General features: G+C 43.3%; 7 protein-coding genes, 1 long non-coding RNA gene and 1 pseudogene across 13 annotated transcripts in view; 5 read left to right on the top strand and 4 right to left on the bottom strand.

Moving 5' to 3' along the window:
* mfap1 (microfibril associated protein 1) overlaps positions 1-1,692 on the bottom strand; it is a 5,183-nt gene extending 3,491 nt beyond the window's left edge. The window contains exons 1-2 of the mRNA XM_085461176.1: positions 1,496-1,692; positions 1-165 (exon numbers count right to left, since the gene is read on the bottom strand). The exon at positions 1-165 is cut by the window's left edge and continues 52 nt beyond it. Of these exons, the coding sequence (XP_085317302.1) occupies positions 1-165; positions 1,496-1,577 (247 nt within the window). The 5' untranslated portion in view covers positions 1,578-1,692. The remainder of the gene's footprint in view (positions 166-1,495) is intronic.
* Positions 1,693-2,459: 767 nt separating this feature from the next.
* hddc3 (HD domain containing 3) lies at positions 2,460-5,254 on the bottom strand. Its single transcript, XM_085461190.1, has 4 exons — positions 5,143-5,254; positions 3,203-3,258; positions 2,875-3,115; positions 2,460-2,685 (listed from the first exon to the last, which is right to left on the bottom strand). The coding sequence occupies exons 1-4, from the start codon at positions 5,252-5,254 to the stop codon at positions 2,555-2,557; spliced, it is 540 nt and encodes a 179-aa protein (XP_085317316.1). The 3' UTR covers positions 2,460-2,554.
* On the top strand, positions 5,214-15,058 carry vps33b (VPS33B late endosome and lysosome associated). Of its 3 annotated transcripts, none has more exons than XM_085461158.1 (24): positions 5,214-5,278; positions 5,706-5,845; positions 6,556-6,636; positions 6,750-6,811; positions 6,897-6,946; positions 7,057-7,124; positions 7,215-7,260; positions 7,340-7,434; positions 8,053-8,157; positions 8,276-8,366; positions 8,441-8,518; positions 8,706-8,779; positions 8,863-8,949; positions 9,531-9,621; positions 9,701-9,775; positions 11,049-11,113; positions 11,188-11,242; positions 11,320-11,366; positions 13,324-13,456; positions 13,573-13,646; positions 14,174-14,275; positions 14,372-14,447; positions 14,562-14,681; positions 14,820-15,058. In XM_085461158.1, the coding sequence occupies exons 2-24, from the start codon at positions 5,750-5,752 to the stop codon at positions 14,897-14,899; spliced, it is 1,851 nt and encodes a 616-aa protein (XP_085317284.1). In that variant the 5' UTR covers positions 5,214-5,278; positions 5,706-5,749; the 3' UTR covers positions 14,900-15,058. The 3 variants fall into 3 exon arrangements, with proteins under 3 accessions (XP_085317284.1, XP_085317274.1, XP_085317293.1); XM_085461148.1 differs by lacking the exon at positions 5,214-5,278 and adding an exon at positions 5,357-5,418; XM_085461167.1 differs by lacking the exon at positions 5,214-5,278 and adding an exon at positions 5,457-5,514.
* Positions 15,059-15,123: 65 nt separating this feature from the next.
* Positions 15,124-24,168, top strand: prc1b (protein regulator of cytokinesis 1b). 4 transcript variants are annotated; one of them, XM_085461122.1, is made up of 15 exons: positions 15,124-15,449; positions 15,671-15,803; positions 17,780-17,902; positions 18,160-18,393; positions 18,595-18,765; positions 18,854-19,003; positions 19,113-19,260; positions 19,338-19,474; positions 21,121-21,216; positions 21,314-21,460; positions 21,542-21,655; positions 21,747-21,860; positions 22,330-22,512; positions 22,643-22,677; positions 23,592-24,168. In XM_085461122.1, the coding sequence occupies exons 1-15, from the start codon at positions 15,439-15,441 to the stop codon at positions 23,638-23,640; spliced, it is 1,845 nt and encodes a 614-aa protein (XP_085317248.1). In that variant the 5' UTR covers positions 15,124-15,438; the 3' UTR covers positions 23,641-24,168. The 4 variants fall into 4 exon arrangements, with proteins under 4 accessions (XP_085317248.1, XP_085317238.1, XP_085317260.1 ...); XM_085461112.1 differs by lacking the exon at positions 23,592-24,168 and adding an exon at positions 22,945-23,570; XM_085461134.1 differs by lacking the exon at positions 22,643-22,677 and having other exon boundaries at positions 22,330-22,435.
* An 8,511-nt stretch (positions 24,169-32,679) lies between these two features.
* Positions 32,680-34,827, bottom strand: LOC146719181 (uncharacterized). Its single transcript, XR_014921136.1, has 3 exons — positions 33,977-34,827; positions 33,780-33,891; positions 32,680-33,699 (listed from the first exon to the last, which is right to left on the bottom strand). It is a non-coding gene; the product is annotated as an uncharacterized LOC146719181 (long non-coding RNA).
* A 12,510-nt stretch (positions 34,828-47,337) lies between these two features.
* ptpmt1 (protein tyrosine phosphatase mitochondrial 1) lies at positions 47,338-54,507 on the top strand. The gene is made up of 4 exons (XM_085461089.1): positions 47,338-47,660; positions 49,508-49,588; positions 52,129-52,320; positions 53,887-54,507. Exons 1-4 carry the CDS (start codon positions 47,514-47,516, stop codon positions 54,013-54,015), a joined length of 549 nt encoding a protein of 182 aa, XP_085317215.1. The 5' UTR covers positions 47,338-47,513; the 3' UTR covers positions 54,016-54,507.
* A 2,985-nt stretch (positions 54,508-57,492) lies between these two features.
* Positions 57,493-65,782, top strand: ndufs3 (NADH:ubiquinone oxidoreductase core subunit S3). Its single transcript, XM_085461079.1, has 7 exons — positions 57,493-57,594; positions 57,816-57,881; positions 61,914-62,011; positions 62,709-62,858; positions 65,076-65,201; positions 65,288-65,407; positions 65,495-65,782. The coding sequence occupies exons 1-7, from the start codon at positions 57,540-57,542 to the stop codon at positions 65,663-65,665; spliced, it is 786 nt and encodes a 261-aa protein (XP_085317205.1). The 5' UTR covers positions 57,493-57,539; the 3' UTR covers positions 65,666-65,782.
* A 1,069-nt stretch (positions 65,783-66,851) lies between these two features.
* Positions 66,852-120,543, bottom strand: c1qtnf4 (C1q and TNF related 4). The gene is made up of 3 exons (XM_085461069.1): positions 120,116-120,543; positions 72,908-73,269; positions 66,852-71,835 (listed from the first exon to the last, which is right to left on the bottom strand). The coding sequence occupies exons 1-3, from the start codon at positions 120,183-120,185 to the stop codon at positions 71,029-71,031; spliced, it is 1,239 nt and encodes a 412-aa protein (XP_085317195.1). The 5' UTR covers positions 120,186-120,543; the 3' UTR covers positions 66,852-71,028.
* Positions 84,979-85,679, top strand: LOC146719178 (uncharacterized; annotated as a pseudogene).
* Positions 120,544-142,818: the final 22,275 nt, after the last annotated feature.

The raw sequence follows: 142,818 nt of genomic DNA, 5'->3' as shown, positions 1-142,818 counted from the left end.
CAGAGACGTCCTCCTCCTCCAGCTCCACCTCTGGCTCCATTTCTTTTCCCTTCTTCACAAACTGGAAGTCTTCTTCTTCTTCATCAGACGACTCCATCGGCGCGTAGTCAGGGCGTTTACCCGACACATACCTTTTCACCTTCACCTTCTCCATGGAGAGTTCACCTGGCACACAGAGACACACAATCCTCTTAATCACACTTGAACCTACGTAAAGTTTTCCGATTAGGAATACCAGCTCAGCAGAACCACAAATAATACCAACTTTGCAGTTTCTCATTTTAAAGTTTAGCTAAGACCAAGTCATAAATATCATCATTTATTACTGCTAAATAAATCATTACATGACAAACTGATCACCAGAAGACTGCGCGACATATAGATTTAATACCTTTCTCACAGGACATGCAAATCATAAAAAGTCATCTTAAAAGTACCTAAACCTGAATTGATTTAATATTATACAATACTGGTAACCCCAAATGAATGATTACACAGTTTGTTTTTCAGTTATTATTTAAGTCACTTCTAATATCCAATTTCTTTGTATGTAGCAAATCTAGTAAAAACCTTTAAAAAAATACTTTTATTAATCAATGAATCCACTGACATGAAGCATAATTTTAATTCAGAACAATTTTCTTCTTCTGCTAAGTAAGAAATAAATCCACCTTTTCTTAAGCACACGTGACATCAAACTGAGTGTATTTACATGTATATATTAGTGCTATTTCTTACATTTGTAAACTCTGCAACATATTGTATTATTTAATTAGTTTAGTCTGTTGCTGTCTTGGAGCAACTGTAACCCACATAATTTCCTTGGGGAGTAATAAAGTATTCTGATTCCGACTTTGGGGTCACTGGTCTTTAAGTAACTGCAATGCCTGACAGTGCTGGTGTCTGTGTATTTACGTCCTCACTGGCTTCAGGCCGCTCGCAACACGCTGATGCGGACAGTTTTTTCTACTCTTGACTCTGTATTATGTCACACAGAGGAAATATCCCCAACTGGGTCATGTCACCTGCTCTAAAAACCTTCTGTTTAGGAAGACCAGCCAATGAAAACCGTTGGCTTAAAGACGGAGCTCGTTTAACACGGAGTGGACTGAGAGTTAATCTGAAGTGTAAATCGTGCAAACCACAAACTGAGGCACCCCGCAATAAAAACGTGGCTCTTTTTTAATGCAACTCCACTCTGAGGCCGCAGGTAGTGCAGGATCCCATCAGGTTTATTGAGACCCGTTATCCAACTACAACACTACAGATATGTAGACGAAGATAATTTTGTAACATGTTCCGTCAATTCTTAAATTGTTACAGCCAGGACACTAATGTTATTAAATTAAGTAAAAAAAAAAAGAAAAAAGAAGAAAGTACAGTCCAATTTTTTCCAGCATATATCTTCGTACATAAATTTACTATCAGCTTTGCTACTCCAGCTAGCTAGCTTAGCACGCAGCTAACACCCTGCTTGCTAACCGCACAAGCTCACCTTTTTCATTCCGGACCGGCACGGCTCCGGCCGTGGACTGGATCGGTGGAAGCTTCATGTTTAGGGCTTCGCGACTAGACATGACCGCCCGGTCGACGATATGCAACCGTACAAAGATTAAAAAATGAGTATTTCACTTTAACAAAACGAATTCCTCGTCGTCGCTCAAATCAAACGGAAGTTCGACACAGTCGGCGAACGGACAGGAAGTAAATTTGCTCCGACAGTTCTTCCGCCGGTAAGCGGTGACTGTGTACATTTCACTTTAATACAGAAGATAGGAAGTATTTGGTTTACACAGGAAATATGTTTCCGAAAAACGAAAAGTTAACTTTCTAAAACAGGGAAGGGTGAAAGTGAATGTTAATATTCTGAAACGTTTTAGTGTAACATCGCCCTCTGCAGGCTGCTGAGCTAAACACATTCATTCTTTTTATACGAATATATCAAATTATTGTTTTCTTGGTTAAAAAGTAGAATAATTTCAAATTATCCCATGTTTTAAATGTGGACATGTAACATGTAAAGGAGTCACTAAAACTCTTAAATCATTAATGAAGTAGAGTTATCAGGTCGCTTCAAGAGAAAAAATGCAAATGACCTACATCTCCTTGTTGTTTTATATTAGCTTATTTATTTTCTGTTAAAGAAAATTACTGAGCATCCTGGCTTTCTTCAATGGATTCAAATATAACCAATAACATGTATAGTGAAAAACACTTTGTGCCAAATTGTTTGCTTTGTGTAATGCAGTCCTGCAAATGTGTGTTATATCTAAATAGGCTTTTTTTTTTTTTTTTTTTTTAAACGCACCATCACAGTCCACAAGCTACAATTACCAAATGGGGAGTAGTATCTTTTACTTTTTCACTATTACTAAACACCACAACATCAGACACTCGGGGATTCAACTAGCCTGCAAAAACATTACAAACAGAACAGAAAACTAAAGGACACTGTAATGTACATGAAATTTGATTTATTTTGAATATTTACAAACAAAAAGCATTTTATTTGCATTCGAAATAGCCCATTCTCCACTGTGTTGTGGCCCTCCTGTCAGAGCTGGACTCCTCTCTCTTTGAAGAGTTCCTCTAGCTTCTTCTCCAGAGCCAAGTTGGTTCCTTTCAGGCAATTCACCACCTCAAAGGCCCACAGGAAATACTCCTGCACTCGCTCAGCTGTCCAACCTGCCAAGCACATTCAGAAACATAACTGAACAACGTTTGTTATGTTGTCTTTTGCACTTCTGCCAAATAAATAAAGTGTTCCAAAGCATTTCATCCTCTTCATTTTTAATTTTAATTTTTTTATTAATTTTTTTTACACAGCATCCCATTTATTGTAGGAAACAGCACTGTGTCCAGAGACGTACTGACCAACAGGAGTGCAGCGGTTCAGATCCCTCAGGTTGTACAGTTTATCAGCCAGTTTAACCAGCTTGGCCTGTTGGCTGCAGTGAGGTGCGTGTTCCACCTGTAGACGCTTCCTCTCCTGCTTGGGCAGGCTCTTGTCATCCGTCACCTCCTGAACAATGCGAGCCACAGTTACACCAAATTTAGCTTCCAGCTCTGCGGGGGTGGTGTCGGTGTCTTCGACTGTGTCATGAAGCAGGGCGGCCTGCAGGGCAGGAGGAAGCACACAGGATTACTGATGCGAGAATGCATGCACGTGACTGTGACTAACAGGTAACAACTGATAACTCACCTGCAAAACCTCGATATCTGTGACGCCCCCTTCGTGGCTGAGGATTCTCGCTACTCCTTAAAAGCACACACAGAGAGCTGTGAGTAAACAAGACTGTAAACAAGAACCTTCACTGTTTCCAGACTGCTAAGAGAAGTCACTTATAGAACAAGAAAACTCATTTATAATCAGACATTTCCTCTCTGAAGAGCTCCTCCAGCACTTTAAGTTTCTACATTCAGTAAAAGGACTAGATGTTACAGTCCCTGATAATGCATTGCTTTAAATGGAGAGAATCTTGAGGGATGGCTGTTATGAGGAAAGCCCAGAAACTTTGCCAGCAGCACACATCGTTATTCCTCAACTTTAGGTCTTTTACCAACGCTAATCTGCCATTTTTAATTCCTTGGTTAGGTTTAGGGATTAGAGATCTGATCTACATTTTCATATTAAAATTTGGGACACATCGTCAGTAGTGGACCTTGGATTCATCGGGTGTTTTGGCCATTATCACTAGACACCCTCATCCAAGGAGGCCCTGCCAGGGTTGATTCAGCCCTGGAGTGTGTCACTGGTTTATGTTAACATTGTTATTTCTCTTCTTCTTTCTTCTGTTTAGGTTTCTATGGTTTATTTTTCTATCTAATCATTGCAACTAAAAACTAATACTTACCTCTTTAGCATTTATGGAGCCTCACTTCTTCAAAGGGATAGAAAAGGTGATAGAGAGAAGTAAGACAAAAGGGACAAGACAGGAGTGAGCAGAGAGGAGAGCCGGAAGGGGGGGGGCGCCTGATCTGGCTTCCCACACCTCCCCGCCGGATCGGGCTGTACACTCTACCTCCCCACTATAACATAGCTCATAGGTCTCATTTGTAAGTAGGAAAATAAAACTCAAACAGAACAAGCAGACGAACCATCAGAAACTTCCTTTACACACAGGGACACAAGGAGGGAGCTTAATCACTGGCTGCCCATCTATGGTGCTCCTTGCTAACACCACGATAAACAAATCCACTGAACTGTCGTTTCAAAAGATATTTTGAAACAATCACTAGCTCCTCTTTTGCATAATAAAGCAGAATGTCTGAAGAAATGTAAAAATACGAATTTGGGGGGAAAAGGTAAAAAATAAAAATAAAAGCAAAGACAATATAATAAAAATCGATACATGGAAATTAGATTTGAGGGAAAATAATTTATGTTTTTCAGTATTATTTTTGGTGCGTTCCTTTATCCTTTCAAAGTTTGTCCCTTTAAGTCCCCCACAGCTCTAGTGGTCTGGAGCCCTGACAGGAAAAGCACTGCCAAGTGCTATCATTAGCTCAGCAAAGAAAAACGGAGCAGTGAGTAGTGGAGGAGATATTAGGTTCGTTGCAATCTGCGGCATTACCACTAGATGCCGCTAAATCCCCCGCACACAAAAAGCCATTAGTTTTGTACCCCTGAACAAAAAAACAGATCAATCGACCTCCACCTCCCTGTGAGACTATACACTATACAAATTTAAAGTCGAAAAATAACGTATCGCTATTACACGGCAGGGTATTATCACTAGAATCAAATAAAATAAAGGTAAATAAAGGTTTTGCAGAAACATCGTTTCTGCAAAACTATTTGTTGCCATAAAATGGTAAACATATAATGTTAGTGATATAGCTGTAGTAGGCGAGTAAACCCTGATAACTTGACTGGTTAGTTCTAATATACCGCTCCTTTCGGCGACTCCCTTGTTGACAAGGTGTCGCCGCAGCAGATACTGTTATATAATGTCCACTATGAACATAATTAAGTTTGATAACTGGGTTTTAATTCAATCTCCTCCTTCCACGGCTTCCGGTATCGTATCAGTTAAACATCAGAAACTTTTTTTTCTTTTTCTTTTAAAGATAAGAGTGAGAAACTTCACGGGTTTACGTACAGGCAGTGAATGCATCATACTACCGTAAAAACACACCTACCTATGGGGTGATTTATATACGGCGTTCCCTCTGGATCTTTACGCCGCTGGTTGCGGTGTTTCTCTGCGGCAAATTGAACAGTTTCTAACAACAAAGCTGCGTCTGAGTTCATGGTGTAAAAATCACGTACTGTCAGGTCAGTGACAAAAAAACCCGCGTTATTAGGTTATTTAATTTTCAACGTCTTTCGAGCAAGTGTAGCGGTCCGTTGGTATTATGATCCGGGGGGAAACAACTGTTCGTGGGATCATTCCACTTATTTAGCTACGGAAGCAGGTAGCTGCTAACTTAAGATAAAGCGTTATGTTTCAAAAGACATAAACGGTCAAATTTCTGGCATTAATTTTATATTTCGAGGGAGAATTTTACAAAGTACTGTCAGCGTATTCGATTATATCAGCATTTATATGATGAATGTGTTTTTAGCTTTGAAGCTAAGCCAGCAGGGAGGATAATCACAGCACAGATCTCTGTCTTATATGTTTCTGCTGGTTTTTGTATCTCCATTATTAAACATTATATTTGTATATGAGTTATTTATTTATTTTCTTTGTTTATGCCAGTCGTGGATGCCTGAGTGTTGTCCGGTCTCCGTCGTGTGTCCAGCATGGCTCACAGTGCCAGGAGAGACTCCCCGGAGCTCCCCGACTTCTCCATCCTCAAGAGGCTGGCCAGAGATCAGCTCATCTACCTGCTGGAACAGGTAGGAGCACGTCACAGCTCCTGCCGAAGACATACACATCAGTAATATGACTGGCATGTATAGCATGGATATGGCACTGTTCTTCTTTTTTTGTTTTTTTATTATTATACTTTATCATTTGACTGCACACCCATTCACGACACGTCACCACAGACTCATCAAACATCCTGAGCAGCGTCCGGTAGATGTTGAAGGACCTCAGTGATGTCAGAAAATAGAGACTGCTTTGGCCTTCTATGTTTTTAATGAAGTCTACTGTATTTCTTGTTTGTTTTATAGAATTATAAATTGTGTTTATGGAGATAACAACAAGCAGTTTCACTGGCAGTGGCTTTTAAAAGTGCCCACCAGCTAATGGAGTGAATTCTGCTGCAGAATCATGTCTATTTCTAAGGTTGCAGCGATTCACTTGAGATTTTATGTTGAGAAATATTCCTATGTGCTGAACTATACTGTCTTAACATGAAAATTGTCCCCACCAAACTACAGTTTACTTTTGCCTTAGGACTCAGTTTTACAGTTTAATTTCATTTAATTAGGCAAAAATGAACATTGTCAGAATCAGTGGAGAAAGTGTAGAAGCTGTGTGCAGACTAAGCCATGCACGCATTAGTTTGTGATGTACTTCCAACTCGGTGAAGACAAAACAAGCGATGCTTTTTGTGTTGTGAAGAGCAGATTGTCCTACAAGCCGTTCTCTTGTGTCACAGCTGCCCGGGAAGAAGGACCTGTTCATTGAGGCAGACTTGATGAGCCCGCTGGATCGTATTGCAAATGTATCAACACTAAAGGTGAACTGCATCAGCTGCTGCTCTCCTGCCTGTTCTGATCTCTTCAGGATTACTGCACTTTCAGCAGGTCTTTAAAAGCTTTTTGTCCCCCCCCCCCCCCCATTTTCTTTCAGCAACATGAAGTGGACAAACTCTACAAAGTGGAACACAAACCTGTTATCAGCACCTCAGATCAGTGAGCCTGCACCTTCATACCTTACAGAATTGTACCCACACACCTGACGCGCCCACCTGACAATGTGGTGTTGCTCTTTTTCCAGGCTCTGTTTCCTGATCCGTCCAAGAATACAAACTGTGAAATGGATATGTGGTAAACGGAGATTCTTTTTATTTATCTCTTGTCTTGATGGTTTTATTATAAAGTCTTTTGGGTAAAATGGATGAAACTGAAGCAAAGTGACATCTGCATTTTTGTTGCAGATGTAGTGAACACAGACAAGGTACCTGGAAAATCCCGAAGATACAAGATCATCTTTACCCCTCAGAAGGTATTTCTCTTTCTTGTCTTGTGTCCGTGCTGTACTTGTAATGCTTCGAGTGCTTGATACTGACCTGCTGACCCTTCTTTGTGTTACCAGTTCTATGCGTGTGAGGCCGTGCTGGAGGAGCAGGGGATCTTTGGCGGTAGGCATCTTTCTCTTTTTGCAGGAATGACGAGTGTGAGTGAGGAGAAGTGTAAAAGCTGTTTTTGCCTTTCCTGTAGATGTGTCCATAGACGAGTGGCCTTTCTACCTGCTTCCTCTTGATGATGACATCATCAGTCTGGAGCTGCCAGAATTCTTTCAAGACAACTTCCTGGTTAGTAGAGGCCAATTCCTTGTCTAAATCCTTTTCTAGTCAGTGTTTTAGTCATCATTTGTTAATGTGAAGAGGTTCTGCAGCAGTACACAGACTAATGAGTGAACACGAGCAGCTAATGAGCTAGCTGTTTCCCCTAAATGATGAAAAGAAAAGAAAAGAAAAGAAATATTGGCCTCACATGCTCGTTGGATGCATGCATGACTTGTTGCTCTGCATCAGTGTTTGATTCAGTTTTAGACGTTTGAATAAAACGTTATAGACTCAGTCTGAAATCTGAAGTTCGTTGTGTTTTTACTGTTCCACGTGGTTTACAGACACCTTGACATCCAAACATGTTTTTGTGAGAAACACAGAGCTGCTCGTACCGTTGTCCAGATGTGTCACAGTTTTTGTCCTCGAGCTTTAGTTTTGAGTTTTCGTCGTTTCTTTCCTTAATTTCCTCATTTCTGAAGCCAACCGCACAAAGGAAGTCTGGGCATTGTAGTGTTACTAATGTGTTAATAATCATAGTGAAACAAATCATCACATTTGAGCTGTTCATTGCTGAATTTATAAGCCCGTAGTTGAATCAGAAGTGTAACTACAAAATCTCTGATGCATCCTGTATTTTTCCAGGCTGGAGACCAGCGCTGGGTGAGGACCGCCGGCAGTGCTCTCCACCTCCTGTACTCCCTGTACGGCCCATTCTCAAAGGTCTACGGGATTGGGCGCTGCTCAAAGGTGCTGTAAGATTAGAGACCAGAAGCTAGTCTGATACAAACTAGTTTAACTTTTTCACGTCCAGTTTGTCCGTCACCTGCTTTGGTCTGTTGCTGATGGTAATTCTGTGTGATCCCAGATGGCGTACGAGTCGTGGAGGGAGCAGGTTGAAGAGGGAGAACAAAAAGCTCGTCAGGCTGAAATTGGGAATGTTTTCCTTATTGACAGAGGTGAGGAGGCGCAGTGATCTCAGAGGACGATGGGCCGTGCCGTTCCCGTTCTAATGTCGTCGTTATCATTGCAGATGTGGACTTTGTTACTCCTCTGTGCTCACAAGTTGTCTACGAAGGACTTGTTGATGACATCTTTAGAATCAAATGTGGTAGGTGTCAGTAAATCGAATCCACTCACACGTTCACTTTATGCCTGGAAGAAACACGTCACCTCTGACCTCTTGAGCAGAGCATTTCGCCCTCACATTCTTAGCTCTTTTGAAGCCACGCTGCTGGTTGTGGTGTTTCTTTTAAAAAATATCCATATGTTGTGTGATCATTCCAACTGTTGTGCAGGATGTGTGGAGTTTGGACCTGATGTTACCGCCTCTGACAAAAGTGTGAAAGTGATGCTGAACTCTCACGATAAGGTAAGGCTCGTCTTAGTCTGCGGTCGGCTGCACTTTGCTAATTGTCGTGATTCTAATAGAAAAGTGTGTCTAATGTTTTGTAGGTGTTCAGTGAAATCAGAAATGAGCATTTCTCCAACGTCTTTGGTTTTCTCAGTCAGAAAGCCAGGAATCTGCAGACTGCATATGACGTGAGTGAATGTTGATACTGCTTAGCAATCATTGCACCCGTGGCTCGATTTGAAGAGTCTTTGTACGGCACAACCTTGAAAAATGGCATTTATATTTGCACTGGTGCGTTACGTGTTTATTACCTCGTGGTCGTGTTTTATGTGCGATGCCAGCCAATAGAAACTAATAAAATGCTCCTGCGTCTGCGCTCTCTGTTTAGGTCAGCAAACATTTTTGTCCCTCTAGTTTTTCCTCTTTCTCTGTACGTTCCAGTAGTTTCAGTGATCTCGCTCCAGGAATTTGCTGGGGTGACGTTTGTGAGTCTTTATCTTGACACTTTGATGCTATAATTGTTATTGTCTCAAAAACTACAACAAAAAAGTATCTGGAAATTGTCCGGATGATCTGATGGTGCTGAACCCCTCGCAGTAGTGTTGGGCTGCGTTGATGCGATGTGTAGTTACATTTAGTTACATAGTTACATAGTGTCAGGTTACCCTGCAGTGTTTCAGTGGGGTAATTATGACGTAGCTGAAGCATTAGTGACCAGTAAGGATAACAGCTAACACCTTTTTTCTGGTTTTCTTTAATAACTCTACAGAAACGTCGGGGCATGGACATAAAGCAGATGAAGACGTTTGTGTCAGAGGAGCTGAAAGGGTTGAAGCAGGAACATCGACTGCTGAGCCTGCGTGAGTGTTACAGTATCCTACCGCTGACTCCGAGCCATATCTGCACGGCTGCGTTGCTGAAGAGCATTTTCTCTTCCAGACATTGGTGCCAGCGAGTCGATAATGAAGAAGAAAACAAAGCAGGACTTTCAGGAGCTGCTGAAGACAGAACACTGTAAGAATCCTCCGCTCTGCTCTTTGTTCCAATCACGTTTCATTTAACCTCCTAAGACCCTAACTCTTCCACAGCAGCATTTTTAATTTCTCTTTGATATTTGGGCATATTGGGACCCGATGAATGTAAAAACAAAGAATTACCAGATATTTTCTTTACCTGATTTTTGTTTCTAAGAAAAATGAGAGCCACATATGAGGATATTCATTTCGATCGAACACTAGCAGTATAATGTCCTCATAAGTGGATATCACTTTTGTAGTGCAAAATTGTCTATTTTGGTCTAAATAACCCAAAATGTGATGCCCACACATGTGGACGCCAGGTCCTAGGAGGTTAAGGGACTTTAACGCCTTAAAGCACAAAACAAGCTCCATGTTTGTTGGTTTCATATGTGTGTGCAAGAACATGAAAGCTCTCCAAAGACTTTGCTGACCGATGAGTCTCATGTTTTCAGTACTTTAAATGAACTAGAGATGATCCCATTTGAGAAGGGTGTAACTTGGGTTATCTTTTTTTATTACTACAATTTACAGATGCCCCCTAAATGCATCACAAGCAGGCAGTCATAAACCCAGCAAAGGTCACTGAAGCAGCAACATTATCTCCCTGGGTTACGACGGGGACTGGTGACGATGTGATGCCTAAAACTGCTGCATTGTTTTCTGTGTGCCCTGTTTCCAAGACTGGGAGAAGAACAGTAAGATCAGTGTTAAGAGTGGGATTATAAGCAGTGACAGTTTAGACTTGGACCATAGTTAAGTTAGGTTTATGGTAGTTTTTAGCACTTAAATGTGAGGCTTGAGAATGCCATACAACCATAAATCTATTTCCTTAAACACTTATCCAGTTTAGGGCCACAGGAGGGCGGAGCCTATCCTGTCACAGGGCAAGAGGGAGAGCACACTCCCTGGACAGATTCCTAGTCCAGTGCAGGGCCTACCACACAGACAGACAACCATTAATACTCACAGTCACACCTGTGGCCACGTCTCTGTGAGCTGCCAGAATAACCTAAGAGAACAAACTCCACATAGAAACTTTTACTGTGAGACAACAGTGCCTGGCTTGAAGTGCACTGATGTGGAATAAAGTCCTGCAGAGATGGGTAAACAAACACACCTGTGTTCCTGTGTGTGCTCCTGTCTCCATGCTGCACGTTAAGTGGTTCAGTTCATTTTGTGTGTGTCCGCTACTAAAAGTTGTCAAAGATAATAGTTTGTAGTGTTTTAACCCCAGGAGCAGCAAATCTTGTTTCCTTGTGCTTTCCCAGTGTTACTGGAAGGATTTGAAATCCGTGAATGCATTTCTTACATAGAGGAGCACATCAACAGACAGGTGAGTGTTCTTAAAAGAGTTCAGCAATAAGCGCACTGCCAAAAAGTCTGAATGACTCTTTTTCTCCTTTCTAGGTGTCCATGATAGAAAGTCTGCGGCTGCTTTGTCTGCTGTCTATCACAGAAAACGGTGAATCATCCTTCACTGATTCGTCACAGACTGTTGTCTTTCCTGTTTACAACTATTGTGATGCTGTTTTCCTGCAGGACTGCTGCCAAAAGACTACCGCTCATTGAAAGCACAGTATTTGCAGGTGAGGTACAACAAATCTCTCGGAGTATTTTTGTTGTGGGAGACAGAGATGGGCAGTACACGTTACAAGTAACGCGTTACTGTAATCCGATTACTGTTTTCAAGTAACGAGTAAAGTAAGGGATTCCTATTGCAAAAATGGTAATTAGATTACTGTTACTTTCCCGTAGGAACGCTGCGTTACTAAAACCGTGATTTTTTTATTTTTTTTTTTGCGAGAATGTCTCATGACAGTGACGTAAGCGAGTGCGACGTTCGTGGTAACAGCTGTGTGCAGATCAACAATGGATCATATATCGAGTGTGGGAGAGAGTATGAGCGTGCAGCGTTTAAAGTGTGGAAGTACTGACCTTACTTTGAGTTTGATTCCATAAAAAGTGACAAAAACATTAGTGTCCGCTGTGCGTGGGAAGAAAACTTCTTTTTACAGCGAAAAAACCCTAAACGTCCGAGCAAGCACCGAGTAGCTGCCACGTAATGGGAAATTCACAGAGAAACTCGCGGATTCTTCCACTGACCGCTGCTGAAAATAGAGCAACAGGACCGCTGAGTATTTGATTTTATTTATTTTCTGCTGTGTTTTACTTGCATCTATTTGAAGGAGTGAGTGTAAACACAAAAAATATTTTATTTTATGTGCAGAAATGTGCAGAAAATACATTTAAATGTTAAACAAATTTCTTCCAGTCAGAGAATGTTGCATATAATTAAATTTTTGCTTGATGCATAAAGTTAAAAGATTAAAACTAATAAAACAAGTTTTAAAAAGAGACTTTTCCATTTGATTACATTTTGTATGATGGATTATGTAGAAAAAGTAGAATTGGGCTGAAAGATCTATCGCTTTATCACCTATTCAGGTTGTAAATCGTGTTTTTAAAAAGTAACTAAGTAACTAATTTGAAAATAAGTAATCAGTAAAGTAACAGGATTACCTTGGGGGGAAGTAATCAGTAGTTAGTTACTGATCACTTTTTTCAAGTAATTTGACCAACACTGGTGGTAGAAGTACAAAAGCTTTTAGTGTCAGCATTTTTGTACCTTTGCTTGAAATGGTATTTTCTGCTGTTTATTTTTATTTATTTTTTAATGCTATTTTCTGTTCATGTTTGCTCAAAAAAGATTCAAGTATACAAACAGCATGTAGGCTGATACTGGCCGTAAGGGATTTGTGCCAGAAAAAACTCCTATCTGTCATTTTTGGAGCTCTTGGTGAATAAAAGTCCAATCTGTTTGTTGGAAGACCAGAGCGCCGAGGAGAAACCCGTCTGAGACGGAGAAAATCAGGCTGACAGCAGAACTTCTCACAAAGCAGCTGCACAGTTATAACACAGTTTCTACATTTGCCTGTTAAATATCAAACACACACACACTTCTTTCTTTGCTTTGTGTGTGTTTTGTGCAGCTCAAATATGCCTGTAACCATCTCAGTCACCCTGTAATGTCTTCAAACAAAACAACCTTCACATTTCATCAAATGCAGCATTGTGTCAATGATTGTCTTGGAAAGAGCGGCTGCTTTCTCAAATGATGTTTGTATCTTTGTAACCTGAGATGACAATGAAATGTATTTTTTAAACAAAGACTCACAAATATCTGATTGTAAAAGAATCTGAGTTCAGCTTAAATCATCACTAAATTTTTCATTTATTCGTTGTGAGCTTTCACTTAATTTAACAGTCTGGCCCCGTGGGGAAAATAATAATACAGCCTATCCCTACACTGGAGCATGAAATGTAAATCAGTCTGTAGCTGAACTCCTCTTAGAGTAATGCTTTGGAGAACGTGCAGCGTCCAGCTGTTTGGGGACATCACAGGCTTTTGTCACAGATCTGATCAGGCAGCCTGTAGTGGCAGATTGCTCTTTGCTGCCAGCCTTGGCTTGTTAAGTGTGTGCTCATTTTGATAAAGAGCCATGGGTCCAATGCCTGACATTTTTCTCTGTCTGACCTCATCAGAGCTATGGAGTGGATCACCTGCTCACATTTTCCAACCTGAGGCAGCTTGGGCTGCTGGTCGAGCAACAGCCGGGAGAGACGCTCACTGTAATGGAGAGCAAAGTGGGCAAACTGGTTAATGATAAAACTGCAGGTGACAGTGGCTTCTCAGCGCAGTTTTAGCCTTCTCCACTTACAGGAAACCCTGCATTGCTCTGTGCATCAAGACACACGTGCTGTTTGACTTTTCTTCTTCTTCTTTGTTTCCAGGAAAACTGACAGATGCCTTTTCCTCTCTGGCAAAGAAGAGCAATTTCAGAGCCTTGAGCAGAAAACTTAACTTGGTAAATTATTGTTTAGGTGAACATCTTTGGTTAGTTGTATTTGTGGACTCTACAAGAACAACTTTGTATGGTTCACGGTTCAAAATAAACCTTATCTATGGTGTACTGAGCCTTGGTGAAGCACTGTGTTCATCCTGCTTGGAAAAAAGGCTTTTAAAAAAATCTCCTCTCCTTGTAAAACATCCCTCTCTTTAATCTTTTTTCTGATTGGTTGGCCCAAACAGAGAAACGAGTTTTAAGTTGGGATGACCATATTAGCAGTGTCCTCTCAGTGACATCAGACAGAGCCACAAGTAAAAAAAAAATCACTGTTTACTTCTTTCACATAGGCTGACCTCATGGTTTGACACTTTTAACGAGCATCTGCAATCATAACACTATATATGACACAAAACAGTAACATATATTCTCCTTAATTAACTTTATTTAGTTTAAAAAAAATACAGCACATACTTTTCCTAAAGGCATTTTGTTTTTCATTTCTGATTGTGTCAAATGGTAACGTGCTCATCATATTTTGCATCAAGGTGCCAAAGACGGATGAAGAATATGACCTGCGTGTCCCTCGAGACATGGCTTATATCTTCAGTGGTGCCTACATCCCTCTGAGCTGCAAACTCATCGAACAAGTAAGCCAACCAGGACACATTCAGTCTGTGGATATGATGGGGGGGCAGCCATGGTAACTTTAAAATAAAATTCTATTCCCGGTATGTATTGCATAGGTGCTGGAGCGAGACGGTTGGACGGGGCTTGAAGAAGTCACCAGGCTGCTAAATGGTCATGAATTTGCAGTTACAGGTTAGTTCAATGGCAGGTATAATGGATCCGTTTGAGGCTAATGCTAAAACAGAAAAGGAGACTGTTGTAACAGACGTCTAACAGATTTGATCACTGTTCTCCTTCTCTGATCAGGGAGCAGCGGAGTGGATTCAAGGGGAAAGAACGACACTCAGCGTATCATACTGGTCATGTTTCTTGGTGGATGCACCTACTCTGAGATTTCGGCCCTTCGGTTCCTCGGCAGAGAGAAAGGTAAACATTGTGATGGGGTGTAGGGCCACTTAAGCAAAAATAAAAAATGTGAAAAACATCTTCTGAAATGGGAGATGTATTTTTTATTGTATTGTTGATAAGCAGAAAATAACAACCGTTTCTATTTTTTTCTCTCAGGTTATAAATTCATTGTGGTTACAACTGCAATTACAAACAGTTCCAGACTCCTGGAGGCTTTGCTGGACAACCACGTATGAAGCCTGGCAGCACTTCATTATGGACAGAACTGCTGAGGAGCCGCTATGCATTCCTCCAACACTGGCATTAAAGATAAAGAAATGCTTCATTCTGGTCTGTTTCTGGTGACGCGAGAACTGTAAAGATGTGTAAAGTGAATAAACGTTTCTTAACATCTTCGTTGGTTTCTATGTAGTCGCGTTTACCGGCTGCCCGGCTCTGCTGTGAGTTCATCAGTTTAAAATTAACTGCAGTTTCTTCTGTTCTACTACGTGACGTCAGCGCACCGCCCGTGCGATCGTTGCGTTTGTTTTTTCGACGACGTGCAGTTCATTGCATGCAATGGGTAGAAGAAACCCTGGCGGCCCGATGTGGTGTAACAAAACGAGCGCACTGGCAGCACGGGCCAATCGGAGAGCGGGACGCTGCGAGTCGCGTATTTTGAACTGTGTACAAACGGACTGGGCGCAGGAGAGAGGCGGCCGTCTGAGGCTTGACTTTTCCACAGGTGTTTTAAACGGTTTTTACCTGTAATTGTAACGGGCTCTGGAATTTAACGATGAGGAAAAGGTATGTTTAAGTCTCTTTGTTTCTCGCAGTGGAGTCAGTGTTTGTAAACTATATATTGGGCTCTTAGCAGCTTACTGTTAGCTAATGTCAAAGGCAGTTCGTAATTGATGTGTGCGTGTTCCACAAAAATCCTGTTGTTATAATGTTACGAACGGCTGGATTATCGATAGCTTGTGAATCCTGTATTAATAAACGACGGTGTCTCCTGCGTTTGTTTTTAGCGAGGTACTCGCAGCGGAGGCTGTGTCGTGCCTGAATAAAGCGCTGTGCCACCTGAAGGACATTTGGGAGGAGATCGGCATCCCGGAGGACCAGAGACTACAGAGAACTAATGTAGTCAAAAGTCACATAAAGGTGAGACCATTTCACATGTAACAGTATGTGTAACCTCTGATCACTGCTGATGTGTCAGTGACTCAAATGCACCTGCTGGATTGTGACCGGGTTTAAGTTTTAGGCTAGTGGTGTTTCACGGAGTCTGGGTCCTATCATGATGTAGGATGGTGCAGGGTGCTTTGGGTGAGTGTAAATCTGAATGACAGCAATAAAGAAGGATGGGATTGATGCTTGCATTCATTATGAGCGAAACGAGACTGGAGACATTCAAAGAATCCGGAAAATCTGCAATAGCAAAGGTAGTGGGCGAAGGTAAACTTCCCGGGGGAGGGGCTTTTTAAAGCCTTGTGTTTGGGCAAAGTCATCACACCTGTGAGCAGTTTGTCATCAGATTGTAGTTTTTCTGTTCGAATTATCTGTTGTTTACATGCTGCTCAGTTTGATCTTCGGTGGATAAAAACGGTCACACTTAATGAATCATCCATTTGCAGAACAGAAGAGTGTAATATGAGACCTCTTAAGAAACATGAGTGCATTCCTTTAAAAGAAATGTAAATTGTGTGTTTGCGTTTTTTTTTTTTTTTTGTTTTTTTTTTTTGGATTTTTTTAAAAACACTTCGTGAACTCTGTAGACGTTACGTGTGCATCACTGTGGCAAAAAGAAAAACCTGTCTCTTACATCTTTGTGGAACAGCTGTGCTCTTTGTCAATGACAAGTTCTCTGTGATGTTCACCCTTTGCTATCTCATGCTCTTTTTTTGACTTGCTGACATCAGGGGAGTTTGGACAACCCTAATTTAGACAACGCTTCAAAATATCTGCCTGAACAAGTACTCAGAAATATTTCAATATGACTGTAGAGTGGCAAGGCTTGTTACTAAGAGATCTTTGGCAGTGGAAAATATTTACAGCTCTGATGATATTAATACCTCAGCCGGTCGCAGCAGATGGCTTTTACACTGCAGCTGCAGCCACTAGAGCGCAGGGCGCATCACCTCTGCCTGTTCGGTCAGCAACATCAGTTTGTTGCTGATCTGACTACAAAGTAAAGCGTCTCCTTCATTATGCTGTGGTAACATTTAATGTTTCACTGTTATGTGTGCAGCACTAACCTTAGAAATAAACAGCAGCACTGAGAGTTTATTTCACTGCTCTGTGTGCTGCATCGTCAGGTTGCTGCAGCATCCATTGCTTGATCTTTTGCAACACTTACATTTTACTGTTTATTTTTTCAGATTCTTTATAGAAGATCATTTTGTCATCATCTGATTGGAGTAGACATGCAGCTCATTTTGTGTGGGAGAGGAGTCATGTGACCCATGAAACACAACATTTTATGAGTTTGTTCAGAGTTGAAAGCTCCGCTTCGGAAAGAAAGCTGATAGCCACTGTAGTGATGCCTATTATAGTCTAAAAACTACAATAGAGTTAAAGTTATCTGCAGATCAGATGCATCTGGAAGTAAATATATTTCTGTGCTATTGACATGAAGTTTTCACCAGAAGTCAGTAACAACCTGTCCAATCCACACATGCAAAGAATTCAAAGCCAAGGAAAGTCATGACACCAGCAGAAGTGCATCAGGACTGAAAGCAATTTTTGCCACTCAGTGCAAATTAATATCAGCTGATTCAGTCCCAACTAGAATTGGTGATTGTTCAAAATTTATTTTATCCCCCTTATTTCAGTAGAAACATCAGAACTAATATCTAAACAGATACCATAGTTTGGGTAAGTTGTTGCTATCCTAATGTGCATTTTAAAACGAAGAACTGTGCTAGCTCTTTGGTTTACCTTTACAAGGAGCAGTATGCTAACCACCAAAGTCTTTGTTGCCGATTATATCTGGATTTCATGAACTGAAATGGAAATTGAAATGACTGTTTCCTAAATAATTACAGGAAGCGTGATTATTTAGGTGCGTGATCAGCTGTTGAAGAGAATTTTGATATTTACACTAAACTCCTGTTTGATTTGCTGCGTTTCTCCAACAGAATTTATTAGACATGATGATTCAAGAAGAGGAATCTCTGAAAAAGAGGCTCATCCTTAGCCTTCAGACATGCAAAACAGAAATGGAGAAACTCTGCTTGGAGCTTCAGCTGCCCGTGTTCGAGGTAACAGCGCGTTTCCATCTCAACGTGTTTAACTGGAAACTGAATCAAACATTTAATTACACGTCATCGAGCATCTTCCTTGGCAAATGACTGATTATATCATTGATATTCAACAAGCCTAACCTGCTTCCTCCTTTTGCTGTAAAACCATTTCTAACTTCATGCCTGTAGTTACCAGCTGATGTCTTTAATGACAATTTAGTGACTTTTAAAAAAAAAAAAAAACTTTTTGCTGTTAAATTTGTTTGCATATTAAGGAAGAGGCTGGCATCAGCATGCTCCAGCAAGAGAAGAACATCCGCACACAGATGGAGGCCCTGATAAAGGAGAAGGCTCGGCGGATGCAGCAGCTGAAGGCTCTGCTGGAGCAGGACCAGGACCTGTGCGACGTCCTGTGCTCCGTGCCGTACGGCATCGCTCCCGACTCCGTCCCCTCACTGGAAACACTGGACAACTTCCACCAGCACATCGCCAACCAGAACGAAGAGAGGGTAGGACCTCATAGTTCAAACCACACCTCTAACAGAACATTAATGTGGCTGCATGAAGAGAAACTGTGGGATGAACACTGCTACAAGCAGGAGAGATGTCACTGGACAGGCTGAGATCAGTCTGGGTGCAGCACTGTTTGATGAGCAGGTTTTGTTTCTTCCTCTTTGTTACGTCACATTTTGACTGCTTCATGTTTCCAGGTGAAGCGACACGCTGAGTTCACGGAGCTCAAAAAGCAGATCATTTTATACATGGAGGAGCTGGACCGTGTCCCCGAAACCAGCTTTGAGAAGGACGTGGTCTGTGAGGATGAGGACTCTTTTTGCCTCTCTAGAGACAACATTACATCACTCAAACTGCTTCTTTGCCAGGTGAGCAGAATCTTTTTCTTTTTTTGCATAAATCGTCATTTCAGCCCAACCTGTTGAGTTGCTAACTGATGCTGTGTTGATCTTGCAGCTTGAGGAACACAAGGCAGAGAACGAGGCCATGTGTGAGAGTCACAGAGAGAAGATCCAGCAGCTGTGGGACAGACTGCAGGTTCCACAGGAGGAAAGGGAGGCTTTCAGCCAACACATGGTCACGTCCAAGAAGAGGAATTTGGACGCGGTGAGAAGATGCTGCAGATTATTTTTCCTGTTCTTTGTGGACAGCTGTGAGTTCCAGTTCTGTGGCTGCTGTTTTTCCGTGTTGTTTGATCTTTATTTGTCCTCCTCAGTTACAAACAGAAGTCCAGCGTCTCGAGGAGCTCAAACTGCAGAACATCCGCAATGTCATAGATGCCATCCGCTCTGAGATCGCTGTCTTCTGGGAGAAGTGCTTCCTCAGCACAGACCAGCGGCAGGCTTTCACACCATATTTTAGTGGTGGGTTTTCTTGTTTGTCACACATTCTTTTCGCCTTTTGTTCAGTTTTTTAAACTGAAGCTGACTGATTGTTTTAGAGGACTTTACTGAAGATCTGTTAAGTCTGCACGATGCTGAGATCCAGCGCTTGAAGCAGCATTATGAGGATCACAAAGAGCTTTTTGAAGGGGTTCAGCAGTGGGAGCAAAGCTGGAGACTCTTCCTGGAGCTGGCGGTGAGTTTGACAGGAAGCTACGTCCATGTATAACACTGACACAAAATTAGGTTGTTTTATGTCTACTGAAACATTTGAATTATAGTTAGATCATGGACACAATGTGTAGACTCAGCTTTCATTCTAGAGTCTCTGACGTGTTTAGGAGCTGAAGCTCCTCCACGTTTTTTTTCTTTTTGTTTTGTTTTGTTTTTTTAAAGGGACCATGGGCAGGTGTGTGCGATTCCTCCGTTATATCATTATTAATTAAGCAGATAAAAAGCCTGCAGTTTGAGGTGCGGTGCTTGCATTTGGAAGATTTTGCTGTAAACAGACCACATTGGTCAAAGGAGCGCTCCATGCAGGTGAAACGATCCATCCTTAAGCTGTGAAGAAAAAAAACATCCATCCAAGAAATTACTGCAATATTAGGAGCGGCAAAATCTACAGTTTGGTGCAAGAAAGAAAGAAAGCTGTGGGGAACTCAGCAACACAAAGACCTGGATGTCCACAGACATCAATGTGATCGCAGAATCATTTCCATGGTGATGAGAAATTCTTCACAAAGTGAATAACACTCTCCAGGAGGAAGGTAGGAGGTAGGCTTATCAGTATCCAAGTCTACCATAAAGAGAAGACTGCATGAAAGTAAATGCAGAGGGTTCATTGCAAGGTGCAAAAAAGAAGTCATCTCAAAAAGCCAGCACAGATCTGGACAAACAGATGAAACCGACATCAACCTCTACCTGAATGGAAGGTGTGGAACAGCTGATGATCCAAAGCACACCACATCATCGGTGACACACGGCGTCATGGACTGAAGCACAGGGACACAGGAGCAGCTGAATGAACTCTGAGGTGTTCAGAGACTGTCTGCTCAAATCCAGCTAAATGCAGTCAGATTGATTAGCCGGTGTTTCATAATACAGATGGACCACAAGCCAGAACATACAGCCAAAGCAAGCCAGCAGTTTATTAATGCAAAGAAGAGGAATATTCTTTATTGGCCAAGTAAGTCAGCTGATCTTAACCCAACTGAGCGTTTTACTTGTTGAAGACTAAACTTCACAAACAAACAGGAAGTGAAACGCGCTGCAGCAAAGGCCTGGCAGAGCTTTAAAAAGGAGGAAACCAGCATCTGGGGATGTTCAAGACTTCAGGCTGTCAAAGCCAGCAAACAGTTTACAAGCAACTATTAGTTTGTCCAATGACCTTTGAGCCCCTGAAATGAAGGGGTTGTGTTAAAATGCTTTATTTGGTCACATTTTTATCCAGTCTTTTTGTTCAACCCACTGAATTTAAGCTGAAAGTCTGCACTTGATCTGCATCTGAGTCGTTTCATTTAAAAATTCACTGTGGTGATGTACAGAACCAACATTAGAAACAAGTTGTCTCAAAATATTTATGGACCTCTGTATGTGCTGTGACTGGTCTTAAATCTCACTCAGATAATTGTTTTTAATTATAAATCTGTTATACAGATTATGAACATGTGTGGCAGGAAAAGTTCATACAAATAAAACATGAATATCCATGTTTCATCACTTTAAATGAACATTTCTGAATTCATTTGGAAACATTTGTCACTCCCTTAATGAACATGTTCTATTTGGTAATGCTGCTTCCAGGTCCATCTCCATTTCTTTCACTTTCTTTCTTTTCTTCAGAAAAAAGCAACAGATCCATCGAGGTTCACTAACAGAGGAGGAAATCTTCTCAAAGAGGAGAAACAGAGATCTGACCTGCTTAAAAGCCTGCCAAAGGTAAAGAGCAAAGCCACCTCTTTCCTGAGCTGATAATATCCTGTAGCATTAATCGCGTGTGTGTGCGCGCGCGCGCGCGTGTCTTTCCTTTTTAAAGATTGAAAAGAGATTAAAAGCCCAGATCGACACGTGGGAACAGGAGCAGGGTCGAGACTTTCAAGTAAACGGCCAGAAGTTTCTGCAGTACGTGGAGGAGCAGTGGGAGCTGCACCGAATAGAGAAGGAGAAGGAGAAGCTGGAGAGGGTAAGAGTGTGTTTGTATTAAAAGCTTACCCACGGTGTTTGCTAAGGGTGCTGATGATTTGTCTTTCCACAATCTCTGCAGCACATTAAGAAAAGCAAACAAACGGAGGAGGACATGTTGTATGGAACCGCAGTACGAACCCCAACCAAGCGCAGGTTCCTGGGCACCGCCACCCCAAATAAATCACAAAAGATGGTAAATGTCAGCTTGTAGTCGGGGTTTTGATTCTTGCTGTAATTAAGCCGCCGTCTCTGCAGTACTGACCCTGCTTCGTCTCTCTTATCAGGGTAATGCGACCTCCAGCATCTCTAGTGGCACCTCTAACAGCACAATGCGCTCTGTCTATGGTGGGACTGTCTGCCGCTCGCCGGCGCCGCGCCCTCCCCTCTCAGCAAACAAGGTTGGCTTGATTTTTGGGAAACTTGTTCACATCGAAAGCATGCTCACTGATATTTGAGCCTCGGACGTAAAATATGTTCGATGTTTTTCCTGGTTTGTCTTTGGAGTCAGTTAAACACAAAGTGGTCAAATTGATCCATCAGCTCGATATAGACACCAATTGCCTAACTTATTATAACCTGTCTATTTTACTGCTTCATGCTAAAATGTACCATAGTTGCATCGTGTTGTGCGACTGTTATATTTTACTTATCAGCAGAGCATGCCTATAAATGCTTCAGGACGTTTACACGTGTTGTCTTATTTTTCGTCTCCGTGGTGCAGAAACCTTTCATGATTTAAAAATATTCTGTTTGAATGAATTAAAGTACAAACAGTGTATTTATCAGTGCTTTGGGGAATTGAGTGAGTTGGTGTAAAGAAGCAACAACTCTGTATTTCTCTGATGTGACTCTGTCCTCCTCCATCAGACCCTGGCAGTGCGGACACCGGGGGGCTGTAAACCCCCCCACCCGAGACTGCAGGGATGCAACAAAGAGAATGAGGCCCAGCTGAAGGGCAGCAGCCCTCTGAGGGGTGCGTTGCTGACTCCTGCTAGTCCACAGCGTAACTTCAGCATAGCCTCTGTTGCCAGCACATATTCAGAGTTTGTGGTAATTTAACACTTTTGTCTCTGCATGTCTTTATTATTTTGGTCCCTCTGTTTCTGTGCAATAACATTTTAAGGCATAAAGTCAAGGATGAAGTACACGATAATGCTTATGCTGTACATTTGTATTTTAGAGGGACTTGGTCAGCACTGAATCTGTTCAATCAAGGTGTGTTTAAAGTCCTGAAACTTTGCATAATCCTAACTAATTGCCTTAATCTGCTCTAACTGCATGCTTCAAACCAAAGACAGAAATCACCTTAAAGATAAAATTAGCAATTAACTTTCTTAAACGTGATGGCACAGATTTATGGGTAGCATAGATTAACAGTGGGTTACTCAGACACTGTGTTAATTTACTAATCGTTGATATAGTGGATGTGAATCAAGGCTTCTGAGCCCTCTGTATCAGGTTTCTTTGCGCTGCATGTCATAGACTGGGAACCTCCTTAGTGTGGAGCTGTGGGGTCTACATTAGTGACTGTGAGCGCAGGAGCTCCCGTCCATCTCCTGTTCAACTTTTCTGCTTATCGGATCAGAAGAGATTTGGCTCGAAGGAGCTGAAACACATTGTCCAACTGAGGGGCTCCACGAAGAGCAGTGTGACGTGAATAAAGATTTATTTTAGACTGTAAATAATCCAAAGCTGTTTTGAGTTTACTTTATTTCATCAAGTCTTCACTGTGACAGCACAAGCAAACTAAACAAATCCACAATCATGACCCTGTCCACAGAGGAAGCACGTACATGTGAGAGCAGCTAGCTAAGCTCATACTAACAGCTAAACGAGGCTCTCTTTGGGCTTCTGTGATTGGCTTTTGCTGCCATCGTCACTGAAGGTTCTCCAAAATGTCACCATTAACCGTTGTTGGGTGTGCTGACATGTCAGCGACGGCTAATGCAAGTTCAGTGTTTAGACACCTTTATTCATCTGCACTGCTGTTGCTGCTAGCACTACTTAGATGAGCAGCACTTTAATATCTGTGTGATTGTCTGATTTACACTAACAGTGTGTGTCTTGTCTTCTCCAACGGCCCGCACACGTATGTGACGTCACGCTCACGCCTGCTCGTTTTTCCACAGCGAGACCTGTCCAAGGCCTCTGACGCCAAGATCCAGCACGGCATCCTGAACTCCACCACCACCAACCTTTGACCTCTCCGCTCTGATTGGTTAAAGTTGAGGTCTCGTTCAACAAGTGTCACTACCTTTCACAGCGATCTGCTTGTCCATGTAAATGAAGGCATTAATATATTATGTGTTAAATGTTTGAGAGCAAAGGCCTGAGGAAGCTTTTTGATGTTTGCCTGTCACTGAGAACAGTCAAACCAACACTACTTTGGCTGTATAATTTTACAGTTATTCTAATAGTATTGTCCATATCTTATACTGCACATTGTTGTTTTTTAGAGAAAAAGTTGAATAAGAAGTTTAGCTTTATAAAGTTATGCAATCTGGAGCTGCAGGCCATATATGTATGACTGTATTGCACTTTGTTTAGAAAATATATTGCTGCGATTAGTGTAATTTCACACAGACTCACACTGTTCCCTCGGTCTTTTTTTTTTTTTTTTTTTCCTTTTCCTAAATGTTTCTGTATATGTCTCTATGCTGTTTGTGTTTTTTAAGCTAATTCATAAAGATTTCAGGCTGTCAGGACTTTAAAGCCCCTTTTTGGACATGAAAAGGTTTCAGTGACACATTTTTCATGGCTTCATTCAGACAAACCCTCTATAGCAGGGGTGGGCAACTCCAGGCTTCGAGGGCCGGTGTCCCTGCAGGTTTTAGATGTGTCCTTGAACCAACACAGCTGATTTAAATGGCTAAATTAGCTCCTGCAGTTCTCCAGAGGCCTGGTAACGAGCTAATCATGTGATTCAGGTGTGTTGACCCAAGGTGAGATCTAAAACCTGCAAGACACCGGCCCTCAAGGCCTGGAATTGCCCACCCCTGCTCTATAGTAACAGCTGTGTTACACCATGTTTGCCTACATGCGTGACACCGTCACGTCTCTGGTGACGTGCAACTGAACTTTTGAATGTTTGGTTTTCTCCACTATTCTCATTAACAGAGCAAACTAAGGATTAGCACGTGTGCAGGCGTAAGTCTTTGTGCGCTTCAGTTTCAGGCTTGTGTCATGTTCAGATCTGCACATATGGGTCTATCCTGGTAAAGTTGCCGTGATGACTCCTGCTGAAAAATGCTGCCATCAGATTATGAGAAAAGGAATGAGTGTCTGAGAGGGGCTTTAGGTTACATGTTTGAAATCACAGAAACGTCATATCACGGCTGATTTTGGAAGCAAGAAAAATAAATGAATACATTTTTCACTCAAAGACAACAAAGAAACTGGTTGGGGAAAAAAAGGCTGCCCTCTAACATTTTGTGGAGCCCATTTGGAGATTATTTTTGAAAACATATCAAGACACACAAACCCCAAAGTTTTCAGAGGGTTCTCACAGGTTTAGCCAGTGTGTAGCACAAACATGTTTGACATCAGAGGCTCTGGTTGGGTCGTATGGAACGCCAGGACTGACATAATGAATTAATTAAACACACCATTAAATACACTCAACAAAAATATAAACGCAACACCTTTGTTACTGCTCCCATTCCCCATGGGATGGACGTAGAGACCTAAAATTCATTCCAGATACACAATATAACCATCCCTCCCAAACAGTGGTCACAAATCAGTCCAAATGTGTGGTAGTGGGCACATCTGCTATATTGAGATAATCCATCCCACCTCACAGGTGTGCCACATCAGGATGCTGATCTGACATGAGTAGTGCACAGGTGTACCTCAGACTGCCCACAACAAAAGGCCACCCTGGAATGTGCAGTTTTGTCTCACAGCAAAATGCCACAGATGCCACAAGCAATGAGGGAGCGTGCAATTGGCATGCTGACAGCAGGAATGTCAACCAGATCTGTCGCCCGTGCATTTAATGTTCATTTCTCAACCATAAGCCGTCTCCACAGGCGTTTCAGAGAATATGGCAGCACATCCAACCGGCCTCACAACCGCAGACCTCGTGTAACCACACCAGCCCAGGACCTCCACATCCAGCAGGTTCACCTCCAAGATCGTCTGAGACCAGCCACCCAGACAGCTGCTGGAACAATTGGTTTGCACAACCAAACAATTTCTGCACAAACTGTCAGAAACCGTCTCAGGGACGCTCAACTGCATGCCCGTCGTCCTCATCGGGGTCTTGACCTGACTCCAGCTTGTCGCCGTAACAGACTTGTGTGGGCAAATGCTCACATTCGATGGCGTCTGGCACGTTGGAGAGGTGTGCGCTTCACGGATGAATCATGGTTCACATTGTTCAGGGCAGATGGCAGCTGAGAATGTCCCAGTTCTTGCATGGCCAGCATACTCACCGGACATGTCACCCATTGAGCATGTTCGGGATGTGCTTGACCGGCGTATACGACAGCGTGTACCCACGAATATCCAACAACCTCGCACAGCCATTGAAGTGGAGTGGACCAACATTCCACAGGCCACAATTGACAATCTGATAGACTCCATGCAACGATGTGTTGCACTGCATGAGGCAAATGGTGGTCACACCAGATACTGACCGGTTCTGGGTCCCCAGATCCCCAATAGCGCAAAAAACTGCACATTCCAGGGTGGCCTTTTGTTGTGGGCAGTCTGAGGTACACCTGTGCACTACTCATGATGTCAGATCAGCATCCTGATGTGGCACACCTGTGAGGTGGGATGGATTATCTCAATATAGCAGATGTGCCCACTACCACACATTTGGACTGATTTGTGACCACTGTTTGGGAGGGATGGTTATATTGTGTATCTGGAATGAATTTTAGGTCTCTACGTCCATCCCATGGGGAATGGGAGCAGTAACAAAGGTGTTGCGTTTATATTTTTGTTGAGTGTAATTAATTAAATGTGGCAATAAATAAACATTGTAAATAATGAATTAATTATTGGCACATTTAATTAATTATTTAATAATGTATTTAATTAATTCATTTTGGCACTATTGTCCCCTTCATGTCTCGCGTTGAAATCATCTTATCTGTCAGCCTCACCCATCAAACTGGGACTTGTGTCAAGCCAGCCTCCAGTTTGTTTTACGTTTCCTGTGTATTCAAAGTATTACGGGAATGGATGTGGAAACCGGATTTCAAAATAAAAGCCAACTTCGAGTGAATTAACAGATATGTTAAGAACATAATAACATATAATTTAGGCTTTTTTTTTTTTTACAAACTCTAATGTTAGATCTATATGACACAGCCTTGTACCCTAATTGTGCCCTGTCACTATCAAGGCCATCTTATTTTGGATTTCAAAGTAAAAGCCCTGTGAATCTTCATTTTTGAACTACTCTTTAAATGACTTAATAATGCTCTTAAAAGCAAAAGTCGTATTTCCAAATACTATTTGAACTTTATATCAACACTTTCCAACCACAGTCTTTTTCACAGTGATACCATATCAATATCAAGTCAGTCTGATTTTGCCTTTCACAGTAATGGCCCTTTGAAATTGCTGATATTTGACTTAATCTTTTAACGATTCAAAATGCTCTAAAATGAAAAATTCTTGTTTCCACAGGGTAATTCCACCTTAGATCAACAGTATACAGCCCCACAGTGATACCATATCAATATCAAGTCATTCTGATTATGCCTTCCAAAATAAAAGCCTTCTTAAATTGTCCATAATTGACCTAACTTTCAGTGATTTCAAAATGCACTAAAAAGGAAAATTCCTGTTTCCACAGGGTAATTCCACTCCAGATCAACAGTATACAGCCCCACAGTGATACCATATCAATATCAAGTCATTCTGATTATGCCTTCCAAAATAAATGCCCTTTCAAATTGAGCATATACAACCTACTTTTTTAACGATTTCAAAATGTTCTTAAACAGAATTTTGCTGTTTCCACAGGATAATTTCACTTTAGGTCAACAGTATACAACCTCACGATGTTACCATATCAATATCAAGTCATTCTGATTTTGCTTTCAAAAATAAAAGCATTTTCAAACTGCCCATATCTGACTTGATCCTGGAACAATTTCAAAATGCTCTAAAATGGAAAATTCCTGTTTCCACAGGGTAATTCCACTTTAGATCAACAGTATACAGCCCCACAGTGATACCATATCAATATCAAGTCATTCTGATTTTGCCTTCCAAAGTAAAAGCCTTTTCAAATTGTTCACAATTGACCTACCTTTCAGTGATTTCAAAATGCTCTAAAATGGAAAATTCCTGTTTCCACAGGGTAATTCAACTCCAGATCAACAGTATCCAACCCCACAGTGATACCATATCAATATCAAGTCATTCTGATTATGCCTTCCAAAATAAAAGACTTTTCAAATTGCCACGATACGACCTACTCTTTTAAAGATTTCAAAATGCTCTAAAAGTGAAAATTGCTGTTTCCACAGGATAATTTCACTTTAGGTCAACAGTATACAGCCCCTCAGTGATACCATATCAATTTCAAGTAATTCTGATTATGCCTTCCAAAATAATGGCCTGTTGAAAATGCCCATAATTTACTTAACTTTCAGTGATTTCAGAATGCTCTAAAAAGGAAGATTTCAGTTTCCACAGGGTAATTCCACTTTAGATCAACAGTATACAACCTCACGATGTTACCATGTCAATTTCAAGTCAGTCTGATTTTGCTTTTCAAAATAAAAGCATTTTCAATTTGCCCATATATGACTTACTCTTGGAGCGAATTCAAAATGCTCTAAGATGGAAAATTGCTGTTTCCACAGCATAATTCCACTTTAGATCAATAGTATCCAACCCCACAGTGATACCATATCAATATCAAATCAGTCTGATGTTGCCTTCCAAAATAAAAGACTTTTCAAATTGCCGATATACGACCTACTCTTTTAAAGAATTCAGAACGCTCTAAAAATGAAAATTGCTCTTTCCACAGGATGAATCCATGTTAGATCAAAAGTGTACAACCACACCATGGTACTATGTCAATTTCAAGTCATTCTGATTTTGCCTTCCAAAATAATGGCCTGTTGAAAATGCCCATAACTTACCTAACTTTCAGTGATTTCAGAATGCTCTAAAAAGGAAATTTTCTGTTTCCACAGAATAATTTCACTTTAAATCAACAGTATACAACCTCACGATGTTACCATGTCAATTTCAAGTCATTCTGATTTTGCTTTCCAAAATAAAAGCCTTTTCAAATTGCCCATATACGACCTACTCTTTTAACGATTTCAAAATGCTCTTAAATGAAAAATTCATGTTTCAACAGGACAATTCCACTTTAGATCAACAGTATACAACCCCACAGAGAAACGATGTTAAGATCAAGTCACTCTGATTTTGCCTTCCAAAATAAAAATATTTTCAAATTGCCCGTAGACGACCTACTCTTTTAACGATTTCAAAATGCTCTTAAATTGAAAGATGCTGTTTCCACAGGATAATTCCACTTTAGATCAACAGTATCCAACCCGACAGTAAAACCATGTAAATTTCATGTTGGTCTGATTTCGCCTTTCAAATTAATGGCCCGTCGAATTTGTCCATATGTGATATACTCTTTCAATTATTTCAGAATGTTTTAAAAATGAAAATTGCTGTTTCCACGGGATAATTTCACTCAAGATCGACAGTGCACACTATCACGGTGATATCAAGTCAATTTGCCTTTCAAAGTAATGGTCCATTGAAATTGTCCATGTATGACCCACTCTTTCACTGACTTCAGAATCCTATTAAAAGCAAAGTTGCTGTTTCCACAAGTTCATTTCACTCTACATTGACAGTATACAACCCCACAGTTTTATCACGTCAGTATCGGAATTATAATTGTTCATTTGGTACTTTTAATAATTAAACGCGGATGCTGTTAACAGGACAATTACTGTTTCCACTAAGTAATTGGAGTTCATGCAAACCATACACAACCTCTACAGTGGTAACATCTCAATCTCAAATCAATCTCGTTTTTCATTTCAGAGTACAAGCCTTTTGACTTTGTTTATAGGAGCTTCTCTTTCCACAACTTCAGAATGGCATTAAATGGAAAGTTCCAGCTTCTATGAATTAATACCAGTTTGTGCCAACACATATCATTGCATATAATCTAACAGTGGAGTTGGTGACCATACTTTTCGGTGACATTAGAATGCTGTTAAATAGGAAAATCCCTGTTCCCATGCAATAATTTTTCCTCTAAATCAATAATATACTCCCTCAAAGTTGTACACTGTGAAAATCAAGTCTTTCTTGTTTTGGCTTTAAAAATAATCGCCCTGGAAATGGTTTGCAAGCTGTTTTGTAATTTCTTTATTTAGAATGACATCTTTCCACAGACTTGAAATATGAACGTACTATCAATTACAACCTAGTGGCAATTTCAGCTTCCTTTTACATCATCTTTATGATTCAATTCTGTCATAATCAATTGAGTCTGATTTTGCTTTTCAAAATGAAAACCCAATATGTGTTGAAACAGCAATTTTCATTTTTAAAACATTCTGAAATAATTGAAAGAGTATATCACATATGGACAAATTCGACGGGCCATTAATTTGAAAGGCGAAATCAGACCAACATGAAATTTACATGGTTTTACTGTCGGGTTGGATACTGTTGATCTAAAGTGGAATTATCCTGTGGAAACAGCATCTTTCAATTTAAGAGCATTTTGAAATCGTTAAAAGAGTAGGTCGTCTACGGGCAATTTGAAAATACTTTTATTTTGGAAGGCAAAATCAGAGTGACTTGATCTTAACATCGTATCTCTGTGGGGTTGTATACTGTTGACCTAAAGTGGAATTGTCCTGTTGAAACATGAATTTTTCATTTAAGAGCATTTTGAAATCGTTAAAAGAGTAGGTTGTATATGGGCAATTTGAAAAAGCTTTTATTTTGAAAAGCAAAATCAGACTGACTTGAAATTGACATGGTAACATCGTGAGGTTGTATACTGTTGACCTAAAGTGAAATTATCCTGTGGAAACAGCAAAATTCTGTTTAAGAACATTTTGAAATCGTTAAAAAAGTAGGTCGTATATGCTCAATTTGAAAGGGCATTTATTTTGGAAGGCATAATCAGAATGACTTGATATTGATATGGTATCACTGTGGGGCTGTATACTGTTGATCTGGAGTGGAATTACCCTGTGGAAACAGGAAATTTCCATTTTAGAGCATTTTGAAATCACTGAAAGGTAGGTCAATTATGGACAATTTAAAAAGGCTTTTATTTTGGAAGGCATAATCAGAATGACTTGATATTGATATGGTATCACTGTGAAAAAGACTGTGGTTGGAAAGTGTTGATATAAAGTTCAAATAGTATTTGGAAATACGACTTTTGCTTTTAAGAGCATTATTAAGTCATTGAAAGAGTAGTTCAAAAATGAAGATTCACAAGGCTTTTACTTTGAAATCCAAAATAAGATGGCCTTGATAGTGACAGGGCACAACTAGGGCACAAGGCTGTGTCATATAGATCTAACATTAGAGTTTGTAAAATAAAAAAAAGCCTAAATTATATGTTATTATGTTCTTAACATATCTGTTAATTCACTCGAAGTTGGCTTTTATTTTGAAATCCGGTTTCCACATCCATTCCCGTAATACTTTGAATACACAGGGAACGTAAAACAAACTGGAGGCTGGCTTGACTGCAAGTCTCGAATTGGAGGCTGGCTTGACACCAGTAAACTGGGGGGGAACGCGGCCACTGCAGCTTCTATAACATTTGATTGGTTGCCGTGCAAAGTAAGTCAAGACAGGTCGATCTTAGATAATCGATTGCTTGTGTGAACTTGGGGCAGCCAGGTATCTCAGAATGCATTTCAAATCACAGGCAGCAATGTTGGTGGTGTAAAGTTTTGAAATACCCCGTTTTTCTGTCACCAGCTACACTTTTAATAGTGTTTTAGCCGCGAATGTAGCGCCGTAATCTTCACACATCTGGTCAGGTTGTCGACATAGAACATGTTTGCAAAAGTGCTCAGCTAACAGTCAGCTGACAGAGTGCACCGAGCTCACAGCCCCGGTGTTCCAGCTTCACTGTTTGTTTTTTGGGGGGAAAGGGGGGTTAACCGGTTTGTTTACATATTTCACTCTCCGTGTTCCACATGTTGCATTCGCAGATTCTCATTTTCACCAAACGATCGTCTCTTTCCGCCTGGTCTTGTGTCTCTGTGCTTCTGTAACATAAAGAACGAGCTGACATTTTTCTCACGACACCAGCGATCAGCTCAACAGGCCCTCAGTTTACCTGCATGCATCCTCCTCCTCACCTGTCAGCTGTTTAACACCTGGGCCCTGTTTCAGGAAGCCGGTTTGGAAAACTCAGAGTGAAAAACGACACTCACGGTTGAGTAACCCCGAACTGTCCAACTCGGAATATTCCGTTTCAGAAAGGCTGATAACAATTAGTTCAGTCAACGCGGAGTTGCTTTAACCCCAAGTGAAGCGCGCGGACGAGGATACATGAAGCCCTGATAAGCGGAGCACAGATTAAGCGAGTCACCATGGAGACGGAGGGAAAGAAGGCGTGATCAATGTATTTTACAGCGCTTGAGGCCGAAATTCTGATGGCAGCATATGCCGATAACACGCAAATTCCGCGGAAAAAAGTAACACAGCCACAGCTGCGAAAGACAGGGAGCATGCATGGCAAAACATAGCCGACAGAGTCAATGCGTGAGTGTTAATTTAAACATTGATCTAGGGATTTCCACCCATTTAACACGTTATTTTATCATATGTTATTTTATTTGTTATTTTATACATTTTATTTTGTGATGTGATGTGAGCGCAGGTGCAACCCAACAGGCCCCAAACGTTCCTGGCAGCAAGTAAAAATGAAATATAAAAATATAGTCCAAACAGGTAAGGTGTAATTGTATTATGAGCCATAGTGCTTGGTCTGTTTGTCCCATGTAAATCAATTGCAGTTAGAGGCTACATTAATTTTCTTTCTGTAAGCACTTATTGAAATTATCTGAGCACATTACAAGTACATATTTGCTTACTCTGTATGCTCAAATGTGGCCCGTTATAGCCAACAGAAAAAAAGCGGAGGCCCGAAAAACAGGTGGGGGTCCTCCACCACCACCACTCACAGAGGCTGAGCAGTTGGCCCTCAGCCAAAACAGTGGGCGCCCTGTGGCCGAAGGCATCTCTGCGGGGACATCCTCTGAGTCAATAACCCCGCAAGACACAAGTGCCTACATAGGGGGTAAATCCAAAATAATACATGATGTGCATACATCCTTTCTTCACAGTCACCTTTGCAGTGCTACTCATTCATTTGATAAACTCTTTACCATAATGGATTATTTTGTAGTGAAGTTATTTTCCGACTGATTTTGCCTTCCCTCAGGCTTGGTTGTCTTTGAGAGCATAATGACAATGAAGTGTAAGGTGATTGGTATGTTTGTTAATTGCCATTTGGTCCCTTGTAAGTTATAAGTGACCTGTATAAACCTCATATTCTATCAGTTGATGGTGGTGGTGTACTGCATCTGGTGCAGCCTCCTGTTGAGCCAGACCAACATGCAGTTGTGAGTAATACTCCACAGATTATATGAGTGTACAGTAGAACAGCAATGTTGTTTATTTCTTTACTACAGGAAAATAATGAAGAAACATTGACAGCTGTTACAGAGGAGGAAGCAACAGAGACACTTTATGAGGTGTACATCTTTTAATACTTTGTGTACAGGAAATACAGGTGACCAATAAAGCCAGTTGAACAAAAAATCTGTTTATTCTTCTTTCAACATGTTGAGGTGATGGGTCAAAAGAAATGATTGTGACATATGGTGTCTCTGACTGCACTTCCATCTTGTATGTCCGTGGGAGGGTCAGGATGTTCATGGTTTGGAGCACTGCTGATGTTTGGTTCAGAAGGACAGTGTTCTCCTCTAATTGTGGCAATGTTGTGAAGAATCACACATGCCACAATAATGTCACATGCCCTTTCTGGGGTGACCCTGAGTCTTTGCAGGCACTGGAACCGGGCCTTAAGCATTCCGATAGTCATTTCAATTCTGGCTCTTGTCCTGCAATTAGCCAGATTATATCGCTGCTGTGGGCCCGGTTCAGGGTCAGGGTAAGGGGTAAGCAAATAGGGTAAACATGGATACCCCCTATCACCAAGCAAGTAGCCAGTGAACTCTCCTAAGACAGAAGGATACACTTCAGTTCAAATGTCCCTGAAGCAATTGGTCTTTATATATTTTAAAGTATTCTCAACTCACCATGTCCAAATTTTGTGCTCAGTGTACATTCACGGAATATTTGTGAGTCATGGACAGAGCCTGGCCACTTGGCTTCCACATTTGTGATAATGTTGGCAGCATCATATATGATCTTCACAGTGCAGAGAACACAAATTAGCATCCATTACTATGATAAAATAATTTGTTAGTTTGAAATGCTACAGGGAACTATGTACCTGTACATTAATGCTGTGGAAAGACTTCCTGTTCACATAGTCTCCTTCATTTACTAAAGGAGCAATGACTGGAATGTGAGTGCCATCTATACAGCCAATCACGCCTGGGAACCCTGAAAATAAATGTAAAATTTAAGTAGTAGTCCAAGTATCACCACACCATAAATTAAGTTTTGGTCATCCTGATACCTGCAATTTTGTGGAATCCCTCTTTGATGAATCTTGTGGGTCTATGACCGGGGAACACCACAAACGTGTACAGGAGACGTTTCAGTGCAACTGTAACATTCCTGACTGCCCGACAGACGGTAGCCTTGGAAACGTGCTCAGCGTCACCAATATTATACAGAAAGCTCCCGTTTGCAAAAAACCGAAGTGCAATACAAATAATATGTACAGAACTGAGAGCATGTCCGCGATGTGTCACATGCGTAATATATGGCCTGAGGATGTTATTCAAATAACTTATAGATTGTGCTGAGAAACGGTAACGTTCACACAGAAAATCATCAGGAAATGATAAAATGTCCAAACGCGCTCTAATCACTCTCTCCCGGCGGAGAGCTCTGCGGAGAATTTGGGCTTCACGATCTACTGGCTCTTCAAGGAAGGGACACGCCATGTCCGACACTTCCTACTGTCAGGTTTCCGACAAAGGGGCGGAGACAGTCAGGGTTAGTTGTAGTAAACCTGCTAGGGGGCAGGTTAGCTTCACGGCGTGTGTCGTCATAGTGACTCACTCAGGCTTCAGCTGAACTCGCTTTGTGAAACCGAAAACCCAGAGTTTTCGTTAACTCAGGGTATACTTACTCAGTTTTTCCACTAAACCGGCTTCCTGAAACAGGGCCCTGCTGCTAGTTCAAGAAACACGCCCACGTGACCTGGTGATAGTCACAGTTTAACTGTGCTCGATATAACGCAATGTCGGCGCATAGTATTTTCCCCGAGCGCAGAGCTGCTGGAGCTTGTTTCCCTACAGAGCACTTTATAGGCGAACCCACTTTATCAGCGGCTGATGTCCAATCACCGGCACACAGCTTTGAAACCTCACCTGAGTTTTAGCTCTTAGTGGTTAAACGCTGGACTTAATTCACTCAGGTTCTGTCTGTCGGGTCACGTTTACTTCGCTGTTTTATTTACAACCGAAAGCAGGGGCGATTCTAGGATCAGAGCTTTGGGGGTGCTGAGCACCCAGAGAGCTGCCCAGCCAGGCAAGATAAACTTCAAGATGAGACTTCTTCCCCGTCTCTGTCAGTCCCTGCATCCTTAAATGTCTCCAGTTGTTCCGAGTTCTCTCTGACTGTCTCCTTGGTGCATTTAAACCCCTGTTCCTCCCTGTCCTCGTCGTCTGTTGTCTTCGTCTCCATTATCAGTCATCATAATTTTACCGTCTCTGTGCAAGTCTGCAAATTTCTGTATTAAATCATAACATTCTTAAATTCATCAAGTCTCTCTGTGCCTGGGTCCTCATCACAAAACATGACATCACTGTTTTGTACATTTTAACACAATTTAATCCCACATTTGTGAAAGAAAAGCAAAACACTTTTTTAAAGTCTGTAATAAAACCATCAAATCTGATAAAGGTTATTTAAATGCTGCAGAAGAAGAATGGATTGGAATAAAATTAAAAAAATACATATCCTAACCTTAATTACTGCGGGAGAATAATGAATGATGCTCATAGTGAATAAAAAGTAAACTGAGTGCATTTTTTGGACAGAGATTCACTTTTAAAGTGTATGTATAATATAATACAGATACATAAAAATACACTCCAAAAATAGAGTCCTTGAAATGTACAAATGTACAAAATATTGATTAAAAAAAATTATAAAAATGGAGGCAACTTTGCCTATGGTACAATGTATGAAAAGATCTTTACTGCAGATGCTACTATGACTCTGAAGATTTTTTATTTTATTTTAAACCATGTCACCTCACCTTGAGGTTGGCAAATCTGTCACTTTTGGTGGTCAAGTCTCTCAAGCAGGTTAACAGTTTCTGTTTTGCCTGTCACTCTTCCCTGTCTGTTTTCATACCTGGTTCTTCCTGACCTTGTACTCTCTCCTCATGTTCCCCCCATACCTCTTTCCCTCTTTGGACTGACAATAATACACAAATAGATTGTATTCAATTAGATGAAAAAATTACATTAATGTGAAAAAAAATATTATTAAGATCACTAGTAAAAAAAAAAGTCCTCTCTCAGTGTACTTTCAACCAAAAGGCAAATAACCCAACCACATGTACATCTAATAAAAGATATAAATATTGAAACACTGATCCAACATTATCCTTTGTTGACAGATCATTTGTTCTTACACTTTTACCTGAATGTTGCTTCTGGGTATCATATTGGCACATATGACAAAATAACCAGCTTCTCTCTTTCCATTTCAAACAGGACAGTGGTAACAGCAGCAGGCTACGGACAATGTTAAGTTTTAGATTTTAAATAGTCTGTATAAATGTCAATGGGAACAACAGGACAGTCAAATGTAGCTGATTTTACTACAGAGCAGGACGGATTGTAGGGTAGCAAACATAGTCGGGAAACAAGTTTTCAACACTGCAGGTTACCTGGTGTAATGTTTTTCAGCTAAAAAGAAACATGGCCTGACTCCTACCTAACTATATAAAGAGTAACTGAAGGTTAAATGCAGCTAATATGTCTTGTTTTAAGCCAGATGCTCACACCTCCACTCAGCTGCGTCTCAGCCACTATAGCTCTTGCAGCAACAGCGCTAGAGCCAGAGTAGGGGAGAGGCGAGCTGGAACAAACCATTTTTTGGGTGGTGGGAGGGGGTTATCTATACTTTTGTTGTTAAAATGTTACGTCTCAACCAAGTACTGAATGATTTTTATATTTTTAGTAGTGTGTCACACAAACAGCAAAACTATTGTCAAAAAAAAGAGTAAAAAATCTTTGGGGTGCTTTGATTCATTTTGGGGGTGCTGAAGCACCATTTTGGGGGTGCCATGTTCTGACTGAGAGATTTTTGAAACTAATTCAAATGTACAGCTCTGCTATCACTTCCAACATAAATGAAGACAGAAAACTAAACAGCAGTGACGTTTGCAGGGTTACTGAAGTTGGGCGACCTGGTATATAATGTTGTGCTACGTGATTGTGTCATCCAGTTTTACTACCCCAGTCGGGTTGTTTGAGTTCGAGCGGATGCCGTTTGGTCTGTGCAATGCACCCGCTACATTTCAACGCCTGATGCAGCACTGTTTGAGTGGACAGATTGCAGAGTCTTTATTGGTGTACTTAGATGACATTATCATTTATTCACCTGACTTTTCGTCTCATTTACAGCATCTAGATGAAGTGTTTCAGAGGCTGTGGCGTCATGGGTTGAAGTTACAGCCGAACAAGTGCGAGTTCCTGCAACAGGAGGTGAAATTTCTGGGGCATGTAGTGGATAAGTATGGTGTAAGACCAGACCCTGATAAGATTTCTGCAGTGATGGATTGGCCGGTCCCTGATACCATCAGACAAGTCAGATCCTTTTTGGGCCTGGCTGGCTACTACAGACGTTTTGTGTCCGCGAGCACCTGTTTTAGCATACGCAGATTACTCCCTTCCCTTTATTGTGTATACTGATGCCAGTGGGTGCGGGTTGGGAGCCGTTCTGGCGCAGGTTCAAGAAGGTCAAGAAAGGGTAATAGCGTACGCCAGCAGAAGCTTACACCACACGGAACGGAATGACGCGAACTATAGTTCCTTCAAGTTGGAGCTGTTAGCCCTTAAGTGGGCAGTTACCGAAAAGTTTAAAGACTATCTGACTGGTGCACGATTCGTTGTGTATACTGATAATAACCCTGTGGCCCATTTACAGACTGCTCGCTTGGGCGCAGTAGAACAACGTTGGGTTGCCCAGCTGGCCTCTTTCGACTACGAGATCAAGTATCGTTCGGGTAAGAGCAATATTAATGCTGATGCCCTTTCTCGATTCCCCACTGTCCCAGCAGAGCACCTGGAGGGGGCTGGATCAGAGCGTGGAGTCACTTCAGCAGCCATTGAATTGACCTGTGAGGTAGAGGGGAGTGACTGGGTAGAAGCACAAGTTCACGATCCGGATATTCAAGTGGTAAAACAACTTCTGGAAGCTCAGGTCGCACCCACAAAGTCAGAACGTCAGGCATTGTCGCATGGTGTGCGGCGACTCCTACAGCAGCAAAAAAGACTTTTTATTAAAGACGGAGTACTGTGCCGTAAAGTGTCGGACGAATATACCCAGGAGACTCGTTATCAAGTTGTGTGTCCTAGTTCCAGGTGCCATGAGGTGTGGCGGAAGATCCATGAGGCTGCTGCCCATGCGGGGGTAGATCGAACCCTCTCTCGGATACGGCAGCGGTTCTACTGGGTTAACATGGAAGCGCAGGTACATCAGTTTCATCTGGGTTGTGTCCCCTGTAGTCTACAAAAGGAGAGGGTAGAACCTAGGGCTCCACTGCACCCTATTTCGGTCTCATACCCTTTGGAGGTTGTAGGCATGGATTTCCTGTCCTTAGGTCGACCAACTGACACTTATCAAAATATACTTGTGGTGACTGATCTGTTTACGCGGTTCGCTTGGGCTATCCCTACAATAAACCAAACAGCAGAGACTACAGTAAAGGCTTTGTGGAAGTACAGTGGGGCAAAAAAGTATTTAGTCAGCCACCGATTGTGCAAGTTCCCCCACTTAAAATGATGACAGAGGTCAGTAATTTGCACCAGAGGTACACTTCAACTGTGAGAGACAGAATGTGAAAAAAAAATCCATGAATTCACATGGTAGGATTTGTAAAGAATTTATTCGTAAATTCGGGTGGAAAATAAGTATTTGGTCACCTCAAACATGGAAAATCTCTGGCTCTCACAGACCTGTAACGTCTTCTGTAAGACGCTTTTCTGTCCCCCACTCGTTACCTGTATGAATGGCACCTGTTTGAACTCATCATCTGTATAAAAGACACCTGTCCACAGCCTCAAACAGTCAGACTCCAAACTCCGCCATGGCCAAGACCAAAGAGCTTTCGAAGGACACCAGGAAAAGTATTGTAGACCTGCACCAGACTGGGAAGAGTGAATCTACAATAGGCAAGCAGCTTGGTGTGAAAAAATCAACTGTGGGAGCAATCATCAGAAAATGGAAGACATACAAGACCACTGATAATCTCCCACGATCTGGGGCTCCACGCAAGATCTCATCCCGTGGGGTCAAAATGATCATGAGAACGGTGAGCAAAGATCCCAGAACCACACGGGGGGACCTGGTGAATGACCTGCAGAGAGCTGGGACCAAAGTAACAAAGGTCACCATCAGTAACACACTACAACAGCAGGGAATCAAATCCCGCAGTGCCAGACGTGTTCCGCTGCTGAAGCCAGTGCATGTCCAGGCCCGTCTGAAGTTTGCCAGAGAGCACATGGATGATACAGCAGAGGATTGGGAGAATGTCATGTGGTCAGATGAAACCAAAGTAGAACTTTTTGGTATAAACTCAACTCGTCGTGTTTGGAGGAAGAAGAATACTGAGTTGCATCCCAAGAACACCATACCTACTGTGAAGCATGGGGGTGGAAACATCATGCTATGGGGCTGTTTTTCTGCCAAGGGGACAGGACGACTGATCCGTGTTAAGGACAGAATGAATGGGGCCATGTATCGTGAGATTTTGAGCCAAAACCTCCTTCCATCAGTGAGAACTTTGAAGATGAAACGAGGCTGGGTCTTCCAACATGACAATGATCCAAAACACACCGCCCGGGCAACAAAGGAGTGGCTCCGTAAGAAGCATTTGAAAGTCCTGGAGTGGCCTAGCCAGTCTCCAGACCTCAACCCCATAGAAAATCTGTGGCGGGAGTTGAAAGTCCGTGTTGCTCGGCGACAGCCCCAAAACATCACTGCTCTCGAGAAGATCTGCATGGAGGAATGGGCCAAAATACCAGCTACTGTGTGTGCAAACCTGGTAAAGACCTATAGTAAACGTTTGACCTCTGTTATTGCCAACAAAGGTTATGTTACAAAGTATTGAGTTGTATTTTTGTTATTGACCAAATACTTATTTTCCACCCTGATTTACGAATAAATTCTTTACAAATCCTACCATGTGGATTCATGGATTTTTTTTTTCACATTCTGTCTCTCACAGTTGAAGTGTACCTCTGGTGCAAATTACTGACCTCTGTCATCATTTTAGGTGGGGGAACTTGCACAATCGGTGGCTGACTAAATACTTTTTTGCCCCACTGTATGTGATACAGCCGTTCGGTTGCCCAGGCCGACTCCACCCCGACCGTGGGTCTAATTTCGAATCTGCATTAATGAAACAGCTTTGTGATACCTATGGTATAGCCAAAAGCCGTACGACACCTTACCACCCTGCAGGGAATGGTAGTGTAGAACGTTTCAATCAGACCCTATTGAACATGCTCCGCTCCCTAGAATCAGTTAGGCAGAGCCAGTGGGTAGGAAATCTGCCGGAACTCGTTCATTATAATAATACTATCCATAGTTCCACAGGTTATGCGCCTGCCTATTTGATGTTTGGTCGACACTTGCGACTTCCTGTGGACGTGGTGTTAGGCGTGGCCCCCCAGCAGGCGAGGCAGGATGTAAGTGAGTGGGTGTATTCTCATCAACAGAAACTCTCCCTAGCTTACCGTTTGGCTGGGCAGAGGATGTATAGTGCGGCCTCCCAACACAAAAGCCAGTATGAGAAAAGAGGCTGTACCCTCCCATTGTTGCCCGGAGAGAGAGTCTGGGTACGTGACCGAAACAGACAGGGCGAAGGAAAACTGTGCTCCTGGTGGTCTCCTGAGCCATATGTGGTGTTGGAACAGGTGGGAGATGCGGGCTTAGCGTATAAGGTCAAACCAGAAAAGGGGGGTAATATACAAACTTTACATAGGAATGCCTTAAAAGTGTGCATTGCTCCTCAAACAGACTTTACCCCTCCTACGGAGGAGCCAACCACAGGCCCTTCGGATTTCCCAGCGCCAGTGTTTTATGGGTTTTTACCCCTTACTGACTGTGTGTCACCTCACCAGAGTGATTCAGGTATGTCCCTTAGACGGTCCATTAGGACCACGCGTGGGATTCCACCAGAGCGTTATAGGGAGATGGAGCATTAGCAGGGACTGCTAATATTTCAGTGTGGGGGGATGTCATCCAGGGAAGGACGGATGTTGTTTTGCTGTGCTGTATTTTAATGTGAAGTGTACTTATTTATATTTTTATATTGCATGTACTGGTTATATTTTGTGCAGTGTTTTATTTAGATTGCATGTTTTGGTTATACCGTCAAATTGTCCTGGAGAGACTCCGCCTTTCCCCATTTTTACTAATTGGACACACCTGAGAGGAAAGGCAGTGTAATTTACAGAGTGCTGAGTGACACATAAGAGGGTTGGAGCTTGGCGTTCGAGGAGGACGGACAGCACCAGCGACTAGGGACGCGGAGCGAACAGGCGGACGGCAGTAGTAACGAGAGCCCAGCTTGTGCACTGCGGGAGAGCAGAGGCGGCGAGACAGCTGGTGCCGATTTGCAGTTTTAAAGAAGCGGCCGGCGGAGTTGAGAGCTCTGCCCACCCGGGGTAAGTCTTCGACTTAGCCCCTTTTATTGAATGAAAATTGCCGAAAAGAATAGTGACTGCCGCTCCCTCCCTTTCTTCAGCGTACCAGGACGCGGAATGCGGGGAGGAAGGCGAGGACTCCGCTGGGTTTCCCTTTTACATCACTTCGCTGGACTTTTTTAGTTCTTTGTGACTTTTATATCGTGGCGGATGCCACTAGACTTTTAATGTTGTGTTTTATTGCTTTTTATTGTGTTACCCCTTGGCCAAGGTTGTTTTAATTCATTTTGCATTTTTAACTATTTAAATATAATAAATTATATTTTAATTATACAGTTTTTTAATCGTGTGCTTTCCCTTGGCAGCTCCACTGCTCTGTCCGTTTGGAGGAAGGTTTCCTTCCTTTAAAAAAAAAAAAAGACACTGTGGAAATAAAATCACCTTCGCTCCGTTACAATTGCTAGCGACACAGCTATGTTAGCATAACATTAGCACAGTGAAGCTGGAGGATGAACCACAACTTTTTTTCCACTCATTAAAAGTTAACGTGAGGGATTCTGGTGGTCAGGGACAAATGCAATCGCATAGCAGGCCAAACTTCAGTCAGGAGAACAACTGAGATTATTCATCCACAATACAGGGTTAGTTATTAATATACTGCAACAACATGGGAATAGAGCAGCTGCTAGAGAATTCAACATTAATGAATCAATGTTACGGAAGTGGAGGAAGCGCAGTTTTTGGCTTTCCCCATATTCCAAAAGTGCTTCATCTCTTTGCTATGACTGTTGCCCGGAATAATTTGCAGATGATAATGGTTGTAGCCACACTGCCATGCTTTTGACCAAAACAGGCGCAGCTTGATGACATCATCACATGTGCTATCCCGATAGAGCGGTATAGTCAAAATCTCTATCTTTGGCCAAATTTATATTGTTTCTATCGTATATCATTTCTATCGCCCACTCCTACATGACAGAAACACCAACGTTATTTCTTTTATGCGTTTATACGCAGGTCACGCTGATTACTGAACAAAAACCCAAAGATCGGCTGTTAATCAGATTTATTTGCTCGCTCTCCTCTTTAAACATGTTTTTAATGTTAGTTATAATTCAGAATTGTTGACTGAAACACGTAGGACAGATAAGGAAATAAAAACCCGACAAATATAACCTCAGTAAATGAAGTCAGTGTACTGCGGGGGTTATGGCAGCTGTGCCTGCGCTTTGTCGGCGGTGGGACTGAGCTGGGCAGACATCATCGAAGCACTTTTGCAAAGAGGCTCTATCTTGACAAACCGACCAGAAATCTAAAGATTAAACCACTGCATTCTCTGCTAAAAAAAAAATATTAAAACGGTATTTGGTGACACACAAACAGGGTTTTTCAAAGTTCAGTTCTGTTAGTTGTTTCCCGCTGACATCGGGGGAGCAATGTTTGTCCAGTCTAAGATCAAACAAGGTCAGACACATGTCAGGTGTGCTTGAACAGTCACCTTATTGTAGGTATCCTCTGCAGTTAGCTTAGCAATGGTACGTGTTTCTGTAAAGCCTCATAGTCAGGGAGAGTCAATAAGGAAAAAGGCCCCAAATTTTAGACACTCCTGCACAGCCCTCTTCCAGAAGCAGCCAATCATCAGTGATTGCACTATAATTACATCCTGCACCAAATGCACCTGTAAATGTGGACCATCTCTAAAGAAGACGACCATAACCATAGCATTATGTTTTCAGCTCACACCAGGCTGCACAGCACAGCTGCCTTTATAATGATAAAAACTAAACGTAATCTTTGAGTACGAAGCCGTTACTTACATCCATTTTATCTTTTAATGTCCTAGTATGGTGAGAATAGTTTTATTTAACACCATAAAGCAAAGTCATCATTTTTAAATGAAAAGATTTACATTTTAATATAAATGTTTTGAATGATGTATAAGGAAAAGACTAAATGGAATATTTCCAAATGAGGGTGCTGGATCTCAGGATGCTAATAGACTGTTATTCATATATACTCGTATGTGTTACAAATTATATGAAGAATAAACCACACAATGACAATCTTTTTTTAAATTTATGATAGAATGACAATATTAAACAATGGAAAAGCCCTAAACATTACAGGAAAACCTCAACATTGAAATTTGAGTCAGCACAGTATATAAACACGATGGGAGTGAGAGACAGAGAGGAGAAGTAGTGCTCCGTGCATCATGGCAAGTCCCCCAGCAAATACAGACTATGACATCATAACTGAAGCATGGGTTGACAAAAGGCACATTTTGAGCCTAACCTTAAAAGAAGAAATCATTTGTGTCCTGAGCAGTGGTGGAGCGGGGGGTGGCTTAAGCCCGGGTGGTTTTTTCAGAAGCCCGGGGTCTTTTGGAGTGTAATTTTTTCATAGTTAGATGCCTGGCTGACAACTGTATAAAGCAAAAAACTACACACAATATTCGAAGCACATAGCGCACACTGTGGGAATTTACGACTGTGCGTAAATCCCCCCTAATATTGGTATGATCCGAGCTCAGGCACTAAGCGGGGCGGGGCAGCTGCTGCCTACGAGTGCGCTGTTAGAGAAACGCAGCCAGGCAGACAGAGGAGAACTGAAGTTCGACCAGGTACCAAAGCAAATCATCCGTACTGTACAAATAATGTAAATATGACGGTGAATCACGAAAGATTGATATCAGACTGATCACTTGACCCATATTACGTTACTTGGTCTTTAAGTGAATCAACAAACGGCGAAATGAAAAGCGGAACAACAACAATGCTGTTTCTTTAGAGAGTCTTAGCTTACATGTGTGTTTATTTCATATTTTCAGTTGTTACCCTCCACGGCTAAATAAATCGGTTTCAGTAATGCACTGATATACAAGAATGGACATAAGGAGCTTCTTTCAAAGAAAAAACTCTGGTAGATGTTATTTTATATATTATGCTTTGTATGTTGTTCAGTATATTTCTATGCAAAACAAGAGGAACTTCAACACACAGCAGTACATTCACAGTTGAAACCAGATATTTACATACACTTTATGGAAAACACAAGAACATGTTTTTACTGTACAATATCAATTTAGAGTAAACTTGTTTTGTTTTGGATAAATAAATATTGAAATATCTTTTGAATTAGTTAAATGTCAGAATAAAGAGAGACAGAGCTTCTATTTTTTATCACTTTCGTCAAATTTAGGAGTACATGTACACTAAGTTTATTGTTCATTAATAAGAAAACTGCAGACGATTCCATTCTGAGCTGAAGAAGCTTCTGATTGGTTAGTAGAGTCCATGTGAGTAAATTGGTGGCACAGCTGTGGATGCATATAAGGCAAAACACAGAGCCTGTTTCTGTGACATGGGAAAATTAAGAGATGTCAACCAAAACACCAGAAAAAGAATTGTGGAGCTCCATAAGTGTGGCTCAATTTTGAATACAATTTGGTGCCATTTACAATTAAGAAATACAGATAGTTTCTCTCTTTACTCTTAAAGTTAACAAATATGTTTTTATATTTATCAATCTAAAAAAAATAAACATTTAGTCCGATTTGATGTTACAATTAAAAAGTGTTTGTGTTTTGATCTGAAGAGTACATAAATATCTGGTTTCAACTGTATATTTGATGATTGTCAGCACAAAGAGGGAGAGAGAGGAACAGAGAGGGAGATGGAGAATGAGGACAGAACAGGTGGAACAAGAGCAGGTGAGACACACATGTTAGTAAAATGGTTGTTTACCAAAAGTATCACCGTATCATAGGTCCTCATGTATCTCGTACCTAGTGTTTCTTTTTAGGTTTGCTATTTTTCAAATTCTACATTTATTAACTTTTGCAGGCTTGTTTGCACAACAAGGCTAAATAATTATATAAACTTTTCTCAATCTAAATAGTGGACTTTGGTAGAATTAAAAAAATAAGTGTAGTGCAGGTCTATGATGATTTTTAGTGCTACTATCATCTAGTTCTGATTGTGGTTCTGTCTTGGTTAAGTCCTCAGTACTCCTGATTTTGAACTGTTGTAGTCCTGTTTTAATTCCGGATCAGTTCTGTGTCTGGTTGAATTTGGGTTTAGTCCTCGTGTCTTGATACAGCCCGACTTTGTTCTGCCTTGCTGCTTAATTAAAAAACTAGTGTCATGAATCGCTGTGTGGCAGGCAGGCAAGCAGGAGTGGTGGATCCAAAATGCAGGACTCAGACACAGAAGTACAACTTAAAGCACAGCTTTATTGCTGGGAAAAACCTCTTACTAAACTAAACTCACCAAAAGACAAACAAAAACGCTGGTGGACTAAAACATTGTAGCAGAAATACTGAACTGGAGGCAAAACACACAGCTTGTTGAGGGTACGACGCGACACTGACTCAGAGAAACACAGGGTTTAAAAACACTGGGAAGTAACGAGGGGAATGAGACACAGAAGGAGAGCACAGCTGGGGGAAATCAGAACTGACGAGACAAGGAAGCATAAACTGAACACATTCACATAAGACACAGACCTTCAAAGTAAAACAGGAACTATGACACAGAGACGCGAACTTGACACGGTGGAGACAGCAACTAAGAAACAGAGACATAACCAGTAAGGCAGAGGACTCGAACCAAAAGACAGAGGGAAACTCAAACATGCAGACACAGACTTACACAGAACAAAGGGGACACAGAGAGACATGAAGGGCAAGGGATCAAAACTAGAAACCATAGAATAAATCACACACAAGTACAATAATACAAAAATCACAAAGAACTAAAAATGCTGGGTCAGAAGACCCAGGACCCTGACAACTAGTTCAAGGTGTCCTGTATATGTGATATATATTTTTCCCTATATGAAGTCATTCTTTTTTTGAACAAAACTGAAAACAGAGCCAATTAATCTTTCAGTCATTTCTAAGCCCCCCCCCCCAAAAAAAAAAAAAAAAATCCCACATGCATACTACCCTTTAGGGCTAAGCCCCAGGTGTTTCAAATGTCTGGCTCCACCTCTGGTCCTGAGTCCAAACTGTGAGTAGGGCTGGGTATCGTCACTGATTTCTAGAATCGATTCAATTCCGATTCACAAGGTCCCGAATCGATTCGATCCACGATTCGATTTAATTCGATTCGATTTAAATCTGGGAAATTTTGACAGTCAGAAATATTATAATTCAGATCAGTACATTTACATATTTTTGTATCAATAAAAAGGAAGCTGACACACGCAAGACTTTATCACAGGTGTAAGCGTCACAGCAGATGCCTTTGTGTCAAAGTAGCTGAAGATAAAACACAGAAAAACATGAAGGTTTTCCTGGCCTGGGATTTATAAAAATATTCTGCAGTACATCAAAAACGAAAGAAAACCATTAATCTACATATGAACATTACCCATTAATCGATGAATCGATTATAAAAACCCACCCCTAACTGTGAGGTCAGGAGAGGGGACTGAGACCTGAAGCTTCTGCCTACCATTCTACTTTTAAAAACGCCAGAGTGCTGGGCTGTTGTTTTCATATTTTAACTAGCGAGATTTTCTGACGTATCTTTGGCAGATACCGTGATTTATTTCGATGATAAGAAAGCGCAGTGACAAATCAGGCTTTTATTTTGGAATAGTTTTTGAGAGATTAAATTTTAATGTGTAAAAAAAAAAAGTTCTGACAGTCCTTTAAAAAATGTGATATATGAAGTTGTTGTACTCATTATATATGTTCGACTTTGCACCTTAACATCAGCTGGTCGAGCAGAAAAAATATTCTGATTTGAGACTGAATCTATGGATGGAAGGTCAGTGTGTTTATGTTGAAGGGGTAGCAGTCGGCGGAAGTCGTGCTTCAGGAGGAGGAAGCTGACAGCATGTGGGATGAAGGCTGCGAAGCACACGCCGCACAGCAGCACGGAGGAGTAATGATGAGAGGCTGAGCTCTCCACAGCACAAATTCAGTTCTTACACGACTCGTCAGAAAATAGCTCAGCCATGTCGGGAGTGTTAGCACGGCTGCTCTTCTACCCCACGTTAGCCTACAACGTTGTCATGGAGAAGGTGTCCTCGAGACGGTGGTTTGACCGAGTGGATGAAACTGTGATCCTCGGAGCGCTGCCGTTCAGGTCCATGACCAAACAGGTCCGCCTGTCAAACACTGAAGCTGCTAGCTAGCGCTCGACTACGCTAACGACTCTTTAGACCAGCTGCCGAGCTAGCCCGCGCTAACGAGGCGGCATTGACTTTGTTCTAAACAAATGTTTTGACAAGTTGTTATAGTAGTAGTGGTGTGTGTGTGTACAATTTCAAAGAAATGCTGTAAAGACAGTAATATGCGAAGCCACAATTATGAAATAGTAACTCACAGTGAGTAGGTCATTATCTCAATCAGCGAATATTGTGATTTGTGGGTGATTCTCACCATCTTCGATCCAGCTGAAGCAGGATCGCCTCAGTTATCTAACAAGCTAACATATCAGAAACAGAAACGGTCTCGCAGTTCAGTAGTTTTTGCCCATAGTTGGTCCTCTTGGATCATCAGACCTCTGACGGTCAACATGATTTATTAGGTTTGTTTTTCTTCAGTAGTCAGACAGAGCACACAGTGCAGTGTGCATCAGTAGAAAAACACTAAGACTAATGTTCATACTATGTTTAGCATTAATTCACACACCGCTGTTGCTATTGTTCTGCTGCTCTGTACCTCCGCCCCTTCCTTCACGATGCCCCATCAGTGCGTCCTGCCTACAGCCACTGTGGCCACTCCAGCACCACCCACAGATGCACATTTGGCCACTTATTTGTGTGTTTGAATACTTTGCACCCAAAAAGCTTTTGAATGGCCTTTTCCCGAGCTAAGGGCTTTCCTTTTATAAAAGTAATTTTGGTCCCAGCAAAGAAGCTTTTGGATAATTGTAGGACTGATTTCTAAAATGTTTTTGATTATTAAATGATAGGCAAACATCCCTTCCTCATTGTGAGGAATACAGCTTATTAATGTAAAGACTCTTACACAAGGAACATGCTACCATACCATACCACCTTTATTTATAAAGCACTTTAACATAAAACCAGAGTTCACAAAGTGCTGTACATGCAAAATGGCCTAAGTAAAGTAAATAAAAATAAGATAAAATAAATTAAATAACTAAAATAAATTAAAACAAATTGAGTCAACCCCTTTAATCAGTGCCAAAGGCTTCAGCGAATAAATATGTTTTAAGAAAACTTTTAAACTCAGAAAGAGAAGAGGCCTGTCTAACGTGCAAGGGCAGATCATTCCACAACTTTGGGTTGGCTGCGTAAAAATGCCATGAAACACACACTGAACGTTGTGCTTTTGTCACATTACACATACTGGATATTACCTGTTACATGATTAGAATAAGGACCACAGGCATCTTTCTCCTTAGCTCAGGTAAGATGCCTGTTTATGAGTGGCTGATATTATTGAAGTCGATGGCTGTGGTCCCTTTGCTGTGTACATTGTGACACTGACACCACCTTCAGTCTACTCCTTGGCAAACTCTCATGTCATGTGTGTTGTTTGTGTATACTTTTCCCTTCTAGTCAACTTCCCATAAATATTTGCACACTGTGAACTGACAGCTTTTGCAGCAGTGACTGTGGTGGCTTCTGGTGGTTGTTGAATTTTGCCATCTGAGCATCTGGTAAGTCAGCAGTCTTCCTCATGGCTGTGGACTCCAGATGAAATATTCTAATAATTTGACATACCAGATTTATGTTTTTTGTGATCATCAAAATGAAATAAAAAAAAATCTTGGAAAAAAATGAACTTTTACACAATATTGCCATTTTCTGAGATGCACCAGTGTTTGCATAAAGAGCAGAGAAGGAGACTGGAAATATATTTTGTCAAGACCTCATAAAAAATGGAATAAAGGAGAGAAAGAGTATTTAGAGTGCCGCTCTCGTGGCAGTTGCAGTTTTCAACTCTGAGAGCTGATGGCCTGTTTTTGCTTTTGCAGCTGGTGGAAACAGAAAATGTTCGAGGGGTGATCACCATGAACGAAGAGTACGAGACCAAATATTTCTGCAACTCAGCCCAGGTGAGTTCCCTTCGTTTGAGTTCCCATTATTAAGTTAACGTGCAGTGCATGGGGGCCCAGCCCTGGAGCAGGGTGCCGCCGGTGCATCGAGCCACCTGGGGGGCTCTTCAACTGGTGGGGGAGATTGTCACATCTTGCAGGAGCTTTCCTCTCCTCAGGAGCTCCCTCTGCAGGAGGGGGAGATACAGGAGAGGTGGAGGAAGATCTCAGCCTGGGTGTTTATTGTCTTATGTAGTCTGGAAGATGAGTGGATGGTGGGGTGGGTGCAGTTTTCTCTGTGGTGGGGTTGGGTGGACTGTCCCGGGCTCTGTGGGGCCGGGAGGCGCTGCTGCACTGGGCCCCGGTCTGGATGGGCCTGGGCCCCCTTTCCCTGGCGGGTCGCGGAGTATGGGGGTGCCTGCTGGGGTCAGCGGGGGAGCTGGCCCCAGGGAGGGGTCACTTGCCCCTCCCTTCCTTCCCTCCCCATCTCCAGCTGCCTCCCTCTTCCTGCTCCACCACAACCACCCACACATGCAGGACCTTGGAGTAGGGGTATGTCACCAGGGTGCAGAGGAGGCTACCCCCCCCCCCCCCCCCCCCCCCCCCCCGTCCCCTTCTGGCTGCCTCTGCCTCAATTTTATCCCACAACTTAGACATTCACATTACTCACACTCTCATTACACATACATATAGGATCTTGGGGTACGATACACGGAATCCAAAGTACCATCAGGGTGTACACCCCACCCCTGGCATCGTTGCCCACCTCTCAATTTTAAATACACGTAGACATTGAGGGCTAGCAGGAGGGACCATGCGCTTACTTGCTGCTCTCTGGCAGGTAGCTCCATGCCCTCCTGGGTTTTAAATGCACCTTAGAACACACATGCATCAACACTACAATGAGTGGGTGGAGGGAGGTTTGGAGTCTTCTCTCACCCCCATTCTCTGCGACCTGCTGGAGCGGGGGGGCTAGGAGGAGGAGTTGGCCGTCCGACTGCGGTCTGGAGTGTGGGGCCTTCCTGCTGCTGCGGAGTCGGGGCGGTCTGCCTCCCCCCACCGCAGGGAAAAGGGTAACACCACCTGGGTCTGGGTGCAGTTCCCCCCTCCAGGGGCAAGGGTACCTAGACCCGGTTTGTAGAGTACGCTTGGGGAGTGTGATCGTGTGTACAGCGTCTCTTTATGTCTGTCTCCACGTTGGTTGTGTGTGGAGTAAGTGCATATGAGAGCACGAGGGTGGGAATGGATGTTTGTATATGTGTGTGCCTGTATGTCTGTGTCTATATGTCAGGTTGGGTGTCAGGCGCCACCTCTCTGGGGACATCTCAGGCCCTCCAAGGTATGGAGGCCTATCTCCCCCTACCACCACTTCCCCTGCCAGTGGCGGACTCCCTCAGACATCGGTGCGTTGGTGGTTCTTTGTGTCCGGGGATGGGCGTCCAGGTACACACCGGCTCACTCCTTGGCGGCCGCTTATCGGGGCCTGGAGCCTGGGGCTCGCTCGGGCCACTTCGGAGGTGGGGTGCCCCCGGCCTCTCGGCCTGGGGCTCGGTCACTCAGGCACAGCTGGCTGCCGGCGGAGCTCACGGGCGCGTCACTGCAACCCCCCCTGGCTTCTGCTCCGCGGCTGCTGAGTGAGCCCTCATCTGGGACTCTCCTCAGCTCTTTCTGGGACAGTGGCGCGGCTGCCCCTCTGTTGGTCTTCCTTGGTCTCTTGTGTTCTGGGGGCCTCTGGATGTCTGGAGTTTTGATCTCCTCCATACCTGCTTCATGCCCTGGAGGACGGGGCTGTGGCCCCCCCACACCCTCTAGCAGATTATTACATGAAGGAACCTTTTAAAAAACAAAAAACAAGCGCGTCCATGCTCACAGGTGTACACACGGGTGATCACACCCACACACTACACCCTTTTTGGCTCCTACCTCAAAGCGCACTGTGTTCTGTTGATCTTATGTGCTGCACAATAATGTTTAATATTTAGTATTTACTGTCATATTCCCATATATCATTGTGATGTTGTTTATTCTATTACTCTTGTTCTCTTCTGCTTGTTTTCTTTTTTCTTTCTCAGCAGGTGACCCAGGTGATCGATATATGCATTTTTTTTTCTCTGCCCATTCTGTTGGTTTTTGTCTTTTGCCCTTCTCCCCCGTCCCTCTTCTCAGCTGTTTCTCTTTCCCTCTTTCTTTCTCCCCTTCTTTCCCCCAGTCAAGTCTGTCCCGTATTCAGTAAGTGAAAATAAAATAAACAATAAAAGGTGAATCAAATGGACCATTACGGCAAGGCTGGGATGGTCAATTCGGTAAAGTAAATCCGTTGGGCATCTTTCTTCGCCTTTAGACAACAATTCTGATGGCAAAAGAGCCAAACGGGACAGGCAAAAAAAAAAAAAAAGTTAACGTGCAGTTTAATCGCCCTGCTCATATTTGAAATGACCCTGTGCTGTCATGCATATGCAAGATGAGTTAAATACTGATGTGTGATAGAAGTTCAAACCCTAACAGTGCCAAAGAGCCGCCCCTCATACACTGTGTCATTTATTGTTGCGGTGCTGGTGCAGGAGTGGCAGGCTGCTGGTGTGGAGCAGCTCAGGCTTAGCACTGTGGACCTGACTGGTGTCCCCAGCATGGAGAACCTCCACAGAGGCGTGGAGTTTGCACTGCAGCATAAAGAGCAGGGAACCAGTGTGTACGTGCACTGCAAGGCTGGACGTTCCCGGAGCGCCACATTAGCTGCCGCCTACCTCATACGGGTCAGTATGATGCATTCAGACTGCCACCTGCTGTTTGAACTGCAGACAGCACAAAAACAGAGTGGAGAGAAGAACATCCCACTTTTCATGGTAACGCAAGATAAAGCATAAAGAGCGGATAAAAAATAAAGAAATAAATAATAAATAGAATAATAAATTTACATTTGTTATGTTGGATAATTTTGAACAAATCCGTTTTTTACAGGAAGCAAATAATTATACTGCTATAAAATCTGAGCAGCGCATAAGCACTTTTAAGCACTTTTAAGTACTTTTAAGTACTTTTAAGTATTTTTAAGTACTTTTAAGTACTGTGTAATTTCCTGGTAATTTAGCAGCAAAACAAACAATATTTCCCTGTATTTACGTCCTAAGTACGTGTTACTTTTTGTGGAGCAGGCAATATTACAGAGTGGCCTAAACGTGCCTATCCTGCATGTATTTTAGAGGAAAGGAGACACAATTTATACTGTAGGTAATTTTGAGTATTGCATAACTTATTTTAAGTCAGGGTCTCATATTTGCAGCCTGGGGGCCACTTGAAGAAATGTCATGCAGTTTGTCTTTGAAGTTCTTTAAAAAGCTGAGAATGACTGAATATGAAGGCAGCATGAGAAGAGAGCACAAACATGCTGAGGGATCAGCTGTTAGCTCAGTGACAGAGTCACACTCATGTCTGCAGTTTATTTTGTTAAACATGAACACAATGACAGCAGCAGTGCTGCCACGTGTGTGCACAGAGAGGACCAGTGTGTTTGTTTGGTGGTTCGATGAAAGGATTCAGTTTGTTACAATCTGCGTTCATGTTTGCAGTTTTGTCTCGTTATACAATATTTGAAATTTAAAAAACAAAACAAAACATTTTCAGAAATATTTGTGGGTGTTTTCTTGTTTGTTTCGTTTTTTATTACTACTTGAACACAAAGTGGTCTTCCAATGAGATGACATCGTTTCAGTTTCAGAGCCTGTTTTAAGTGGTGTGTAATTAGCTGGTAATTTTGCAGAAAAACAATATTTTTGATGCAGTTTTTGTGTTGACGGCTGTAAATGTTGAGTGACTTAACCTTCCCTTTTTACATCCTTATTTTGTTACACTGTGTACATGATGGATTTTCTGTTATTCAGTTGTTCTTTTTAACTTACAGTGTATTTAAAATTACTTACACTGTAAGCTGTGTCTCCTTTCCTGTAAAATACCCAGAAACTGGCCGAGGTTAATCTGCTTCATAATATGGCCCTCTCCCTGAACAGTACAGCATACTGCTAAATTACAATGTAATATATTTCTTTGTTTCCTGAAAAAACCCTGACTTTTTACCCTCTTATTCCAGCGTACTTACCTTTAAAGTATTTGTATGTAAATATAATCTCATGGTCATTTCAGATAAAACACATGCCACATTTAACTCCGTTTTTGACCCGTTTACCTCCACATGCACTGAACCACAGAGTGTTTAAGTCAATATTCCAGAGTGGTGACTGTATGAAACATGCTCATGGCTGATGAGTCGCTCAGGCATCAAGCGACAGGTTTGCTGTGTTGACCGTTTGCTTTCCTGCTGACAGTTACACTGCTGGACTCCAGACGAGGCCTGTCAGAAGCTGGCATCTGTTCGACCGCACATCCTAGTACGCTCCGCTCAGCTGGAGATGCTGAGGAAGTACTACCAGCAGATATGTGCACAGTCCAGCTGAGAAAGTGGGGCAGTGTGTCGGACCTCATCGTGTTCCCACTGGAGGTGGGAGACGGCGACTCAGAGCCTTGATCAAAACAACTGTAACAGGAAATGCAACTGTTGCCTTTTCAGCAAGTGCTCTTTGGCATGTGTACAGCTGCAGAACAGAACATGTTGTTTATCTGTTTTTGTTACTCTTTAATATAATTTTGTTGAAAGAAAATTTTCTTTTTATAATTTGATTTCCAGCCACGTTATTCTGTTTTAACTAACAAACTAAGACAAATCACTGCAATGCTCTCCACATTTGTTTTTAAAAAAAGAAAACACTCCCCTCAGAGCCGGCTGACGTCAGCTGGAGTTTAGTCAACAGGATGAGAACACTGTAGTAAATAATTCAGTAATGAAGGTGTTTCTGTGTAGACTGGAAAATATTTGCTTTATATTTTTCTGCAGTGCCTCATAATGTAAAAAAATGACCATAAATAAATGTTTATGACAAAAAGAGTAATGGTGCTTCTTTATTTTCAGTAGTTTGTTCATATTGGCAAGCACATATTTAAATAAAGTTAGGATGTTCCAATGTGACAGTTATCAAGAAGGTTTAATATGAGGATGGAGTCCCCGAAGCAAACACACATGAAAAATGTTCAAGTGATAATACTGTTAGATTCTATTTCATGCAAACAAATAGAAAAATTAAATTGAAGTAAAACAAAATAAAACCTAAATCTAACTGTAGCGTGGACAAACATTCGGTCAACTTTTACATCCTAGTAGGGTAGCTGTTTATTGGAAGTTCATTTAACTTTAACATTTAACATTAGTTTCCACTGACACGCTGTTGGCTAACAGCACTGACTATTTTGTGCTGGATGATCTTCCTGACACAACCCTCCCCTTTAATCCAGACTTGAGAGGCCACTCGGCGTAGTCTGACTTGTCGACTGCCAGTGCTGCATCGTATCATGACACATTGTTATATAAATCATGGTATTTTAAGCATTTGCATGGTTTGGGGCTAAAAAATTACACGCGAGTGCCAAACTCAATTAATTAAATACATCTGTAAATAACTAAATGTAGCATGGATTAATTAAAAATTGAAATAATTTATTCAGTAATTACAGTTTTAAATATTTAATTATTTACAATTTTATTTAAAAATATTGAATTAGTAATTATTTAATGAAATCATTTGGCACTCTTAAAATGTGATGTTTGAATATTTCCGTTTCAGTGCATTTTCCAGGGCACGCTTTCAGGAGCAAAGTGAAGGAGGAGATGAAAGCAGCACAGCGGGAGGTGAAACGCTGCCTGAGGGAAGCAAAGGACACCTACAGGAGGAAGGTGGAGCAGAAGTTGGAGAGGAACAATATGAGGGAGGTCTGGAATGGTGTGAAAACCATCACAGGCCACAACACCAAGAAAAGCACAGTGGGGGGGACTGTGGAGAAGGCAAACGAACTCAACAACTCCTTCAACAGGTTTGACCAGCCCACAACCCCCCCACCCCCACCCTCATCTTCACTACAGAGTCCTCTCCCCACTCTCCTGCCTCCCTCGCTTCCCCCCCTTCCTGACACCATGACACCCCCCTCCTCCAATCCCTCTCTCAGCAGCAAGACATCTCCCCCCCTCCCCTCCTCCCAAACATCTCCCAGTGTCACAGTGGATCAGGTCAGGAGGCAACTGAGGAAGCTTCTCCCCAGAAAGGCAGCAGGCCCAGACAAGGTGTGTCCTAGGATGCTTAAGGCGTGTGCTGCTGAACTTGGGGAGCTGCTACAACGAGTCTTCAACCTCAGTCTGCGACTGGGGAGAGTGCCCGCCCTATGGAAGACATCCTGCATCGTCCCGGTCCCTAAAAGGAACCGGCCCAATGAGCTGAATGACTTCCGACCGGTGGCACTGACGTCACATCTTATGAAGACTCTAGAGCGGCTCTTCCTCAACCTCCTCCGACCACAGGTACAACATGCCCAGGACCCACTACAGTTTGCATACAAGGCGGGTGTCGGAGTGGAGGATGCCATCCTGTACCTCCTACACAGAGCCCACTCACACCTGGATGGGGGAAAAGGCACAGTCAGGATACTGTTTCTTGACTTTTCCAGTGCCTTTAATACCATCCGGCCCTGTATGCTTCAGGAAAAACTGAACAGGATGGAGGTGGACCCCTGCCTGGTGGCTTGGATCTCCGACTACCTCACCGACAGACCACAGTACGTCAGGCTGAAGGACATCACGTCTGACACTGTGGTCAGCAGCACAGGAGCACCACAGGGAACTGTGCTGTCCCCTCTTCTCTTCACCCTGTACACCTCTGACTTCTGCTACAACTCTGAATTATGCCATATTCAGAAGTTTGCAGATGACACGGCCATCATGGGGTGTATCTGGGATGATCAGGAAGAGGAGTACAGAAGTCTGGTGAGGAACTTTGTCGCATGGAGTCACACAAACCACCTGCAACTCAACACCTCAAAGACTAAGGAACTGGTTGTGGACTTCGGGAGGTCCAGAGAAGGTCCACTGCCGGTTCAGATAGAGGGTGAGGAGGTGGAGGTGGTCAACAAGTACAAGTACCTCGGGCTGTGGGTGGACAATAAACTGGACTGGTCATGCAACACAGAGCACCTGTATAAAAAAGCCCAAAGCCGACTGTACTTCCTCAGGAGGCTGAGGTCTTTTAACATCTGCAGGAAGCTCCTGAGGATGTTTTACCAGTCAGTGGTTGCTGGAGTACTTTTCTATGCTGTGGTGTGCTGGGGGAGCAGCACAGCAAAGAAGGACTCATCCAGGCTGGAGAAACTGATCAGGAAGGCTAGCTCTGTGGTCGGCATGAAGCTGGACACTCTGGTGACAGTGGCAGAGAAAAGGACATTAAAGAAACTGATGGACATTATGGACAATGCTGGGCATCCTCTGCACACGGCCATAAACAGTCAGAAGAGTCTGTTCAGTGACAGGTTGCTTCTCCCCAAGACAAGAACTAACAGACTTAAAAACTCCTTTGTCCCACACGCCATCAAACTGTTTAACTCCTCTCTGGAGGGGAGAGGGAGGGGAAACAGGAGGACAAAGGAGGGGGGAACAACTAAGCTGTAGTGCCTCTTCACCTCACTGTACAATACCTTGTGCAATACTTTTTGTAAATAGTGAACAGTGCAATAGACTCAATACTTGAAATGTGTAATTCACTTGTATTTTTATTTTTTATTCCTATTTATTCTATTTATCCCCTTTGTATATTTTATTTATATTTGTCTCTGTATTTATATATGTGTGTGTATATATATATATATATATATATATATATATATATATATATATATATAACAATTCTGTAACTGTAACTTCGGTCGTTGCTGTGCTTTTTTTGGAAGTCGAATTTCCCAGAGGAACCCACCCGAGGGATTAATAAAGTTCTATCTTATCTTATCTTATCTTACATTGAGTGACATTTGTCTTCCCGTCCACGAGGGGGCGACTGGCCGCTGATAGTCAGCTCTCGGCCCGAAGAGGAAACTTGAGAGAGCCAACATGGCGGCGTCGTTGGTACGGTTTGTCCGCGGAGGTCTTGGAAGGAGTTTTAACAGTACGTTAACTAGAAATCCATATACAGGCTGTAGATTGCAGTGATTCGTTTTAGCCTGCGTCCGTTTGCGTGCTACCAATACAGTGTCGTCTTCAGCTGTCAAATGCTCCGTGTTTGACCTTCGAGCTAGCTAATGCTACCTTTAGCCAGCTCTTGTGTAGCAGTGCGGATTCACTCGTCAGTACCTCTGTGATTGATCCTTTCTGTCTGTCCCTCCTCAGTTGCGAGGACTTCGTGTCTCCTGCAGCAGCAGACCAGACTGCAGGGCTCCAGCACCGAGACCAGACGTGAGTACACACTAACTCATCGTGCAGGGTAGTGCCGCTGAACCACCGAGCTGTTTGACATTAGGACTAATAGCTGTCACTAATAGCTGAGAACCCCAGAGTTAGAATTGTTTCAACTCAACTAGTTAACAGGACGTTACTGTGGGAGTATGGAGCAGCAAATCATTGTTTGTACCTACGGACATGGTTGCATTGACGGGTTGTTTTTGTCCCCGGTACTAACATTACACAGCAACAACTAAAAACATCAGACTTTTTTTTTAAACACTGACAGGTGCTTTAAAAATATCCAGAGGGTCCACATATATGTAACAGCACATGGAGTGGGGTCCACAGTGAAAGCTGCTGTGTTTGTGACTGTTGTGATGTTATTTTGTCTGCTGACAGACACACAAAGCTCGACCTATCAGATAAAGCACTACATACATCAAATGAAAATTTAGTGTTTTCCCAACAGTAAAAGACTTTCGTGACTTTGTGCGCGTGTCAGATGAATGAGAAAAAAAAACTCTCTGGTGCACAAAGTTGGCAACAAAGAGGCGACACCGCATGTATGTAGCACAGCTGCTGGCTTAGTGTGCCGCTTCTTGAAGTCTGATCTTTGGGCTGAAACATCTGTGTTGAATCGTCCTTAGGGAGGGGAGTCCCAGTAATGACTCACGATGTTTCCTTTATCTTTACAATTTGCTAATGATATATATATATATATATATATATATATATATATATATTAGTGCCAAGCCGCACGTGTGTTTGTTTGGGAAGCAGCCAGCGCATAATGGAGGAAATGAGTGTGCCGACTAGAAAAATCAACCGAGCGTGACCGAAGAGAAAACAGATGATGGTTCCAATGCCGGAGAGATTGTCGAACGGAAGAGCCATAGAAGTTCCGTAGTGTGAAGGTATTTCGGCTATTTCAAGTCTGACAAAAAATAGAGTAGCGTGCACTGTAAATTGTGCCGAAAGCAAGTCTGGAAATACAATAAACTGGTGCATGCGTCACACTGTGCGCCACGTTATTGTTTTGGTGAAATGAATTTCTACAATACTGTTACTGTTAATTCTACTCTCTGCAGTGTTTAAATGCTTACATATACACACAGTTACTGTCCCTCCACACATACGACTCGGTTCTGCTTCTATGCCCCAGCTTTGTTTACTTTTTCCCACCGAGGCTTCTAGACTTCTGATTGGCCAACATTTCTGCACGGTTAGGAATCTAGCGCCACCTGCTGCTTTGGCATGTTCATAGCAGCGTTTTCCTTCATTTCTGCCTTTATGTGTGGACGGGATTATTTTTTAAAACGAAAACGGAAAATCTCCGTTTTCAAAAATACCCGTGTACGTGTGGACGTAGCCTCAGTCTCTGACTGGAAGCGCTAATTCGTCATTCGGCTTTTGTCAGACTAAAGTAACTGTTAAAACTGTTTGAAAAGCTCAGCTATACAACAAGGAGAGATTGAGAATTTCCTTTTAGTTCTCAGTTTATTTGATATTGACAAAAGTTAGTCAGTTTTGTCTGTTCTTCTGTAAAACAAACTAAGATTTATTTTTAGAATTAATATTTTGTTTCTAAGTGGAATTGACAATTTAGTCTGTTTCATTTGTTCTATTTTGAAACTTAAACGCTTTAGCGGCTGCCTTTTGTGTAGTTTGCAATATTTGCCTTTATTTATCTGAAAAAGTCTCATGTTCCTTAAGTACATCTACCCTGTTGAACTTATTATGGGAAATAAATATTTAAAAACAAGCTGCTGATTATTTCACATTTTACTTGTGAGCAACGGCACATTTAAATCTTACAAATATAGTTATTTGGCTTATATCGTGATAGATATCGTTATCGCCTGAAATGAAAAAAACATATCGTGATATGAAAAAATCTCATATCGCCCAGCTCTACGTGTACCACATAAAATCGTTTCGAGGTCAGTAAACACAACCAGAATTCATACATAAAGCACACGGGACTATAAGGGGCAGTGTCGATTTTCAGAAAAATCAAAGCATTGATTTTAAGTGTGCCGTATTTTCCAAAAAACACGGTAATAACGACGTCCCGCTAGCATGTGCTACCAAAAATAGTGCTTTGTTGTGTATCTAACGTACGAAAGCCAAACCAGTTCCACACCACTGAAGTTGCAGCATTTTTACAAACCAGTTCTCGGTTCATCCGTTTCATTCAACGATCCACTTTCGCTCTTCTCATTCTCCGTCGCCGCTGTGCTTTTTCCGCCATGTGCATATGTAAACAAAGACACTGCGCGTGCGCGTTTTACCCATATTCTACCGCAATATTTCATTTTCTTATTGTTGCCCAACATTATACCAGTATTACTGTGAACGGTATGATAAGGCCCAGCCGTACCGTCATTGACCCTGAAGTTATTAGCACTGATTCCCAAACTGTCCCTCACAGTGACTTTATTATTTCAACACTGGTATCGGATCAGCGATTGGTGTTGGCAGAACCTTAAACCCAGGTCTTGTAATCAGATTGGAACCGGGAAAAATCTGAATCCGTGTTTCCTTAATGCTCAGGAGAGTCTTCAGCACATCAGCAAGACAATCGGTTGTATTAGAAAAACAAAAGCATTTTTTCATCTGTTAGGGCTGTGCGATATGACCAAAATCTCATATTCCAATATGAGACATCTATCGTCCCAATAAAGATATAAATCACAAAAATGTAACATTTTCTGAAAATTCTGTGAATCTCGGGCAGCTTGACTTGCGTGAAGTGTTTCCAGCTGCACGTCGTGTACCTGGAGTCTTATGTCTAAAAATGAAACTATACATTTTTAGACATAAGTTGTAACTGTACATTTAACAGCTATTAGTCCTAATGTTTATTTTCACTTGCTAGATACGGGACAGACTTGAATGAGGAAAAGAAAAGGGAGAAAGGAAGAAAGGGAATAAACAGCAGAGAAGAGGGACGGGGATGAAGGGCAAAAAAACAACTAAATAAGCAGAAAAAAAATACATATATCAATCACCTGTTGAGAAAGAAAAAAGAAAACGAGCAGAAGAAAACGAGAGCAACATAATAAACAACATCACGATGATATATGGGAATATAACAGTAAATACTAAATATTAAACATTATTGTGCAGCACATAAGATCAACAGAACACAGTGTGCTTTGAGGTAGGAGCCAAAAAGGGTGTAGTTTGTGGGTGTGATCACCCGTGTGTACACCTGTGAGCATGGACGCGCTTGGTTTTTGTTTTTTAAAAGGTTCCTTCATGTAATAATCTGCTAGAGGGTGTGGGGGGGCCACAGCCCCGTCCTCCAGGGCATGAAGCAGGTATGGAGGAGATCAAAACTCCAGACATCCAGAGGCCCCCAGAACACAAGAGACCAAGGAAGACCAACAGAGGGGCAGCCGCGCCACTGTCCCAGAAAGAGCTGAGGAGAGTCCCAGATGAGGGCTCACTCAGCAGCCGCGGAGCAGAAGCCAGGGGGGGTTGCAGTGACGCGCCTGTGAGCTCCGCCGGCAGCCAGCCTGTTCAAACGTTTGAGTCTAAGGTTTATTTTTTAGCACCTGACGGCTCTTTTTTGCATCCTCTTTCACGTGATTCAGTTTATTTTGAAAAGTCTCAATAGGACCTTGAGCTTTATTGTGAAAGGTTTATGTGGAAAATAAACAAGCGGACATGCAATGGTTTTACCGTCGTTGTTGCTAACAACAAAGCATAAAAACAGGCGTTTGTCCGTCCGTAGTGTGGTTATATTAAATATAAAAGAAAGAGAGAACTTTAAGAAATGAATATAGTCACTACAGTGGCCATCAAAACGATACAAACGATATCGTAAAATTCAATTCAATTTTATTTATATAGTGCCAAATCACAACAAAAGTCGCCTCAAGGCGCTTCATAAATGAAACGATAGATGTTTTTATATCGTCATCCGATGTCTATCGTTATATCAAACGGCCCCAGCGCCTGTGACTCTGGTCAAATGTTACACAGCCTGAAGCGTCTGTCGTGGTGAATTTACGGTGTCGTCTCCTCTGCTCTTTGCAGCCACCGTCAGGCCCAAGGATGCTGTCGCTCACAACCAGCTGGCAGCGTTTGGGGAGTATGTGGCAGAGATGATGCCCAAATATATTCAGCAGGTCCAGGTCAGTTCATATTCACATCACAATGGGAGCACGTACACTCTTCTGTTGCAAATCCTGCTGCTGACCGAGACAGCACATTGATGGTTTTTCACAGTTATTGTGAAAAGCCATCAATGTGTTGGTGCCGTTACTAATCAAGACCTGAGTAAATATTTTAAAACTGTAATTAGACTTATTATGTTTGGATTTAGGCAGCACGGTGGCACGGTGGTTAGCACTGTTGCCGCACAGCAAGAAGGTCCTGAGTTCAATTCCACCATCAGGCCAGGGTCTTTCTGTGTGGAGTTTGCATGTTCTGCCCGTGTTTGCGTGGGTTCACTCCGGGTACTCCGGCTTCCTCCCACTGTCCAAAGATATGCAACTTGTGGGGATAGGTTAATTGGATAATCCAAATTGCCACTAGGTTTGAATGTGTGAGGGAATGTGAGTGCGAATGGTTGTCTGTCCCTGCGTGTTGTCCCTGCGTGTTGGCCCTGCGACAAACTGGCGACCTGTCCAGGGTGTACCCCGCCTCCAGCCCCATGACAGCTGGGATAGGCTCCAGCACCCCCCGCGACCCTGAAAAGGATAAGCGGAAGCGAATGGATGGATGGATGTTTGGATTTACTCTGATTTGAAAAAGGAAGAGAATGGATGAATGCATGTTTAGATTCAGAAACCTGCAGCAGGGCCTAAAAGACTGTGTTCATGTGTGTAGGTGACCTGCTACAATGAGCTGGAGGTGATGATCCATCCTGATGGAGTCATCCCTGTGCTGACCTTCCTGAGGGACCACACCAATGCTCAGTTCAGGAACATGACTGACTTGACAGCTGTCGACATCCCGACACGACAGAACCGTTTTGAGGTACAGAGATAAACTGGAACTGACTGAACCGTGAGCTGCCTGAGGTTATTGCTAAGAGAGGCAAGGATTTAAGCATCCTATCTGCAGGTGCATGCCTGTGTAGCCATGGTTACAAGAAAGTAGAACTCTCAGTGCAGGTGAACAACAACATATAACATGTTACACTATGTCATTATTTGTTTAACAAAAATGTATCCAAAATTTGGTGCGTGAAAGACCAAGTCTACAATTAATGCTTTGATAGGAATTATGAGGGAAAGTAGAGCCTGGTGCTGGTAATCAATGCATTTGATTAACCCTTTAAAGCCGGTCAGCGCGGGCACGCTCCGTTTTGCATAACTATTTTTAAATCCCCGTAGAACTGGAACCACGTAAGCTAGCGCAATAATGATTTTTGCATATGAAACCAGAGGAGTTGTACTTACATCTCATGCCATCAGCTTGTCCTCGGTCACGGTTTCCTTCCACATAAAGCTTTGCAAAAATTGCATAAAAAGCACTTGCAGGAACAAAAACATAATATCCCAGAAACGCTTTGCCGATCCGATCAGCTGTTCATAACACTTCCTACATTGAAATAGACGTCAGCGCGAACTATCGCATGTCCGCCATTACCTGCCCGTAACCGGAAGTGATGTCATTTTTACGGAAAATTTAGTTTTTTACTTGTAGGCCTTATAAGCCTATACTGGTGTTTTTAAAAGTCATGTTTGACTTTAAGCTTTTCTGAATAGTTTCTGTGATGCTTAGAACTCAAATTGCACTGCTGGAAATAGTTTATTTTGATGCACATGCTGTTTTCTTTGCAAATGTGCATTGTAGGATTGTTTTTCGTTTTTTCTGCAGTTTATAAAAATTGGTGTATCTGAAAAATAAAACTATGAAGACACTCAAAATAAATTTTCAGTTGTTGGAAACTATTTTTTGCAACTTTTTTGTATTTAAAGTTTTGAGGGATAAACCTCTTAAAGTAGAAATATATGTAAAAAAAACAAACGATTTTCTATTTATTTTTTTTTGTAATTTATTGCAATTTTTTTTAAATAAACTATTATGTAGTTACTATGGACTTAATGCATACATATTATTACAATCTGGGCTATAACAGTTGTATTGATGTATAGCAACTTGAAATGCTCCCAAAAATGGCTCCACAGCATGTAAAAATATAAAGTAAGCTCTGGCGGATTTGGTGCTATGGTAGGTTTTAAAGGGTTAATTGATCATCAGCACGGCCAGCCAAGGAGGAAAGATAAGCACTGATAAAGAAGCAATTATTTATGCTCATCAGTCCATTATTCTACAATGAGAAAGAAAGAAGAATTATAAAAAAGTGGAAAGCATTCAAGACAGACAAATGTACCTCAAGGTCAGAACAGGCAACGCTCCGGGAATCTGGAATAAACCCAAACACTGCATCTCAAAGTGTGCAGGGCTCAGTTAGCATGTTCAATGATAAACCTGATGACAGCCTGGAGATTTCTGCAATGTTGTGGCTCATTTATCAACCGAGCGTCTGCACCAATCTGTGCTTCAAGACGTTTCACAGCAGCATCTGTGATTTATCAACATTTGTTCCTGAATTACTTTGTACTTCTTTAACAAATGGAGTAGTCCCTCTGACTGTGCATCATAGAGCCTGTCTGCATTAGGACATTTTACCATAAACCTTTAAAAATACTTCTGCCACCACGTTCAATAATAATTGTATTTATTATTGTGTTTTGGTCATTTTGTACAGTTTTCCAAAGCACCAAAAACCACACATAATATATAATAAATATGTATAGTATAATATAATATAATATAGTATAATATAATATAATAAAAATTTTCAGTTTAATATTAAATGCTCAGGCTCTAACCTTCATCCAGCGAACCATTTTCTTCCACTTATCTGGAGCTGGGTCACAGGGGCGGCACCAGGAAGGCCAAGGCCTGTTTGGACCTTGAGTCATTTAGGGGCATTGCTCTGCATACTGAGGGGGGTTCAAATATAAGTCAAATATGAGGCCATCTCTCTGAGAGCTAAAGCCTGGTGACATTAGGTCATGTAACAGGATCACAGCAAACCAACCGATCTGTAACAGAAGAGCTGAAAAGAATCATGTCCAGACTCAGTCCAAGAGAAGGGCTGTGGTGGGACATTAGGTAGTCTAATTTATGCATTGATTGTGTACTATAGTACTCTGACTCACTGTGTGTGCTGGTCTACAGATTGTGTACAACCTGCTCTCACTGCGTTACAACTCCCGTATCCGCGTCAAGACCTACACCGATGAGTTAACACCGGTTGACTCCGCTGTCCCCGTCCACATGGCCGCTAACTGGTACGAGAGGGAGGTGAGTTGCCCGCTGCACTTGTGAAACTCAGCAGTGGTTTATACTAACATTACAGACAAACTGAGAGCAAAGCTGTATTACCACAGGTGTGGGACATGTTTGGAGTTTTCTTTGCCAACCATCCCGACCTGAGGCGGATCCTGACAGACTATGGCTTCGAGGGTCACCCCTTCAGGAAGGACTTCCCTCTGTCGGGATATGTGGAGGTGAGTTTACTTTGAGTCCACTTTATTCAACTCCAGCAATGTGAGAGACGGGAAGGAATCTGACCCGAAGCATGCCTCCCTCTGCAGGTTCGTTATGACGATGAGTTGAAACGTGTGGTGGCGGAGCCTGTGGAGCTGGCGCAGGAGTTTAGGAAGTTTGATTTAAACACGCCCTGGGAGGTGTTCCCCGCCTACCGAGATCCCAAAGAGGATGCACCCAAGCTGGAGGCTGGTGAAAAGGCCCCTGAGAAGAAGTGACGTCCTCTTGTTTAGCCTCCACATCTTCATCACCATGTTTTGTTTTTGTGTTATTCTGGGAGTCCAACCCCCCAGCAATCCTGATATTTATGTAAATAAAGATACTAGTAAAACATCTGGAATATTGTGGCTTTTTTTTCTTCCAGTTGATGAAAAAAGTATCTGAAAGGATTTGACAGAGGGGTACAGACCTGTCACTTTCACCATAAACTGGGAAAATGTTTTTAAAAGTAAACCCAATAATGCACAAAGCCTTATTTTGTTTAATTTTTCAAAATAAGTCCTTAAAGAATTTACATTCATGTTGGAATCATGAGCAGCAGAATATCGACCTGGGGGAATTCAAACAAAAAGGAAAAAAAACTAAAATTTTGGCACCTCAGTTGCTGACCTCAACTTCTGTGTTTTTTCACTGGTTTTGGTCTGGGAGGAATCACTCCATCGGTTGTCTCATTAGGAGCATGTCCCAACATTGTCAGGCATGCATGCAACCACATGGGGGCCATACAAACTACTGACACTATTTGAGTTTCAGAATTGTTCTTTTGGCAAAATGAGCTAACGTGCTGCATTTCCTTCCCTTTGATTTTCAGAGTTTTCTTAAATTCAGCCCTGGGTAGGTAGAAAATGTTAATTTCTAACAAATGACGCAGCATCCTTTTGTTCCCGATGTGTTCCTGACACGAGGGCATCCAGCATCAAATCTGTGCTGAATAAGGGGAAATAAGGGACCAACCCGAGGTAACTAAACTGGGGGACGCTGTGTATTATGGGCCCCAAATAAACTGTTCCTACCGAGGCAGCAGCTTTAGCAAGTTGATAAAAGAGAAAACTAACAAACTGTGAGTGAGTGAAAAAGTCTGTGTGGTTGGTCAAAGTTGTCTCCAAATGTTTACCGAGGCTAGGATGTTCATGTGACTGTGATTATAGTTTTTACATTGCAGTGTCTGTTATGAACTTCATACCCCCCCCCCCCCCCAACACACACACAAACACACAACCGAAAAAATGAAACCAGACGTTTTAAACTATGGCTAACGTGAAAGCCAAACATGAAACAAACTTTTTGTTTGTGACCACTGAAGTCTTTTCAAATTTCAAACACTAAATTTAGCCAGCAGGTGGCGCTGCAGCACTGAATATAAAGCTGGAATGTCTTTCATCGCAGTCAGAAGGACACTCAAACCTTTGTTTATTTTTTATTTTGTCAAACATCTTCATTGAAGCATTCATTTTACAAATAAAAAATACTCGAAACACTTTAAAGAGTCAACGTGAGGCAGACTACTGCAGACAGGCTGTGGGTCAAACTGAGCCCTCTTTCCCCATAAGCAGGGTCACAGTTTCAGTTTCAATCATGCCGAGTAAAATGATGCTGTTCCAGAAAGCGAGCACATTTCGACCCATGTCTGTGCCACATATTTACTAATACACAGTCTTCCATTGGGGATTATCAGAAACAGAGAAGCACAGACCCGAAACATCCAACATATCGTCAGTTACTATACAGATAAGTCACTAATCAAGAAAAGTACACAGCAGGCATCGAGTGGGTCTGTGAAGCTGCTCTGCAATCGTGACAAAGTATCTTTTTCATGTATTTCACTTAAATGCATGCATCACACGAGTTTGGTGCAGGATTTCTGGACACCTTTGCAGACTGGTCACGGTTCTGAAAGCTGAACTGAGGCGTTCCACCTGTGTGCACTCCTCCTCACTGAGTGTTAGACTGTGACAGAATATATCTGCAATGAGCCACGCTCACAGTGTAATTTCATACTGTTAAAAAAAAAGGCATATTTTTCTGAATTTCTCAGAAGTGAGTGCAGCCCGTAAAGGACAGGAAATTGTGGATTAGTGAGACTGTGAATGTGGAGCCACCTGAAGCCGGAGATCAGCTGGTGCAAAATCATTTCTCCTGTGCCCAAAAGATGTGACAATGAAGCAAAGACTTTTCTTTTTACTTTCCACTACTCTAACGCTGTCGTTTAGGAACATTTTCAGGTTTATCTCTTCAGGTTTTCATAATTTTAAAGCCCAGTTTTAAAGACCTTGGTCCATTTGATGTAACTTCCTGCTGCTGCACACTCTCATTTCTGTCTCCTCCTTTGCCACGGGTGTGTGTGGTTAGAAATTTCTGCTCTTAATATTAGCAATTAATCACATTACTGCCAGATGAGGGATAGTCAGAATTCAGGGATACATGAAGGGTTGCATGCTTCTTATAATGCAGCTTGTATTTTTTCCTAATCAGTCCAAATGACTTTGCACCAGCCCACTGTTTATGTTTCCTTCCAATGAATTTTTCACCATTGCGGCGCTCCAAGGGCCGGTAAAACTGGCAGGACCGCAGCGTGGTTAACGGGCATCTAGTTTATTAATAGCGTGGCTGTTTGGATTATTTTAGGAGTTACGTGTATTGGCTGCAACATTCACTGCCATTCAGCCTGCCAACTGAAGCGTGGCTACCCACGCGATGATTACCCCTGCTGTGGTGCTTCAGTCTGAATGCACTTCACTGGAGCAAGAGGAAGTGTTTATACACAAGTTTCCTGGGCTAATTAATTAATAGAGATTTTTCTGTGTGGCTCAGGATCGGCAGTTGTCCGAGATCTCTGATTCGCTGGTTATGATGTGGACATCATAGCTTATGTCTTATTTAAGTGTGAACTTCTCCACCCACAGCTTTACAAGAGGAAAATTATATCTTGAGCGATCTGATAAAAGCTAAAAGAAAGCAAAGTCAAGGCCTCTGGTATTTAATGTGAAATGTTTTGTTAATGGCCTTTTTAACTTTTGATACTAATAACAGATTTTGTTGCTAGGGGACAAAAGCTTTCTATCTTTTTTCTTCACGTTTAATTTGTTGACTCCTCTAACAATTAAAAAAAAAAGTTTGCTTGAATTTAGGCAGAATATTTGCCTTGATTTGAAAGATTCTGCTTATCCAAATAATAAAAGAGGGATTTTGGAAGTGATTGGACTGTAGTGTCTGGTTGGACACAAAAGCAGCTGCACCTGCAGCAGATGTACATGAACACCACCACTGCTCAGGTGGAGCACCACTTCTCTCCACCTGATGAATGCCAGTCAGTCTCTATTTCCTCTATTGAGGAAACTGTGTTGGGTTAAATGCACACGAGCACAGACTCTGTTGTTTGCTGTGAGAGTGAGCTGTTAAGCAAAATGGGATAATAATTCAGTGTGGGTTCGACACTGGGCAACCTTTTATAATTGCACAGCCATTTATGCTGTCAGTACCACCAAAATACTGATTAATGAAACTAATGTTGATTTGTTATTTTAGTCTTCAGGAAGCAGGTTTGCATTTTTTATACACTGGTGTGTTTAGATCAGGGGTGTCCACCTCCAGGCCTCGAGGGCCGGTGTCCTGGATGTTTTCGATGTGTCCTTGATCCAACACAGCTGATTCAAATGGCTAAATGACCTCCTCAACATGTCCTGAAGTTCTCCAGAGGCCTGGGAATGAACTAATCATGTGATTCAGGTGTACTGACCCAGGGTGAGATCTAAATCCTGCAGGACACCGGCCCTCGAGGCCTGGAGGTGGACACCCCTGGTTTTGATCGTTGGTTATATGAGAACCTCATTCCTGTGAATTTATAGCCAGTTAACTGTAATAAAAATGTAAATGTTCAGTAAAAGTGAAGTATGATTTCACATGTTGCCTTTCCAACAGAGAAGGTGATTTCATAAAGTCAAGGTTCATCACAACTTGAACAGCATCATCGTTTCCCCTGCGGCGTGAAATTAAACAGACATGCATATTATAGCTGCCGGGAGAAGCAATTACATTTTCCCCACAGTGGTTCTGAAGACATGAATTAAGTGCCGCTAGAATTAGAAATCAAATTAAGGTCCAGATCCCTGCAGGCTCAGAGGTGGCATGTGGTCAACAGTCGGATGGATATGGAGTCTGCACATTTCTACAGCTACGTCAGTTTGTTCCCGTCGCGCTCTGCTCCTCCTGCGGCTGATATTTGGGCGAGAAACACCAAACTTTAAAAAAAAAAAAAAAGACTAATTTTGACACAAAACACACAAATTTCATATCAATTTACATGCCTCTATAGACAAAGAAAGTAAAGACACTTTACAAGCAGAAACACCTTGGACGAGGGTAACAAATGCACTTGGAGGAATATTTTGCTCAAAAAAATGAAAAATTCAGTGATTATCTACCACAGCTTTATGTCTACAGGTCAGACTGAAGTGTGCATGCAGTTTGAATTTTCATTTTGCTCAATGTAATGGAATTAAGTACATCATTTTGCAGTTTAACCCTTCCCTTATAATTCTGCAGTACATTACACAGGACGTTTACTGCACATTTATCAAAACATGCTTACAAGTTTCTCTTCAGAGCAAGATCTTATGTTCAAAATGCAATCAAATATAAAGACTTTACAAGGACGATGTACTGTGGTACGCACCGGCCAACTGTCAACATTAAATAATCATATAACACTTTAACTAAAGTCGCCTCATTTAATCACTTAATCTAGCAATGTAGTTGGCAAGTAACATATGTGTTTATTTGTCAACAACTTAATGTCATCAAGCGGCAACGAGCAGCAGCCTCGTCTAAAAAAGAAGCTAACAAAGCCAAATCTATGAGCCACTTGGGCCTGACAACGGAAACAACTCAGTTTCAGTGCAGCAGAAATACGCAGGTGTAGAGTTAGGTTCAGTTTTTTATCTTTGTCTTTATAGCGAGAAGTGAAACTGTCTTTTGGGGCATTTTCATTGCTGCTGTCTAAAAAATAACTTGCTGTGTTTATTGCACCGCCTTGGATTCAGTGTTTGTGAGTGACTTTCTAACAGCTGGCATTAATTATCAGATATCTGTGACCGCACATGCAGCTCGCTAACCTATCTTTGTTGCCCAACTTAGAAGTTAGCTTGCTAGCATTCCACCTTAGCATTCCACCATATTGTCCCAATATCCATCCAATCATATAATAATCATTAACAGTATATCACAGAGCATTTCTGAATCCCACTCTGTTTTTGAGCTGTATAAAAGACATGGACGCTAACTGATGAGCTAACACAGGAGTGAGTGGGTGATAACCACTGAACTTTCATTAAAGAGTTAAATATTCACATCTGCCAACATCATATCCTGGGAAGCCACTGGCTGAACATTGATTTTGTTGTAAGCGCTGCACTCAGTCCGGGTCGCTGTGACTTTGTGAAGGAATTCATATGAAGCAGAAAGACAGCCACAAAGCAGCATTCATTTGGAGTACAGCTCCCCAGTACTTTCTGTGAAATCTGAGACTTTTCCATCTTATATGAATTCCTCCAGAAATGTTCGGTGCCTAGTCAAGGTGCTGCAGCTAGGGTTTCTTGTCTGCATATGATTGGCTGGTGGCAGTATTGGTGGTGGCGGCAGCAGGAAAATCTGGGTATACCAGGAAGCCGGTAAAAGTGATGTACTTGGCGTGGTTGCTGTAGGCACCGAATCCATCTCTCTGGTGGGAGTAGAGCCAGACTGTGTCCCCTGGTTTAAGTGACAGCATCAAACTCTGGCTTTGCAGAGCTTTCTCACCTTGGCTATCGTCATAGATCATCGCTTGCACTTCCAGGCGGTTCTTCATCAGTTTGACGGACAGTGTCTTCTGTGGCATCTTGCCCACGTTGAAGGAGAAATAGTACGCCCCGGGAATGCGGCAGGTGAACACTCCCTCTGTCACGTTGAAGTCTTCCCCTATGTTAACAAATGCAGTGTCGAAGCTCACCGGCTGGTGTTGCGGCATGCCCAGTTGGTTCACGCCCACAATGCTTTGGGTGCGCCCCACCGAGAAAGCAGATCTCTGGTCATCCTCTTCGTCCTCCTCCTCCTCTTCTTCCTCTTTCATTTGCGGCTCCTTCTCCCCATCCGTCATTCCGGGTCTGACATGATCCGTGGCCTGGTTGTCGCTCGGCAGTGGGATGTTGTCTTGCAGTGGCTGCTCGGAGTCGGCGTGCTGCTGGTGGTGATGGTGGTGCGTTTGGTAGCCGTAGACATCGGGGTACACAAGGTAACCATTGAAGGTGGTGTAGTGTCCGGTGTTGCTGTACAGCGCGTAGCGAGGGTCGCCATGGAGACGGAGCCAGACAGTGTCCCCGAACTCCAGCTGCAACATGACACTCTGGCTCTGCACCTGAGGAATGATGCAGACTGTTATGCCGGTGTAGTCATACCGAGGCCTGTTTCACATCAACAACAAACACATGATCCTGTCACACAGCCTTTCATTGGACGGAATAATCCGCTCTGATCTGATCTCATTCCCATCCCCACACAAACACACCCTCTGTGAGTGCTACCACAACCTCTGACATCATAAAAGAGCGCTGTAAATATGGGGAGAAAAAACACACATCGAGAGAGATTGATTCAATCAATTATAAGATGTCTCTATAAAGTGCCGGGGCCTGTTTAAAGGTTATTGAAGTTCCATATTTTGGGAAATCTGGTAGCTTGATTAGATTAGAAGCTTTTGCATTTTTTAAATGTGCATGAAATGCAATGATCTGCTGGGAAACCTCTGGGTCTGACATTCATGTGCATGCCACTGGAATATACCAGAAGGTGTGCATGGCTTCACCCAGTAGGAGAGCGTGCCCTCAGGACAGCTGAGGCACATGAAACAGAGCCAGAGACCCTGACCCAGTCTTCTTGATTCTGACTGAGCACTAAAAAACACAACAGATTCATGCTGGGGGATCTTAGCCCAGGACACCTTCAGTACAGTTCTCAGTGTCAGGAATTTCACTTCACAAAGCAAAGTCCCAAAGTCCCAGTGCCTGACAGATCTGCACTCGGAGCTTCTTTAACCGTGTCCTGCTGGGCCAGCTGTGTGTATAAGCACAATGTAAGGTAGATTATTTAATGTTGTGGCCAGTCAAAGTACTAACTGTGGAGCTGGAGCTCACTTCCATAAAAACCTGAAGCAGGCTCCAAAGTTAAAAAACAGTCACTTTATTATAATAAGCAGAGGTGTATTAGGGCTTGGTGCATTTCCGCTCAGTCACTGACAAGAGAGAGATACCGGGGTGTTTATTACCCACTTTGACAAGGGGATAAAAGTTTAGGTCAGTCTCATCCTCCAAGTGTAGTAATCCTAACCAGTAATACCTGCTGAACATGTAAAGCACTACTGGATTATAAGATTTGGCCGCTAGCAGCTTTCTGTACATAAAAACAAATAAGATTGAAGCTCTGAAGCGTACCTTCCTCTCCTCCCCTGCATTTTCTTCATACACAATGGCCTGCACCTCATTCCTGTTTTTCATCAGCATCACAGACAGGTCCTTATGTGGAAACTTTCCCACGGTGAAGGAAAAGTAGTAGGCTCCAGGGATACGACAGCGGAACAGACCAGACTTGGCATCAAAGTCCCCACCGATGTTGACGTAAACAGCGTCAAAGGTTACCGTCATCTTTGGTCCACCTTCCATGCTGCTGGTGCGAGCGACCGAGAAAGCTGAGCGCAGCTCTACATCATCAAGCAGACGGGCGAAACCCCACGCACTGCCCATGTGACTCAGGCACAGCAGGACAATCAACAGGCCGGCTGGGAGCAGCATCTTATCTGTAGACAGAAAGAAAGAAGGGACACGTTTACCTCAAATACAGGTTTGCAAAGTTTCAGTCACACATCTCAGAGTTTTAGTCCTAGCTGCGGTTTTTGTGACAGTCTATCATAGAAAGGTTTCCATGGATCACTTGGCAAACAGCAGTGTATAATCAATACGTGACAGGGAAGTTAGGATATGGAATTTCCCTTGCTGCCTTGTCTTACTCCATGATTCCGAGTGGGATTTAATAAATAACCCTGTTGTGTTCAATCTGCTTAAACAGCACATCAGCTCCAGCTGCCTGAAGCCTTGTGTTCATTTATCTTGCTGCTTAGTGGCTGGAACATTTGTAACGGTTGTTTCATTAATTTCCACAGCATCGTATTCGTCCCCTTCACATGATTTGATATACCAATGCTCATAGTGAACTAGCACATGGAGATAAATGGAGATAAACCAGAACCCATTTCTGTGGAGAAGAGTTGGACTAGTTTTTTTCTGTCGATGGTTTCTTAATCATCACCATGGCAACACAGTAACGTGGTGGCTAACACCACTGCCTCACACCTGAAAGTGTTTGCCTCGTACCTGTGTGAGTTCTCTCTCCATCCCTCATCTCAGAGACACGTAGTTGGTAGGATTCAGATAATTGGTGATCAAGCCCAAAGATGTGAATGTGAATGCACACACACACACACACACACACACACACACGCACACGCACACACACACCTGTAAATGGATGGATGCTGCTTACGTGCTGTCGCAGCCTTGCTTTGCTGCTGTCACTGCCCTTGAGGCAGTCACTGACCTCCTGGATGTACCTGAGCTACTCTCACTGAGTCAGTGTTGTCGGCACACTTGAACCAGCAGAAACTTCCTGAAATTTAGCACCAACTCAAAACATCACCTGACAAAAATGTCCATCGTAGAGAATTATGGACAATAATAAATAACTGAGCTTCAACTGTTAAGCAAAGGCCATTTACTGCATATGAAAGATGACATTGCTCCATCAAGCTGAGCTTTTTGTCCACTGCCATCTAGATCAGTTTTAAAAACCAAGCCGAATTTTTGGCCTGTCTTAGAAGCTGAGGAACACTTCACTCTCATATGGTAGCAACTCGTCTGTCACAGCACGACTGCCTGACACAAGCTCTGAATCACACCCTGTGTTTTTATCCTTTATAATTTACAAAATAAATATAATCTTGCCTTCAGTAACACTGTTACTGTAATAAGTGGACAAACCTGGAGAAGCCAAAGCATCACTTTCTTGTTGACTTCATTACAATCAGGTTTTCTTCTGCAGTCAGAGAAGCTGCCCCTTCCTGGTCATGACAGACCGTGCAGTCATTTCAGCCACATCTGTCATTTGCACAGTGGAGGCACATATTTGTAGCTTTTCAATGAAAGAAAAACACGCAGTCCCAGAGCAGGGTTTGAATCACTCAAGCAGTTCGTGCTCAGTAAAGGAGGTATTGTGTTCTTTATTAGCAGCGACAATGCTTTCATTGTCTTATTGTCCTCCCCCAGTGAACCAACAGGAAGTAGACACACACACACACACACACACACACACACACACACACACACACACACACACACACACACACACAGGTGGAGCTGCAGGGCTCTGAAAGCTTGTCAGAACAAAAGGACGAGGCTTAACATGTAAGGAGCAGAGACTCGGGGGAGTGGTCTCCATGTTCAGCACAGCAAATACATGATCACCACCTTAGTTTTACATTTGGACTTATTACATATAACAACCATCCACTCACAAAACAAACAATGCAGAACGTTAGAGAATATGAAGAAAATTAGATGCAGTTGTGTCAACAATATGCTTCAGTATTTCACACAATCAGAAGAATCTGAACTCTAATTCAAATTGTGAGCAGACGGTGGAGTTTTATGACAAGTGACAGTGAGGTATCAGAAGGTTTATATAGTCATAAACCCTGTCACACACTCCCCCCCCCCCAAAATCAATACTTGAGTCACCTGATGCTGCTACTGGCTCTCTGTACTGTAGCTGTGAATGCTCTCATAGCGAGGGTGCTGCTGTGCTCTTAAGGTTCTGGTGTTATACTCCCTCCCAGGCCCTCACGTAGGTACCATTCATTTATTTTAAACACTATAGCTGATAAAAAAATAAAACAATAAACATGAAACTCATTAAATGAAACATTTAGAGATAAGTGGTTAATCCATACTGTCAGATTCATTTTTTACACTGTGACATATCTCAGTTATTGTTTTATTTTGCAAATGTTGACAGATTATATAAGTGCAGGATGTGGAGCTGGTTAGTTTGCAGCATTGTTGTAAAGTTTCCTCTAGATTTGGCTGTGGTTTCCATGGTAACTGTTAGGTTAGGTCAAGGTCAGTTTGAACTGGAATGACTGACGGTCCTGCTCCATGAAGAAATTGAGTGCAGTGTATCTTACAAGACAAATTAAAAGTGAGTAACATTTCCCGACCACACTGCAGGTTTCTCCCGTCTCACAGGTTATTTTTGCAGAGGAAGGCACTCTGGACTTCTGGATGCTGCTTATTTTGTTAAACCAAATGTCTGCATATTTTTATATCATATTTTATGATGGATCTTTTACTGGTGACCTGACAAGGCTAATCTGCCTACCAACCCAGACGACAGCATTGCACATATGTTCAGCATCACAACTGCAGAAAGCTGGCATGCTGTGGAAAATACAAATAGAAACAGAATGCAAAGATTTTATTTACAGTAGAACACAGACAGCAAATCAAATGTTTCAATTGAGAAAATGTACCATTTCAGTTAGAAAATAGGTGCTTTTGATTTTGTTGACAGCAACACATCTGAAGCTGGGCCATGTTTACGAACGTGTAGCATCCCTTCTACTGACGACAGTCCGTAAACATCTGGGAAAATCAGGGATACCGGCTGCTTTTGGGAGACGAATGTCGACTCGTTCTTTTCTGATTCTTGACTGGATCTTCTTTGCCGTGTCTTTCATTTCATAATGCTCCAAATATTTTTTATTGGTGAACGGTCTGGGCTGCAGGCAGCTCAGTTACCCCGCCATGCTGTTGTAAAAATTGCAGTGTGCAGTTTTTGTCTTTGTCCTGCTGACATAGACAAGGCTGTATGTACCTTTAGCATTGATGCTGCCTCTCCAGATCCAGTTCCACAGGCACTAACACACCTGATTATCATCACAGATGAAGGCTGCTGAACTTGTACTGATTATAAACTGTCCATCTCCTCTTCAGTCCAGATAACGCAAAATAATAAAAAAGTGTGTGATCACAGAACAGTTTTCCACTTTGCTCCAGTCAGCTTACAGTTTGGCGCAGAGACGACAGCAGTGTTTCAGCAGTGCTCACACATGCATGATGCAGATTTGTGGGCAAACATAGACAGTGATTTCTAGAAGTGTTCCTGAGCCCATGCAGAGATTTCCATGACAGAATCCCTTTAGTACAGTTCCACCCGAGGGCCAGACTATCATTCTTAGAGTCTCACACACTTTTGGTCACATTATATTCCACTGCATTATGTTTTAATTTACACTCTTACACAGTGTTCTTGTTCTTTTGGAAATGGTTTTATGAACTGCATGTTTTTACTTGGGTTAAATGCACAAGCTTAGACGCACAGACTAACATTCACTGTCAAACCAAACACAGTAAACACACCATTACTTTGTGCAACACTTTTGCAGTAGTGTAACAGGTTTGCATGCCTAACTGGTGAGAAAAGTGGAAACTATAAGACTTAAAACAGGTTCATACATACAGGCTGCATGTACACAGCACACACACTGACTGGGGATAACGTTTTGACTCCTTAAGCTTGTCCAGTTTTCTAACACATTAACTTTGAGGACACAAAGGTCATGTCCTCCCCAACAGAAGGGAACAGAATGAAGAGATAATCAGCGTTATTCACTTCACATGCATGAAATCATGATGTTATGGCTGATCGGTGTATATAACTTATATGAAGCAGGAAATAGGTCCGTATATTTTGTTCTGCTGGGATTTTTACTGGCTGTTATTGATTAGAATTTGTTCTCATGACAAACCGGCATTGTGGCGTCTTACCTCATCTAATGTGCAAAGTGTTGTATATTATATGGTTCTCTATAACTTGTAATCTTTGAAAGTTATTTACTGGTGAAACTAAATGTTCTTCTTGTATGGCTATACTAAATCGACCTCTTTAAATGGAAACTAATTATAGTGGTTAATTGTACTTAAGGCACCGAGGCACAACTGATCACTTCTGTGTGATTACTCGTCCCATTGCAGCAGAGAGAGAAATCTTTTCTGAGAAAGCAAATAGTGCTGCAGATATCATAATTTTCCTTTATGAATCATAACAGTCTTAAAAAAGCAGATGATGCAGTAGTTAGTCTTGCTCACATAATGGCACCTTACATTAAAAAAATAGTGTTTGTCTATGTAATGGCAGCAGTTTTAACTAGTCATGTTGATTCTCCGCAGAGAGACGCTTCGGGTTCAAACAGTAATAAAAGAACAGATCAAACAAACTTCCTCCATAATGAGCACCCATGGGAGTAAAGCACAGAGCGAAGCAACAGAACGGGATGGAGCTGAGTAAGTCCATTCAAGAATAAAGAGTACATGGTGATACTTTTTCAAAAAATTTAACTAACGAGCCTCTTTCTAGTGCCCTGCACAGTTCTATAGTTAAAATGCACCTCAGGTGCATATTTCTCTTTGGCTGACTTTCTTGAAGTTTAGTGTTAACATTATTATGCGCGGAGCATTGTAATTGTGTGGTTACAATTATCTGATTGTACAAGCTGTTTTAGTATGCATAACACAACAATATCTGTTACACACTGAGTGTGTTTGACTATGTGCTGCTCAGTGTGTGCTGCAGTGAATATTCTTCATTTTAACCAGAAACAAACAGAAAAACACTAAATGGCTATGCTAGCTGTACTGAGGTGTAGCTAACAATGCTGCAAAGCACTACTTTGAGCTGAACATATGCTAACATATGTTCACTGATTATGCTAACACGTCGATGTTAAAGTAGACCTACTGCTGTTTCTGTCATGTAAAAGTGTATGACGGTCATATGGACAACACAGTGGTGCTAGCACAGTAATCCCTGTTGGCCAAAAGCCCCTTTAAGCATGTTAACTGCCTGAGCATGGTAGCATGCTAACATTTGCTATACAGCATGATGAGTAGCATACCACGACATTTGATTAGTTGTTGTAGTTTTACTCAGTAGCAGGGTGTCCGGTGATTACTGCAGTAATAAAATGACATAATGTATTAAGGTTAAAAATAAATAATACTAATGTAAGTACCGCAAGCCCAGAGGTCTGTAAACAATAAGCACTGCAAGTAAGATGAAGTATTGGCTCAGATACGAGTTATCTGCCATCTGGCAACAAAACGCCTGAAGATAGGGGCTGCTGCCTGCAGAGGCTCAGTCATCACGGGATAGCTGACTTTCATATTTGTTCACTCTGCTGTTAATTGTGTTTCTAATTTCTTGCTTCCCCACAGGCCGAGACAGACTGTGCAGAATTGGTGAAGCTGCTAATATTAAATAGGCTCCAAGTCACAGGCAATTTGTTATCTATCAGTCAGAAGTGTAAGTTCAATAAGTTATTGGATCATAATATAGATGTGTATATGTTCTGAAACCAAACCTGTAACAATAAATTAATAATTTGTGGAAATTACTTTAGTGTTATGTTACTGAAATATATTTTTGTTATTCTTGAAGCTCAACAGCTTCACAAGTTAATTACCTCGTTGGAGTGTACTCTTGTTTCAAGAGGACAACAGCTCTGTTTAACCCTCCTGCAAATAAAACCATATGTTAACTTAATGTGACTGCTAGCACTCGGCTGTGATGGCCAATACAGAGACTGAGGGAAGCCATCAGACTAACATCAGCTGTGACAGATATAATATGAGGAAATGTATCAGCTAATGAATTTGACTGCCATGAATCTTATTTACTATTTCTTTTTACTAGTTACTTATCTCCAAATGTCTGTTCATACGTCGATTTCTATATTTAACTGGGCTGAAGCCAGAATTCCCTTTTTGAACAGCTTACGAGTCCAGCAGCTTCTTCTGAGGGGAATACTGAGTAGTCTGAGCAGACTGGGAGATCCCGTTATGGTCCCAGTGAGTCCTGGATATGTTCCTTTTAACAAAAGACGTCTGTTCTTCCATGTGCCAGAGGATTTACTATGTACTGGAGTAAAACATCTCCTACCCTCATTCCCCTTAAATACTGTTTGTGTTTTCTGGCTTTTTGTCTCAGGGCAACAACAGAAGTAGGCCAGAGCTGTGTTTACATACACTGTAGAATCAGGTGGAACTGAACACATGAAAAACAAATTACAATAAGCAAAAAACAAACAAACAAACATGTAAATGCTGCCATCAAACTGCCTCTTTTGTCTTGCCTTCAGACTGCTCAGTAGTTTATCTGTAGTTGTCCAGATATTCGGTGAGTTCTTAAACTCCATGGTATGCAAATATCCGTGTCAGTACTAGCTGTTTCAAAGTGCCAGGAAACATGTTCTGGGAAAATCCACGGGGACTGATTCATTACTCAGTTCGCCAACCAACCGGATGTACGAGTTGGCGCTGCCGCGATACACCTAATCCACCGTGCCTACATCCATCTGGACAGGACAGGAGGGGCTGTCCAAATGATGCTCTTTGATTTCTCCAGTGTCTTCAGCACATTTCAAAATGTCCTGAACAGTGTTGGGTGTAATGCGTACTGTAATTAAATTACTTTTCCACTGAAAAAGTAGAGTAACTAATTACTGTTCATTTTTAGGTATTTTAATTACAGTTACTTACAATGTACTTACAACGTAGAAGTAAGCTCTGCTGCTTTAACACCGCTGTAGTGCAGCTGCGCGTCATTTCGCACCAGTTTGCTGCATAGTCGTATTCTAAAGCGGAAGATGTCGGACTCGGCTGAAGCGAGTGGCTGTTTTATGAAATGGACATATTCCCATCTCTTCACTTTTCTGAAACAAGCAGACAAGAACATTACAGTAAAATGTAAGCTATGTCTTGGGGAGAAAAAACTATCGGCCGCTGTTAATAGCACGAGTAATCTACTGAAGCACCTGACACGAGAGCATAGACGAACACTTCTGAGTGATCCTTGTTCATCATCCATGGATAACACCGCGACAACTCCTGCTAAGCAGGCAAAACGTGATTTTACTTCAGCAGCACAGAAAGCGTCTGAAGGTGAGCTTAAAAAATGATTGCGGGCTACATTGTGGAAGAGATGCTACCGCTGCGTACTGTAGAGTCTCCGTCTTTAAAAAAATGTATTTATTATTTAAAGAGTTTAATTTCTATTGTTTGCCCATTCAAGGTTTATAGGGATTTTAAGAAGTATTTAGTTAAATTACTTATTTAGTAATTAAGTTACTTTTCTGACACAGTAATTAGATAAGTATTTTAAATACAATATTGACTAAGTAATTAGTAATTAGTAATTAATTACTTTTTTAAAGTAACTTACCCAACACTGGTCCTGAATGACTGTCCTGCACATTGATACACCTCTTAATCCTTTCAGAGTGTTGTTTTGAAGACCTCCAGAATAGTTTTCTTATATGTATCAAAATAAAAGCATAAACTTGGATTTTTAACGCAGATGCAGAACATGAAACACTTATAGCTGAGATATTTCCTCACTGGTCAGAACTGCGTTAAACACAGATTACTGTACGCTAGCACATTCACATTTAAAACTGTGTCAGACACAGAAGTTTGGACGGCCACTGCAAGGAACTGTGTCTTATTCCCTTTTCACTCTGCCCCCTGTACACATAGGCAGTGGCATCTCATATTCAGAACAGGATCTGCAGCTACCGGATACCGGATGAGCTTTCAGAATACCTGAGAGTGGTAGACTAGTGTGTGTTCAACTATTTGCAACTGAACATCAACACACCAAATGTGCTGGAGGTACAGGATTACCTCACCTCTTCTTTCCGTTACAGTAAACACAGTGCAGATGGTAGCGGAAGAGTCAAAGTTCATTTTGCAGCTGTGGAGGCTCCAGCTGTATTTTGTACAGTCTACGACAAAATACAGACAGAAGATTTTTTGAAACTTCTTTTCCTAATGAATGTTTTCCACCTTCTTGGCATTTGGTTAACTACAAAAGCAAGTTGTGTAATTAATGTATTTGCCATAAAATACATGGAGTATGAATCATGTGCTTTTGCACTGTTGTGTTCTGCCAGTTTAACTCCAAGTCCTTCACCTTGCTGGAAAATCAACATTATCACAGAAGATGAAAGGTTGCATGCCTCAGTGACAGTCGCAGCAATCTTATCAAAAGAGCTCTGATCCTAGAGGGGATCAATCACTGTCTGTACGGGACTCCCCACCACTCAGCTGAGTGATAAAGCAGCAGCACAGAGCTGGTTGTGTGTCTGTTCACTGTATACACAGCATGAGTGTTACAGAGCTGCTGTATTTTCTGATGGCTAAAACACAAAACACAAAGCATCCTGCATTTGAAAAGGCATCCATCTTCCCAAGAGATTCAGAGATTTGTGCATTAGCCAAGAAAACCACCATCTGCAGTCATTTGTATTTGCCAATATGTGCATACATGGAGCGAGAGGTGGAGAAGAAAAACTCCAAGATCCCCAAACTGATAGTAGGCATTGGTGAAAACTGATAAGATATTCATTCAATTTAAGTCATCAAAGTAGGAACTGGGTTAAGGTGGGTTGCAAAGTGGCTTGTTGGTGTAAGCAACTATAGGCAGAGCAGTTAGAGAAAGAATCAGCTGAGCTTGATTTCATGGCCTCCCTGAACAAATTGTTTCCCCAAATCTAAGTAGCTTTACTCAAAAAGTCTCATCTTGTTGTTCGATGGGGTTGAAAATAAAACGGGCTTGCACAGATGTGATGGATTCAAAGGGGTTTTAAATACTCATCTGTGTTTGTTCTTAAAAGGCCATAATGATTGTTTGTAGAGGTAAAATCATAAGCTATCATACTCAGTTGAATAATAGTTTTTTCACCATGTGATTTCTAATATCTACACTCTCTGTGATCCACAGATTAAGCAGAGACACTGAGGAACACACAGAAATATCTGTGTGTTTTTCAGACAGCAGAAACATGTGAGCCAAACTCCTCTTTGTCTCCAAAGGTCAGCCTGTGGGGGATTTCAAAACCAGCCTTATTCTTAGATTGACCTTCATGCATTTTTGAGTTTGTAGAGAGGATTTTAAAAGAGTCTCACAGAGAATTTCTCTTGTAGAAGTTAGTTAAAATACTACAAATGCATATCAGTGTGGTGTCATGGATTGCACCGCAGTGAACCAAATGTCCTCAGAGACAGCGAATCCTTGGCAGGTTCATTGCTTTACGAGCTTTGTCTTTATTCTTTTCTAATATCAGCTCGCCATCAGATTAAGCACCATCTTGTGTTGTCAGTAGAGTTGGTGCTTCTAGTCCATTTTCTCTCGTGTTGTGGTTCTCCCCGAGATATGCCCCGCGTCTAAAAATAGAGGGAGGAGAAGGGCTGATTTCTCCTCCCTGGAAACAGATCGATACCTGACGATTGAGATGGGAGAGAGAAGGAGGACAAGAGGAGGGAGAGAAAATGGAGGAAAGGTGGAGAAAGAGAAGAACGATGAACAAATCTGGCAGAATTTCTTGGAGTGGATCTAGCTGTTGAGTGGTTACTGGGGATTTAAAATACAGTAATAGTGTGTGTGTTTGTGCATGCGTGCTCATGTGGCCTATATAACTTTGTCATGTGGGTGGTGGTGTGCGTTTTTGTGTAGTCTCTGCTGCGTGGGTTGTTGGTGGTGTGTATCAGAAGAAATGTGTGACTGCGAGTGTGAATTTATCTGTGTGTGCTGATTAAAGTTATATTTTTGTGCACATGTGGGTTCACACATCTGAATCATGCTTGTTTCTGCCCTATATAATGTGGTTAAGGTTATATGAACAGTGGGGGAAATAATCCTTTCATGCCCTGAATCAGTAAGTGTGCTCACTTACAAAGAAGGGAACAGCCTGTAATCTATATGGTTGTCTCATTTTAATGGAGAGAGGCAGAATATCAACCACAGGGCCCAGGAAATATTACAATATTTTTCAGACAATAAGGTGCACTTAAAATCCTTTTATTTTCTCAAAAATCGACAGTGTGCCTTATGTATGAATTCTGGTTGTCCTTACTGACCTCGAACTGATTTTATGTGGTCAAATATCTGTCAAAAAATGTTGGTAAGCTACAAAGCCGCACCGCTTGATGGATTGTTGGAGCATTACGGCTACCGTAGTCAGGAGCCTCGCGGAATAATCTGGGTCCTAAACTCCATCCCCTTCAGGTCCCAAAGTCTGAAATTCTTTCATCTTTAATAAAATCATCAGCGTTGCTGCTTTACCAGGTGAAACAATTAAGTTTAACATCCAGGCATCCATGAAAAAGGAATTTATTACATTTCACTGAGTTAGAAGTTAGCAGGAAGTTAGCTCACTAGTTTCCACCTAATCATGATATAACATGTTCTGAGTGAGAGATTTCTGAAAATTTCAAACGTACAGCTCTGCTATCACTTCCAACATAAATGAAGACAGAAAACTAAACAGCAGTGACGTTTGTAGGGTTACCGAAGTTGGGCTAGCTGGTATATAATGATGTGCTACGTGGTGGCTAGCGACACAGTTATGTTAGCATAGCATAAACACAGTGAAGCTGGAGGATGAACGCTAACTTTTTTCCCCTTGATAAAAGTTAGCCTGAGGGTTCCCAATGGTTAGGGACAAATGCAATCGCATGGCAGGATGCTGTAAACGGACCAAACTTCAGTCAGGAGAACAACTGAGATTATTCATCCACAATACGAGGTTAGTCATTAATATACTGCAACAACATGGGAATAGAGCAGCTGCCAGAGAATTCAACATTAATGAGTCTGTCACGGTACTGGGTCATGGGAGCCAGTGTGTGGGTTGTTAATGTGTCATTTTGTATTAATTTGTGTTCTAGTTTCAGTTTAGCTCATCCAGTCAATTTCTAGGTTGCTATTAGTCCTTTGTTTCTTAATTTCTTTGTGTCAACATGGGGAACTTTACAACATGTAAAGTTCCCCATGTTGTTTATTGTGTGTTATTGGTCATGTTTCTTGCCTGCCTGGTTAATGTTGTCAAGTTTGTGTCATGCCTGCTTCTTACCATGTTTTCCTGTTTATTATGAAAGTCCAGTTTCCATGTCTTTGTGTTTTGGTTTACATTTCCTGTGCATCATTATGTTCATCCTAGTCAGCTGTTTCCTCATGTGTCTCCACTCCCCCTGATCACCTTATGTGTATATTTAAGTCCTTTGTCTCTTACTGTTCTTTGTCAGGTTGTGTGTTATCCTCACCACAGATTTAATAGTTTTCCCTCATTGTTTCACTGTATTTCATAGCATTCCTAGTTACTCTGTGTTCATAGTTTTTCATAGTTCTTTCACAGAGTGTCATTGTCATTTAGTTTACACAGTGTTCTTAGTCCTCTTAGTTTTCCCAGTTTCAGTGTGTCTCTAGAGTTGTTCTCATGCCATCAGCCACAACAAAGGCTCGCTTTATTTTTGGACTTAGTTCTGTCTTCACTGTATCAGCTTTTGGGTCTACCTCATCTACACACCGGCGCACCCCGCCGTGACAGCACGACCTGACCATGTCAGACCCAGCGGACAGTCCAGATGAGATGGGGGAGGAGCTGCAGCGGATCAGCCAGCTCATGACACGCATCTGCGGGTGCATGGACCCCAGAGTGGTGTCCACTGTGTTGGCGGCTATAGACGCCATCCTGTCGCAGCTCCGGCAGTTTCCCCAGCTTTTTGAGGCATTCGACTCTCTGGCCCCCCTGAAGGAGGAGCTTCGCACCCATCGCTGGCTTAGAGAGTGTTGAAAGCCGCAGCAGCACCCACGAATTCACCCCGTAAACGGGTGTCGTCGCCGCTGCCTCGTGAGCCAGAGGCAGTCAGAGTTGGAATGCTGAAGCTCGCCACTGCTCTGCCAGCGTCTCACCATTCATCGGCTTCCTCATCTCCGCCACAGTCAAGCTGCACAGAGGTGGTGGAGGCCATCAATTTTGGTGACGATGAGCGGCAGCAGGTGTTACGAGCCTTTCGGGAGGAAGAGCTCCGTTGGAAGCCCTGGCTCATTTTCGTGGAGGAGCTCTCGCCAGTCGCCCCGCTTCGGACCGGCCACTCACCTTCGCCGCCTCAATCGGACTACTCATCTCCTGTTTCCTATTTGGCACGGATGTGGTTGGAGGACGAGGGGAAATTCAAGTTTTGTCCACGGCCGCTTCAAAGAGGAAGCGGCGTTCACGTCGCCGTCGTGCATTGCTACGGCATGTCTTGCCTCCACTGAGCAGCACAAGGATGCTGTGGAGGTCATGGATTTCAACCTCGAGGAGCGTCAGTGCGCTGCATGCGCTCAACTAGGGGAAGAGCTCCGGTGGAAGCCGTGGTTCACTCCTAACTATGACAAGATTTTCCGGGGAACTTGCCTGGCTCTCGGGGGCCCCCTGAGCTGCCAGAAACTCTCCCCTACCGCTCTGTCAGCACCTAGTTCCCCAGCCTCTGCAATGGTGCATGAGGAACCGCTGTCTGGTTCATTGGAAACCACCATCAAGAAGAAACGGCGTTCGTGTCGCCGTCGCGCTGCGCAACGACTGGAGGTGAGTGAATGCAGTCTTTCATCACCAGTCTTCGTTGAAACATTAGAAGATGAACTAGATTCAGAATTACAGATTCAAGAGTCAAAGTTAAAAGAGACTCATAGTGTGAAGATGGCCGACTGTAGTACTGAGAATGGTGTGGTCTGTTCGTCTGGCTTCTATGCACAAGGAGTAAGACCCACACAGACTGTGAATTCCAGCACTGGAGAATTTCAGCCTGTGTTTTTGTCACGCCCTTCCAAACAGGAGATTGACGGCTCAGCTGCTGCGCTGACGGGGAATCCTGTGTCATGTGTCCTCCTGTTTGTGAAGACGTTTGTTCAGAGTTAGACAGTGCTGAGTTTCAGCTACCGTATTTTCACGACCATAAGGCGCACTTAAAAGTCTTAGATTTTCTTCAAAAAGTACGGCGCGCCCTATAGCGCAGTGCGCCCTGTGTGTTGTAAGGAGGTAGTAGAGAACACCATGAGAACGCTAAAGGGTGACGTGTGGGCACAACCCTGAAAATGGCAAAGAGACACGCTTATGAAGCACAGTTTAAACTGAAGGCCATCAGCTACGCGGAGGAACATGGAAATCGAGCAGCGGCGAGAGAATTTAAGATTAACGAATCGATGGTTCGCAAATGGAGGAAGCTAGAAAACAAGCTCCGGCAGGTCAAGAAAACGCAGCTGAGTTTCCGTGGACATAAGGCGAGGTGGCCCGAGTTGGAGGAAAGACTCGAGCGGTGGATCATCGAGCAAAGAACGAGCGGGAGAAGCGTTTCGACGGTCACCATTCGGCTAAAAGCAGTTTCACTTTCACTTTTTATGAAACGGTGCCATTTTTCCATCCGGACCAGGACTACGGTAGCGCAGCAACTTCCAGCGGATTATAAGGAAAAGCTGGCCATCTTCCGCTCCTACTGCAGCAAACACATCGGCGACAAAAACATCCAGCCCAGCCACATCACAAACATGGACGAGGTCCCGCTCACTTTTGACATCCCGGTGAGTCACACTGTGGAGAAGAAGGGGACCAGCACGGTAGCGATACGCACAACGGGGCACGAAAAGTCTTCTTTTACTGTTGTGCTTGGCTGCCATGCTAATGGACAGAAACTGCCGCCTATGGAGATTTTTAAGAGAAAGACTTTTCCTAAAGAGAAGTTTCCAGCAGGAATCATCATTAAGGCAAATGAAAAGGGCTGGATGGATGAGGAAATGATGAAAGAGTGGCTGAGGGAGGAGTATGTAAGGAGACCAGGTGGTTTTTTCCACGCATCACCATCGCTCTTAATCTGTGACTCTATGCGTGCCCATCTCACAGCCGATGTGAAAAAACTAGTGAAACAAATGAACTGTGAGCTTGCTGTCATTCCGGGAGGCCTGACAAAGGAACTCCAACCACTGGGCATCGGTGTGAACCGCCCGTTCAAAGTAAGGCTGCGAGCGGCGTGGGAGCGATGGATGACCGATGGAGACCACAGTTTCACCAAGAGTGGAAGGCAGCGCCGGGCGAGTTACGCCACAATTTGCGAATGGATTGTAGATGCTTGGGCTAACATGTCTGCTGGCACTGTTGTTCGAGCTTTCGCAAAAGCCGGCATCATTTCTGAGGAGCCGCATGGCACAGAAAGTGACTCTGACAGTGAAGAAAGTGAACCTGGCATGTTTGATGGAGATTTAGCGCAGCTGTTCAATTCAGACACAGAGGATGAGGACTTCGATGGGTTTGATTGATGATAAAAATGTGAGTACCAAACTTTGTTTTGCTCCTGCTTTATTTTTAAATATGCACACTTGTATGCTTGTGTGTTGTTGATGATGACGATTACTGGTAATAAAAATGTGAGTAAGGTACCGAACTCAGGTTTGCTCCCGCTTTATTTTTAAATACGCATACGGTACTTGTATGCGCCCTATGATCCAGTGCGCCTTATGTGTGTGTTAAATACAGTAATGGCACACATAACTGAGACTGCGCCTTTTAGTACAGTGCGTCTTATGGTCGTGAAAATACGGTAAGTAATGCGCCGCTAACCAAGCCACAGACAGGAGATTTTGTTTCTAAAACAATTGTGAACAATTCTAGTACTCCTGTAAAGTCCTCTGATGCTGCACTTAGACTAAAAGAGACTTTCACAGATCATAATGTGAATAGTGTGGGCGGTGGGGTGGAGGTGCTTTCTTCTGCGACATATGTTGTGCCAAGGGTTCCATCACAGACTATGTGTGACCGATGCCTCCCTTCCTGTGTCTGCTCTGCTCACCCCAGAGCCACTTCAAGAAGCTAATGATGGTGTTACTGAGTCACTGGAGAAAGTCATGTTTGGGGATCTTGTTCAAAATAAAGATTTCAATGTACCAGAACTGATTGGTTCCCTAGCCACACCCTCTTTTGGAGCCTGTCTTCAGAGACTGTGTTTCTTCTCCTCCAGGCCCCTCTGCTTTCATAGCAAGTAAAGACATTTCAGAGGTGGCCAGTCCTGAATTAAAGTGTGAACAGACCGTGTGTGAAGTGACAAGTGATAAGGTATTGCCTGCTGTTGTGTGCAAAGAACTGAAAACTATAGATGCTGGTCAAAGACTCACTATGAAACTCACTGACAACAACACGAATTCAGATCATAGAAATCCAAGCGAGTAACATTACTCAACCTGAAATCTGTTTTCCTCTGAATATTAAGCAGGATGCTTCTGAACTGTTTAACTCCAGCACTGTCACCTCCAATCAGGTGATCATGGCTGAAAGTGGGGAGTCCAATCTAACTGTTAGTGAACTTCTGTTATCCCCTCCCAGAGTTAACGTGATGTCTGTCTTCTCTGGCTCTGTAAACTCATCACTAGACGAGGTTTCATGTTGGGATAACAGTGTTACCACCCAGTCACAATCTGAAAAGTCATCTCTTTTCATTAAGGATTCTAGCGCAGCGTTATCTGCACCCATTTCTCCATACAATCTAAATGTACCACTTACCACTATCATTCTGTTGTCATTAACCAGATACATACCTGAGTATTTAATGTTTGTCCTCGAGCCTCACCATAAAGGTCTAAGTCATGTTTTTGTGTGCCAGGTTGTGATCCTTGTTTTTCGTGTGGCTGGACCAGCCCCTCTGAACTTTAAGGAACTGTCATTGATTGAATTCAACCAGCCTATGCTGAATTCTTCTGTGTCTGAAGAGACTGGACCATTTGCCTTTAAGCCAATTAAGACTGCCTCAGACTCTGAGAACGTAAAGACTGCTGGCTCAGGATCAGTGATCATTAACACTACTAATTTCATGGCCGCTTGTTTACAGATTGTGGGCACTATGGACAGTTTTTCACCTGCTCTCTCTCTCTGCATGATTATGCCTCAGTCCTTGGCGCAGGCCACAGTTCAGCCACCTGCTCAATCTCTAGTTTTGCCTCTAGATCAGTCACATGCGCTTTTACTTGCACAAGTAGCAGCTCAGCTCCCTGTACGCTTAGCAGCTCAGCTGTTGGCGCACCCTGCTGCCACGCTCTCAGTTTTGCAGGGGGCCTCCATACCTGCTGGTCCTGCATCGGCTTCCGCTGCTGGCTCAGGTGAGCCAGCCCAGCACCCAGCAGCTTCCATGCCGCCGTCTACATCAACTGGGGGTTCAGGAGAACCCAGCCAGCATCCTGCCTCGCCAGCTGGAGGGTCTGGGGAGCCTAGGATTGCCAACCGTCCCTTAAAAAACGGAATCGTCCCGTATTTAGAAACAAAAGTACACGTACCGTATTGAGCTAATAAGGGACGCACTTTGTCCCGTAATACAGTGAGAATCAAAAGTAGTCTATAAATGTTAATGGAATTAACGCTTTGTTTGAAAACATAATTCCCAGCCCCTCTCCTGCTTTGTGACCAATGAGCTGACAGCACACTTATGACAATTCGAGTATGACAATTCAGATTACCGCTCATCTCATTGGTCGAGGAAAGGTCGCTTGCGGAGAAAATACTGGAAGACAACAGATGACCACAACAAGAAGCATGGCCAACAGGGAAACAAATGCCGACACTGCGGTGCAAGTCTCGGTTGACAGTACACCTAAAGCTGGGCAGACACTGTGCGATTTTCAAACTGCACGATTGACTCACAGGGGTTAGAAGTTGGTAGGTCACGATGCAGGGTCTCACACTATACCGCCCGATGCTCTGATGCGACCTGAGAGCTCACACTGTGCGTCCATAAAATGAAGGTTATAACAGAAAATCTGTCGCTCTCTCCCTCTCTGTCTTTCACTCACACAGACACACCACCACCATCAACTTTGCTAAATTGCTAATGAAAAGCATTGATCAGGCAGCTGTGATAAAGCAGCAATGTAAATCCAACTATTTTCACGGTTGTTGTGGTCGTGATAATTTTGTGATGCCACATTGAAAAGGCTCGGGTGAGCTTTCCAAAGTTCTACAAGTTGTGCCTCTATCGCTTGTGTCCAGATCACAGGCTGCACAGCCGTGCTGCTCCGTCTTTTTCACCGACGTTTACGTGTTTGCGCGTGACCAGTGTGAGCGGCTGTGGTGACACCCTCACGAGCGATTGATGATCGGGAGCTGGTCGTGAGGTGTTAATCGCTTCTCGTTACCCCACGTATACTACACGATGCACGATGAAGGCCAAAATCGGGCCGATCACCAAATCGGCCGCACGACTCAAAAATCGGCTCAAAATGGGCCAAAAATCGCACAGTGTAAGCCCAGCATTAGAGCAGCAATGTTTGTTCCCCTCAGAGAAAGAAAAAAAAAAGGCTGCAAAAGTACAGGGAGGAATGGGAAAAGGAAAACACCTGGCTGGGAAAGTGCACGATAACACCTATAAAGCGCACTGCACTGTGTGCCGGCGCACTTTTTCCATAGGCATGCTTCTAATGGTGGGCACATGAAGAACATGAGGGGCGTGAAAGCTTGGGGAACCCTTAACCAATTTTTTGTCGGTGGCACGGTGGCACGGTGGTTAGCACTGTTGCCGCACAGCAAGAAGGTCCTGAGTTCAATTCCAACATCAGGCCGGGGTCTTTCTGTGTGGAGTTTGCATGTTCTCCCCGTGTTTGTGTGGGTTTCCTCCGGGTACCCCGGCTTCCTCCCACTGTCCAAAGACATGCAGCTTGTGGGGGATAGGTTAATTGGAAAATCCAAATTGCCATTAGGTGTGAATGTGCGAGTGAATGTGAGCGCGAATGGTTGTCTGTCCCTGTGTGTTGGCCCTGCGACAGACTGGCGACCTGTCCAGGGTGTACCCCGCCTCTCGCCCTATGACAGCTGGGATAGGCTCCAGCGCCCCCCACGACCCTGAAAAGGAGAAGCGGAAGCGAATGGATGGATGGTAATTTACCTGTTACTACCACACACCAAATCTGGTCGTTGGTACTTGCTGGCTTGTGTAGCCACTAGGTAACAAAAGCTCAACATTGCACCTAGGGTCCTGGAGCACTTCCGTTGTGTTTTGGGGTTTGCACGTGTTTTGGAATTTGTACGTGCTTTGTCTCTAGGGGCCACCGTACAAAAGTGCTTGCTCCCCTACAACCTAGCCAGAATGTGGGATCCCACAGACTGGCTTTGTGCCCAGAGCTGCACAAGGCTGGAATGGGTTACAGTATAAGATCATCAGCACGAGGCTTACTGAGAAGGCAACAAGTCTTGGTGTGAAACAGAAGAAATTTCCAATGCTTATATAAAATGTCATCAACTTGACCTGCTATGGTTGGAGGAAAGGAAATGCTGAGTATGACCCAAAGAGTCAAGCATGGAGGTGGAAGCATTATGCTTTGGGGCTGTTTTTCTGCTAAGGGTTCAGGATGACTTCAATGCATTGTGGGGCCAGTTGATAGTATTAGGTACCACAAAATCTTGCACAGGAAGCTCTTTCCCTCAGCTAGAACATTTGAGGATTCAGCATAACAGTAACCCAAAATATACCACCAAGCCAACAAAGGAGTGGCTTTGAAGAGGCACATTAAGTTCTTGGAGTGGCCAAACCAGTCTACTTCCAACCTGTAGGAAATCTGTGGAGGGATCTGAACATCGAATTGGCAGCCAAGAAACCTTAAAGGATTTAGTGAGTTTCTGTAAAGAGGACTGGGCCAAAATCCCTCCTGCGATATGTGCAAACCTGTTGACCAGCTACAAGAAGAAACATCTTACTGCTGTTCTTGCCAACACGGGTTTCTCCACCAAGTATTACGTTATGTTGGCTTTGGAATTCTGTCTCTCTCCATTAAAATGAAATGATCATAACATAAACTCTTGATTTCTTTATAAGTGGAAAAACACACAAAGTCAGCAGGGGTTCAAATTATTATTTCCCTCCCTGTATATGACTTTATGTCTATATTCTACTGTATATGTCACAGTATCTTGTTTCAGGATGATTAAATTGTCTTTTTTTCTTTCTCAAACATAAATAATCTGGTCAAACACTAAATACACTGTATACATAAGTTATACAGCATGTGACAGGATACTTTGGCACTAGTTGGAGCTTGCTGAAAAAGAAATATGTTGAAGGTCACACACCAAGTTTTATTTTGCAGTGCAACTTTGTCACCTCGGCATGTGCATGGTTTAATCTACAGAGGAATGTTACAGACACTACAGACACACTGCTTATACCGACCAGCTTTAATATGACCTTTTCCCCTCCATTAGAATATTTTTGTGGTTATATTTTTATGCAGATTCCCAGCAAACCTTTAAATCATTTCCGTTACCCTCTTGTCACTCAGAAATGAATAAATGTCAGTAGTGGACAGAATATTTGGTTTCTGGGGGGAATTTTTTCACGTTTATTTTTGCGCTGCTGTACATGTGTATGACAAACATACTTCAGAGTGTTTTTGTGGATGTGCAGGGAAGAGTTGGTTTATTTGTGCGTGCATGTGTGAATCTCTCTCTTCCATGCTGAGCCATCTGCTCGAGGTGATAACAGACACATTAGCCTACAGACTGAAGCAAAACAGCCATTCTCCAGCTTTCTCCAGCTGGCTCAGGATGACTAGTTCATATTACCTTTAAGAGAACCTGTTAATATGTTTTCATTTTTCCTGCTGCTGCTGTCCACAAACTGCAGCGCCATCGTCTCCCATTTAACCCTCAGCTAAGATTTCCTCAGCTAATCTAAGGACGATGACTGAAGCTGAGAACGTGTAGGACAGGAACAAAAAAAGAACAAATTTTGTGCTCAACAGTTCAGCATTTTATTTCTCATGGTGTTTAATAATGGAACCAAACCAATGCATCTGAGACATTTCACATCATTGTGACAGAAGGACTGGCACGTTAAAATCCTCTTGAGTCATCATGGTTCTGTCTCTTTTGTGTGAACTGACCAATATGAGCACAGTCTTTTTTCCTCCATGGCTCAGTTTTTTTTTTACAACTGTAAACAAGACAAAGCCAAAAAAGACTGACATTAAAGTGTAGCTGCAGTTTACATTTGTGGACGCATTTCTGGTCATTTGCCTCTGTACTGCAGCCGCTTTCAGTCCCACTGTGTCTGTTCATGGCTCTCTCTGCCTTCAGTTTTATCTCCAGCATCTGCCTGACCTGGCTGTTGATGAACATCCAGTTTCTTTGCAGTACTCCTTGAGCTACTATCCATTTGGATACATTTGGACTGTGAAGTGCTGTCCGATTGATTTTGCAGCATTTGGCCAAATCTGAGCAGATTCAAACTGATCCTGCTGCTTTTATCAGCACTCACATCATCAATAAACACTAGTGACACAGTTTCGCTGGCAGGCGTTTGCATGCCCATCCCACAACACTGGTATGGTATGTTTTACCTCATGAGCTATTTCTCTTCTTCTCCAGACTTTTCTCTTCCCATCATTCTGGTTAATCTAAGTTCATTTTACTTTCTTCTGTCCAAAGAACTTTATTCCAGACCTGTGTGGCCTTTTTTGTTTTAATGGAATTCCCATTTGTCAGTGTAACCAGTGCTTTGCACCACTGCAAACCCTTTTTATTTTCATTTACTGTATGAATGTGTCTCTTCATTGTAGACTTGGCAGTGATGCAGCGATCTATTCATGAATGTTCTGACTTTGTTAGATGGTGATTTGGACAATGCGAATGTTTTTACTCTTACTCTGATTTTGTTGTTTGTTTCAGTCTTCCTCATTTGCATCCACGTGTCTTTGACAGTCAAACTCAGAGTTCCAGTGAAGATAGACCAAATAAAATGCAACTCTTGGAATCAACTCAAGACTTTATTTCTGCTGAATTTTTCATGGACTTATGAGGAAACTGACCTGACCATAAAACAGCTTTATCAATTTCTCTTGAGCCTTTGAATATGAAGGCATGCGTATAAAAATGACTGTGAAACAATTAATGCAATACTTTTGTTTGCACCTCAAATTAAAGCTTAAAGTCTGTACTTCAGTCACACACGCACTGTGTGATTTCAAATTAACTGTGTCATTGTCTAAGATTGTTTGGACCTACATGTAGATTACATGTACATTGACATGAAGTTAACAGCCAGTATCATAAAATCAGATATCTTAATTTTCTAAAATGTTCTGGCTTTCTGATGACACTGCTTAGTAAATGTGAAAGATTTGCAATATTTAGTCTGCTAAGTAAATCAGGGAAAGGGAAGACTTTACTCTATAACCTGTTATCCTGGCACAAACAGACAAAAGTACTGTATAGCACTGAATAAACTGACTTCAGGGATTCTGTAAAAAGACCTTACAGATTTTACCCAGCTGTGCAGATATGTGTAGGCTTTTAGCCTCTTCTAGCTCAGTGTTTTGGTTTAATGGCAGCTTATTCTACAGCTTAGTCCAAGTGTTTTTTATCAGCCCCATTTCCAACAACAACAGGCAGCAAACAAGCTCTTAACAAACCCTTGTCCTCCATCAGATTGCATCATTTGCAGAAATAATCTGTAGTGCTTTGGCCACATGTATAAATGACACACATAGACCATGCACATGCTTTCTAACACATAAATAAGCTTTATAAAGGACAGTGAAACTACAACCATGTATTGTTGTTATATTGCATGTTTATGAACACATCTATCTACAGCTCTTTCTGTTACCTGTAATTATTGACTCTTCTTCTGTGATTTGAGCTTATTTTTTAAAGTCTATTTTTTCCTTGCAGCAGCGTTCTGTACCCTGAACTTAAAGGATCGATCGCCTCCATCACATTTGTTGTTCCTCAGTAGCTTTTCTTCTGTTCTCAACAACAAAAGCACATTTCACCCACTTCTCCTGTGACTCTCTCAGTTTCACAGTCTGTAAAATTGCATGTCTACTTTGATATTGTCTTATTAAAAAATTATTGTCAAATAACTTGTGGAGCAAACAGTGATTCTGTATGCAAATGATGAAAAATGAGATGGTCTGCTTCCACTTGCTGCTAAAGACGATAGAAGAAATGCACTTTTAGTAGTTCACAGTAACAGCGTGTACGCATGGCTGCATAAAGCCTATGAAAACAAAGTGTATGTACTTTTCTGTCCTTGTGATTATTCACAGGGTTAGCTGGTTGTCTGCATGCGTCCCTAGGTGTGGACAAATGCAAACCTGCATTTTAATATTTCATACCATAATGCAGACATAGTCTCTACTCCCAAATTAATTTTCATTTCCCTTTTCATGTTGGTAATAACTATCACTGAGGCCAGCTGCTCCCTTCGACCTTTAGCTTTTACACCAATGTGCAGTGATGGTAGAAACCTTCATTTTCATCATGTTTACTAGCCAGTGCTCTGATGTGAATGTGATGTTAGTAACTGTAACTGTTCTAATAATAGCCGTGCTATCACTCTTTAAAACAGCATGGTTCAATTTCTATGGCAAGACCTTTGGTTCAGCAAAAACGAAGATATAAGCAGCTGATTCAGTCTCATTGTGTAACCCAGCTTTTGCTTTCCTCTGAGCAATAGCGCTCTCTTTCTGATACACCCACCCCCACCACACACACACACACACACACACACACACGCACACACTATTCTTCATTAGATCAAAGCCACACAGAGAACTATTGTTGCATTGTATAGGCCAGTACAACTGCTTTTGCTCTGTGAAAGCAAGAGAAAAAAAACAAAACAAAAGTATCTCTCATCACACATGTGTGCACACACATTCACACACACTCTGGGGGGCCAATATTTGACTTAAAGTGTTCCATTTTTCTACCAACGTATGCTTTTACTGAATTTTCAGTGTGTTTGGGATCAACGACAAACTAAAAAATGAAGCTGTTGCCAATCAGATGCTTTCCAGATGTTGTTGCATTATGGTCAAAATGTGACACTGATAATTCCAACAGTTTTCAGAAGACCCCCAACGCCACACTACCAAACCATCAGTTTATGCATGTGTGTATATGTATATGTGGGGGTTTTTTTGGTTTTTTTTGCCTTTCCCGTTTGGATCTTTAGCCATCAGAATTGTTGTCTGAAGGCCAAGAAAGATTTACTTTATCAAGTGGATCATCACGGCCTTGCCATATTGGTCCATTTGATTGACCTTTATTATAATTATGTATTTATTTGATTAGATTTTCGGTTGTTACAGACGGGACAGACATGACTGGGGGATAGGACAGGGAGAAAGAATGAAAGAAAGAGAGAGAGAGAGAAAGAAAAATAGAGGGGAGAAGAGATGGTGAGAAAGGGTGGAAGAAAAAAAAGAAAAACAAACAAAACACTTGGATCACCTGTATGGAGATAAGAAAAAACAGAAGAGAAAACAAACAGAAAAGAGCAACATAATAAATACCTAATTCAGTAAAATCATAATTCACGTCGGTAGTAATGACACCCGGGTACGCCAATCGGAGGTCACTAAAATCAATATTGAATCGGTGTGCAACTTTGCCAAAACAATGTCGGACTCTGTAGTTTTCTGTGGTCCCCTTCCCAGTCAGACCAGGAGTGACATGTTTAGCCGCATGTTCTCCTTAAATTGCTGGCTGTCTGAGTGGTGTCCCAGAAACGATGTGGGCTTCATAGATAATTGGCAAACCTTCTGGAGGAAACCTTGTCTTGTTAGGAGAGACGGCATCCATCCCACTTTGGATGGAGCAGCTCTCATTTCTAGAAATATGGACAAATTTATTAAACCCCCCATAATATGACTATCCAGAGTTGGGACCAGGAAGCAGAGTTGCAGTCTTACACGCCTCTCTGCAGCTTCTCTCCTCCTGCTACCCCCCCAAAAACCCATCCCCATAGAGACTATGTCAGCTTCCAAACGGACAAAAAAAAACAACCTAAAAACCAGCAACAAACAACTTAAACATAAACAATCACAAAGAAAGAACAATACAGTATCCACATCTGAACCAAAGAGTAAAACAGTGAAATGTGGATTATTAAACTTAATAATTGATCAACAAATCAATTTACTCTGCCTTACAGAAACCTGGTTGCAGCAGGATGATTATGTTATCTTAAATGAATCAACACCCCCGAGTCATTCTAACTACCAGAAATCTCGAAGCACAGGCCGAGGGGGCGGTGTGGCAGCAATTTTTCACACCAGCCTATTAATCAACCAAAGACCCAGACAGACTTTTAATTCATTTGAAAGCCTGATGCTTAGCCTTGTGTAAAACTCAGAAACCAGTCTTACTTGTTATCATCTATCGTCCACCTGGGCCTTACACAGAGTTTCTGTCTGATTTCTCAGACTTTATATCTAATTTAGTGCTCAGCTCAGATAAAATAATTATTGTGGGTGATTTTAACATCAATGTAGATGCTAAAAATGACAGCCTCAACATGGCATTTAATCTGTTATTAGACTCAATTGGCTTCTCTCAAAATGTAGAAGAACCCACCCACTTTAACCCTTTAGAGCCGATCGGAGTGGGAACGCTCTGTTATGCGTAACTATTTTTAAATCCTGGTAGCACTGCAACCACGTAAGCTAGCGCAAAAATTTTTTTTGCATATGAAACCGGAGGAGTTGTACTTACATATTGTGCCATCAGCTTGTCCTAGGTCACGGTTTCCTTCCACATAAAGCTTTGCAAAAACTGCATAAAAAGCGCTTGTAGGAACAAAAACATAATATTCCAGAAACACGCTTTGCCGGTCCGATCAGCTGTTCAAAACACTTCCTACGTTGGAATAGACGTCAGCGCGAACTTTTGCATTTCCGCCATTACCTGGCCGAAACCGGAAGTGACGTCATTTTCGCGGAAATGTAGTCTTTTTTGCGATCAGGGCCTCAGGGCCTATACTGCTCTTTTTAAAAGTTATGTTTGACTTTATGACTTTCTGTGTCGTTTCTGGGATGCTTAGGACTCATATTGCACTACTGGAAATAGTTTATTTTGATGCATATGCTGCTTTTTTGCAAATTTGCAGTATAATATTTATTTTCGTTTTTCCTGCAGTGTATAAAAATTGGTGTATTTCAAAAATAAAATTATGAAGACACTCAAAATAAATTTCCTGTGGTGGGAAACTATTTTGTGCAACTTTTTTGTATTTACAGTTTTGAGGGATAAGCCTCTTAAATTTCTCTAACTACAAATATATGTTAAAAAATCAAAAACGATTTTCAATTTTTTTGTAGTTTATTGCACTTTTTTGCAATTTATGTAATTACTATGCACTTAATGCATACATATTATTAAAATCTGGGCTATAATGGTTGTATTGATGTATAGCAACTTGAAATGCTCCCAAAAATGGCTCCACAGCATGTAAAAATATAATATAAGCTCTGGCGGACTTGGTTCTATGGTAGGTCTTAAAGGGTTAATCACACTCTAGATCATAGGTGCCAAACTCTGGCCCGCGGGCCAAATTACTATTAGAGCTGGCCTACTGGTATTATACAGCTAATATATATATTGTTTAGTATTAAGCTTTGCTTGTTCCATATTCAGTTTTTCAGCAAAACGTGTTTGAGTCCATAAGAAAAGATTCATTCTTATATCTGGAGGAATAAATATATTTCAATAAATATTAACGTTAGCCCGCGACTTTGTTCCAGTTTTGAATTTTGGCCCACTGTGTATTTGAGTTTGACACCCCTGCTCTAGATCTTGTTTTAACACATGGCATAGAAACTGAACATTTAACAGTGTTTCCTGAAAACCCTCTCCTGTCTGATCATTTCCTGATAACATTTACATTTACAATAATTGATTACACAGCAGTGGAGAGTAGACTTTATCAAAGTAGATGTCTTTCTGAAAGCGCTGTAACTAAGTTTAAGAATATAATCCACCCACTGTTATCATCTTCATTGCCCTGTATCAACACAGAGCAGAGCAGCTATCTGAACGCTACCCCAACAGAGCTCGATTATCTGGTTAATAATTTTACCTCTTCACTACGTACGACTCTGGATACTGTAGCTCCGGTGAAAACTAAGGTCTCAAATCAGAAGTAACACGTAGCCTAAAGCAGATGACTCATAAGCTGGAGCGGAAATGGCGTGTCACAAATTTAGAGGATCATCATTTAGCCTGGAGAAATAGTTTGTTGCTTTATAAGAAAGCCCTCCGCAAAGCCAGAACATCTTACTATTCATCACTGATTGAAGCAAATAAGAACAACCCCAGGTTTCTCTTCAGCACTGTAGCCAGGCTGACAAACAGTCAGAACACTGTTGAGCCAACCATCCCTTTAACGTTAACTAGTAATGACTTCATGAACTTCTTCACAAATAAAATTTTTATCATTACAGAAAAAATTACCAATAATCATCCCACATATGTAATATTATCTACAGCTACTTTCAGTACCATTGATGTTAAGTTAGACTCATTTTCTCCAATTGATCTTTCTGAGTTAACTTCAATAATTACTTCCTCCAAACCTTCAACGTGTCTTTTAGACCCCATTCCTACAAAACTGCTCAAAGAAGTCCTGCCATTAATTAATTCTTCGATCTTAAATATGATCAACCTATCTCTAATAATCGGCTATGTACCACAGGCCTTCAAGGTGGCTGTAGTTAAACCTTTACTCAAAAAGCATCTCTAGACCCAGCAGTCTTAGCTAATTATAGGCCAATCTCCAACCTTCCTTTCATATCAAAAATCCTTGAAAGAGTAGTTGTCAAACAGCTAACAGATCATCTGCAGAGGAATGGTTTATTTGAAGAGTTTCAGTCAGGTTTCAGAGCTCAGCACAGCACAGAAACAGCTTTAGTGAAGGTTACAAATGATCTTCTTATGGCCTCTGACAGTGGACTCATCTCTGTGCTTGTCCTGCTAGACCTCAGTCAGCGTTCAATACTGTCGACCATAATATCCTATTAGAGCGATTAGAACATGCTGTAGGTATTACAGGTACTGCGCTGCAGTGGTTTGTATCATATCTATCTAATAGACTCCAATCTGTTCATGTAAATGGAGAGTCCTCTTCACACACTGAGGTTAATTATGGAGTTCCACAGGGTTCAGTGCTAGGACCAATTCTGTTTACATTATACATGCTTCCCTTAGGCAGCATCATTAGAAGACATAGCATAAATGTTCACTGCAATGCAGATGACACTCAGCTCTATCTGTCCATGAAGCCAGACAACACACACCAATTAGTTAAACTGCAGGAATGTCTTAAAGACATAAAGACCTGGATGGCCGCTAACTTTCTGCTTCTTCATTCAGATCAAACTGAGGTTATTGTACTCGGACCTGAAAATCTTAGAAATATGGTATCTAACCAGACTCTTACTCTGGATGGCATTACCTTGGCCTCCAGTAACACTGCTTTCTTCGATTTGTGCAACATCTCTAAAGTTAGAAATATCCTGTCTCAGAGTGACGCTGAAAAACTAGTTCATGCATTTATTACTTCCAGGCTGGACTACTGTAATTCATTATTATCAGGATGTCCTAAAAACTCGCTGAAAAGCCTTCAGCTAATCCAAAATGCTGCAGCAAGAGTCCTGACAGGGACTTGGAAGAGAGAGCAGATTTCTCCTGTATTGGCTTCCCTTCATTGGCTTCCTGTTAAATCCAGAATTGAATTCAAAATCCTGCTCCTCACATACAAGGTCTTAAATAATCAGGCCCCATCTTATCTTAATGACCTTGTAGTACCATATCACCCTATTAAAGCACTTTGCTCTCACACTGCAGACCTACTTGTTGTTCCTAGTGTATTTAAAAGTAGAATGGGAGGCAGAGCCTTCAGCTTTCAGGCCCCTCTTCTGTGGAACCAGCTTCCAGTTTAGATTCAGGAGACAGACACTATCTCTACTTTTAAGATTAGGCTTCAAACTTTCCTTTTTGCTAAAGCATATAGTTAGGGCTGGACCAGGTGACCCTGAATCCACCCTTAGTTATGCTGCAATAGACGTAGGCTGCCGGGGGATTCCCATGATGCATTGAGTTTTTCCTTTCCAGTCACCTTTCTCACTCACTATGTGTTAACAGACCTCTCTGCATTGAATCATATCTGTTATTAACCTCTGTCTCTCTTCCACAGCATGTCTTTATCCTGTCTTCCTTCTCTCACCACAACCAATCACAGCAGATGGCCCCCCCTCCCTGAGCCTGGTTCTGCCGGAGGTTTCTTCCTGTTAAAAGGGAGTTTTTCCTTCCCACTGTCGCCAAAGCGCTTGCTCATAGGGGGTCATATGATTGTTGGGTTTTTCTCTGTATCTATGAAGCGCCTTGAGATGACTTTTGTTGTGATTTGGCGCTATATAAATAAAATTGAATTGAATTGAATTTAATAAATACAACACCATCACAATAAACTAGCTAACAGTAGATAACAGTAGATGCTAAATATTACATGTTATTGTGCAGTACGCAAGATCGACAGCGCACAATGTGCTTTGAGGTAGCAGCCAAGAAAGGTGTAGTTTATGTCTGTGAACACTCGTGTGTACGCCTGTGTGGATCAGCACGCTTGTATTCAAAAAGGTTTCTCCATGTAACGATCTGCTAGGGAGTGTGGGGAGCCAAAGCCCCATCCCCCAGGGCATGAAGCAGGTATGGAGGATATCCAGGCCCCAGACATCCAGAGGCCCCAGAATACGAGGACCGAAGGAGGACCACCAGGGGGCAACCGTGCCACCCTCCTGGGAAGAGCTGAGGAGAGCCTCAAACGAGAGGTCACCCAGCAGCCACGGAGCAGAGGCCAGAGGGGGTTGCAGTGACGTGCCCGCGGGCTCTGCTGGCAGCCAGCTGTGCCAGACAGGACCGGGCCTCAGGCCCTCGGAAGGGGCCCAGCCGGGCCACAGGCGCCAGGCACCACCAATCGGCCACCAGGAGTGAGCCGGTACATACATGAGCACCCAGCCCCAGACACCAAGAACCACCAACACACCAACGTCGGAGGGCATCAGCCACTGGGAGTGTGGTGAGGGAAGAAAGGCCTCCATACCTTGGAGAGCCTGAAATGTTCCCAGAGAGGTGGAGTCTAAAACCCAAGCTGACATATAGACACAGATGAACAGGCGCACGCAGACACAAACGTGCATTCCCACCCCCATATACACAAATAAATACTCGGCACTCACCCGACGTGGAGACAGACACAAATAGACACTGTACACACATTCACACTCCCCAAACATACTCTATATCCCAGGTCCGGGTACCCCCGCCCCCAGAGGGGCAAACCGTGAACTCGACGTATTAGCCAGAGGTCCCTTTACTACGGTTCGGAGCCGCGGACCTGTTTTATATACGCACCGAATAGTTTTCTATACGAGATCGCTGCAGAAAGTGCAGCTTTACCTAATGTCCACCTACTGTTACTCATTTATATTAAGATTTAAACATCTAGTTGGTATGACGAGTAGTCTTCAGTAATAGTAATAAATCACACAGCAATAGTACATTCATGTAGTTGTAAAAAGCATGATAATATATTAAGTGATCCAAAGTATTCAGAATACGTTACTCTCATTGAGTAACGTGACGGAATACGTTACAAAATACATTTTGGGGCATGTAATCTGTAATCTGTAGTGGAATACATTTTAAAAGTAACCTCCCAATACTGCAAACCATGATAAAGGCTCCACTGTGTTTTGATGGTTGTAAGCCCCTACTGTTGTTTCAAATGCTGATTCAAATAAAAAAAAATATATTCAAATTTATATTATAATACCTGTTGAAAAATTCATAACACCGTCTCCTTGACTGGTGACCTTTGGCTACGTTCTGAGGGAGTTGATGACACATGTTTATTCTTAGGTATGAAACTAAGCACATACACTGCAAAATATTGTTAACATCATGTAGGTAACAAATACAAAACACCTCTAAAGTGGGAGTTTTACATATTATCATATGTTAAATGTCCTGTGAACCACACAGGCTTAGAAATTGTCTGGAAACTTATGACTGCGATGGAAAAATAGTCACTTGTGGAGTGGTTGCTGGAGGTTGTTGACGACGATGATGCCATATCAAAAATGTCCTTGCGCCTGCTTTGGTCACCAGCAGATCATTGCTTCGAGTTTGCATGGAACCAACCAAGCAACCAAAGCAATTTCATGCTGTTGGTGCAGCACCGTATGTCTCTTTGCAGCCAGTTTCACTTTAGCAACACCTATCAACCTTCAGCAAACAATTTGTCGTGGAATACACACTTTTCCCCAGCAATCGATGGTTACTGGGGCCTTACTGGTCTCTAATCCTCGGGCTTTAGCAACTGATTTCACAACAACTTCCAGCAAATAGTTACACCCATTTGGAGAATACATATTTTCCCTGGGAGCAGAGGTTGACTGACTAAAGTAATCAGGATCAGGCTTTGTTTCATCACACTCTTTGAAACAAAGCTGGTTAATGCTTTTGACAGTTTCTTATCCAAAGTAAATTCAAAACCGAAAATGTGACACATGGTTTATCTCACAAACGTTTCAGCTAAAAAAACATCCATATAGTAAGCTGCCATGTTTAAATGGCAAAAGCCTGAAAAATGGGAACCAAAGGCATAATTTGCCATTTGCTGACATGTTTACCCATTCTTAACAGATGAAACATGTTTTGCTTCATGAGCTGGAGCAAACATGAAGTTCCAGCTCAAGACCGGCTCCCTCCTCCTGTCCTCTAAACACACAGGGGTGCAGGCTGCTGATTCCTCCTCTCCCACTGGCATCTGAGTACAAAAGCTCCTTTGAAAATGACTTTGACTGGAACTGCAGCACGCAACCTTGAAAGCCACACAGACAGAGTCAGTGAGAGCCGATCCAAATCCAACGGCTGCTGAGCGGAGAGCAGCATGCACGACACTTTGTGTTTAGTGGTACGGATGCTCATTGGATGCCGTAAATGAGCAGGAATATAAGATGCTGCGGGACAATAGGAACGGGCGTCGTGCTTATTTCTGGTAACAGTCTATCAGCTTATTTCATGTGTGATCTCATCAGCTGTCTTTACTGCACATTAAAGCAATATCACTGTCATCAGTTTCAGAGAGTCATTTTTATCAACATAGCACATTAAGATCGATGATTTCATTGTGTTTCAAAGCACATAGTACAATCAAAATGAATCCTTTCATCTTTGAGAGTACCAGAGGTGCTTTCTTTCAATAACACACTGGAAACCGTGAAGTGTTGAATCTGCAGCTTCCTTCCACCTTGTGGAATTTTAGTGCACTGTTTTCAGCCCTTCATCCCAAAGTTTTAGTGTTTTGGTTAAATCTTCCTCCCCTCACCGTGTTTCAGTTGCGCTATAACCATTTTCACCAAAAAAGCTCTCTGTAAAATGCTCTGACCATGACCCGGGCACCAACCTACAGCAAGTATTCAGCTTTAAGGATTTAGCTAGAGATAGTGCAAAAAGTTACTAACTTATAAATAAGTCTCATAATTTGTACTGAAAGCAGCATTGCATGTTTGTTTGTGGCTATGATGGGATAACCAGTGCTGCTGCTAACCTGGAGATTTAGTGCTTTTGTTCATTTATCAAGAGACATTGTAAGAGAATGGTACTAAAATTTTCAAATAAAAATCTAAGGGAGAAATTGGTGTTGAAATTTAAATTAAAGTCAATTCTTCTAAAATAACTCCCAGGCGGTGTTTCAAGATGGCTACCCAGTTTGTTTCCAGAAGGACTGATTTGGCTAACTGCATATAGACAGATGTTTTCACCACTGCTTCCCAAACCCTGCCAGAATAAAGCTGGTCTCAGGTGGACTTTGGTTAGTTACACTAAAAGGCACCATCAGCTAAATTTCACATTAGTAACTCCTACGCTGGGTTATTCTAACAGTGCAGAGCATGTTACTGTAAATTCTGTAAATTCTGACATAATACTGCAACCTACCATGTTTAGTCTATGCTTACTTTCTAACACAACCTTTAAATTTCTTTTTTATTACTTAAAAAACAATCTATTGTAAAATAAAAGTAGCAATACAAACTAACAAGAGAAATTCAGCAACACCTGCCAAGGGCCATGGTTCGTGACTTTAAGTATCTTCAGGTCTTGGTTCATGACCTGCGGATTAAAGAATGAGATCATGGATACTAAAGGTGGCTAGGCTCAGCCTTAGCTGTGGTCACTTAGGAGGGACCACTCCTCCACGTTAAAGGAGTGAGATGATGTAGTGCAGGCATCAGTATACATCCTGGGCATCTCCTGTGCGAGGTAATCCAGGTATGTCCTCCTGGGATGAGGCATACTCAGAAACGCTGGACAGATTACACCTCTGGCTTGGGAACACCTTGGTCAGAAGAGCTGGATAAAGTGCTTAATGAGAGAGCGGATATAATTTTGAGACTGGATTTTCTGTGTTGTCACTCTCGCCATCTCAGAGATTGATCTCAAATACAGCAAATGGACCGATAGCTAGCTAACAGTTTGTGTTTCAAAATCCAGTTGATAGTCTGTTTCAGGCCATATTTGTTGACATTTGAAATGACCTGCTAATTTTAAAAACATAGCTTATATGCCTGCTTTGCTTCTGTACTGCTAGCTACAGATAAATGAGGCCACTGGAAATCCAGTGAAATCTGTATGGATGCACGAGATGAATGGGTAGGATGTGCAGCGAGTAGTCTCCATGGCATCAGCAGGAAGGACTGCTTGGAAGCAGCAGTGAGATTTTTGATTGTTCCAAATCCTTGTAGTTTTCTGCCGATGATTGACTTATTTAGATGATTACCAAGAGTGACCGGTGAGTTCAAAACAAAAAGTGCTAAAAGCTCAGCATAAATTAAAAACATATTTCCTTCTAAAATGTTTCAAAGAGCATTAAGTTGTCAGAAATCCAAGTTGGATGTTTCTGACATGTTTTAAATGGCCTCCTCTACACATTTAGATAACACACTGTGAGTATGGTCCATGCTATGTTTGGAACAAGGTTTCAAGTTGCTCACCGCAAACATCCAGGCTCTCATGAAACTGGTGAAAACTGTGAAGGTGAACGAGATGAAAAAGAAGGCACTGGTGGTTTGCAAGCCTACAAAGGGAAAGATGCCAGTGTACGGACCACTGTTGGTGGTTCGAGCTTGTGTCTACCCCAAGATTTCCCTCGATGATTATAATGTGATAAGTTGCATATAACAGGATCGGGTTGTACACAAAAAAACAAATGTGCAGTTTTTTTTACCAAGTATAAAAAAGACCGTTTGTACACGGTTGATGAAGTTAAATCTAAACTTAAAGCTTACGGTCAGTTGGCATAACCACATGCTCCATATTCATCATTTAGAATAAAGAGCGCACGACACAATGTTCCTCCCCTCAGTCACCTTTCTCTACACAGGTTTGTGATTATGTACTTTCCCAGAATGCATTTCAGCAGTTTCTCGTCTGACCTTGATCTGTATTATGCGGTTAAACTGAAACAACTGTAGTGGTAACAGCAGAGTGAAGTTACTGCTACCACAGCTGAAAAAGAAAACCCAACGCTCGTGCAAAATGCGGCTCATGTTTTAATTGCTGCATTGTGCACCTGGGTCTGGGTGCAGTTCCCCCCTCCAGGGGCAAGGGTACCTAGACCCGGTTCGTAGAGTACGCTTGGGGAGTGTGATCGTGTGTACGTTGGTTGAGTGTGGAGTAAGTGCATATGAGAGCATGAGGGTGGGAATGGATGTTTGTGTCTGTGTGTGCCTGTATGTCTGTGTCTATATGTCAGGTTGGGTATCAGACGCCACCTCTCTGGGGACATCTCAGGCCCTCCAAGGTTTGGAGGCCTATCTCCCCCTACCACCACTTCCCCTGCCAGTGGCGGACTCCCTCAGGTGTCGGTGCGTTGGTGGTTCTTTGTGTCTGGGGGTGGGCGTCCGGGTACACACCGGCTCACTCCTTGGCGGCCGCTTATCGGGGCCTGGAGCCTGCGGCTCGCTCGGGCCACTTCGGAGGTGGGGTGCCCCCGGCCTCTCGGCCTGGGGCTTGGTCACTCAGGCACAGCTGGCTGCCGGCGGAGCTCACGGGCGCGTCACTGCAACTCCCCCTGGCTTCTGCTCCGCGGCTGCTGAGTGAGCCCTCATCTGGGACTCTCCTCAGCTCTTACTGGGACAGTGGCGCGGCTGCCCCTCTGTTGGTCTTCCTTGGTCTCTTGTGTTCTGGGGGCCTCTGGATGTCTGGAGTTTCGATCTCCTCCATACCTGCTTCATACCCTGGAGGACGGGGCTGTGGCTCCCCACACTCCCTAGCAGATCGTTACATGGAGAAACCTTTGGAATGCAAGCATGCTGATCCACACAGGTATGCACACAGGTGTACACATGGGTATTCACAGACGCAGACTACAGCTTTCTTGGCTGCTGCCTCAAAGCACATTGTGCGCTGTCTATCTTGCGTGCTGCACAATATCGTTTATTATTTAGTATCTACTGATATCTACTGCTAGCTAGTTTATTGTGATGGTGCTGTTTTTTTTATTATGTTGCTCTTTGTTTGCTTTCTCTGTTTTTTTTCTCCATACAGGTGACCCAGGTGTTTTGTTTGTTTGTTTGTTTTTCTTTCTTTCTTCCCCCCTTTCTCACCGTCTCTTCTCCCCTCTGGTTTTCTTTCTTTCTCTCCCTCTCTTTCTTTCATTCTTTCTCCCTGTCCTATCCCCCAGTCATGTCTGTCCCGTTTGTAGCAACTGAAAATAAAATAAATTCATAATTATAATAAAGGTCAATCAAATGGACCAATATGGCAAGGCCATGATGATCCACTTGGTAAAATAAATCCGCTTGGCATCTTTCTTGGCCTTAAGACAACAATTCTGATGGCTAAAGATCCAAATGGGACAAAAAAACAAAAAACAAAAAAACAAAAAAAAAACAAAACAATTACTGCATTGTTTCTATTTACAGTTTGAACCAAAAAGCAACACATCACATTTTAAATCGGGACAAACAGAACTGATGCATTCTACTTTTTAACTTGCATTTTACACAGAAATGTGCAGTAGTTTATCCACAGTACCTGTCATCATCAGATTTTACCACGGGTTGATATGAAGGTCAATAGAGTTATCCACAGTACAGGACGTACATATTAAGTCCCAGTAACATTTCTGCTCTGAAAAAGCATAAAAACCAGGTTCTTTTTTTGTTCCACCAACGAACACTCAACGCCCATCTTACCCTGTACGTCCTCCAGTTAGCTTGATGATAATAATTTTGCACATGCATGCCCGTGCTCGCCCTTATACTCTGTGAAAAGCACATAAAGGCCTCCATAATGACCAATACTGTCTGCTCTGTTTCCCATGAAGGCAGCAGGCTGCGACTGATGTTGTGAAGCCGCCTCCCTCGGCTCTACCTGCTGGGAGGGCAAAATCAAAGCACAGGCTTCTGAGGGAGGGTGGATAGGAAAGTTCACACCTCTGACTAGAAGTCAATATCAAAATGTAGACTGGGACTGAGGATGGACATCAAAGTGTTCAGTCTAGTGTTATGATTATGTCCATTATCACAAGGAGCAGCCCCAGGAGAAGAAATAAGAGTCACGGGGTGATCCTGAATGATTGTGCCCTTTGGGACTGGATCAAAGATTTCTACTGTAGAAGATTGTTTTTAGCATCCCCACTGATGTCTGCGTTACACAGGTCGTATAATCAGAAGTGTGCAGACAAAATCCCAGATGAGTCTGAAGCTCTTGGACAGGATGATGACAGGTAACACCCGAGTCTGAGCTAAAAAACCTTCTGTTGCCCTCAAAGTCACCTTTATAGATTTGTAATGCTTCTAATTCACTCTGTCTTCTAAACCAGGCTGAGAAGCAGGACTTTCTGCTTTTTAACTAAAACAGTTATTGCAACAGCTATCTGACAAAGTGTAAAATGAAGGATTCAAATATGTCTCTGGATTTCATTGTCCTTAAACACATTCTGAGAAGATGTCTAGGGTCGTTATTTAGCACAAGTGTAAAGTTTTGTTTTGGTCCCTTCATCAGCTAAGAGAAGGAGATGGACTTTAATAAGACTTGTCTTATTAAAGCATTATCTGCATTCAAACACTGAAAGCTACCAGCTCCATTCAGCTGACATGCCGTAATCTTCTAGTAGCAGATTATAAAATAGTGCAAGTTTACATGACTTGAGCAATTTCTGTTGCTCCAAAATTCTCTTAAGATATACATTTTAATCAAATTGTAATCAAATGTGAATCCAAGCATGAGCACAATAGTTGGTAATGTTATCTGGAGCTTTCATGTAACAAACAAACATCACGTCCACCATCAGTACATACAAATCTAAATAAGGGAGTGTACTGGGACTGGGTAATTCATTGTAAATATTTTGACTTACAAAATTAATTTATTACCAGTTAGGAAAAGTCCCATTGATTAAATCTGTATCCCTGCAGCTTAACCTCTGGGTGATGTGTGCACATCTTTATTGTAATGTAATGTTTTATCTGAGGAGCTACGGCAGATTATCTAAGAATGACTCAGAGCTTAACATTATCTGCTGCTCTACCAAACATGTGGCACAGTTCACTGCCATGTTAGATTTGAATTAAGTGTAAATGAGGTACTTGATATTATATTTTGGTGCTACAGTAAATGTCTTCAACTTTAAACAGAGTATGCTGCCAAAGGGCAGGACACACACAAGAGCCCTGATCATGAGGGGCATTACGACGTCAGAGGGTCGGGTTCATTGGGATTTATGTGTGCCTTGTTTTCACATTGTTATTTACAGCAGTATTATGGAAATCCATGTAAAGTTTATATGAAAGTGAAAAGCTGGAGGGCTGGATTAGGTTCTTTGCTATTTACATAAAAAATAAAGCCTATTGGTGGATTTTGTTTTCTGCAGGAATATGCAAAGTGTTTCATCACAAGGTCTGTTTGTTTCAACAGGTCCTTTCATTGCTCCCCCCCATCTGAAAACTGCCCTGTGCATACAGCTCAGCTCCTGACCAGTGAGGGAGCATAAATCCCAGAGCAGTAAAAACATATGCTTAAATTAAAGCTTTGAAAAAACAAACAAACAATGAATGTGAATGTATTTATACCCCAGACTGAATAGAAAAGATGGATGTAGCCAGAATGACAACACTCATTAATTTGATTAGTGAGGTACTTATCAATCAGAAGATAGCCACACTCCAAATCACTCCATGTTTAGTGTTTAATTTATTATTATAAATGAGGAAAAATTACAAAATGAACATCATATCATATTAAATGAGACTTGAAACTAAGAACAGAGACCACAAACTCACAATTAAAATCTTGACTGAAGTCATAGATAAGTTAGCATTAGAGACGCTTCCCCATAGACTTCTATACAATCAGACTCTTTTTGCATCAAGAGGATTGGGATGAGGAGCTGCCCCTGCTGGTCACTGGAAGGACTGTAGGATTAAGGTATTAATTAGGAATAGGTTCCTAAAGATTAAGATTAAGGTACCTAAATCTTCTTAGAACCAGAAGTTACATCCATCTTTTAAAACCTATGATTTATACATGTTTCTATATCATGTGTAGAAACATGTTTATATATCAATTCTCACGTTGTCTGACATCATTACTCTTGTCCTATCATCTTCCTTCTACCTTCTTTGACCCAATGAGCCTCCCGTTGTTTGGTTTAAGTGTCCATTATTGTCCCTTTCAGACTCATTCGTTCCCCCCATCTCGAACTCACAGATACCTCAGTCATAGCTCCATCTAAGCCTCAGACTCCGGGGAGGTGTCCTAAAGCCTATCAGTGCTGGGATTCAGTTCTCCCATGATGGATCATCGGAGTGTAATTGCCAAATATATATATCAAGTCTCAGTGTGTCTGTATCTGTTGTATTAAAGTTTTGATTTAGTAGTCGAGTTGTTTAGACATTTCCCATGTTGTATTTGCCAACCTCTCACTGCTGAGACATCATGCAGTTCCTCTTGTACACCATCCTGTATTTATCAGCACAGCAGGGGGAACGTGCTTTGGGTGGATAACCAGTTTCTTTCCTCTTGTCCTTTCCCAAAGGTGTTTTTTTCAGTTCTACTTTTGGCTTTTTATTCTTCGGAGGTTTGGCACCACCCTACACTGGTTCCTCTTTTCCTCCCTTTTAAAGTGCACAAAGAAAATAAAGGGAGGAAGGTATAATAAGAGCCCAACCCTTCCTCAAAAATACAAACTGATGGAGCAGCCTGATGGAGCAGCCTGATGGAGCAGCCTGGCGACCTGGGCCTCATATCAAAGAGAATTGGGGGGTTGTTATCTGGAGGTGCAGTGGCAGACCTCTGCTGCTTCTGCCCCTCTCATTAATCCTTCTCCCTCCCTCCTTCCCTTCACTGCTTTTCCTCCTCCCTTCCTCAGCACTTGTCACCAAGCTGTCAGCTGCCTGCTCAACTGTAGACACACGGACCAGCCTGGGGATGGGATGCATGGCAGGGATGGAAAGAAAGATGGAAAGACAAAGAGAGAGAACTGACAGATCCAATATGAAAGAGAAAAAAAGAGTTGGAGGTGTAAGCCAAGCTTGTCAGCCCTAGCAAACAAGAGAAGAGATCAATTTCTATGAACTCTAATCCATCCTGTAAGTGTCTTCTTTTTCCTGCCAGTGTCTGAGTACAAAGAAAACCCAAAGCAGAAACACTGCTCTCTCAATCCTGTCAATTCACCTGCTAAAGAAACAGAAAGAGAGAAGGAATAGAGAGAGAAAGCAAGGAGAATATCAGCTGTGGCAGCAGCCTAGTTTCTTGCCAGAAAACATGGCGAGGTTCGATTCATCAGTGACATACGAGGTACAAGTGAAGCAGCAGTGGGAGTGAGCTGACTGCTGCCTCGGCCCATTATATGTGCGATTACAGGGGTTGAAGAAACAGATGGTAGTCAGGTAAGGAGCTGGTTTAGATTTCAGTAAGATTTAAACACCAACAAACTTCCCTTCGCAAACTATCCTGCAATTTGTGGTCAGCTGTTATGGTCTTGTGAGGAAGGTGAATAATTAGCACAGGAGGATGTTTCCAGCCCACTAGGACGGGTTTAATGATCTAAGACTAGCAGGACACATCTTCAGAATCAAAGAACTTCTAAGCATATAGTTAGAAATCTCCACCCACTTATTTTTGGTCCGTTTGTTTAATGCTTAAGAAATATCCAACTTTGTCATGCTTATTTGATTTTGATCCAGTTCCCTTTCTATCATAAACGGAGGTGTGTAATCCATGGTATCTTAAATAGTGAGTGTATCAAACATCCACGGTGCTGACTGATCACATCCTCTCTACAAACTGAAAATGCATCTGTATACTGAAGGACAATGAAAGCAGCAGAAGAGTCCAGAGACTTGCTAGCGGCTTAGTGAGCTTGCAGCAGTCACAGCAGATGGCCCCGCCCTCCCTGAGCCTGGTTCTGCCAGAGGTTTCTTCCTGTTAAAAGGGAGTTTTTCCTTCCCACTGTTGCCAAAGTGCTTGCTCATAGGGGGTCATATGATTGTTGGGTTTTTCTCTGCATGTGTTATTGTAGGGTCTACCTTACAATATAAAGTGCCTTGAGGTGACTGTTGTTCTGATTTGGTGCTGTGTAAATAAAATTGAATTGAATTGATTATGCAAGCATTTCTTGAACTAAATTCTAAACACGCTGAAAGCGATGAACCTGCTGATCCTGAGTCGTGTTTGTCCAGTCAGTTTGGTGTCCACATCACGTTTAGCTACCACTTTGGTTATATACCACAACACGGGTCAATAAAGAGATCACACTTCATTCTGCTGTGTAAACTTTGTGACATTGAAATTCAACCTCATGGACGAAGAATCCAAAGTCAGTAGTATTAATCATCTGGGCTTACTATATTTAGCACCAGCCCATGCTCTCACCTATTTCCACCTTAAGTTGGATTAGTGACTCAATTTTTCCACTCATCTCTTGGCAACCTGCACAGAGATGAGTTGTTCTGCTTGTGAAAACAATTATTTTTACCCCAGACTATATCCTTCCTGGTATTTCTGAGTTGCGATAATAAAAGTCTCCTTAAGATTTTTAAAATTTTGAACAAAGATATTTCAGTTGGCTAAAAGAGGCGTACCAGCTGAAAGAGCAGCTGTGCTGTCCCTAAAGAGCCACTGTAAAAACCAGCAGTGGCTGCTAGTTTGTTTTTATCTTGTAGTAAGTGGTGCTAAATTTGGTCTGTGAACTTCTGTTTGACAAAGTTTGTAGATGGGCATCAATCTTCTTCTCATACCACAGTTTGGGGTGGCTGAGGGTCACAGCAGGTCATCTGCTAATTGGGTGGTTGATATTTTGATCCCTGGCTGCTTCAGTCTGCATGCTTCACCAAAACTCTGAACCCTGAGCTGCCCCTGATGCATTCACTGGAGTGTGTGAGTGTTAGACAGAAAGCACTTAGATGTTGGAAAAAAGCGCTTGTATGAATGTCACTAAGACAAGTTGAATGAAGCACTTTGAGTGCTTAACCAGAGAGGAAAGTTCTGCTTAAGAACCAGTCCATTTACAGCTTCTGTCCTTGCTGTTTATTTGTTTTACCCTTCTGACTCTACACCTGCACCAGCACCAGTGTCTCTTTACCCAGTTTTCACTCCCGTCATTCCCATCCCGTCATTCCCATCCCATCATTTACTGCATGATTGTACGTTGGTAGCTCACTGTGTAATGCTTGATGGTCATAAACAAACACAATGCAGTGAGTCATGTTTACTTGTGCTGACTGTTGAATTTCTGGAAACTGGACTGAAAGTTGTTCTAAAGACAGCTTGCATTTGACAGCATGCACACTGTTCTGTGTGGGATAACTTATTTCACCCATCCATCTATCCATCCACTGCGGCAGGGATAGCTCAGTAGGTAGTGGTGGCCCCATGATCGGAAGGTTGGTGGTTCGAATCCACTGAACGGCTACCCTGAGGTACCCCTGAGCAAAGTACCATCCCTACACACTGCTCCCCGGGTGCCCAATGGCTGCCCACTGCTTCACTGAGTGAATGGGTTAAATGCAGAGAGGACTTTCCCCATGGGGATCAATAAAGTATACTTTCTTTCATTTTCTTCCGCTTATCCGGGGCCGGGTCGCGGGGGCAGCAGCCAAAGCAGAGAAGCCCAGACCTCCGTCTCCTCAGCAAACTCCTCCAGCTTATCCGGGGGGACACCAAGGCGTTCCCAGGCCAGCCGAGAGGTGTAATCTCTCCAGCATGTCCTGGGTCTGCCCCGGGGCCTCCTCATGGTGGGACATACCTGGAGGCATCCTTGTCAGATGCCCGAACCACCTCAACTGGCTCCTTTCGATGTGGAGGAGCAGCAGCTCTACTCTGAGCCCCTCCCGGATGGGCAAACTTCTCACCCTATCTCCAAGGGAGAGGCCGGCCACCCATCGGAGGAAGCCCATTTCTGCCGCTTTTATTCGCGATCTCGTTCTTTTGGTCACTACCCACAGCTCGTGACCATAGGTGAGGGTAGGGACGTAGATCGACTGGTCAACTGAAAGCTTCGCTTTTACTCTCAGCTCTCTCTTCAACACAACAGACCGGTACAGCATCCGCATCACTGTGGCCGCCGCACCAATCCGTCTGTCGATCTCCCGCTCCCTTCTCCCATCACTCGCAAACAAGACCCAGAGATACTTAAACTCCTTCACTTGGGGCAGGGTCTCGTCCCTGACCCGGAGTGGGCACTACACTCTTTTCCGCCTGAAGACCATGGCCTCAGATTTGGAGGTGCTGATTCTCATTTCCAGCTGCGTCACACTCGGCTGCGAACTATTCAAGGCGAGCTGGAGGCCATCACCTGATGAAGCCAACAGAACCACATCATCTGCGAAAAGCAGAGATGATATCCTGAGACCACCAAAGTGAAAGCCTTCTGCCACTTGGCTACGCCTTGAAATTCTGTCCATACAAATTATGAACAGAATCTGTGATAAAGGGCTGCCCTGGCTGACCCACCAGGAACAAGTTCGACTTATTGCCGGCTATGCAACGGTTGTATAAGGACTGAATGGCCCGTAGCAATGGGCCAGTCACCCCATACTCCTGGAGCACCCCCGACAGGACACCCCAAGGGACACGATCGAATGCCTTCTCCAAGTCCACAAAACACATGTAGACTGGTTGGGCCATGTCCCCTCAAGTATCCTCGAGAGGATAAAGAGCTGATCCAGTGTTCCACGACCAGGACGAAGACCGCATTGTTCCTCCTGAATCCAAGGTTTCGACTAGCAGACAAACTCTCCTTTCCAGCACCCCGGCATAGTCTTTCCCAGGGAGGCTGAGGAGTGTGATTCCCCTGTAGTTGGAACACACACCGGGTCCCCTTTCTTAAAGATGGGAACCACCACCCTGGTCTGCCAATCCAGGGGTACTGCCCCTGATCTCCACGCAATAGAGGTGTGTATTCCTTCCTTCCACCGCCTGACAATTTTCTCAGTCGAAGTCAGCAGCACTCCACCCGCACTATACACAGTGCAGGTAAAGCACCGCTTTCCCCTCCTGAATTGCCTGATGGTTTGCTAGAATCTCTTCGAGGCAGTCCGAAAGTCTTTTTCCATGGCCTGAGAAAGTGAGGAAACAAAAGCATTGAAGCATTGTGAACCTGTATAATCACAACAGAAGAATCCACAGATGGATTGTTTTCCATTCGGGGTGGGGACTGTGCTTTGGGGAAAGTATGAAAGGGTTCAGGGTGGAGTGAACTGTGTGTGTGTGTGTGTGTGTGTGTGTGTGTGTGTGTGTGTGTGTGTGTGAGATATCGTCAGGATGTTGCTGGAGACAGATTAGTGCAGCAACAGAGGGATTGTCAGATGATGACGCGGTACAACTCAAAGACATCCTCTGCTGCAGTACTGTCACTTTCCTCTTCTTGGGGCTTATTTTGGGAGTGCTTCTCTCTTTTTTCCTTGTGTGCTTCTCACATCATGCTTTGCATTCACACTTCCACTGTTCCACAACATGCTCACCTGCTGTTGGTCAAAATCTCGTGTAATTGGCTTAGTAGTTACTTTTTCCTGCGTGGGATGCATGTTGTGCTTTCAAGATTGGCAAGCTCTGAACAAACAGATCTCCACCTGCTTTGAGTATTCTGGTTGGTGCTTACAGATGGGCAATCAGTGACTGAAGTGGCTCTTGCAAATATTCCACATTCAGTTTTATTTGGAAGGTGCTGGCAGCCGTAATGTCACACTATAGCCTGGTAAGCCTCAATAACACAGGGGACTCGTGACTCCTTGGATTGCTGTGGTTGCCTGTAGTTTGTATAGAAGATGACAAGTTGTCTGCAAATTGCCAAATAACCACAGACAAGTAGTGAAATTTGAAAAATCTAAATCAGGAATGGAGAGCGTTCACCTTCAAAATAAAATGTGTGCCTTTCTGTTGAAACCACCACTTTTCAAAGGTGTTTTCTTTACAGATGGTTGGTCTCTGTTTCCCGTTTCACTGCTGCTTACAAAATCGTTAACAAGTGTTTGCACGTGTTGGCAACTCTCTCATAAATTACACGTGACCATACTAATCTGCTAGCAACCACAGCAATTACAATGAGGTTTTCAATACAGTGGCAAATACTTCTTTGTGACTGATTTCACCTAGTGACACCAAGCAACCTCCCTCATTCTTGACAAGCTGACAGCAGGTTGCCAGCTGGTCTCTTTGTGACGGTGGCCTTAATGTCCCCCAAAGCTGTTCTCTTCAATTCATGACAAATAAAAAAAAGCAATGTCTCGTGGTTGAGCTTGGATTTGCACAAACTATTTCCAAACTGAAATGTTGTGTTTGCTGTGATGTTTCAAAGATCAAACACTGCTACCCCAGATGACTTGGAGAAGGTTGCTCACATAATTAGTTGCTCATACATCACTCAGGTGTCTTAGTTAAATACCATTAAGCACAAAAACACAGAAAGTATCTCATTATCTATTTTTGTGATCTCTGGTTCATCTAAGTGTTTTTATTTTCCAAGGATAAAAATAGTGATGCTTACTGCTCAGTAATTGTGTGATTAATATTAAATTATATGTGATTATGAGATTTTAAACTATGATTAAAGGACAACAAAAAAAGTATAATTTATGTTGGCTTTGATAAATACAGTATTTTTCTGCAAATGATTGACTTCAATTTATCAATCTAATGCTAAATCACAACAACAGTTCTCTCAAGGTGTAAAGTAAAGACCCCACAGTAATACAAAGAAAACAAAGAAAACTCTCTAGCACGAGTACAAGTAAACTGCATTTCTGCTGTTTTCTTTTTAAAGTGAGTCACACCTCAGTAACATCATGATGGATCTGGATCTGTAGTGATCGGCTCTTTATGCCTTCAGTGCCTTTTAACACTGAACGCCTGAACTATGTGTAGATGTGGTCAATGAAAAGATGGACCACTGTTTTTCTTTCCTATACCCTTCATGTGTCAGGAGAAATCCAGAAAAAAAGAATGCATTGATATAGATTTTTTTTAAAGCTCCCATCAGAAGGCATTCCTTTGGGAAAAGCTGCACCTGTCACAGTTGGAGCAGTGAGCAGCAGAGTGAGCCCTTTCTAAATGAGAATTAAAGCATGACAAAAAGGAGACTGACTGAGAACAGCATGGCTTCAACTTGAATAAATCTTTGCCCTGTTTTTCAAGCATTCGAGCTTTTTCTTTTTGAATATTTGAGAGGGGTTACCGGCCTTTTCGCTCTCACACACTCATACAAACCACGCTGTTAGTGTTGAATATGCAACAATATTGCATGCAACAAGTTGATTTCCAATCCAAGGTCGTCAGCACAAATGAACAAGACAGGCTGACTGTTTGGTGCAGGAATGCAGAAGATTAAATGTTATTTACAGAAGCTTTAGGGTTGTGTAGCTGCAACTATTTTAATCTCAGTCTGTCTGTTAAAACCCCAAACATCATCCTCAGAAGTACGTAAATGCAGTCGCCTCAAGCTACAGTCTTCATATGCTATTGTCACTAAATGCTACAGGCTCGTATTTATTATGAAAAAAAGGGCTCACTTGAATAAAACTTGGTTGCTTAAGCCAAAGAACTTGTTAAGCTGCTGGTTTTACTTCTTTGTTAAGCATCCTAAGAAACACATGCTTTTGTGTTTCATGATCATGACACAGATAAAGCAGCAGCCAAAAAGCAAAAAGTCCACAAACCAGTGCGTAATGTCATGTGGCTACATCTATCGTCTGCATAGAGTGTATGATGTCAAAAGGATGGTCGACTTAATACAGCAATTCAATTTTATTTTATTTATATAGCACCAAATCACAACAACAGTCGTCTCAAGGCGCTTTATATGGTAAGGTAGATCCTACAAAACTAAATACAGAGAAAAACCCAACAATCATATGACCCCCTATGAGCAAGCACTTTGGCAACAGTGGGAAGGAAAAACTCCCTTTTAACAGGAAGAAACCTCCGGCAGAACCAGGCTCACGGAGGGGCGGGGCCATCTGCTGTGACATGCTGGGGTGAGAGAATAATCTTAGTAATGAATAATCTTAAAAGTAGAGATAGTGTCTGTCTCCTGAATCCAAACAGGAAACTGGTTCCAGAGAAGAGGGGCCTGAAAACTGAAGGCTCTGCCTGTATGGTAAAACCGTACAACAGGTAAAACGACACCATTTACAGCTGCAATCTACTGCAAAGCAACAAGCTTGAAACTTTCCTCAACTGCTTGATGCTCCCTCCCTCCGGGCTGTGTTTGGTTGAGACAATTCTTTACTTGTCAATTTATTGCGCTGGCAGTGTGTATATTTTTATATCTCATAACTCTAGGTTTCTTTGTTTGCTCTCACGACATCAAGAGCTCCTCAATAAAAGAAGGCAGAAGCAGCTGGATGCAGGCACACACACACACACACACACACACACACACACACACACACACACACACACACACACACACACACACACACACACACACACACACACAGATGCTGTAAATAACACCAGCATATGTCCCTGACAAATGTGTAATCTGCACACACACTGAGCACGAGGATCAATCTGTAGCCCGCCGCAGCCGTATGTTACACTGATGCGGATTAAGATATTGTATCTGCAGACAAAAGGAGTCAACCGCCTTTGTGCAGAAAACCCATCTTAAGATAAGAGAGATCTCATCTCCTCAGCCTAATTCACAGCCTCCTTCTGCTCTCCTGTATCTCTGCCGCAGATAATGGCAGATAAATAAACCATAGGATATCCATGCATGCTGTCTTTGCCACACTGCAACCCACCGTGGCAAGATGTTACAAACAAGACAAAGCAACTGTAGCTCAGCTAAACATATGCAAGCTGCAGGTTGTCCCTCTGCTCGCATTCCCACAGTGCATTATATCAGCCCAGCTGCCACATGTGACATTATATAGACATTATATGCATTACACCCTCTGCTTTTGTGAGGTGTCACTGTTTCTGGAGATCAGTGCAGATAAATAATGCATGCTGCTCAGACGCGGCATGACTGCTGAATGCGCACTGAAGGCAGTATAGCTCTTTTCTCCCAGCACTTACACAGCAAGCAACACTTAAAGCATCCATTAACATCACACCAACACTTACGCTGCCCCTTGCTTTTTGAGCTCATCTGGGAAATTACTTATCAGAAAAATCAGAGCACATTCTGGACTGGTTGTCTTGTTTGTCTCTCGGGACATCTGCTGAACCCCGAGTGATGCGCTCGATGAATGCCAGCACACTCACAACTTAGGCTGCGCTCCCAGCACCAAGTTCCTAGCATTCTCTGTTGCACCTGAATGTCTGCATTACGTTTCAGCATGCACAAAGGCTACAAGCCGTGCTTCAGAGGGGAAGAAGAAGTGAGCTGTCTCACCTGTATGTATGCGGAAGGTCTCTTCTGTCCTGGCCGTGTACAACGCACAGAGCTGAAACTTCTGTCTCATCAGCGCTGCTGGATAAACCTCCCCCCCTCACTCACTCTCTCTCTCTCTCTCTCTCGCAGTCTGCTCTCCCACCCTCCCGGCTTTCCCTTTTTGCTCTTTTTTCCCTGTAACTCACTGTGTTTTCTCCATCTGTCTTTTTCTCCCTACTTCAGTGCCTTCCATCAACCTGCTGCTGCTCATGTTGTCTTTGTACATATATATGTATATATTCTACGGCTATATTGCTATTGGAGGCTATAATTTGATAAAGAGCTTTTAGATGAGGTGCAATGCGTACCACTGCAGTGCTGGAGAGATGCACTCGGATATGATGCTCTGTTAACCTAGATCCTAGTCTGTGTGTGTGTGCGTGCGTGTGTATGTGTTCCCACCTGTGTTTTCTGGTGTGTGCGTGTTTGTGTGTATGTTCACAGATAATGGGAGGGGAGGAGTCTCCGTGCCATAACAACCGTTGGGCTTCGCTATTTGGCGACAGCGCTGCCAACTTCCTCCCTCCCGCTTCTTTGTTGGGAGTTATTTTCTCACCTCTGGGAGGATGGTGGGTAAGGCGCGGGGGTAGTGGGATGAAGAGACACACAGAGAATACGTGTAATGCTCTCAAATTGAAATTCATCCTACCCGTCTCCCTTTATAATCTCATTCAAATTCCACAGTCTGTTGCTCACTCATATTTAAATGAGCACTTGACTAAATCCCTCCTGTGCTTTCGCTTTTCTCGGTCAGCCTTTGGCAGGCTGCCGTGCTCTGTTGCTCTCCATCTTCCTGGACGCTTCTCGGCAAACTGGCCAATACGCGTATATAGAACTAAAAGAGTGGGCATTGAGGCCACGCAGATCTAATGTCAGGCAGTACACATGCAACCCACTTTGAAGGTAAATGAGTGTGAATGGACCAAAGCTCAGGATGACACTGACAGAGCGTTTCTGAAATTCTTGTAACTTTTCACACATAACCGCAGAAAAACTAGAAAGACTGTGGTGTTAGCAAACAACTGAATAAATAAGCTCCAGTTTGTTTGTGCTTTTCAAGAACTGGTGTCAGCTCACCATATTGTTGTCTTCATTGAGTCTTTGGGGTTTTTTGAGGTCTAGAACTGTTTGAAAATGATAAGGTTTCCGAAAGAGACTCAGGCACAGGCCAGGGTTTTCCTTTAAGCGAAGGACAGTGCGTTTATTTACAGTGAACACATACACCAAGTGGCTATATACAACGTGCAGGGGAAACGGGTCCGGGTCGCCAGGGTCCTTGGGAATCAGGGTTGGGAGAAGGGTGTTCCATACTTTCTGTACAAAAACGTTCCCCCTCAATCACTCCTCTCCGCATCGGGTTCCAAAAACGATCTACACACAAAACGTCGGGTTAGAAGGATAATTATAAGAAATTCTCAAAGTACAGGTTAGCAGAAACACAAGTCTAACTGACACTGATAGCTCAACGATCCAGCGAAGACTAGTGCAGACTCGCCATCTAAGTAGTGCAGTAATCAGCTGGGATCAGCGGCCGGTGTGGTGATGAGCAGGTGTGTGGGCCAGCAGCGGGAGCCCGCAGTGAGCATCGCCGTGGCGAGAGAGAGAGAGAGTGAGAGAGAGAGAGAGCGAGAGCGAGAGAGCAAACAAACCACAAACATATTGCCCAATAGCAGAAACGGCCCTAACCAATCTGGCGCCCTAGGCAAGATTTTAGGTGGCGCCCCCCTACATCAGCAGTGTAGTGTAATGTTGTAACAAATAATATTTCTATTAAATAAGCTTTACTTTGCATTTTAATTAACGTGGGATTATTTTTTGTATTTAGAAATAATAGTACCAACTTTTTTTTTTTTCCCAACATTTGAGGCACTGGCGTGGCGCCCCCTGATGGACAGCGCCCTTAGCATTTGCCTATACGGCCTATGCCACGGGCCGGCCCTGCCCAATAGAGGATTGACCAGCGGAGCACAGGGACCATGACAGAAAAGGCCTTCTTTTTCATCTTGTCTGACTGTTTGAAACATTAGAGAGGCTTGTGTTACTGAGACAGCCTCGAATGTCTCCAACCACGCTTCTAAAACCATAACCAATTAATACTGTAACTATGATGTCTATGGCTGCCCACTGCTTCCAAGCTCAGGATCCTTGATTGGACTCAGAGACCAGCTTGTGGTCTGACAGAAGCTAAAATTAGAAGAAGGGTAACAGCCTTTTGCCTTCAAGGCAGCCGATCTTGTGAGTAAGCTTAGAGCAGACCTTCCCAAAGTGTGGGGCCCGCCCCTTGGGGGGGGGGGGGGGGGGGCAGAGCCATTGCAGGGGGGCGTGGTATGAAAAAAGGCTTGGACACTGCTAGCACGGGGCACCTACACAAACGCAAAGCAGGAGATGACGCATCGCTGAATATGTTTCCAAACCAACTTCATTCTAAGCCAAAGACTAGAAAATATGGTGAAGCATATCTTCCCTTTGGCTTCACCTGCACAAGTGCCAAGGTAGCTCTCCCCTACATAATTGGTTTTCCCTTAGTCAGGAGCACGTGCTGGGCTGTTCAAATCACGGACAAACAGTATCCCAACATTCTTGATTTTTAGTTCACAAACACTTCTCATAATGACTAACTACTCCTGACATTTTGGAGATATTAGCTCTTTATACAGTAAAGTTACAGCGGGATACAAATAACATCAGGCTGATCCTGCCACGATTTGTTCCCTTGGTTCAAAACATGGACAAACAGTATCCCACAGTTGTTTATGTTTTTGAACCCATTTTGCACAGAGAGGCATTTTTGGAAAAATGTATTGATAGCAGTGTTGAATATTATTACACAGGAAAAAAATAACTACAGGTAAAATAATTACACCGTGAGCATCTGCCTTTCTAAATGGAGGGACAGTAACTGCGTGTGTGTATGTAAGTGTGTAAAACCTGCAGATAGTCAGATTAACAGTATTTTGTGTCTATCTGCCATTCTGCAATTCATCTCATGTAAACAATAACGTGGCGCACAGCTGACGTGAAAAAAGGCACTTACCTTTGACGTTGCGTGTTGAACTCTGTATTCCTCGTCCACACGGAAACGCAAAAAAGGAGTTTTAAAAAAATCTCAGTTTTCGGTGATTCGAAACGCCGTTTACGTGTGGACGAAACAGCTGCGTTTTCAAAATCACCCGTGTAGGTGTGGACGTAGCGTAACAGAGTTAGTAGTTTATTTTATTACTACCTGTAATTTATTGCAGATTACTTGTATTTGCTTAATTGTTTACTAAATGTTTGAGGTGTGAAATAAACCGCAATGGAGCAAAATAGGTGTGTGTGGTTGGAGGATGTGTTTGTGCGCGGGGGGCGAACAAAGGGGGGCCTAGCAAAAAAAGTTTGGGAACCACTGGCTTAGAGTGACATTGTGACAAGCTAGTTGCTTTAGTGTGAAGTAACGAAACAAGCCCATGGCCCCAATCACAATGGAGGACAATGTGATTCAATCCCGAAGACCCCAGTGGAGGCTGTGTGGGATCCAAAAGGTCATCTCTCTTTGTCCCTTATCTTTGCAAGGTAGGGGCTGTTAGTGCATTTTTCCAGAATGATCATTCACTTTCCATCTTTGACTCAAGATCCAATCATCCATGGGGGTCTTACTTTTGCGACCAACCTTGTTATGGAAATCTGAAATAAACTGAGGTGCATTTCTTTATGCATTTTATTTACCTTTGTAAAGTGGTCAAACAACAGTACAGACAGCATCGTAGCAGTCTGCATGTTTTTTGAAAGAAAAACAAAGTAGACGAAGTAAGACTATATGGAGCTTTTCTTTCAGTAAGATCAGCTTGACACAAAGAAATAGCAGCCTTATAAATTTCCATCACTATGGTGCAGTGTTGGGTAAGTTACTTTAAAAAAGTAATTAATTACTAATTACTAATTACTTAGTCAATATTGTTAAAATACTTATCTAATTACTGTGTCAGAAAAGTAGCTTATTACACTACGCTCACCGGAAGAAGCTAGAGATCTGGTGGATTGGCTAAGAGAGTTGCTGAAATCGGCTTTGAGCTACGTCAGTGGGCTTGTAATGATCCAAGTGTCCTGAGCCATTTGCCTCCAGAAGCTAGATCACAGAGTCTGGATCTGTGGCTAGATGAGGACAAATCCAACCCGCTAGAGACCACGCTCGGGCTCAGCTTGGACTGGAATACCGACTCCTTGGGGTATAAGCACATGCCCGTGTCCTATGAGATGCCAACCCTCAGAAACATCTATAGAGTCCTAGCCTCATAGTACGACCCTTTGGGCTATCTGTTACCCTTCACCACTCAGGCCAAGCTCCTCCTCAGGCAGCTATGGGATAAGAAGCATGGTTGGGACGACTCGAATCTCCCCTCCACCCTCCTGCAAGCTTTGTCTGACTGGGAGGCGGAACTTCAGTTTTTACCTCACCTTACCTTCCCACGTGCCTATGTTCCTGCCAGTGCTAACTCAAAGGGGGCCATCCGTGAGGTGCACATTTTGGCAGATGCTTCTGAGAAAGCTTATGGAGAGGTGTCTTATATGAGGACTGTAGAACAGGATGGGCAAGTTCCCTTCACCTTCATCCTAGCTCGATCCTGTGTAGCCCCCAAACAAGCTCTCTCTATTCCCCGCCTCGAGCTCTGCGAAGCTTTGCTGGCAGCGCAGCTGGCCAGTACCCTGAATAGGGAACTCACCTCAGCGATTGAAAGAACAGTCCTGTGGTCTGATTCGACCACTGTTCTCACTTGGTTGAGCTCACAGTCCTGCCGCAACAAGGTTTTTGTAGGAGCCAGGGTAGCTGAGATACAGGAGTTGACGGAACACTGTACCTGGCGCTACATAGACTCAGAGAGTAACCCAGCGGATGACCTGACAAGAGGGAAGGCTCTGGCCGAGCTCAAAGTGCCTAATTGGTGGTCTAATGGACCCCCCTTTCTGCTCAACAGTCCTGATACATGGCCAGAGAACCCAAGCTCCGACCCCAGTAATGACGAACTTGAGCTCTGGAAGACAGTCTTCTGTGGAACCTCTATCGCTTTCACACCTACCTGTCAGGATGGAATGGCATGCAAGACTTGGCAGAAGCCAACCTTTGTCTGTCTCCGAACGGGGACCACTCGTATTGCTCTTTTCTGCAATAGCGCCTTTGTTTCCTATCATGGCCGCCTCGGTGTTGAAAGTCGTGTTTACGACTCTTTGGAAACAAGGCGGCTTGACCCGGAACTGCAACCGGTAACCCATGGCAATGGTTCACAGCACGCACGGAGAGGGGGCGCAAGCATGCCACGGAGGGAAGTGAGCAGCCAGCCAGCTGACCTGCAGCACCGTCGGCGGGGCGTTGTCGCCCCCCAGTGTGTCTGCAGGGGACTGCATCACCTGCCTGAACTGGCTCATTCTGCCTGCACGCTGAGCATTTGTGATTGTTTGAGAATAAACAACACTCTTTATTGATTGTAAAATTGTAAAATGTACATTTATACATTTTGTTGGAGGCACCTTTTCTGGGGCACAACAATGAAAAACAGCGGGAACACTCGATGTGGTCACCTGAACATTTAACACACCTGAACAGGCATGAGGCATTTTGTGTGCAGGGGTTTTGTGCTTGGGAGACAGTGTTAGGAAAGTGCAGCGCCTTCTGGGGCTGACAACCTGAACAGAACTTAAGCGGCACCTCTTGTGCGGCAACAGAGGGGTAAAAACAGCGTCTCCCTGCTGCTGGACCCCCTCTCCACTCGAAACCACAGCTAGGAGGGCTGAGGCTTCTTCCTCCTGGGCGTCGGGTCCCGAGGGTGGGCCTTTGCTCCAGGCCGACTGGCGTGGAGCTCGGGCCGGAGGATGTGCTCTCGCTGGCGGAACACCCACTTCAGCAGTGGGCGCCGGTCTCTTGCCAGTCGGCAGAGGAGCGGCGGGCCTGTGAGAGCTAGCTGTGGGCTTGGGCTGACGTCTGGGGATGATGTTGCGCAGAGCTTCCGTCTGCTTCTTCCTCAGATCGAATCTAGCCTGAATGGCTTCAAGTGAATGTCCGAATAACCCAGCTGCAGACACTGGTGCGTCTAGATATACCGCCCTGTCCCTATCCGGGACGTCAGAGAGGGTTAGCCACAGGTGCCTCTGCGCCACTACTGTCGAAGTCATCCCTCTGCCCAGGGAGAGCGCTGCACAGCGAGACGCACAGAGGATGTAATCTGTGGCGACTCTGACCTCGTTAAGGTAAGAGGTGCCAGCGGGCTGTCATCAAGAACCAGCGATCCGACCTCCGCCAGGCACATTGCCTGGTACGTCTGGAGCATGGTGACAGAGCTCATGGCGCGAGCAGTGCCGGCCTGAGCTCGATAAATCTTCTCCAGCTGCGAAGCAGGCAGAGTTGCGGAGTTGCGGGGCCGCCGACACCATGGTTATGGGACGGGGCCAGATAAGCAGCCAGAGACGGCTCCATAGGGGGTGGGTTAGCTAGGCCAGCCCCCTCGGCGCCGTCCAATTCCATGTACTGTCCATAGTGACGCGGGTAGACAGAGGTTTGTCCCATGATGCTGTTAGCTCGCAGAGAAAGTCTGGGAACATGGGAAGGCAGTTTTTGGCCGTTGCAGGCTCCGGTGGGAGGAAAAACCCCGCGAACCGCGACTGTCATGGTCCTGAGTCTGAGGACTCAGTGTTTTGTGTTTCCTTATGCTTTTGTTCATTCCGAGTGTGTATTCTGTTGTGATTTTGCCATTTGTTAGGTTTCTGTTCTTTGCCTGCCTGCTCCCACTTCTCTGTGTTCCCTCTGTCTGTCCATGGTGTTATTGTGTCTGCTCATGAGTCTGCCTGTCAAGTTCAGTGTCCTGTCTGGTTCTCTGTGTCTGTTAGTTTCCTGTTTTATTCTGAAAGTTCATGTTTCATGTCAGTGTGTTCAGTTTTACCGCTCCCCTGTCTCGTTAGCCTAATTGCTCCCAGCTGTGTCTCCCTCCTTTGGCCCATTCCGTGATTCCTCCCCGTGTATTTAAGCCCTGTGTTTTCCTGTGCTCTCTGTCGTGTCGTCTGTTTAACTCCATGTCCGTCTGCATCATTCTGTGTAACCCAGTCTGCGTCTCTCTGCCATCTTTCATTGTGTATTTTGTTTGGTTTAAGTTGAGTTCTTTAGTTTTCCCCAGTTTAGATTGGTTTACTCCCCGCTCTGCTCCTCCTGTTTTTGTCACCTTATCACCTCTGCAAATAAACATTCACTCACACCCCAGTCAGTGCCTGCATCTTGGATCCTTTTCTCAATTCACCACATGACTGCTGTGCAGCCGTGACAGTACGACGCGACCACAAGATGGATCCAGCGGCCTCGACCGGGGAGAGCGACCTCACACGCGCCCTACGCCTGGCGGACTGGGTAACCCACACCTCCAACGCACGAGCAAAGGTTGTGGGGTTAAATGCCATTGAGGCTATTCTGGATGGAAATCCCTATCTCCACCAGGTCAGGGGATTTACGGATTTAATCTCTGAGCTGCATAAAGCCCGGGAGGCAGTGCAAGCTCGGGAAGTGGCGGGTTCTGCCCAGCAACAGTGGACTACGACCGTCCCGAAGCAGCCGTCTCAGCTTCACCCACCGGAGGTTTCACGGCCCGACCCGCCGGAGGTTTTGCCCTGCCCGTCGGAGCCGTCAGTGGTGGGGAAGCAACGTTCGCGCCACCGGCGCTTCACCCCACAGCCGGATTCAGGGACTCCTGTGCGACCATCTGTGGTGAGTTTTAAGGACGCTGGTGCTTCTGAGACTGTGTTTTCTGGGGCTGTTCATAGTGAGAGTGCCCACCAGTGCCCACTGGTTCTGAGACTGTCTTCGCTGGGGGGCCCGAGGAGCCCGTCCAGCTTCCTGCCTCATCAGCTGGAGGGCCCGAGGAGCCCGTCCAGCTTCCTGCCTTGTCAGCTGGAGGTTCAGGAGAACCTAGCCAGCTTCCTGCCTCGTCAGCTGGAGGGCCCGAGGAGCCCGTCCAGCCCCAAGATTCGTCAGCTGGAGGTTCAGGAGAACCTAGCCAGCTTCCTGCCTCGTCAGCTGGAGGGCCCGAGGAGCCCGTCCAGCCCCAAGACTCATCATCCTCGCCAGCTGCAGTCTCATCATCCTCGTCCGCAGCAGCCTCCTCATCAGCTTCATCAGCTTCGCCTGGTCCAGCCTCTGCCTCAGCTTTGCCTGGTCCGGCTTCAGCTTCACCCACGCCGTCGCCTGGTCCAGCTTCAGCTTCACCCATGCCGTCGCCTGGTCCAGCTTCAGCTTCACCCACGCCGTCGCCAGCTCCAGCTTCAGCTTCACCCACGCCGTCGCCTGGTCCAGCTTCAGCTTCACCCACGCCGTCGCCTTGTCCAGCTTCAGCTTCACCCACGCCGCCTGGTTCAGCTTCGGCTTCGCCTCCGCCTGGTTCAGCCGTCGCCTTGTCCAGCTTCAGCTTCACCCACGCCGCCTGGTTCAGCTTCGGCTTCTGCCTCGTCTGGTCCAGCCTCGTCTGGTCCAGCCTCTGCTTCTGCCTCGTCTGGTCCAGCCTCCTTCTCACCTGGTACTGGGGGGCCACGCAGCCTTCTGGTCGCCAGCTGCCGCCTCAACATCGTCGGTCATCTGCCAGGCCGCATGTTGGGCATCTTCGCCACCGTGGCCGGCCTCCGGACTTGCATTGTTGCCACCACTGTCGTGAGCACGGTCGGCCCCCAGAACTGCTTTCATGCCGCTGTTGCTGTCCGCACGGTCAGCCCCCAGAACTGCTTTCATGCCGCTGTTGCCGTCCGCACGGTCGGCCCCCAGAACTGCTTTCATGCCGCTGTTGCCGTCCGCACGGTCGGCCCCCAGAACTGCTTTTATGCCGCTGTTGCCGTCCGCACGGTCGGCCCCAGAACTGTTTCCATGCCACTGCCTACTGCGTGGCTGGCCTCTGGACCTGCCCCACTGCCGCTGCCTTTCACACGGTCGGCCCCCGGAACTGAACTGTTTTGGCCTCTGGCGCTGTCGGCCTCCGGGTCGGCCCCCTGAACTTGTCCGTCTGGGCCTTTTTGGACTCTGCATCATTCTGTGTAACCCGGTGTTCAGTCTGCGTCTCTCCGCCATCTTTCATTGTGTATTTTGTTCCTCCTCCCGTGCGTGTTTGGTTTAAGTTGAGTTCTTTAGTTTTCCCCAGTTTAGATTGGTTTACTCCCTGCTCTGCTCCTCCTATTTTTGTCAGCTTATCACCTCTGCAAATAAACATTCACTCGCACCCCAGTCAGTGCCTGCATCTTGGATCCTTTTCTCAATTCACCACATGGCTGAGCTGGCGGAGGAGAGGGCCAGTCCACCTGCAGCTTCTCAGCAGCACGATGAAACAGGGAGAAAAGAGAGGTGTCACCGTGGCCGACCGGCGCAGCAGCAGCGGTACATTGGGCCGACAATGAGCTCTCCTGCTCATCCTCCGACAAACCATGGATGTCCAGGCCGATGTCCAGTACGTCATCATCGTCAACGCTCTCCTAGCGTGGACGATCCCCAGGCAGACAGGACAGGCATCGTGCTGGTCGCTGTCGTGCAAAGACAAACCGCATCCCTGAGGACAGGGGCGAAGAGAAGATTTCTGCTTTGCTCGCTTCGGTTTGGAGTCCATTCCAAAACACAAAGCAAAACGCTGCACGGGGAAACTTGAAATTAGCGCTCCGCAGGCAGCCTACACACCAACTGCGCGGTGGAGGCTAACACCAACAGGGGCAGTTAAGCTAAGTTCAAGTTGGCAGACAACGGAGCTAACTAGCAGCAGCTAGCTAGCCCAACTCAGCAGAGGTGTTCTCAGAGAGGTGAAGAGCGTAAGAACCGAGGGATGACTGTGATGACAGCGGCTATGAATGCAGGCGGGGCCGTGCACGTGTCATCACACGTCATCTGCCTTAAAGGTGTGATTAAAGGTTTCTTCAGCCAGGACAAGCGAGGGCGTGATATCCCATACTTATGTGTTGTACCGAGTGAATCGACTGAAAGGGAACACTCACTCACTCACCCCCTCCCTCCTGGCTCACAGCTTCTTCTTCTTCTTGGTTGGCAACCAATGTTAAGGTGCATTACCGCCCCCTGGCTCACAGCTCAGTAGACATTTAGATGAGAAAATATATATTTAACACATTTAAGGAAAATGCTAATAAAATAAAAATAAACAAAATAAATATTTATTAAGCAATTTTGATACGAAATTGTTTAATTTTAGAAATGTTTTTGCTCTTTTTTGCTCTATAAAATAGTTGTTGTTTTTTTTAGAATCATTCATCTTAGCAGTAGGATTTACATGAAAACAGAAACAAATTAAGTTTGAGTGAAAATGTACATTTTTTGCACTCTCTGGTCAACTGACTCAGTGAATCAAATGACTCAAAAAAGCCGATTCACTTTGGTGAGTGACTCATTAAAACTCGATTCAGTAAAAATGAAATTTACCATCACTATTAAAGATTACGAAATCATTACACTGTTTTATGATGCATTATCCTGCTGAGGTATAAATGGTAAATGGCCTGTATTTGTTTAGCGGGAGAGAAGCTATTAGTCTGTGTAACTGTGAGACACGTCCAGATTTTGTCACGGTTTGCCGGGGCAAGCCGTGTGGAATATGAAATAGGACCCAAAATGCGGCAGCTCTGGTGCAGATGAGTGTTTATTTGACAACCGAAAATACAAACAGCAATGGTGTGGGTACCATGAAACAGGAAAACCTAAACTGGGTAAAACTAATAACACAAACCAGAAACGAGGATGCAGGGAGGTCCGGGGAAATACATACGGGAAGACGCAGGGAGACCGAGGGGAAACAACACAGACGAACCAGCGATTACTGAGACAGAAAATACAACTTAAATACACTCAGAACACAGGGAGATTACACACAGGTGGGAGACACAGCTGGGAGTGATTAACATGACGAGACCAGGGAGGCAAACTGAAAACACTCACATAAGACGCAGACCTTCACAATAAAACAGGAACACACGGGGGGGAAAACAGGGTAAACACCAATTAGAGAACAGAACCAAAATTGCGAAGAGAAAACACAAAACGCTGGGTCAAAAGGACCCAGGATCATGACAGTACCCCCCCCTCAAAGGCAGGCTCCAGACAGCCCAACAAGAAACAAAACAGCCAGAAAAAACAGAAAACAACCCGACCAGGGCGGGCGGTGGGGGCCCAGGAAGGAGGGCTCGAAGCAAAACAAAACCGGAGCACCAGAAGGCCAAAAGACAAAAACAAAAAACGAGCCCAAACCCAAAAGAAACGAAGCACACCAGAACAAAGGAAAAACAGAGTCCAAAATAGAAGAGTCCAGGGGGCCGACAGCACAGGAGTCCAAACAGTTCAGGGGGCCGGCCAGGGGGCCGACAGCACAGGAGTCCAAACAGTTCGGGGGGCCGACCGTGCGGATGGCAACGGCGGCGACGTGGACACAGTTCGGGGGGCCGACCGTGCGGACGGCAACGGCGGCGACGTGGACACAGTTCGGGGGGCCGGCCGTGCGGACGGCAACGGCGGCGACATGGACACAGTTCGGGGGGCCGGCCGTGCGGACGGCAACGGCGGCCACTCAGGCGATGGCGGTCCGGGGGCCGGCCGTGCGGAAGGCAACGACGGCCACTCAGGCAATGGCGGTCGGGGGGCCGGAAGGCAACGGCGGCGACGAGGGAGACGACGGAGCAGTTCCGAGGGTCGACCGTGCGGACGGCAACAGCGGCGACTCAGGCGATGGCGATCCGGACCAGGCGAAGCACAGGCTGAAGCTGGACCAGGCGAAGCACAGGTTGAAGCTGGACCAGGCGAAGCACAGGCGGAGGCTGGGCCAGGCGAGGATGAAGAGGCGGAGGCTGGACCAGGCGAGGCTGAAGGCTCTGCGGCTGGACCAGGCGAGGCTGAAGGCTCTGCGGCTGGGCCAGGCGAGGCTGAAGACACGGAGGCTGGGCCAGGCGAGGCTGAAGACACGGAGGCTGGGCCAGGCGAGGCTGAAGGCCCTGGAGCTGCAGCAGGCGAGGCTGAAGGCCCTGGAGCTGCAGCAGGCGAGGATGATGATGGAGCTACAGCAGGCGGCTGGACGGGCTGAACAGGCCCCTCGGACCCTCCAGCGGAGGCAGGAGGCTGAACGGGCCCCTAGGACCCTCCAGCGGAGGCAGGAGGCTGAACGGGCCCCTCGGACCCTCCAGCGGAGGCAGGAGACGAAGGCCGGAGCGGTCCCTCGGACCCTCCAGCGGAGACTAGAGACGAAGGCCGGAGCGGTCCCTCGGACCCTCCAGTGGAGACTAGAGACGAAGGCCGGAGTGGTCCTACGGACCCTCCAGCAGAAGTCACCATTAAGCCAGCAGTCATGGAGTCCTCTGGCAAACACGAAGGCAACTGGCGATGCACTGAGCACTGGCTCTGCCCAGGCAACGCTGACATGGTGCAGTTCTCAGGTGGCTGCATAGACTTCAGGGGTCCAGAATCAGCCGGGGACTGAGACCTAGCCTCTGGGGAAGCCCTGGAGCGGCAAACTGTGCCAATGGCGGCTGAACCATGAAAAGCACCTTGAGGTGAAATTAGACTTTCTCCCTGCATGGAGTGAATGAGTGAAACCGGGGATACTGGAGCCGGGCTACGGGTAGCGGGGGCTCTGGAGCTACTGGGGCCTGCGCTACAGGTGGCACTGGAGCTACTGGGGCCTGCGCTACAGGCGGCACTGGAGACTGAACTGAAGGTGGCACTGGAGCTACTGGGGCCTGCGCTACAGGCGGAACTGGAGACTGAACTGAGGGTGGCACTGGAGACTGAACTGAGGGTGGCACTGGAGACTGAGCTGAAAGTGACACTGGAGACTGAGCTGAAAGTGACACTGGAGACTGAGCTGGGAGTGGCTGCGGGGGAGCTAACTGAGCTGGGAGTGGCTGCGGGGGAGCTAACTGAGCTGGTGATATGCTGTTCACAATATCATATGCTGCACAGAACATAGCCCCTGAATGAACGGTCATGCAGTCCGAAAATGAAAAAGAGTCCTCACTCACCACAGCCGGCGATTTAGAAGCCCGAACGTCCGGCTGTGGGGTGGAGCGCTTGCGGTGCGATTGGCGTCTCCTCCCCGCAGATGGCTCCGACGGGCCGGGCAAGATCACATCCGGCGAGTCGGGCAGCGAGGTAGGAGTGGCTGAGAGGAGGTGAGGTGTGAGCCGGAGAAAAGCCTGCATGGTCGGAGGGAGCGACTGCAGAAGCCATGGCAGGCCAGAAAAGAGCCGTTGTAGCCGACTTTCCACGGCACGACGGAGCTCCTCTGGAGGGTTCTCTAGCCATAGCCCGAGGAGAATCTCCACATTGTACGTAATGTCGTCCTGGAGCTCCTCGGACGGATTTACTGCCGCTGGGTCCATGGTGGCTGGTTCGTACTGTCACGGTTTGCCGGGGCAAGCCGTGTGGAATATGAAATAGGACCCAAAATGCGGCAGCTCTGGTGCAGATGAGTGTTTATTTGACAACCGAAAATACAAACAGCAATGGTGTGGGTACCATGAAACAGGAAAACCTAAACTGGGTAAAACTAATAACACAAACCAGAAACGAGGATGCAGGGAGGTCCGGGGAAATACATACGGGAAGACGCAGGGAGACCGAGGGGAAACAACACAGACGAATCAGCGATTACTGAGACAGAAAATACAACTTAAATACACTCAGAACACAGGGAGATTACACACAGGTGGGAGACACAGCTGGGAGTGATTAACATGACGAGACCAGGGAGGCAAACTGAAAACACTCACATAAGACGCAGACCTTCACAATAAAACAGGAACACACGGGGGGGAAACAGGGTAAACACCAATTAGAGAACAGAACCAAAATCGCGAAGAGAAAACACAAAACGCTGGGTCAAAAGGACCCAGGATCATGACAGATCTGCTGTGACCCTCTCTATGCACATCTCCCGTCCGGAATTTTGTAATGCTTTTGTCATTTATACACCGAGTGTTGTTCTTCCTTCAGCCCAAAGATCAAAGAATTGGGGTATTTAACACTGCCCATCGATCAGGTGATGAGAAAACCCCATCAGTCTTTTATGGCTGAATGGTTAAAAAAACAAAGAAAATAGCTGCAAGATGTAGATTTTCTCACTGAGGTTGAGTACACTACAAAATAAACAAAAAAATTATATTTTTTTGTACGCCATGAATTCTTCTTTTTACGATAGGCTTCTGCAGGGCAGGAGCTAAGCTAAAGGACTTACCAGAGGCAATGGGCTGCTACCCTGCTAGAGGCTGGCCACCCTGGTACGAGCCAAGAACAGGTCCCATGGCTTCAGACCCCCAAACATCGGCAGAGCCCCCCCTCCTGACAACGCCACAACATGCAGCCACGTGCCACTGAACCAACAAGTACCCACATGCAGCATCCAGTGGAGAGCCCCTCCCTCAATGACCACGTCCCACAGGGGCTGAGGGTCAAAAAGCCCCAGACACACAGACGCATGCTCCAATATAGACAAGGTAAGTTGTATAATGTGAGCTTTTCTTTTTTTCATCAGAACAAACAGCACGAGCTTCCTGCAGCTTTTCCAGAAGGAACAATATTAATGTAAATCACTTTTCATGTTTGTTTTAAAGTCTGATGGAAAGTAAACAAATAAATTACCCGCTTTCAATGGTAATTTTTTCTAACATCAAGGAAGCCTTTTCAATCTCTACAATGGAGACAGAGAGAGTAAAATTACCATGACCTAGAGAGCCACAGCAGCCACATTAATGGGAAACAGACACTGGAATGATCCTTTTAAGCACTTACTCCTAAGCTTTACAAAAAATCCCAAAACAAAACAAAAACAAAAATGTTTGGGAGAGGTCATGTCTAATGGTTTCTGGAAGACGCAGTAAATGCTAATGTTGTCAGCTGCAACTACATATTAGACTTAATGCAAGTAAATACAGTCATTTATGTGTGTGCTGAATGCATTGCACACGCACTCCTTTCTTAGGCTGTTGAGTTGTTGAGTAAGCTATCTTATATAGTTACAAAGAAAAGGTTTAATTTATAAAATAGTCTTTATTGAATGATGTTTTAACACAAAGTAACAACTTTAATGCTTAAAGCTTCGGTGTAATGAGTTTACAAAAAGAAAAAACAAATGAGAGCTTTGACACCTTCACTTCGTCACGTTCTCCTGTATTTGTTGAGCCTAAATTAGAGCAGCTTAAACTCTTTTCATCTTTTTTGATTTAATGCTTTTACTGCCTGTCTCAGTCTGACACACTCTTCATAACAATCTTGGATCTTTTAACAAAGCTAACTTCAAAACCTTTGTGTTGCGTCATATTTTACTTTTGGGGAGGGGAAGGGATAAAAATGAGACAATCAAGGTGAAAATTACAACAATCTATTGAAATAAAAATGTCAAGCAGCTGACATTTTATTTCAAAGCAATTTTCAAAAAGGATGCCAAAATGTACATTATTGCCATTGTTCCTACCACAGAAAGCTAGTGGTTTATATACAGCCGTTTATATGCATTTTCTTTTGCATCTAATTTTGCAACAATTTGAGCCACATCTTAAATGCCAGTCTTTCCATTAAAAATGAAAAGAAATAAATCTGTCCTTTTAGTTTTCTACACATAAACCAACAACAGGAAATGGAACAAGAGCTCAATCATGTGAACCAGTCCCCTCCTGACTGTGTCTATTTCAGGGCTCTTTGTATCTGCCATCTGCCACCTTCAGCAGGTGTTCCTCATCCTGCACCATGAAGCCAGCATATAGGACAGGCTCAGCTAATGACCCACCCCCAGCTATCAGGTAATGATGGGAAGGATGCTAAATTAGTCTCAGTGTCCCCCAATTTTCTCTTTCCCCCAACTGCCATACTCTGCATCGGTGTCGGTCTGTTACTCAGTCCCTCTCTGCTTCTTCATGGTCATCAATCACTCCATCCACCTGGGATCAGCCAATTAACCTACAACATGTTGTACTTGAGCAATGTGGAGAGATGGCCTCTCTGACTGTCAGTGCAGGAAAGAGGGAGCTTGTGTTTCTGTTGGCTCAGTGCGTGAATGTCAGAGTCGTCTTCACTGGTGTTAATTAGAGAACAGCTTCACAAAAAACTTTGAAATGTCAACTCTTTAAAGTGCAGAATTTAAAAGTAGAGGATATGGGGATATTTCAGGTGACACGGTGCGTAGGCAGCTCTAGGCAACCTTGTTTAATAACAACGTTCTGTTTCATCTGTGGAAATAGAGATACAAGGATAAGCCTGCCATGACATCTTCATCCTCCCTAATATTATGCTTTGTTACTGCTGTGCAGTGCCCAGAAAGACAGACAGAACAAAGAGATGTATAGATGCATATATAAGAGGGAGGTAACATATAAGAGGGAGTGTGTGAGGAATCAATAAGATGAGAAAAACACAGGGAAAATGGCTGGTAAGGAAAAATATTGCCAAGTGAAAGACAACTCTATTCTGTCTGTGTTATGATTTAAAAGACATCTAATATAGGTTGAGTGCAGAAAAGTCAATAAGTGAAAGCTGAACTGAATATGAGTCCTCTTTACTGTTTGTGTAAGAAAATTGAAACTGTAATGCAATGACTGTATAGTGAGTGTCACGTATAACCTCAACATTTATAGTTTTCATCATATCCACACACCATTTTATAACAAAGGTATGTGTATGATGGGCAGCATGGTGGTTAGCACTGTTGCCGCACAGCATGAAGGTAATGAGTTTAATTCCACCATCAGGCAGCAGGCTTTCTGTGTGGGGTTTGCATGTTCTCCCCATGTTTGTGTGGGGTCCCTCCGGGTACCCTGGCTTCTTACCACTGTCCAAAGACATGCAGTTTGTGGGGACAGGTTAATTGATTAATCCAAATTAATCAAAAATTTAATCAATCAAAATAGGTGTGACTGCGCGAGTAAATGTCTCTGTATGTTAGCCCTGCGACAGACTGGCGACCTGTCCAGGGTGTACCCTGTCTCTCGCCCTATGCCAGCTGGGATAGGCTCCGGCGACCCTGAAAAGAAGAAGCGAGTGGATGGACGGATGTTATGTGTGTAATGATAGATAGGAATAACTTCATAGCATTTAACATTAAGAGTTTATGTTTTATAGACCCTGTACACAAGACAATGATAACTTCCTGTGTTAAGACCGGATGTAGGGTTGTACATTTCCGGTAGCTTTATTTTGCAGTCAATTGCTACTGTGAAGGTGGACTCAAAAATCATGCTCAAAATACGAAAACGGAAAGATTACGTTAAATTACAAAGAGCAGAGGGTGGGAACACTCACCATTCACCATGCAGAAGACACATCGTCCACATTCAGAAGCACATCTCTGTATAGTGACAGTTCTTATGATTTAAACAGGCAAATGTTCAGCATTCAAACTAAAGGTGAACAATAGTCAGAGACAGATGTTTCCCAGTTATGTCGATATCAGTACACACCTACACAGCATGTCAACAAACCGTTAAAAAAAGCCACAGGATATAAAAAATACATGAATGATTGCTGGCAAGGATCTCTATATGTTAGTATTTACAAAGGGTATGTTGTGACTTACTGTATCTTCACAATTACAGTGGTCCTTCGCTATAACGCGGTTCACCTTTTGCAGCTTCGCTGTTTCGCCGTGTTTTTTAAAGCGCATTGTGTTCTGCGTCCCGATCGGCTGTAGATCATTGTCGAGCTCCTCTGTGCTGTGCCGTGCTCTCCTGTACAGTACAGAATCACTACATCGATCACTAGCAGTGTGTAGTGACGGGTTTTACAGCCTTAAAACATCTAAAATAATTGTAAAAAATAAAGTTGGCTACTTCGCAGATTTCACCTATCGCTGGTTATTTTTAGAACATAACTGTATATGCTGAGAAATTTCAACCCTTTCTCTCTTCTGCTCTGAGGTGCGAGGGAAAACTATCGACAAGTCGATGAACATCATCTACAGATATATTTGGTAAATGCCCAAGACATCTTGAGAAATTTAAATCGCCGCTTGAGTCGTCCATTTGGTTTACTTTTTTTGGAAAACCTGACCGTAAACAAGACGCGAATATCACACCGGAAACGAAGCGCCCTACAGGAGTTTCCCCACCGAAAGTAGCATATGGTAAGGTGCACATAGTCTCTATTCTCTAGACAGATGGTATGCTTACATCATAGTGTGACAACACCTATGGGTTTGTGCTGGAGATGGTTTTGACAAGGTTTTTCTGTGACTACATGTAGACCAAAGGTTGGTATACTAAGCTAATGTGAGCAAAGCTGTATCCACAAATGGTATGGGTTGGTGTGGTGCTAATTAGCTTATTATAGTTGCACACTAAGTACAGTGGGGAATTTCTCTCACCACTTACGCTCAAACGTTACAGCACACTGTGACATATCACTTGTCAGACAGTTCCATTAAAATGTTTTCAAAAGATACCAATAACACAAAGATGACCAAGATGTCCAGTGAACAGAATTAAAGGAGATAAAACTTTAAACAGTGGCCAGGCTTTAACACTATCCAGATGGAGAGGTTATTAAAACAACTGTGATGAAAGGGAAAAACAAAACTAAAACTGTTTTATACGCACTGTAAACACAATGTTTGCCTTTCAGATTATGCTTTGGGCAGATGTGGCGACACAGAGATCCATACATGAGTGTTACGGCCGGTCTAGGGGACCCGACTGCAACAAGAGGAATGGTCCATCCCCTGCTCGACCCCAAGCAGCACATCACACCATAAGTTAAAATATGAAATGGTTTTCACTTTACGAGGCAAATATTTGTTTGCTTCATAAAACTGGAAAGGAGGAAGGCAATCCAGCAAATTATAGACCCATTGCTCTTTTAAATTGTGATCATAAAATCATAACCAAAATCTTAGCTACAAGATTGAGTAAACATATTTCAACAATTATACATCCTAATCAAACAGGTTTTATCCCTGGTAGATGGTCATTTAATAATGTCCGTTTATTATTAAATACAATTTACTCAGGTTATGGAAAAGAGGTTAAAACAGCAGTACTTTCTCTGGACGCTCAAAAAGCGTTTGATCAGATTGAATGGTCTTATATATTTGAGACTCTAAAACAATTTGGTTTTGGGGAGTACTTTAGGGATTGGATTAAAATGATTTATCTGTGTCCGGTGTCCTGTATTCTCACTAATGCAGATAAATCCTCTCCCTTTCAATTACAACGCGGGGTGAGACAGGGGGATCCCCTCTCACCGCTTCTTTTTGATATAGCCCTGGAGCCCCTAGCCATTAACATAAGAAACCACCCAGGTATACAGGGAGTTAAATTTGGGAATGTGGAAAGTCTTGTTAACATGTATGCAGATGACTTACTGATCTGCCTTTCCAAACCAGAAATCTCACTCCCTAATCTTTTAAATTGTATTAAACACTTTGGGAAATTATCAGGATATATGATCAATTGGGATAAATCTGAATTTATGCCAATAACAGATAATCTATGCCCAAAGTTCCTCAGCTCACTCCCATTCAAATTAGTAACTACGTCTTTTACCTACAGTGGGGCAAAAAAGTATTTAGTCAGCCACCGATTGTGCAAGTTCCCCCACTTAAAATGATGACAGAGGTCAGTAATTTGCACCAGAGGTACACTTCAACTGTGAGAGACAGAATGTGAAAAAAAAAATCCATGAATTCACATGGTAGGATTTGTAAAGAATTTATTCGTAAATTAGGGTGGAAAATAAGTATTTGGTCACCTCAAACAAGGAAAATATCTGGCTCTCACAGACCTGTAACGTCTTCTGTAAGAAGCTTTTCTGTCCCCCACTCGTTACCTGTATGAATGGCACCTGTTTGAACTCATCATCTGTATAAAAGACACCTGTCCACAGCCTCAAACAGTCAGACTCCAAACTCCGCCATGGCCAAGACCAAAGAGCTTTCGAAGGACACCAGGAAAAGTATTGTAGACCTGCACCAGACTGGGAAGAGTGAATCTACAATAGGCAAGCAGCTTGGTGTGAAAAAATCAACTGTAGGAGCAATCATCAGAAAATGGAAGACATACAAGACCACTGATAATCTCCCTCGATCTGGGGCTCCACGCAAGATCTCATCCCGTGGGGTCAAAATGATCATGAGAACGGTGAGCAAAGATCCCAGAACCACACGGGGGGACCTGGTGAATGACCTGCAGAGAGCTGGGACCAAAGTAACAAAGGTCACCATCAGTAACACACTACAACGGCAGGGAATCAAATCCCGCAGTGCCAGACGTGTTCCGCTGCTGAAGCCAGTGCATGTCCAGGCCCGTCTGAAGTTTGCCAGAGAGCACATGGATGATACAGCAGAGGATTGGGAGAATGTCATGTGGTCAGATGAAACCAAAGTAGAACTTTTTGGTATAAACTCAACTCGTCGTGATTGGAGGAAGAAGAATACTGAGTTGCATCCCAAGAACACCATACCTACTGTGAAGCATGGGGGTGGAAACATCATGCTATGGGGCTGTTTTTCTGCCAAGGGGACAGGACGACTGATCCGTGTTAAGGACAGAATGAATGGGGCCATGTATCGTGAGATTTTGAGCCAAAACCTTCTTCCATCAGTGAGAACTTTGAAGATGAAACGAGGCTGGGTCTTCCAACATGACAATGATCCAAAACACACCGCCCGGGCAACAAAGGAGTGGCTCCGTAAGAAGCATTTGAAAGTCCTGGAGTGGCCTAGCCAGTCTCCAGACCTCAACCCCATAGAAAATCTGTGGCGGGAGTTGAAAGTCCGTGTTGCTCGGCGACAGCCCCAAAACATCACTGCTCTCGAGAAGATCTGCATGGAGGAATGGGCCAAAATACCAGCTACTGTGTGTGCAAACCTGGTAAAGACCTATAGTAAACGTTTGACCTCTGTTATTGCCAACAAAGGTTATGTTACAAAGTATTGAGTTGTATTTTTGTTATTGACCAAATACTTATTTTCCACCCTGATTTACGAATAAATTCTTTACAAATCCTACCATGTGGATTCATGGATTTTTTTTTTCACATTCTGTCTCTCACAGTTGAAGTGTACCTCTGGTGCAAATTACTGACCTCTGTCATCATTTTAGGTGGGGGAACTTGCACAATCAGTGGCTGACTAAATACTTTTTTGCCCCACTGTATCTTGGTCTTAAGATCTCTAAAAATCCCAAACTCCTTTATAAATTGAATTTCCTGGAAATGCTGGATAAGCTCAAAGAAGATATTAGAAAATGGAAACTGCTTCCTCTGTCTCTGATCGGTCAAATAAATGCAGTTAGAATGGTATCTTTGCCATGATTTTTATATCTTTTTCAAAACCTTCCTATTCATTTGCCACTTAAATTTTTTAAGCAGCTTGATTCATTGATTCACTCATTTATTTGGGCAGGAAAACCCCCTCGGATATCCATGGCTCATCTTCAAAAAAACACTTCCTGCGGGGGGTTAGGTCTCCCTGTGTTTAGACATTATTATTGGGCAGCAAATTCAAGAGCTCTATTGCACTGGCAGTGGGGTTCGCCTATTGATTATTGTCATGACAAGCTTCCGATCTGGCTCCAGGTAGAGGCAGCAACAGTATCTGAAGCCTCATTACCGGTTTTATTGTTTTCTAACACGGGTTCTTTTAACAATTCGCTCAGTTGTAATTTTGTTGTTAAACACTCCTTAAAGATATTAAGTCAAATTAGGAAATCTCTCAAACTACCTGATTTTTCAGTAGGAATGCCAATAATACATAACTACTTGTTTAAACCAGGTAAAATGGATAGGGTGTTTTAGAATGGGGGGAAAAGGGATTGAAATACATTGAGGACTTATATACAGATGACAAATTTATGTCCTTCCTTCAACTTCAAGAAAAGTTTCAGTTACCTCAATCACATTTTTTTCGTTATCTTCAAATAAGGAATTTTGTTCAACAAAACTTTTCAGACTTTCCACTGAAGCCACGAAGTTATACTTACTTTGATATAATTCGGAAAGCAGATTTTAAACATTTGATATCTCAGTTTGTTAAGTGCTTTACAATCCCAGTTGATTCCGACCGAATTAAGAAAACATGGGCTGAAGACCTCGGGGTCCCTCTGTCTGAAGACCAATGGTCAAATTGTTTGTCCAATATTCAGAAAGGCTCAATAAATGCCAGATATAAACTAATCCAGTTTAAAGTCATTCATAGACTACACTTTTCTAAACTTAAACTTAATTAATTAAACTTAATCTATAATTCTGTATCCCCCTTATGTGACAGATGTAAAGTCGGTGAAGGTTCTCTTGCACATTTATTTTGGCATTGCCCGGTTTTGAATGCTTTTTGGAGCCGGATTTTTATGTGGTTTTCAAACCAATTTAGGAAAAAAGTACCACGTGATGGTACATTGGCTATACTTGGATCATTTGCATCAGTCGAATCTTTTTCCTTTTCACAAAAACAGATAATTACAATGGGTATGCTGGCTGCAAAGAAACTTATTCTTTTACAGTGGCGGTCTTCTTCGGCCCCGTGTTTTAACAGGTGGCTTAATGAGATGGTGTCTGTGGCCAGGGTGGAGCAGATAAGATTTGATAGAGAGGGGAAACTGGCGAGTTTTTGTATGATTTGGCAACCATTTCTAGAATTCTTAAAAAAAAAAAACTGATCATAATTCATGCCTCACTCTCTGCATGAATTATTTTATTTGGGTTTTTT

The sequence above is a fragment of the Copadichromis virginalis genome, linkage group LG1 (genome assembly GCF_057382275.1).
Source record: "Copadichromis virginalis isolate Kocher_CV1m ecotype Utaka linkage group LG1, C_Virginalis_male_GT1.1, whole genome shotgun sequence".
In the NCBI taxonomy this organism is placed as follows: Eukaryota; Metazoa; Chordata; class Actinopteri; order Cichliformes; family Cichlidae; genus Copadichromis; species Copadichromis virginalis.
The sequence above is the reverse complement of the archived record's forward strand: the minus strand, read 5'-3'. Positions and strand labels throughout refer to the sequence as shown.

Excerpts from the sequence above, each read along its gene's own strand:
- hddc3 (XM_085461190.1), bottom strand. The coding sequence starts at position 5,254 with ATGAACTCAGACGCAGCTTTGTTGTTAGAAACTGTTCAATTTGCCGCA. Across the intron at positions 3,259-5,142 it reads GTATATAAATCACCCCATAG|GAGTAGCGAGAATCCTCAGC; the intron begins GTAGGTGTGTTT and ends TGTGCTTTTAAG. Across the intron at positions 3,116-3,202 it reads CAGATATCGAGGTTTTGCAG|GCCGCCCTGCTTCATGACAC; the intron begins GTGAGTTATCAG and ends CCTGCCCTGCAG.
- vps33b (XM_085461158.1), top strand. The coding sequence starts at position 5,750 with ATGGCTCACAGTGCCAGGAGAGACTCCCCGGAGCTCCCCGACTTCTCC. Across the intron at positions 6,637-6,749 it reads CAAATGTATCAACACTAAAG|CAACATGAAGTGGACAAACT; the intron begins GTGAACTGCATC and ends ATTTTCTTTCAG. Across the intron at positions 11,243-11,319 it reads GCTGTCTATCACAGAAAACG|GACTGCTGCCAAAAGACTAC; the intron begins GTGAATCATCCT and ends GTTTTCCTGCAG.
- prc1b (XM_085461112.1), top strand. Across the intron at positions 17,903-18,159 it reads TTCAGCTGCCCGTGTTCGAG|GAAGAGGCTGGCATCAGCAT; the intron begins GTAACAGCGCGT and ends TTGCATATTAAG. Across the intron at positions 21,461-21,541 it reads AGAAGGAGAAGCTGGAGAGG|CACATTAAGAAAAGCAAACA; the intron begins GTAAGAGTGTGT and ends CAATCTCTGCAG.
- ptpmt1 (XM_085461089.1), top strand. The coding sequence starts at position 47,514 with ATGTCGGGAGTGTTAGCACGGCTGCTCTTCTACCCCACGTTAGCCTAC. Across the intron at positions 47,661-49,507 it reads TCAGGTCCATGACCAAACAG|CTGGTGGAAACAGAAAATGT; the intron begins GTCCGCCTGTCA and ends TTGCTTTTGCAG. Across the intron at positions 52,321-53,886 it reads CTGCCGCCTACCTCATACGG|TTACACTGCTGGACTCCAGA; the intron begins GTCAGTATGATG and ends TCCTGCTGACAG.
- ndufs3 (XM_085461079.1), top strand. The coding sequence starts at position 57,540 with ATGGCGGCGTCGTTGGTACGGTTTGTCCGCGGAGGTCTTGGAAGGAGT. Across the intron at positions 57,595-57,815 it reads TCTTGGAAGGAGTTTTAACA|TTGCGAGGACTTCGTGTCTC; the intron begins GTACGTTAACTA and ends GTCCCTCCTCAG. Across the intron at positions 65,408-65,494 it reads CTCTGTCGGGATATGTGGAG|GTTCGTTATGACGATGAGTT; the intron begins GTGAGTTTACTT and ends CTCCCTCTGCAG.
- c1qtnf4 (XM_085461069.1), bottom strand. The coding sequence starts at position 120,185 with ATGAGACAGAAGTTTCAGCTCTGTGCGTTGTACACGGCCAGGACAGAA. Across the intron at positions 73,270-120,115 it reads GACCTTCCGCATACATACAG|ATAAGATGCTGCTCCCAGCC; the intron begins GTGAGACAGCTC and ends TTCTGTCTACAG. Across the intron at positions 71,836-72,907 it reads ATGCAGGGGAGGAGAGGAAG|GTGCAGAGCCAGAGTGTCAT; the intron begins GTACGCTTCAGA and ends ATCATTCCTCAG.